We start from the raw sequence: 144,179 nt of genomic DNA on the forward strand, positions 1-144,179 counted from the left end.
GGAATAGAAACGCAGAAGCTGTGGAAAATTAAAACCACCAACATATGACACAAGCGAAAATCACATTCACACATTTGTAAAATATTATATACTACTTATGTTAAATCCTACTTACATAATATTCCTGGAGCCTAAATAAGATTTGGTTTCATAGAGTTGTTCAAATAAACCCAACTGGTACCCGAGATAATTCTTTTATTTTTTGCTCGAAGAAAGACAAACTTTCTCATATTACCAATAACCTGATAATACTTTAAAATATCTTACTACCACCACAGCGGAATACGTTGCTTGTGTGGTGATGGAGGACTTAGCCAGTCAAAGAATTGAAGGTACTATGCCTGGGTGGGACCCAAACGCGATGCCAACTAAGCCACTGACAGGTATATTTATTTATTTATTATTACACGCCCTAATGGGCTTTTACACACTACAAAGTTTAATAGTAGAGTATCACAGTTATTATAAATTCTACAAAATTAAAACAATAAAGAAAACATAATACAACGAAAAAAGAAAAAAATATTAAATGTTACAACAAAAGCATATAATAAATTAAGATACATTAGTAAAAATAGTAAGAAGTCTCAGATAAACAGATATTCAAAATAAAAATAAAAATATATATATTGCGGAAATTATAGATGTCTATTTATGTCTATTTATGAGTAACTCAGGACAGTCAATTTTGTAATGAAGTATTTTATGTAGTACTATTAAATCTGTGTTCATTCTTCTTTCTGAAAGTTTTAATAGGGACAATTTATCAAGTAAGTAGTTATAATCAATGTTTTCTACAGGAATATGCAATTTATAGTTTATATACTTCAGGAACTTATGTTGAATCTTTTCAATGTTATAGGAATGAATATTGTAAAAGGGAGACCATAACGTAGAGTTATACTCTAGTTGGCATCTAACAAGGGTTTTGTACAACATAATAAATGTGCCTAAATTATTGAAGTCTTTTGAAACTCTCAAAACAAATCCAAGAGTCTTAAGTACCTTATTGATAATGTTATTAATATGATACACAAAAGTTAGTTTGCTATCGAACAATATACCTAGGTCAATAATTTCACTGACGCAATTTAAGTTTTTATCATTTAATGTATATTATGATATCTCCCAATTAATATATAAATGATATCTCCCAATTAATATATAAATGATATCTCCCAATTAGATTTAAGCGGTGATATTTTTTTATATGCAGATGATACTGCAATTTTCTACTGGGGTAAAGATTTAAACATCTTACTAGAAAATGCACAGAGTGACTTAGACAAAATTAACAGTTGGCTCCAATCAAATATATTAACAATGAATGTTAAAAAAACAGGATACATGATTTTAAGCTCAACTCGTAAAATAATTCCTCCTCATGTACCCTTAAAAATTGAAAATAACAACCTGCAAATCCTGATACAGGAGAAATATCTTGGACTGTGCATTGATAAACACCTAACTTTTAAACAGCATATTCAAGATATTAAAGATAAAATCACCCCCCTTAATTAGCGTATTCAGCTGGATATCATATCTGTTACCAAATAAAATTAAAAAAGGTTTATATTATAGCCTCGTACACTCACATTTAAACTACTTGGTTGAAATCTGGGGAAATACATGTGAAACATATATAAACGGACTACAGGTAACACAAAATAAAGTAATCAAAAAACTATTTCACTTCAAATCTAGAACATCAACAAAAAAATTATATATGGAAACAAAACTATTAAAATTAAGAAAATTATATGAATATAATACATGTCTTCTTATTTACAAAATAAATAATAAACTCATACATACAAATACAGAACTCATTAAAACGTCCCAAGTACACACACACTTTACACGGCAACACGATAAAATACATTTAAACACCATACATACTCATTATGGCAAGCAATCCATTGGTTACGAGGGAAGCAACATATACAATTGCCTCCCAGACGAAATTAAAAATGAAAAAAGTATAGGTACATTTAAAAAAAAATTGTTCAGTTTTATGCTCAATCAACAAAACAATGAAAGTGAATAATATCAGTGTGTAATATATTTATGTGTAATATATATGTTATTTCTAGTTAAATAAGTGAAAAATGTAATTTTCTTTTATCTAGAATAAAAAAAAATATTGAAAAAATATTGGATTATTTATTCTGTAAAAATTAATGAACTGACATTTCTTTATGTTCAATGCAATTTTGTTAATAGAGCACTATTCAAAAAGATTTCTCAAATTAGTTTGTAATATAATGCAATCATTTATGTTATTAATCTCTTTATAAAGTTTCAAATCATCAGCAAAAAGTAATGCTTTTATGTTAGTAAATATATCAACAATGTCATTTATGAATATAATAAACAAAATGGGCCCTAAATGAGAGCCTTCTGGCACTCCACTTGTGGCTATAAATGTGTAAGAATTTGTGCCATTTATTTTCACACTAAGACTTCTTTTGGACAAATAACTAATAAACCAATTTAATAAACTACCATAAACTCCATGTGTGGCTAATTTTTTAATTAATATTTTGTGACACACCTTATCAAAGGCCTTGCTAAAGTCAGTGTATATTGAGTCAACCTGGCATCTGTTTGCTAAAGAATTGGATATGAAGTTTTCGTTTATTAGTAAATTAGTTAAAGTAGTTTTATTTGAACAAAAGCCATGTTGGTAGGAAGTTATAATTTTTGTATGTTGGAAGATATTTTAGAGAGTACAATTTTTGAAGTGAAACTTCTTTACGCGCGTCATGCAATTTCGAGGACCGGAGTAAAACCGACTCATGACCGAAACGAAAATGCGGGTACCCCCACCACCGATTAAAGTTCATTTGATCTAGTCAAAGTTTTGAAGTAACATATAAATGCTTCTTAGCTCATCCCGACAACTGGCGTTGGTGGTGTAATGGTCAGCATAGTTGCCTTCCAAGCAGTTGATCCGAGTTCGATTCTCGGCCATCGCACATTATTTTTTTGTTTTTAACGCCTTTTTCATTCAATATCTTATTTTTTAGTAGGTCAGAACATTTTTTAAAAGAAAATAATATTGCAAAATAATAAAAACACTTATCTCACTGTGATAAAACATTACTCCGCTAGAGCGCGCTTTGCGTTATTGTGTTGGATTAAAATTATTATCTAATCCGTATATTATGATAATTGTATTACATTTATTTAATTAATTTATTTATTTTGATAATATGTAATAATTTACAGAAAAAAAAATTAAAACTATCTCCCTCTGATAAAATATCCGTTCGCTAGAGCGCACTACGCGATCTTGTGTGGGATTCTATTTCTGTACATTGTACATTATTTTTAAAAATATATTATATTTTGGGTGTGATGTAGGTAACATTATAAAACATAACAAGCTCTCATATTTTCAGAACCTACATAATATAATCAATTTATGCGGCTTTGCTTACAGTTGGTGCTCAGCGTGGTTGGCTTTCAATCAGTTAAGCGAGGTTCGATTCTCGGCTGTGGCATTTTTGAAGTGAAACCTTGTTGAGGTGGGGGAGCCGCTCACGAACGTTCTCTCTCTTCTCTTCTTTCCTCTCTCTCAGACACCAGCGAACTGCGCCACGCCAAGCATCAGCTGAAACTAGAAGTTTCACTTCTGTCTTGTTTTTTAAAGTTTGGGTATAAATGAATGCTATTATAAACTGCTCTTAATATAAAATCACATAAACGTCAGGTAGACTTTGCAAATAAGTATAATCATATCATATCACAAAAGGATATTGATAGATATATCAGAGATTATAACTGGAGTAAACTTATAGATGAGAAGCGTAGGGAGTGTGGACAACCCATCGCTCAGGGAGTGGAAACACGACCTGCAATGGCCATCCCAAGCTAAGGTGTTAGCTACCGTGCTTAGGGCTGAATGGCACTGGGAAACAGTGTCACGAACGGTGCCTCCGAGAAACAGGGTCGAATCTCGGAGTATTTAGACCTTACCCCAGCATTTGGGGCTCTGCTGGGGTGGACCATCTAGTTTTCGAGAAACATGTGGGATCAAATATGAATGAACAAAACATAACAAACAAAAAAACGATGAGGGGCCTTTGGGGAACCTGAGGGGAGAGGAAGAGAGAGACGAGGCCACCTCGGTAGACTTTTCCGAATTGGGGCCTTCGAGGAACCGAGAGGGAGTGGAAATGAGAGATGAAACCACCGTGGTGGACTCTTTCCTTGCAGGACCCTCAGGGAACCCAAGTAAAGAGGAACCTCATAAAAAAACAACGCAACTGGATCCTCTAGGGGATCCATATGCGGGAAAGTGGGGACCCTCACGGGACCTGCAAACTAACTCCTGTAAGGAAACCCAACTTCAACTGGGACCCTCGAAGAACCGGTAGAGAAGGGGGGATGTAAAGGAGGACCGTCCAACAGCCACCACGGAGAAAGATGCGGTGAACTTCCTTACGGAGGATGTGGGAAAAATTCGTATCAATAAAATAATCAGTGGTGCTGCGAGGAGAAAATATAATAAGAATGTAAGGGCCCAGAGTTCCAACCAGGGACCTCTTGCACAGGGGACCGGTAAGGTAAAGCAGAGAACCTCAGGAGTCAGCTGGCAACTACAGAGAGGATACCAGGACCAACCAGGGACTTCAAAATTCACCTGGGGACAGCCAGGAACCTCGAAAGACAGTTGTGCGGGGAATCGAAAACCAGGGACAGTCCGGAAGCAAACGGAGACTGTACAGGGTACCCGTGAGCAACCGAAAATACCCAGGGAACGGCCAGTAAGAGGAGAAGTATAGAAAGTATAGAAATACTATAACAGGGCTAGGAAGAGGAGTAGGACCTCACCGGAACGTAAAACCTCCCAGATTACACCGGAAAATGCCCGGAAAAAGCCCAGAGGAACTCCCATCCCTGCCACCTATGCGGAAGCCGCCGACAGTAAAATTAGGGTGGATACTGTCCATAGGAACAGGGAAGAGGAGTTTACGAGGGAGCAGGAGGCCCTTATGAGTGAGGGTGCCGGCGATCTGATTCTGAGCATCCCAAAAGGACATTTCATACCCGGATTTGACGAGTGCTTCATTCAGAAGGGCGTACTGAGAATGAACTGCTCCAATAAGGAGTCAGAGAACTGGCTGAGAGAGATCGTGCAGACTTTATGGAAATGGCAGGGCTACGACCTGGAGGTAGCAGAGTTAGATGAACTGCCAAAGTACGTGAAGGTCAAGGCGGTAATCCCTGAAAACGGCGCAGTAAACACCGAGAAGCTGCTGCAACAGCTGGAAAACCAGCCCCCGCAGCTTCACACTAAAAAGTGGATCGTCCACGACTCGGCTACGGGGAAAGACGGGTATTGCCTGATCATAAACGTGGACGAGGACAATGTGAAGGTACTGAGGGAAATGGGTATGACGGCATACGTCGGGATAAGGAAGGCCACCTTCACGGTGCGTGGACCCAACACCAAGGAGCGGATATAAGACCCCTAACAATAGCTAAAAACTTACACTTCATTCAAATAAACTTACATCGCAGCCCAGCGGCGGTGATGCTCAACAGGAGAGTTAACCGGGACCATGTGGATGTGGATGATTCAATAACCCTGGACTTACAAGGAGAAGGTCAGAAGACTAAACATGAACCAAGGTCTACTCTACTATAATGAGTCGGGGGATAGAACCAGGGCTTGCATCCTCATCAGAAAAATAGCTGGCACACTGCTCACCGAACACTGCAGTAGAGATCTGGTAGCTGTGAAGCTACAGGTCACGCTGGAGCAAAGAGGCAAGGAAATAGTGGTGGCGTCAGCCTACATGCCCTACGACTCTACGGAGGTAGGTAGGGAACCCACTTTTGTTATAAGTAACATATAGGAGGTGATAGACCTAACCCTGGGAACAGTAAGAGTCTCAGGATGGACGGTTTTGGATGAACTAGAGGGAGAGACAAGCAGAATGGGGACCGACACATCTAAGAACCCAAAAGCAACTGACTGGACTCAGTATTCAGAGGAGCTAAGCATTGGAATGGTAAGATTCCCAGTCAAATACGGTTGCCCCAAAGAAATTGAGGACGCAGTAGAGATACTGAGGAACTCAATGATAAGGGCATATGAAAATAGCAGCTCTCTGAGGACAAGTACCAGGGACAAAACACAGTGGTGGTGCAGAAGATTGCAGGAGCTACGGAAACTAGTAAGGCAAGCCTTCAACAGGGCCAAAAAAACTGGAAACTGGGATGCTCACAAGCAATACCAGAAAGAATACAAGGAAGCAATCCGGAAAGCCAAAACAGACTCCTGGGAGAAGTACTGTGGGGAGGTGGAAACCATCCCGCAGGTAGCAAGTATTCAAAAAATTCTTGCGAAAGACCCAGGAGCAGCCAAAGGCCCATTCTGGAAAGCAGATGGAAGCTTCACCAATAACTGGGAGGAAGAGCTGGAGGAACTGCTGGAAAAACACTTTCCCCGATACAAAAAGTTAGATGCAGGTGACACTCGTTCATCGCCGGACCGTGTTACGCGGAAAAGGAAGGACTGGGACACCGCGGCTAAAATAATTACTTAAAATTACACAATTCACACAAAATTACATATTTATAAGTGGGTCAAATCCCAGCACCGCAAAAAATGGAAGAGGGCACCTGGAATGAGACAATCCAAAGTACTCATAAAAGGACTAGACCCTAGACGAACCAAGAAACTACTCAATATGGACAGAAACTCACTGAGGGAACTGGTAGGACTACTAACGGGACACTGCCATCTCAGGAAACACATGCAGATATTGGGAGTAGAAAACACCAATAGATGCAGGAAATATGAAGAGGATGAAGAGACTCCAATTCACCTATGGTGCCAATGTCCTGCTCTGGTGGGAACTAGGCTCAGATAACTGGGGAGACATACAGTAGAAGCAGAAGACATAGCCACATACCCAATGACAACCCTGATGAAATTTACTAAAGGGACCGGGTTGTTATTAAAGGATAAAGGTAAAATAGGAGATAGCACAATGGGCCTATGACCTAAGTGCTCACGGAAACTACGTGTAAACTGTCTCCGATTTAAAAAAAATATACAGGAGGAGAAGGATTGTATTTCATTATATGAAAAAACAAAATCTTTATTTAACAAATTTTACAAGAGTAGTTCTAAAGCGATAGTGCAAAAACCGAAAACATGACCTTATGCAATAAATGAATGGGTAAGCAGTGAATTATTATGTAAAATAAATAAAAGGGATAAACTATATAAAAAATGAGAAAGTACACCAATAAACAAAAGATATGAAACAGAATACAAAAATTATAAATAAAGATAAAACTAACTACTATAACATATTGAACTGGGAAATTATAGGACTATTAGTTTAATACCTGCATTACAAAAAATTCTCGAAAAATTTTTATCACATAAATTAAATAATTACATTGATCCAAATCAATATGGCTTCCAAAGAAAAAAAAATTATGAAAATCTACTGCAAGATTTTTCCAACTACATAAATATAATCTATTAAATAATAAATTACACGTTATTGTTTTATTTATCGATAACTCTAAAGCTTTTGACAAAATTAACTCTAAAAAACTGCTAGAAACTCTAGAAAATATTGGAATAAAAAAAAATGTGTTAAATTTATTTAAATATTATCTTAGAGAAAAATATGTACCAAAATAAATAATACGTTTAGTAAAACAAAAAATTTATCCGCAAGAGTTCCACAAGGTTCCATATTGGGACCTACACTGTATATAATTTATGTAACTTTAATGAAAAAACTTTTCTCTGTTGTTAAACATTTTGTATTCGCAGATCATACGGCATTGGTCGTATCTATATTATCTAAAAATTGTAATTGAACTCATGCAAATTGACTTTAATCAATTTTGTTAACATCCCTGTGTACGTGGATTACTGATTTTTTAAGGGATAGGTCGATTCAGGCGGTTGCTGACGGTTTTACCTCTTCTTCACACTCTATAAATGCTGGCGTCCCACAGGGATCGGTTCTGTCTCCGAATTTGTTTTTGTTGCACATCAATGACCTTTTGACATGTGCACCAATTCATTGCTACGCGGATGACAGTACAGTTCATGATAGCTTTTTGTTTGACAAGCCCCCAAAGAGCACACAAACTCCAACGGCTCGGAGAGCTTTGAAGCAGAGAATGGACGGTTATCTCGAGAGTATTTTCTCCTGACGTAAAAATAATCTCGTCGAATTTAATGTTTCAAAGACCCAATCCTGTCTGATTACGTCTAAAAGGGATCCAAATGATAATCTAGTCTCCTTCAACGGAAGCAATCTGTACAGGGTGCAATCAGTAAACAATCTGTGCGTACTGTACAGGGCCCGCAGATACTTTAATAGTACACAACTGCTGACCCTGTACAAATCGCAAGTGCGCCCTACTGTCGAATTTGGCAGCCATCTCTGGTCCGGAGCCCCTAAATACCTGAAAAAACCCTTGACTCTGTGCAAAAACGGGCGGTCCGTTTGATAGATTCCCCAATCTTAACAAACAGACTGCAATCTTTAGAGCACAGGCGTCAGGTAGGTATGCTGTCCTTGTTCTATCGGTATTACAATGGAAGATGCTCTGAAGAACTAGCGTCATTGATCCCTTCGGCACCGGTGCGTAGTCGGGATACACGCCAAACGCGCGCTCAACATTTGTACACGGTTGACATTTGTCACATGAGAACGGGTCGCTTCTACGATTCGTTCTTAAGTTCAATAGCTTGGCTGTGGAACGAACTGCTGGCCTCTGTGTTTCCTCCCTCCTACAACATGGGACTCTTCAAGACCCATGTTCACTCCTTCCTCTCCACAAAAAGACCCTCCACACAGCATCCTCAAAGATGACATAGGCCCTGAGGGAAATTATTTTCTTCAGGGCCTCCTGTGTGGAGTTAATATAAATAAATAAAAAAAAATTAAAAAATGATGCAGGACTATTAATAAATGCTAAAAAAACGAAGGTAATGCATGTAAGATCACCTAATGCCAAATTTCAATTTAATCATCATATTATTTCTCATAATTTAAGCTACATCCATAAAAATATCCCATATCCCAATATCTTGGTATTACAGTAGATTATTTTTTTTCAAATGGGACAAACATATTAAAAAAAACTGTAAAAGACTTAAATCAATTGCTGGCAGAATATAAATTTTTTTCCTATCAATTGAAACACTTAAAATAATTTATATGTCGATGGCTGAATCTATTATAAGATATGGATTAACAACATGGGGAAATACTACTGAAGCCAATCTGAAACAAGTCCACGTTGAACAAAACGCTATTGTAAAATTACTAGTCGTCCCTAATATTTTCAAACAAAGACATAATACACTGTTGCTGTTTCAGAGTGCCAAAATTTTACCTGTTAAGGCTGTACTATGGCAAAAAATTATAATTCAGCATATATTTACAAAACGAAGGGATTCAAGACATTGTAACGAAAAACGAAGAAAATAAAATAAATTTGATTACTGAAATAAAATACAAACATTCTAAGAAATACCAACGTGGTACTCGGGTTCAAGAAGATGAAGAACAAAACAAATTCTCGAACTATATCGTGAAAACCAGCGGTACAACACGAAAAAATTTCCTATCATTAGAAAAGATAAATATCCAGTACCAAAGGGTTAACATAGTGATCCATTAACCCAGTGCTACCACTGCTGTAAAATTCATGCACACAGCCTCCAGATGCCTTAATCGAACTAATCCATCGGTGTGTCCGCATTGCACGGGTGATCATACTTTTGCTAAATGCCCTGAAAGAGAAAAAACACCGGTTTGTGCAAATTGCACATCGCAAAACACGAAATATGGCGAGAAAAATAAAACAGACCACACATCTTTCAGTAACTTATGTCCCTACAAAAATAAAATGCTTAAAGTAGCAAGAGACAGAATAGACTTCGAACAAAAATGACAGATTTTTTATATAACGCACTAGACGAAAAAAATAATATTGACGAAAAAACATATGACAGCTATCAAGAATACCGAACCCACCAAAACGACCTCAATCGCAGCCCTTTAATTCTACACATGAATACAATGAGTAAGAAGCATAGAACGGAACATGGATGCATTTTTGACAACAGTAAATAATGATCTCGAGAAGCCGGCTTGCATTGTGTTAACAGAAACACATTCAAGTGGCGACGTGGCGTACTATATACCGGGATATACCTATGTATCTACTACAAACCGAATTAACAATAACAGTGGAATCGTTATGTTTGTACAAAATAATTGTGACATATTGTACGAAGAAGAAATTAATATGAATGGAACAAACTGCCTACATGTGCAAATGAAGTGTAATGACAAAAAAATTGATATTATCTCTCTATACAGAACGCACACATCTACTGTCTGTTTGTTTATAGAAGAATTAAGACATGTGTTATTAAACTACAGAAACGCGAATACAATAGTTTTAGGTGACATTAATTTAAATATATCGCACGATTATACATCGAACGATAAAGATAATTACTTAAATATGATGGCGGAATTGAATTATGTGTCGTGTATAAACTCTTACACCAGAAACGTCAATGGGCAACGTCCATCATGCATTGATCACATTTTTACAAATATCAAGGATATAAATAATTTAAACTCGGGAATTATAAAAACCTCAATTACCGACCATTACATGACTTTGCTACATTACAATTCAATAATACCTCAGGCGAGAAATAAACATTGCGGACAAACTACTAATAATAAGAAAGAAATATCTGTTGTTAGTATCGAATCCTTGAAAAATAAATTGTCATCTGAATTATGGTTAGATATTCTCCGAAGTGATAACGTCAACGAGTGCTGTAAAATATTTGAAAATAGATTAACGAACTTTATAAATGATTCAAAAAAAATTATTCCAAAAGGAAATTCAGCAAAATTTCGTAAAATCAAACCGTGGATAACACATGGGCTTGTTGTGTCCATAAGACACAAAGAATGGCTTTACAAAGAAACAAAAAAAACCACTAGACATTAAATTAAATGTTCATTTTAGAGAATACAAAAATAAATTAACCACGCTCATAAAAAACATGAAATAAAATTATTATAAAAATAAACTTGATGATTCTGAAAGTGAAATCATGGATAAACAAAAAACCATACGTAATACTATTAAGAGTATAATACAAAACAATAACATAATTAACTGTATTGAAGAACCTAAGAAAGGAGTAAACGCTTTTAATGATTTCTTTGCAAATATCGGAAAGAGTCTAGCAGAAAAAATTACCATGAAAAAAATAAATAATATGTATATTTAAAATATTCCGAATATAGAAACTAAACTTGAACTCTTCGAACCAACCAATCCGTCTGATATTGTACAAAATATATCGAAAATGCGAGGTGGTTCTGCTCCGGGATTTGACGGTCTCGCCGTAAAAACACTAAAAATAATTAAAAATTATTTTTCTAAACCAATCTCTCATATTATAAACAATAGTTTTAAGACAGGAGTTTTCCCGAGCACGTATAAGAAAACCATAATCTCTCAAATATAAGTCCGGTAGCCCGGAGGACATTTCTAATTATAGACCCATTTCACTCTTATCTAATATATCGAAAAATTTTGAAAAAATTGCTAAAAAAAGACTAACTGCATTCTTAAGAAAAACTCGATTATAAATGAAAATCAATTTGGTTTCACAAATTGAAAAAGTACCCAAGATGCCATTGCAAAAATTTCATCGAGTATTCAGAGTACCCTGGACAAATCAAATAAATTTATAGGAATTTTTATTGACTTAATGAAAGCATTTGACAGCATTTCCCATGAAAGGCTTTTATTAAAATTAAAAGAAAATGGCATTGACCACTTAGCCCTAAAATGGATAGAAAGCTACAGAGAGACCTCAAATTGTAAAATTAAACCAAACTTTTAGTAGACCACTAACAAGTACATTTGGCATTCCTCAAGGCACGGTCCTCGGACCATTACTATTTTTAATGTATGTAAATGACATTTTCTAACAGAAAATCAAAGGTGAATTAATATCTTATGCTGATGATACTGTATTATTAATAAAAGGTCAAACATGGGAGCTAGTTAACAAACTTGCAAATGAATGTATTAATACCTTAAAATCATGGTTTGATAATAACCTACTCACACTTAATGCCAAAAAAACAACATATGTATTATTCTCACTACAAAAAATACCTAAACACAAAGTAAATATCATAATCCATGAAGAAAATTGTGACAATGTCAACTGTAAACTACTTAATCCTATTTGTACTGTAATCAACTCTTCTTCTGAAATTAAATATCTTGGTGTGATCATCGATGAAAATTTGAAATGGAAAAGCCATATTACGGAGTTAGTAAAGAGAATAAGGAAATGTATATATATATTTGTTAGGTTAAGAAATATTTTAAATGTGAAAATACTAAAAAATGTGTATTATGCTCTTGTCCACTCCCTGCTTATCTACGGAATCATAGGTTGGGGAGGATCTTATAAAAACAACCTAAACTCAGTAAAAGTCTCGCAAAAAATTATTATAAAGGTAATACTTAAAAAAAACTATACTTTTCCAACAAAATTGCTTTTTAAATTGTTTCCAGTACCAAATATTGATAATATATTGCAAACTTCCATTATAAAAATGTGTAAAGAAAAAAATAACACAGAATATCAAGAATTTTACAAACTTATGAGAAATGGAAATCAATTTATTACGCCAATCTTTAAAACAACTCAAATGCAAAACCATTATATTTACCAAGCCATAAAAAACTACAATAATCTCCCTTCCGAATTGCGCTGTATTACGAACCAACAAGAACAAATAAATAAAATCAAACTTTTTTCCAAAAAAAATTATACGAAAAAATATATATTTATAGTAAAAAAATTATAGTAAAAAATATATATTTATAGTAAAAAAATTATTATAGTAAAAAATTTAAAGTAAAAAATATATAGTAAAAAAACATATATATATATATATATATATTATTATATAAAGTTTACATTTAAGAATCTAAGTAAGAATCGTGGCTCCCTTATCAGGCACAAGAGCTCCTCTTTTCTGATAAGGTATACATGACCAATTATGAACCTAAATATTATATTTTGCAAAATATGTATGTATTAATGTAACCCATATGATCTTTATTAAAATAATAAAAAAATAAAAATTACCACACAGCATAAAGAGAAATTAGAACATAAATACTAATAGTTCCGAAATTTGATAATAAGTACGGACAGAGAACGTTTGAATACAACATACCGAAGATATTTAATTTATTACCTGACACTATAAAGCAATGTAAGTCTATGAATAAGGTTAAATATATGGTGAAAAATTGGCTATCGGAAAAAATATTTACTTTAATATGTATGAAAAATTGTAAATTATAACTTCTTAAATGTATATGTAACTAAACTTTAAGCACCTGTTGACAAGCCAATTTAATTGGCTTAGCAGGACTTGTTTGTTGATATGTATAGACTATTCATTCAATAAAAAATAAAAAAAATAAAAATCAATTTAAAAAAATCGAAGTCGACCATTTGGTTTAAGTTCGCTAAATCTAGCTTTTAATTTTCGACATAAAAGTCAAGAGTCGACATTGATTATCACCTAACCCTCTTGGCAACCAAAAAAATTTTCATAGAATATTGTACCAATTCAATTTTTTCATAAATATTTTTTTATTAAAATTCTCCTTACGTGCTGTGATATGTTACAAAATCATGAAACATAAAATACGTATGAAAAATATAAACTGAAAAGATCAATAATACAATTTCATTATTTTCTAATATTATACCTGTTGTTATAAAAATATACATTTTTAATATCTACAGGTGTAACAACATGTACCCGGACGATTTTAATTGGAGATTCCTGAGAATATTTGGAGTGAAACTTATAGATGTCATTTAGCTATCCGATGATATTTTATTTCAATTAAAATCAAAAAATATTTTTTTTACTTTCGATCATCGACCAACAATATCGATACTTAGTTTTAACCACATTTATTGTATCACTCTTCGCCACTGGTAAAAATAATGAGTAAAAATGAGTAAAAATGTGTACAACGCAATTATTGTACCACACATAAATTACTGTAGCAGCATCCTATTCTTATCCAACGACGGTTTAGTGAAACAAATGACAATTCCACAAAATAGAGCAATGAGAACCATATTGAAGAAAAATAGATACACAAAAATTAAGAACATGTTGAAGAAGTAAAATATCTTGTCATTTAAACAAATTATTTACTTTAATACCATATTTTTAATCTACAAGATAATCAATGGCCATACGTCTAGTGAATTCCTAAGAAAAATTGATAAACTACAGAACAAACACACACATGAGACGAGGAAAAGAAATGAATTGAGACTCCCCTTCAGGAAAAAAACACAGAGTCAAAAGTCATTGATGTACGGAGCGTTGAAGATATTTGGAGAGCTACCAGAAGAAATAAAATTAGAAGAAAACATAAAAACATTTAAAATTAAATTACGAAAATATGTGATTGATTAATTTTAAATGTGTAACTATAATTATATGTATCAAAGGATTGTATTAAGAATTAAGACATAGATAACTATGTACCTACTTAAAATACCACAGTAAACAATAAACTGATCAGACTGCTACAAATCGCAATGGATCACGTGATAGGCGCTCTGTGAGAAAAAAATGTAAAAATTAAGAGATTTGCTCAACAAAAAACTTCACGCACTCCTATAAAACACACTTTTTTGTTTTTTGAATATTTTTTTTCTTTCACTGACTGACTTGGCTGATCGCATCTCATCTCGGTTATCCGAGTGGAGAGCAAATGAAGTGCCGAGTTGAGTATGCAGGTCAAGGGGTACTTACTCGACGGAGTCATTGGCCTTGCTTTTATCCATTGTGTCGCCTGAATCATTCGCCCGCTGCTAGACCGAGTACTCGGCCGAGCACTCGTCAGGTGTAATTCAGGAATGCTGGGATAGTGCATACCACGTGACGCACTAGAGTGTCATGGAATTTTTTTATTTTTTTTTATAAATTTAAATTTTCATCGGACAACAAAATGGCATCCACATTTTTACTCAAAATATGCACCGGATCGCTAGAATATGCTTTTACATCCTGTATATAAAACAAAATTAAAAGAAGACGACTTCATTACACAGGGGAATTAGTAATTGACTTAAAAGTTTTTCAAAGAGTTGATCAACTTTGGGTTCGGAGCTCTTCCGGGCCAATTAAGGAAGTTTTCTGCAAACAAAGCAGTGTGGTTAACATACTCTTAGGAATAACAAGGTTTTTTTCTTTTTACACATACATAAGTTGATTTAAAAACTGATGGCGGAACTTTTCCAATTTCATAAATGAAATTACCGAACTCTCGTTATAAAAGTAAAGGCTTATAAGTCCGGAGTCGCAGCTTTTTATTATCTAATGGTTTATCTAAACACCTGTTATTATTTTTTATTCTGTGGTTTGATAAATATTTTATAGAGCAATTTTTATGCCCTTTTCTGTTACTTTGTACATTCAGAAATCGATAAAATTGCGTTGGTCAAAATTCAACAATGTTTAGCAGGCAGTGTCTTTCATTTATTTTAAATAATATGCAAAATTGAAAGGATATTTTGTAATTTGTTGGGAACTGAGAGCGTAGTCTCGGAGACAGTCAGTAATCACTTCCAAATATTTTTTACGATTACATGATTAAATACTTTTATTTTTTTAACTGTTTTTTCGCATCTCTACAACGTGAAATATAAATCATAAAACAGGCATTATGTGAACATTTAAACTCGATTATTAAAATTTACGCACTTCGCATGTAAATTAAAAAAAAAACATTTTATAATCATTCTAATAGTTTATCTCGTAGAAAAAAAAAATTGTCGGTAAGTTTAAGTGTTATATTATTATTATTTTGACTTTAAATAAAGTATAATATTTTTATTTTAAATTTGAATAATTACTGTCATGAAAGGTGTTTATTTATGAACTTTTAATATTTTGGTATTACATAAACTTATAATTTTTATTTGGAAAAGAAAAACAGTATTTTGTTTGTATTTTCTGCGAGTATCGTCGAATCTATGACATATCAAATTAAGCTTGCACCTATACAACAAATTCCAGGGGTAATTACAATAGATATATAGATCTACCTTCTAACGGTACTGTTCAAGTAGACGGGTTAGGTACGTACCCTACAGATGTAATCAAGCCGTAAGTGGCCACTCTACTTCTGACAGCCTCTTGACGATTCGAGGATCCAAATCTCCATTCATGGATACGAGTCCTCTAGAACTTGGAAAATATCATCAATGAAGGAAAAAAGTAGGTAACACGAAAGGGCTCTCTTGTTCGAGAGAAATCCGATATTGCGTGTCCCGCACATTTGTAGGCCTTCTCCAAAGGTGAATTGGCTCACGGTGGAAAATGCTTAATAAGGCTAACTGGGAAAAGCTTCTGACGTCATCGATCTTTTCTGCCTGCTCTCCGGGGCGTACTACATAGCGAAAATTTGATTTTCTCTTTTATAAACAAACTTAACCTTACTCAACTGAAATTAGATTGTTTTAAAGATAAGACAACTTTCAAGCTTTTAGGAAGATATAAAAAGCGTTATGACTAAGCCCACATATAGTTGTGGAACCATTCTTTCCTTGACCCTTACTTTATACTAACCACTTTTATTCAAAAAAATTTTATATGCCAGTTTATATTTTTTATACATTATAAGTGTTATCAGACTCTGGAACAAAGAAATTTATTTGAGCAAGAATCTCACTGTTAGATATGTAACCGTTCATTAAGAGATACAAATATTTTATCAGAGCAATACTGCCGTCGTAATGGAAAACGCAGTAATTACCAAAATTAGAAAAAATGAGCTGAGTATGGGTTATTAAGCTCACAACCACCAAACCTCCACAACAACTACCACAAGAACAACCACAATAAACATCACCACAACCACCACCACAACCATCACCACATCCGCCAAAAAACTGCCACCACAACAACCTTCACAATAACCACCACCACAACCACCAAACTAATACCAACATAATAACCACCACCACATCCACCAAATAACAACCACCACCGCAACACCACAACTGTCAAACAACTACCATCACAACTACCACCATAACTACCACCACAACCGCCAAACAACTACCACCATAAGACTACTACCATAACCACCACCACAACTACCTAACAACAACCACCACAATAACCACCTCCACAGTCAAAAACAACAACCATTACAATATCCACCAACACAACCACTAACACAACCGCCAATCAACTACCACCACAACAACCTACACAGTAACCACCACCATAAAAACAATCACAACCACCACCACAACCATCAACATAACCACCAAACAACAACCACCATCACAACCACCAAATAACAACCACCACAACAATAACATAAAATAAAATGTAGTCAGGTACTTTGCAAAGTTCTCGCCCCGTCTCTTTCCTCTCCCCACTCCTTTCACCTTACAACATACAAACATTTCTTCTCCCCACTCCTTTCACCTTACATCATACCATATTTCCATAGTCTTTCTGGCTTAAAGTAGTTGAGATTTTTGTGACGAATTCTCTTTATACTGCTTTTTCATTTACTTACAGGCACTACCGTTGGTAGGTAAAAACATTAAATTGCATATTTTCAACACATATAATTATACTTTTGGGGATGTGGAGACAAATGAAAGATGTTGTGAGGTCACAGCGTTTTATTAGAAGTAAGATAGCCGAAGGTATAATTGACCTAGTCGGAAGATGCGCGGGAGATGCAGGCTGGCGAAAATGTCACAGGGCCAATGCACAGACCGGCGAAGATATCCCTGGGGACTTGTAACTGCTAATTATTGACTGACTAAGTACATTGACGTTACCGTTTATATAGGCGCAAATACGATCGAGAATAATCCAGCAAGTAGGTGATGCGCCGTACCTTTTGATTTTTCGCTAGTAGCTTCTAAGGCAGGGGTTCCCAACCTTTTTGTACTCTAGAGCACATTCTTAAATATCGGTAGGGTGGCGGGCACCACCTATTTTTAATCGACAAACTCGGGGCAGCAATCGCAATCAAAATGACAACAACGCGGTTGCAGACGGGGAATGCTATTTGCACATCACTCCTTGTACACGCCGAAAACCCGAAGTGAGCCGATGATCGACGGTACGAGCACGTGACTACTGTCAGTTTAGTTGTCGGGGCCATGCTTATTGCTTTTACTGACAGACAGAGCTGGCAGAGTCATGTGCCATGTGTTTTGGCGCCTTCGGCGTTCATTGGCTCAGTTTGTGGCGTTCGTTCACTTCGGGTTTTCTGCGTGTCTTGAGCGATGTGCAAAATAGAACTCTCCGTTCCAGGCTAGCGTGAAGAGTGCACTCTGGCTCGCCGCTAGACAGGTTGCGACAAGTCCTTTCAGTAAAGGAACCACTCATACATACAATATCGCAAACATACGAACGTATTTAATAAATCTAGGCACTCAAAAAAATTAAAACTCCAACAAATAAATAAAAATAATTCACATTTTTAATTAATGTTTATGAAAAAATTATTTCACTGGCGAATAGTGGCGGGCACATACAAATCGTTCCGCGGGCGCCATGGTGCCCGCGGGCACGTGGTTGGGAACCCCTATTCTAAGGCAATGCGAGTCACACGTACGAATGTTCCCGAACATTCTAGTAGCTTACCGCTACATCACTCCTCCGTAAAACAGAACAAATTAAGGACGGGTTGTTTCGGAGAATTTGAACAATTCATCAAATGTCAACGTTCATTTACGGGTTCTGTGAAAGTCCTATTCAAAATCTGTTATTATATCATTATAGGCTAGTTGCTTGACAGAACTGAAATAAAAACAGAACTTTAAAATATCTTTTACAGAACATGAAAATTAACTTTTAAATTTGAAGAATTGTTCAAGTTCTCCGAAACAACCCGTCCTTAGTGTCTATAAGTGTTTTGACAAAAAGTCAGTACCTTAGGTCAAGTATAATTATGCTAAAAGGTGGATAAAACAGCATAACTTTGACCCCTGATTTTGGAGAATGACTCCAATGTGAATTACTGAATATTTATTTATCACGTCAAAATACCTCTACGTGTCTATGAGGAGTGTTAATTGGTCATACAAAGGAAATAGGTAGATGGGTTATAGTCAGGGGTAATATCCGTAGAGACGCAAAAATTAAAATATTGAAAGCCCGGCGAGCGAAAATGCGAATAAACGTTATTCGTACTTTAAGCGACTGTTTTTGATTTCTCAGTTAATGATTATTTCGATGTTTTAAAATAGGAAAATGTAACTGACCCATTTTTCATTAAATTTGAAATAATGAGAATATTTAACGAGCAATTACCAATCACATAATAATTGACGACGTCATATTACCAATGACAAAGAATTTTCCTTGTCCCTCTCAAAGCCACGGTAACCGAATAAATCATCACAATGATAATTCATCACATCTTTAAAAAGTTATATGAAGTCATGGAAAGTGATGAAACAAAAACTTTATTAACTGGGTTATGTAGGTTAGGTTAGGTTAAAAAAAGATTTTTTTTCATGGTTTCTAATGACTTTATATCACTTTTTAAAAGTGTGTTGATTTGTCACTGTGTTGAGTTATCATGGAACCCAAAGCCACAGTTAGATGTGTAAAAATTGTAACAGAAGCTTTAACAACTATTTATGGACTCTTTATACGAGATGGCTTAAAAAACAAAAACAATAAGAGGAAAAAATGCCCATTTTCAACACCAAAATTCAGTAGCGTTCATAGCAAGCAACTTTCGAGAATTTTAGGTTTTTTAATTTGGTTTACATTATAATTGAAAAGTTTTTGTTTAACTATGTGTTCTATTCTATCAGTTTATAGATGTATTATCTGTAAAATAAAAATGTTAGCTGTGTTTTATATGTTATATATTTATTATGTGCCTCAAGTAGAAGAAAAACATAAAATGAATAAAAGAGTTCTTGTGGGAGTACAAGAATAAAAAATGACAATATTAAAATTATACAGTTTTAATTGTAATATACCTATTTTTTTCCCAAATATGCCGATACAGAAATTCTGAAAAAATAAATTCACTGCGCGAATAATAACATTAAGTAGTAAAACCATAACTTTCTGGAAAATGTGCAGAATTCTTTTATATTTTTTTACTAGTATTGCTGCTGTTTTCATAAAACTAAACAAGATGATAATGGAATGCATAATCATAATTCTGTGCTCCACATTGTTAAAGCTTTAATCCCACGGAACAGCAAATAATAATCCATTTGCATCATAAATGTAGGTACATACTAGTGCGGGAATTATGTTACTAGCTTACTGCTGCTTTTGCCAAAAGGGAAGTTATTTATTATTTATGCAATTAGTATGTAACTTCAAAATAAGTTCCTCGGTAAAAGTATACCGGAGAATTGAATCGCCTCACGTTTCTAAACCCAAAGCGAAGATTTTTAATCAAAAGTCCGTTGTATTGGTGCGTTGATTATACTAGTTCGAGTTCAATTACTTCATTTTCGGTAAAATACACGTTTATGGTCTTACTTCCTAGAAGAGCATATTTTTTAAGATATAATATAAATGTTTATCAAAATTATTAGTGGTAGGGTTTTCATTTTGAGACGAACGGTTGCGCGGCCTTTTTCACAAAAAAAACTTAAATTTGGATTTGAGGCAAAATACCGAAAAAAAATAAATAATTGTTTTTTAATCAAAGGGTGTAGCAAAAATCTAGTACTGATGTGTGCTACTTTATTTATTTGTGTTTCAAAGTAAAAAAATATGTTCAATTAAAGAAATCAATTTTTCACAATTTTAGAGACAAGTTGGGCAATTATTTGTTTTTTAGTGGTAATTACTAAAAAAATAATCTTGTCTTTTTTATTATGAAATACAAAATATAAATTATTTTTAAAATAAACTATTTTTTTGGAATCAAAGTTCATTTTCAAACGACTTTTTTACGTTGGAATACAAGTTTATCGTGCTATAATTTTAAATTCCGACACAAAAAACGTATTTTTTATTTATATTTCGATTTATATATATTAGTTCAGGAAAGATCCCACCGCACCAATCTGCTCAACTACGGAGTCGTCGTAGGAAGTCCCCAGAGAGTCGGCTGGTTCATAGACGGAATGGAAATAATCCGCAAACAAATCACAAACCGCCTGGCCACCCTCGACTGTTTTATCTTTAAGATTTAAAACGCAAGAGAGGCTGATAGTCTTATTTTTTTGTTTTACTAAGACCAGAATGCCTTCGGATCTTTTGCGATATTCTCTTCAGTGTAATTGATAAAGCCTTCGTGATACTTCTTTGCCATAGTGTAATCGAATTCTTATAGGTTCTTATAGGTAATATATAGAAATTGGTCACAATTTTATTTTCTTTTCACGAATACGAATTAATAAAACGAAATATGAACTATACCACAGGGTGTAGCAATCTCGCCCGTTAAAGTACCTACCGGACTGACATTCAGCATTCTCAAGTTGCCGTCTTGTTTGGCGATCGAGTCTGAAGTGCGCATCGTTTGGACTTGGTTCGACAGTTGTGGCTCGAGTCCTGGTGGCACGAGACGTCCTGAAAAACTTGCTGACTTTGGCGGACCCTGAATTTACGTAAGAGGCCCTTTAAATTGAGATTGATATATTTTTAGTTTCTTAGGGATTACACTGATAATTTATAAATTTGTTCAGAATTATCTAATTCTGAGCTGGCGCCCATTTATTTCTTATAGCATCATTTATTCTTTGTAAAATTTTCAACTGACTTGACTTGCATTTTAACTATCAAGAATTTCTATCTCGACACGCTTTGAGATATAACCTTTATATTGAGTCTCTTGTTTCTCTTATTATTACCTAGAGCTGTGTGTTTAGAAACCGCATTTTATAAAATAAATCTTATATTTGCTATAAGAGTTTTATTTCTGATGCAAGCATTTAATCTACCCACATATATCTTGAGTTCTTTTAGAGAAGTATTAAATACAGGTAAGATTAATTGTTACAAGGGGAGTAGGAATTTTTACTAACACGCCTCAATGGAACTTTGTCCGAGATCAGACTATTGATAATATTGTAAAAATGAGATACCGCAAGATTAACGGAATCACATAAGTTAAGGATGTTCCAATCTATTAGTGCCAGGCTGTCGTCATAATTATCCTTATGGAATGAAGGCCGTTTGATTGGGTTTTTCTTTATAAGTGGGGGTTCAATGAATTCAGCAGCAATAGAGATGGATTTATAGTGAGCATCCTCAGGAATCAATGGATCATTTGCGGGAATAACGTGTATCGAAAAATTGCACAGAACAAGATCAAAAATTTTCCTGACATATTTTGAATATTATTATATTGATGCACGTTACAGTAATTTATATTATCAATACGTATAGAGCTAATAGTAGAAGTGTAATTGAAAGGAATTAAGTTAACTTTATCCACAGGAAGAGTCCAGCTAATATTGGTTAGGTTAAAATCACCCAAGATAAAAAAAAAACTTGTCATCAGGCGATTCAAAAGCTTAAACCTAAATCATTCGAAAAAGTGGCGATTTGACCACTGAAATTTAAGCCATTGGACAGGTATGTTAAACAAATATGAACGCTTGCAAATACAGATGCAAGTGAGATACGAAGAGTCTCCCAAATGTCATCATCAGTAGCCTCCTCATAACACCATGAGTGGTTACAAATTGCGTTGAGTTCCTTTTCGACAGCCATAAGTACGATTGTAATAGTATAAGAACTTTAAAATTAATTTAATTTAATTTAAAATAAATTTAATTTAATTTAAAATTAATTTAATTTAAAATTAATTTAATTTAAAATTAATTTAATTTAAAATTAATTTAATTTAAAATTAATTTAATTTAAAATTAATTTAATATAAAATTAATTTAATTTAAAATAATTTAATTAAAAATAATTTAATTTAATTTAAATTATTTAACGATACTTTAGTAAAGATCAAAATTAATTAATTACTTCTTAAAGACATTCTTGTATACTTTTTACTGGTGAAATACGCTAGATACAGGCCGGTTCCTGTGGCTCTTTGGGAATGGTGAAACCTATGATTGTTTAGTGGCAAGAGAGCGTTTTTAAGGAAACCTAACTTATGTGAAAAACTGTTGTCAAAATACATTGACACAAATTCAACAGGCAGCAATACAGGAATTGTTCTTGACGCGACTTAACAAATAAATAGCAGGGGCGAGCACCTTTCGTAAATAATATCACCTAACCTTCACAGGTGGCCCTAGTGGTATATAATTAATCCAATATACTGTGATCAAAATTATACACAATCAAACATTACAAAATTGATAATCCATAAATGTACCAACTCACACAGAGTAACATTAAATTAATACACAAGTCTCTGAATTTCTTACCTATTAGAGGAATATTGCTGTAAAATGTTGTTTATTTATTATTTATTAGTTATTTATTCAACGTGTTATATTGTCTAATTCCTTTTATGTGGAAAGAGTTTATTATAAACATAATAAAAATTTATTGAAAATGAAGGATTGGTGGTTGCGAAATGCACTAATAAGTATGTTGAAAGAATAGGAATAAGAACCCTAAACAATATTGTACCCAAAATATTCTTTAATATACTACCAACAACAGTAAAAAATACTTATAATTTTATAATACCTTATTTTCCTACCTATATCTATGAAACTATTGGTGTGATTATTCATTTGAACTTGTTTGTTAGATAATGCTTATACCGATATTTTTACTCTTCTTTTAATTCAACCATTGATTAATTGTTAATCTCTCATCATCATTATTATAAATATGTTCAGCTTGAAAATGAAACATATAATTACATAAATTGTTATCAATAGGTACCTGCTAACAAACTACATAAATAGTTTAGCAGGTTTGAATGTTAATAAACTACAGATTATAATATAACTTGTATGTTTGCTTTGTTCCAGGTTCAATCGGCGCTCCTGGTGGCGAGGAGTGGTGCTCCCCCTGGCATGAGGGACTCCCCGCTCCGCTACTCTCTCTTGTCTGCCTTCAAACCCTCTTCTACATCCCGAGTCTTCTGCTATCCTGATCCCGCCTTCCACACCCATTCTTCTCCATCTCAGTTTTCCAGCGGACAGAAACGAAAATGCAAAAGAGAATATTCTCTCCTCACTGAAAAGGAAAGTGACAACCTTGAAACGAGCAATCATAATAAACTAAGAAGCTTAACTCCCGATGAAAGGATTCCAGAAAAGCGTGTACTCATTTCTTCGCCTAAAATATTTCGGGCATTCATATTCGTTATATTCCTCTCCTTCCGTTTTATCCCCTTCTCCGGAGCTGTCGCCCGAGATGTCTTCAGTAATATCGCCTCTAATTATCGTCCCGATGATAAGCTCCAGAAGTCCTCAGATAAGTATTCGAATGACAGTTTCACCCAATCGACGGAAAGTGTGAACACTACTTTGTCGGAAGAAAATTATGTGTCGAATGTAAATAATTCCGGTGAAAACTCCAACTTTTCCAATTTGACGTCATATTCGATCAAAAGCAATATTGGGCTCGCCCCAACCCTAAATAAATTTAATAACTTAACAATAATGTGTTCTGTGCCAAATAAATGTTCGTATAATGTTTATAATAACTTAACCGGTTTTCGGAATAGCGCCAAAATTGAATTTAATTCAGAGGAAAAGTTGAGTAATAATGCAAATTTATTCAAACTTGCGAATGAAAATGGCGGCGTCCAAACCAGGCGAAGCAATTATGTGCCAACTGAATCGAGCGATTCGATCAAATTGACTGAAAATATAAAAACAATACACGAAGAACAATCAACATCGGAAAATAAACTGATAAATCATGTCATTCTTAATGAACTACTTGTCACCGATACAGCAATAAAAACAAAACATTCAACGGAGGAAAAAAAAGCACTTGTTAAAGTAACTAAAAATAAAAGTGATGATAAGAAAAATGACACAAAAGCGCAAGTCAGTAAGAATCATTATAAAGCATACTTTTTACCGTTGAAAGTGAAAAGAAACCGTGGCACGAGTAATAAGTCCATGAGTAACCCTGCCATCTCCAGTGTGTTCGAGCTGCTCAAGGGACAATCAATAGCGGGGGATGATAATGAAACATTCGTCATCGCACCCCCGGACCGAGTACAGTGGGAAGAGGAGGCAGGGGAAGTGGTGGCCCAGCGGGAGGAAGACAGAAAAACATTCAAGAGGAAATCGCAACAGAAGGGAGGTGAGTTATCTCCTCAGTTTCAAGTTAATATGCTTCCTTCACGCGTGCTTGAAAAATGGTTCTAAATTCTGGAACCCGCGCGGGGTACCTAATGTTAAATACGAAGGTACCACCACTACATGTTTCGTTTTATTATTTTTTTTTATCGTTACTCGTAATTTATTTTTCCCAGCACTTTCATTTTTCCTTTTCTCTCAAGAATTCTTTTAGTAACTGCTCTTTCATTTTGCGCACGAGTCTTATAATAAGTTTAATCAAATTTATCTTCCACATTAGTTTTCTTAAGATATGAAGGTTATCACAGCTTTCTGCAGAAGTCACTTTATGCTATAATAGCGAAGACCAAATTTGCGGGATATTATAATTGTAGGATTTCTGAAGCTGAAAAGTAATTAAAAAATATATTTTTTATGATTATTGCCTTTCAAAGACAAACATTGCAAATTTCCTGAAAACCGTTTGTAAACTTGAAGAATTACAACTTTTTTTTTGTGTATTACAGACTGTGTGTCCATTTACAATACACATGTAACATTAACTACATATAGATGATACGAAACAATGAAAGAAAAAAGAATAGAAATAACAAGTTATAGATAGTGATTTTTGGCATAACATAACATCTATCAAAATATTAAATAATTAAGTATGCATTTGAAATTTTGGTGCCTACTTTATCGCTTGTCGAATGGTTCCCACAATCAATTCCAATTTTGAAAATCAAAGCGAATCGCAATTCTAGGGATCATTGAACTACACATTATCGAATTTAAAATTTTGAATGAAGTTCTTAATACTGTGATTTTTTGTATAGTTCTTACCTCTGTTTGATTTCAATGTTGATTAATGGAAAAACATTCTTAAGGCGATGCACTACGTCGTGTAATATTTTAAATTGAGCCGCTATCAATAATAACCCTTACGTAGATGGCGATAAGGTTTAAATTCCCGCTTAACACCATCCTCCTGTTTTGATTTATGCAAGAAAAAAACATGGCCAAAAAGTGCCTTTTATTTTATTTTGTGTATGTTCAGGCATAAATATTTAATTTTTTTTTGGATAATTTTATAAATAACTTAATTTGCCACATTATACAATAAAATTATAACCAAAAATGGGTTCGTAAGTAAAAGATTTTGAACTTTAAAGCAGTTTTCATAGGCCTTATACATTATTTTTTTTGGGCTTATAAAAAGACTTATCTAAAAAATACTTGATTATTTTAAAGGCCAAGATGTATTCTACTCGCAGTATTTAATTGAAGAGTCTGAAACATTTCTAGGCGACCAAATTTTCAAACCAAAAACACATGATTTTGCATTACTACGTATGGCATCGCCTTAAAACAAATATTCGGTGAAATGAAGTATGCTAGAAACCTACCTTTCGATATGATTAAAGCTCTTGAATTTTTTTTTGGATAAATTGATCGCATTATGAATTTCTTTACTCGGTAATTTAAAAAAACTTCTAAAAAAAATAATAAAATTTGTTTGATTCGTTATCACCGGGTGGCAGTAGCTGCGGCGTAGTCCGTGCTGTGCGTTTTCAGCCTAAGCATGCGTCGGGGCACACAAAATACCCTACTAATATATAATAGAATCATACTACGTACTGCATCTGTAGATCGTCATTAATAGTTTAATTTATTATTGCTACGTGGCAGGCTTGCGGCGAATGTCCGCGCTGGTAATATTCAAGCTGGGCATGCGTTGGAGCAATATACTCCACCATAAATGAAATACATACAGCTATAATAGTTTGATGTTACCGTTCTGTTTTATGGAACCAAACAGCAGTAGCGTTGCTTACAAGACATTGAGAGAAATACACACGCCAAAAATATGCATATTTTTAGTATGCCTTATATCACCACGAATATATAATAACCGCGTCTAGAAATGGTCGATCTTAGCACAAGGTGGTTTTTGTTTATTTTGTGAATAATTTTATAACAAATAAAACTAGTTAATCAATGTAAACTCACAGATACTCTTAAGTCACAGATAAACTTAGCCATAAAAATGTATTTTTTTAAGTTGTTTGTTATATGAATTCATACGTATCTTATATTTTTTTTTTGTGCTTACATTTTTTATAAAGTAATAATCAACAATTTTATTTCAATTCTGCTCAAGCAAAACGATAGAAAAGCTTTAATTTATTTTTTTATTTAAACATATTTTTGGTATTCGTAATATAAATCATTTCGAGGATTAATCAAAAATAGTGATTAAAAATTAAGCTTCACCTTAATAATTTGGTATGTTACCAGATGGCAACAGCATGCGGCGCGTATCCGTGCTGGGCCTGTTCGAGCTGAGCACGCGCTGGGGCATGCGTCCGGAGGGTCAGGCGGAGCTGGCCGCCGCGCGCTTAGCCGTGCGGCATGTCAATGAGAGGCGCTTGTTGCCCGGGTACTACCTGCATCTGCTGACCAATGATACCAAGGTAATAAATATGGGTATATTACACATAACTACAATTAATAACCTTTAGATTTACCTTTCCCAAAAATGTATGTGTCAATAAGAAAAAATTATCACTAAAAAACATACATTTTTTTAACAGTATATGTATGAATCATATAAGCTACGCGAACGACATGATCCTCCTAGCTCCGTCGATCAAGGGATTAAGATTACTGCTTATACACTTGTGAAGAATATTTAAAACAGCATAATATGATGTACAACCCGAAGAAGACGGAATTAATTGCGTTCCACCACGGAAAAAGTCAAGGTACAAGTAAGATGCTCCCCGTATACCTTAACAAGGCAAAAATAAATACATGTTCGAACGTGTTAGTGTCTAGTATGATTGCCGGCAGATTTTTAAAATGCAGCAATACTGTTAAAAAATACCGTTCAACGCATTCTGTACTGGCCTGTATACGTGTGAGACATGGTGTCACTACCGAACTTGCTCGATGGAACGACTCCGAATTCAATAAAACGACGCCTGTAGAATCATATTTGGATACCGAAGATACAGCAGGGCATCGACAATGTTCACGGAACTAGGACTGAATGGATTTGCCGGCCTGATGAGACACCGGGTCACTGGAGCCAGGATGCGGCTAATGGCCTCCGCTAACACGTTGGTGACCGCAGCCTACCAGCACCAAGCGCCACTCCTGAGTGAGCGCTGGGCCCAAGTGCACTCAAGACCACACCCTGCATAGTTGTCTTTATTTGTTGATTTATTATATCTATTATACAAAAAAAAATGTAAATCTATATGGAACGTGTAGGATTGCAATTATCTCCCCACATTCTGGAATAAAATTATTTTTATTATTTTCACATAATTACACGTAGAATTAATAAATAAAAGACACTTAAATGCAATGTGATTGGTCGGCGGGTTCCAACTGAATTTAGGGCACGTCACGATTGCCCTGCTAGATTTCAAACATTTTGAAATTGTTAAAAATAAACCCGGAAATTTTATACTAAATAACTTGATTACATTATGTAAGTGTGTAGTACAAATAAAAGATAAATTGGTATTGCAATACATTGAGTCGAGCTTTCGATGACACTATCATAAAAGATTAAATCAACAACATTATTGTACCTAACCAACATGGCTTCATCGCAGATTGCTCTATCTGAAGTAATTTAATGATTTATGAAAATTACGTATCTGAATCTCTTGGTCTTAAACAACAAGTGGACAGTTAATATACTGATTTTTGTAAAGCTGTTGGCAAGGTTTACACCACATACTAATATTTAAAACTACGATTTTTGGGCATCAAAAGTAAATGATTGAGTAGGATTATTAGTTATTAATAGAAAATATTAATTCTATACAATCGTATATAATTGAGGCCACAAGTGGGGTTCCTCAAGTGTCCAATCTCGGCCCAATATTTTTCTTACTATTCATCAATGACATTTTTGACCATAGACATATGAATATTAGTAGACCTGCCCTAAGTGATTAAAAGCGTATTATCCCCACTCCCCATACCGGTTCCATTGGAGCCGGCTGTGCTCGCGTATGGCCTCAAGTGAAATTTGAAAACGTGACGTCATCATTCTTGTGCGAACTATGGTCGAGGCATCATCGGTTCATTTTACGAAATAACACGGCAAAATGTTGACTTGTACTATGAAAACTTGTAAAAATAGATGTGAAAAAGAGAATAAACCCAATTGTCGTATTACATTCCATATATAAGCATTATTTTACTTTATTTTAAGCATATTCACATCGTATAACATGAATCAGTTGTTACTATCACATCGAGAAACGTCTGGACGCGAAACACAAAGCTGGTTGGTTGCTGGGAAGTAAATTATGAACATTTATAAAAGTGTCTTAACTAAATACTTAAACGAAATATTCGACTCTGAAAATAGAACCGAATTTTTTTGCCGAATTTGGACTTCGCAAATTTGTTCATAACGTGGCGAGTAATTTGTGCTCCCATGTAAAAATGTCTATTCATTCAAAAGCAGATTTTACTTTTAAGAAGTAAATGGTGATATTATAATTCGAGATGCCTATTTACTGTCAGATTGATTTATTGACGAATCACAGTCAGCTTCACTCCCTTCGTTCTTCAACAGTTGATTTTACCCCTCGCCATTATCTTCTCGTCTATTAATTCCTATGTCTGTGTTGTTGACCAATTTAATTATGTATAAGTTTTGCCATTTGCTGACGACTTAAAAATATATAAAAGAATACGAAATATTGTAAACGATTGCCAAATTTCACAGACTAACTTAGAACAACTTAATCAATGGTGTGGACAAAATGCTTTATTTTTTAATATTCAGAAATGTCAATGTTATGACTCCATTTATTGAACTAAGCGTAATTTTTACCAGCACTTGAATCCTACAAATTAAAGTAGAGTTGGTAATATAGTTTTAGTAATTTGTCTTTTATGTAGTATTTTCTAGTTACTACATTATTTTATATTACTGTTACATGTTTTACTAATTGTTACATATACAGTTTATCAGTTTACTGTTATATTATGCTTTAAAATTTTTTCAATAGCTCATTTGGTAAAGTGTGATCATAAAATCTATGTAAAATCCCGGCTGGGCGTGAAATCATGTAAAATAAAATAAAATCGTAAGCTATGCAAGTAGATTATTAACATTTACGCTGTTCGCAAGGATAATACAATTTAAATGTTGAAAAACATGCTCCGTGGTCAAGGGTTATGGGGTAACATTGGGAAAAATGCCCTTATTTAACTAACGATTATATGCAAAACTAAAAAAAAACATATTCTTTAAAGATTGGAGAACACAAAAAAGGAAAACTGAACTTTATACGAGACTAGCTCTCAACTGAAAATTCGTCTACGTTTTGTTCTCAATCACCTAATTTCTTTCAATGAACGATATTTTTTGTTGAATTATTTATATGATATATTCCAGCTTATGTAGGAGATTATTTAAATATTATATTCCAGCCAATGTAAATGAATATTTATATATTATATTCCAGCTTGTTTAGATTAATATTTATGTATTATATTCCAGCTTATGTAGATGATTATTTATGTAATATATCCGAGCTCATGTAGTTAATTATTCATATAATATATTCCAGCTTATGTAGATGATTATTTATGTAATATATCCGAGCTCATGTAGTTAATTATTCATATAATATATTCCAGCTGATGTAGGTGATTATTTATATAGTTTATTTCAACTTATGTATGTGATTTGGAACTTTGATCTTGAAACGTAAATTTTTTTTCTCAGAAATTACACAAAAATATTGTATCCAAAAGGATAACTTCGAGTGAATTTTATAAGTAATCGATAGATAAACCTAACGTTTTCATTTCGTCACTCTAAAACACATTAAGTAATGCTAAACATAGTTTTATTTAAAACTCAGATACAATTCTATTATTATTATATTCTACTTTTCTACTTTACAAATGAATTCTTTCATAATATATATTTTTTATAAATATTATTTGCTGAAGCCAAAATCTTTAATTTAATAGAATTTTACAAAAAAGTGAGATCTCTATTTGAATTAGCGAGTTTAAGTTCGGGATAAAAGCGAAATTTTAATATTACGTTTAATATTACTGGTAGGAAGGAAAAATATTCTCACAGAATAGGATAAAGAACTAAATTAATATAATGTCATAAATATTTAATTGCATTTTAAAAATAGTAGGCACCTGAGTAAAAGCTTTCATTCAAGTAATTAGGAGTGATTTACCCGAAAGATATATTGCAAAAAAATAATAGACCCCCCACCTACTATAGCTACGCCACTGGGGATATCCCTAGTGGTTTATGGTTATGTTTATGTTTACCGCTACCAGCCTTTAGTAATTGGTTATTTTCGATCCGCTTTTAATAAATAAGATATTATTTCACTCAGCATCTTGTAAAAAGTCTGCGTATTTATTTAAAATACATGCAAAAATATGTGAATTGAACTGTGATCAACAAATGTGTTCGTAAATTTTCAAGATTTCATTGCCATTTGGCAACGAAAACGTCGGCAATGATCGAGCCTGCTGTAGAATTTACTCTAACCTTCGCCATTAATCTTTCGGATAAGTTTGCTTCTTTATCATTGCCTCGCTGCCCGTCCAAACGTTCAATCAAGTAACCTTAAACGAAAGCCATATCTTCAAGTGGCCTTTTACCAATTTACCTCGAGATGAATCTACTCTTTCACCTGCTGTTTTACGTTTGTTCGAGGAATATATTATTATACTCCGGGTCGCTTGTCGAGAGAATCTAGTGTAGCTCTCACGCGACAACATTCATCCAAACATCAGACATTTTACGTGAGGTCATCATAAGGATATATTGTAAAACTCAATATTTATGATTGAATTCCTAGTTCTCAGTTTCGTTGTAATTAAAAAAAATAGATCACACATTTATTTTTGTACCGAGTCACTGGGCATCTCTGGAGATTTAAACACAATTTTTGAAACTTTTTTCTCAATGAATCTTTTTTAAATGGAACATAAAACAAGGCAATTTTACCTATATATGTGAAATCACCCAAGAGTTCCAACTGTTCTCAACCGCCTGGAGCCAGTGAGACTATGGCCTCTCCAAAAGAGTATGTTGTAAGGCTGAAGGCAATGAGGAAGGGAAGGAGATGACAGGGAGGAAGGTTGGAATGTATCTGGCTAGTCAGATCTGGTCACCAAACACGGCCGAAGCCATTTCAAGCAACGTTTCACTTCCGAATGGTGGTCTTACACCGGGCGGTACTGAGAGTATCTTACAAATTAATCAAATCAAATTAACTCAAATTCAATTCATACCCGCAACCTTCAGCTTGCTAGTCGAGAGCTTTACCCTTTGACCACGGAGGTCATCACTAGATTTTTACAGTTAATATATAAAAAATATATTTAAGGGTGAACGTTTCGTACGTTATAATCTACGCGCTCATATATGACGTTAATTTAATTAATTTATTAAAATATGCTTTTTGTAAGTTATTTTTGAATATGAATACCTAAATAGTTGTCGTTATAAAAATCAATTCTTTCAAGAAAGGCATACAAATACAATATTCGATTGAATCGCCGTTTATCAGCTTTTTATAGTCACTTAAGAGTTGTTAACGAAACGTAAAAATCGATCAACAGCTACATATTTGAATTTCAGTTGCTACATTCGTTATTATTTTATAAAAGGTTTTATATTATTATCAAAATGGCAAGATGATCTAAATAAAAACACTGGTTTCCAAGTCTTATAAATTAAATTATAAACAAAATCTCTCACTTTTGCGAGGCTGAAATGACAACGCTTTGTCCGTGAATTTGATGGTAAGTTTTCAAGGCGGGGTTTAAATTAACCCCCTGTTTGCTTCTGCCCGGCCCTTCACTTAAGCCGGCGCCCCTACAAATTTGCAACGTTGCGTCAAATTGACCTCGATCCTAAGAAGCAGTTATTTATTAATCGAATTTTTAATCTCCCGCTTTGCCCGGAACGCCAAAGGGCTCTGAGAAAGTGTCAGAAAATTGCAGTTCTTTGATTTATTCCTCACTCGGATTTGCATTTCATCTACAAAGCGAAATCAGCTTTAATACGCGGACAGCCAGGTATAGTAGTATGGTACAGCACTAGGTAGTGTCGAAGGTTGGTCGCAAGGAAGCATTCCGCTAGGGCGTTATTTACATATCAAAGTGAAGAAATTCAACCAGAAGGGAAATGGATTGAACGATTTATTTCCATACCAATACACCGTATTTGCAATCGTAAGTAAATTCGAGTATGGAGGTTTCCATCACAATTTATTTTGCTTTTTCGTGATGTATTTTGGCGTTACATTTGGCTGGAGCGGTGATTCGCAATGTGGGTGATATCGCCACCCCCTCCCCGCTCCCTGCTGCTAGGAACATCCAGGGAGGAGGTAGCCTTAAGTGCAGCGTGACGTCACGAAAGGACAGTAAGGGAGGGCAACATGTTTTTGTGTGTGTATTTTAAATATAAATACCGCGAAAGAAACCAGCACCTCCCAAATATCCGGAGCCTGCATGACTATGGATTGAGGCATTTTGGGTGGAGGCTTTAAGGGAGTAAGTAAAGATAGGAAATGTTTGGAAGCGTCATTATCCAGATATGGTCACCAAATATGGCTAAAGCCATTTAGAGCAACATGTCGATAATTCACCAAGGTGGCCCCTGTTGTCGAGGGGTAAAGCTCTCTACTAGCAAGCTAGTGGCGGTGGGTTCAAATCCCGGCGGGCGCAAGTAAATTTTATTTGATTAATTTGTGTTATTTCACGAATCACTCATTTAAAATAATATATAGTATTTTAGCGGCAAGTTCCAGAGTGGAAGATCCTCTCAGTATCAGTCTAGTGAATACGCAGAAAAATTTGGGCTAAACGAAAATATGTGGATAAAACTTAGCTGGATATAAAAAAAACACCATCGGGTTGGTGAGTTTTTCATACCAGAATAAAGGTTCATAGAGATTTATTTTATAGTTCCAACCTACCCAAATCACATTCCAAGAACTCTTTACAAATCATTATGTTAATATTAGGTTTCACGGTTTTATTTTCTTTCTATCATTGTAGTTAAATAATTTTATTACCAAAATAAATCACATTTATGAATAACTCAGATAGCGACGGTAGTGGAATACTAAATATTTTTTTTTACCAAATGCGTATATTTTTCACCGCCGCGCAGATTTTAGCATTATTAAGTATACTTTATTTTTGAATAGTAAGAAATAAGAAATAACGTAATAAATGTAAATTTGCATTGCTTTTATAGAAGAAGAATTTGAAGCGGTAAAAGTCAGACACAGGAAATACCGAGACTTACCTATCAAAATAAATATCTGTAATACCTACATGATATTTTTTCAGACGCAAAAAAAATCTACTAGATGTCAGATAATATTATCATGGCCTAAAAATGGAATCGCAGAAAAAAAATTCTTCAATGTATTTGTGAGAAAACAGGTGAAGCAAAGAACAACATAATACTGTCAAATCAAGATTGCGAATTGATATCCGATAGCTCATCGTGTTTACATTTGAATAAATGTTGGTAAAGTTTGGACACAGAAACTCGTAGCTAATGCCGAAATTGGTTATAAAATGGAAGCACTCAATCCGAAACACTTTTTATATTTTTAAAAGTTTTGGAGTAAACAATATTTTTAGTTTTAAAAAAATTGGATTCTTAAAAATTCCATAGCTCATGATAACAACGTTCCAACGTGTAGAAAATAATTGAGTTGGTATAAATTTCAGACGGATAAAACTGCGCTAATTTTATGTCTGTACTTTTTAGTGAAGCATAATTTTTTTTTCTAGAATTGTTAAATGAAATAGTTACGTTTGGAGTTGGAAGCATGAAAATCACAGGTATTTGAGAAAGACTTCGATATTTCCTGTAGATAGTATTACGCATAATTGATACGTGGATTGGAGTGCCACTTTGGGAACTCCCTTGTCATCTCCTGAATACTCCTGATATCTCTGAAGTGTGAATATCAGAACTCTTTAATATCTTCTCACATCTGTGGCCAGGAATCGCAAACAGAAGTTCATCCGCCAGAAATGGATATTGACCTTCATATTACACGACTTAGATGATACCTTAACGTTAACGTATGCCTGAAAACGAATACGCTTAGGTTTCCAAGCTACAAATGAGGCCAACAGCGCTAGAGTGGTCTAACCCCAAGGTGGTTTCAGAGTGGAAGATACTTTCAGTATCGCCCTGGCATAAGATCACCATTCAGAATTGAAACATTGCTTGAAATGGCTTTATCCGTGTTTAGTGACCAGATCTGCTGGTACCAGGTACTTCTTCATATTCCTCAACTCTATCTCCTTCCCCTCTTATTAACTTCAGCCTCACAATATATCCCAATTGGGGATGTCATAGTCACATTGGCTCCAGGCGGTTGGGAGCAGTTGGTATTCACATAATTTTAATTAATGAGATTAAACGTATTTATTTTGTGAATCTTTAGAATCATCATGTGAAAAGATTGAAATAAATGAAGTAACGCGTGTTTTTATGGCTAAACACCACTATTGAAAACACTGTATTAACGGGGCCATTTCTTGTGGAAATGAGGCTTGTTGATTTTTTTCCCATGTAAGAACATTAGATTAATTTCTCGATTTCTCAAAAAAAAGGTTAGACTTGTCTTGTGTTAGTGTTCTCAAATATAGAAGGACTGTAGGTCCGCTCGTAGACTAAACCTTCTGCGTCCTAGGGCTATTACCTAAACCGGGCCTAAGCTTAGCTTATTTAGGCTACGGCTAAATTAGATACCAATCACAAGAGTGGGCCATGAGAGCTTGAAAGAAATTCAACATTATCGTCAACATCTTGATACAGCGAATTTATTGTAGGCTATTAGGACCGTGCGCTAGAAAATAGCTTTCGGTAAGAATAATGACTGCGCCTCCAACTAGGGAGATACCAATACATTGAGAATTGTCTAAAGAATATTCACGGTGCGCAAAACCAACTCGTGATGATTATCTCAACTGAATACATTTACATACATTTATCCCTACATTTACGTGATTATATGATGCATTTCCCTGGTGTAATGGCAAATATTCTAATCTTGATAATTGAATCAAACACACTGACATCCAAACCGCAACATAGAGTTAAAACTAATTATTATAAGCATTAATTACTCGCCTGCAATATCCATAAAAATTGAAAATATCTCCAGAACAAAAATAAATGCCGCCGACGGGAATTCATCCCGCACCTTCTGATGTCTGGTCATGTAGTCTGGATCCTATTGACTTTCTCTTGGGCATGCTCGGTATGAACCATCTACAGGTCAGAAAAGATGTTCATATTGTATCACACTTCTTCAACTTGATTCGTGGATGGTTTTAAAATCCGACTATCATGGAGAGTATTAGTCTCTATGTTCCTGATGGTTATCTCCGTCACCGACAGCATAGACTTTTTTTATCTCCCAGCCTGCAGGACTAACTTGCCAATGGTCATGCCGATGCCGGTGAGGAGAGCAGTATTGCTGTTGAACAGAATCAATTCGGATATCGACATATTTAGCATCGGCGAAGCTCCCTTTAAAAGGCAAGCTCTATTTATGCTGGTATAGTTGATATACCGCTTACTTATTATGTAATAACATGTTACAAATGTACTTAAAAACGAATTAAAATGTAATTTTGTAATGTTTTTAAAGGAATAAACTAACTAAACCAGTGAGCCACGTCGGCTTATTTCCAATCCGCCAAATAATTCCGATAATAAAGCCGACGTAGTTTAGTGGTCCAGAGCATCTGACCGGACATCAGAAGGTGCGGGTTAAATTTGAGCGGCATTTATTTTTACTCGGGAGATATTTTCAATTTGTATGGATGTTTCAGGCGAGTAATTAATGCTTATAATAATTTGTTATCCTTTGTGCTATGCATAAAAACTTTGTCTTATAAACATTGGTTTATCATTAAAAAATTAAAAAATCATATCACTAAAAATTAAAACTAGAAGTTTGGGTTTGTTTTTATTTCACCTAAATAAACAATTAACAAAAACGTAAAACAATATTAACACAATCCATCACACTCCAAAAATGTTAACTTTTGTAAAAATAATACAATCACTTAATGTATAACCTTAAAAATTGTTTTGCTTGTACCTACTATAAGATTGGTTAACGCAAATTAAGTAAATAAGTTAATGAATTACTCACGTCCTTACCACATGCTTTATACTTCTATGATGATAATATTAAAAAGTGAGATGTTAATTATTAAATGTTAAATGTTGATACCTAAATCAAAAATGTACAAAAAGATACCAAATAATTGCCGCACCATATTGATGGGCTTAGTAACACATAAGTATCTACCTGAAACGTGGATTTTTCCTGATGCATTTAATCATAAGACACGCCTCAAAAAACCAAAAAATTTCTTTACCAAGAACTCATTATCATTTCACCGTGTAATTTTGTTGATGTATTGTATCGCATTCATTTCTGCTTGCTTACTTTTCGCCATATTGACGTGATGCGGTGATTTAACTTACAGTCATCTATTTCAATTATAAGGTAGGGTTTTTCCTGTCAAGCATCATTTGAAATATTACTTCCAGAGCTTACAGAGAGTTCTGCGATAAGAAAAATACAAAATAACCAAGCCCTAGAAATATTGGCAAACGGTGGAAAAATATTAGTCCGCGGGAAACTTGGATAGATACCACAATAATGTAATGTAATAAATATATCGATGTCCAAATATTGTAAAGGTGGTATGTAGATAAATTATTTATTTTTAGTCCTTGCCTACAAGTCCATCTTTAAAATAAAATAATTCTTTCTGATATTTTTTCCCAATCAATTTCTAGCTTCCCGTGGCTGGTGGGACAATAACACCCCCAACGTGTTGAGAGGAAGTGACGAAGTAAAGAGACAAAAGAAATGGGACCTGCTAATTAAAATCTGGTCAATAATCATTGCTTATACCATTTCAAGCAATGTTCCGATTCTGAACGGTGCTATTTCATAAGGGGGATAATGAGAGGAAATATAGTAATTTTTTTATAGGTTTATTACGCGAGAAGGACAAAAGGGGTATTTATTTTCCGTCGCTGCGCTTGGCGCTCTACCACAGATGTCGTCTTCTAGCTGAAAGCGATAATAAATATGAATTATATTACGTAATTTTAGGAGTATGGTGTTCAAAGATATGTAAAAAAAATATGTTACCATTAAGCACAAATTATAATGTTACCATTACGTACAAATTGTAATGTTACCATCAAGTACAAATTGTAATGTTACCATTACGTAAACATAGTAATGTTACCATTGCACACAAATTGTAATGTTACAATTAAGCACAAATTGTAATGTTACCATTACGAACAAATTGTAATGTTACCATTACGAACAAATTGTAATGTTACCATTGCATACAAATTGTAATGTTACCACTACGTAAAACTTGTAATGTTACCGCTACGTGCAAATTGTAATGTTACCATTGCGTACAAATTGTAATTATTTATTATGTGCATCTATATAAAAAAGTTTACATATAAATTTTTGGCTTAGCCTGTCTCACTTGGAAATCCTGTGCCGAGACAGACTAGTTTACAAATATTTTGCAATATTAAAATAAAGAACATTTTTCAATAAAGCAAAAATATTTGACAAAATTTGCAGGTTGGTAGGTAGTGGTTACAATAATGAGATAGGGAATTAAATTTGGGTGAGGTGACTAATTATTGCACGACTTTTTTCGATGATCCATTGCTTGATCAGGATTTTGTATTTGTTAATATTATTCGATTTTCTTGTTTTTTCAGGTGGGTTATTGTATATTTTATATACAATGTATTGGAAATTTCTTTGACCAAATGTTGTGTTTGTTTTAGGTGTTTGTATGAGTTCTTTGGTAAGGTAATAGTTATGATACCATTAAGTACACATGTTGATAAATAATGATAATAATAATATTTGGCTTATTTGTATAGAGAGCTTTTTTTGGAAGTCACTTCAAGGGTCCTTTAAAAATAAATATAATTGCTTTACGACTAAGATTTATAATTATAACTAGTAACTTAAATCTAAAACTTATAGCTTGTGACCAAAGATATTAGAAGAACAATATCTTTGCTTGTGACCAAAGATATTAGAAGAACGAGATGTGCTATGCGCAGTTCGTACTGAGTGGAATTGTTTTGCCGAGTGTCGCCGGTTTTGTTCACCAATACTACTGCACACCTTCACTTGCGCTAAGGTATCCGCACTAATACATAGAACAGATTTCTGTGCGTACACGTCCCGATACCGTTCAAAGTACCCTAATTAGGTAGTACTCCGGCTACGGTCCGGCGGCCAACATAGCATATCTCGTTCTTCTAATATCTTTGCTTGTGACTAACGACTAAGACTCATAACCACTTGCTTAAAACTAGAGACTTAAAATTACATAGGTACATATTTACAACTGCGGCAGCTAGAGACATTCAAATAATATAATTAATATACACCTGTTTTGGGTTATCTGGATTTATAGATAAGTATAGAATATAGTATATTTAAGCGCAGATATTTTGAGTGAATGAAATACAATTAAATTTAATTAATTAATACGGTATTATTTTGTAGAATCTCAGAGAACTAAGCTATTTGATATTTAAATATGATTAGTTTTCGAAAAATGAGAAGTCGGTAGAAAAACTATCCAACGAACACAAGATAGTGGATGGATATGATAAAAGTGATTCAATAGGATAGGAGTCAAGTGACCACTAATGGAGCCTTACCTTCCATAATTGGGAAGGATCGTTCGGAAGAAGAAATCTAATTCCCTTCCACGAAGGTAGTTCGAGAATAAAACATAAAAATAAAATATGAACGGACCAATGGACAATACAAAATTTCTACATTTTTCAGAATCGTAATAATATTTAATTACGTACTTCGACTACCACAAACTTATTCTCATGGTCAAAGAAGGAACTATATACTATGTGGATGTCAACGCACATTTAAAAATATACTTCAACTTTTACTAGCAACATCGGGGCGCAAGAGTCTACCGGAAAATTTAATCAATTTTAAATCCCATACTATGTATTTTCGGACCCATATTCAGAAAGACATGTTTACATTAAGTGCACCCGGCCGATCGCCCAAAGTGAGTTTTTACTTTTATGCGAAATACATAACACGAGGCTTATTACAATTTACAATGGTACTTTCAATAAAAATAATAATTTTTGGCTGATTTATATATATTTTCATGAAAATCACCTTTAGGGAACTGTGCATATATATATATTTCATAATAAATATTACTGGCTTACAATCAAGATTCATAATAAATACTACTGACTTATATCTAATTCTTGTAACTACTGACTTACATCTAGTGACTAACGACTAAGGCTTATAACTTATAACTATTTATTCGATTCGATTCCCTATTGCTCCCAACCGTCTACAGCCAGGGAGACTAAGGCATCCCCAATTGGAGTATGTGGGGAGGGTAAAAAGATGGGAAAGAGGAAGGGTAAGTACCTGGCTATTCAAATCTGGTCGCCAAACACGGCCAAAGTCTTTTCAAGCAATGTGTCAATTCGGAATGGTGTTCTTACACCAGGGCGATACTGAGAGCATCTTTCATTCTGGAACGTGCCGCAAATATATTTTTAACCATTTTAGTAATTTGTGAAATTACACAAATTAATTAAATAAAATTTACTTGGACACGCCGTGATTTGAACCCTCGATATCCAGCTTGCTAGTAGATAGCTTTACCCCTCGACCACAGTGTCAAACACCACTAGACCAAACTAGTGACTTACATCTATGATTATATGTAGTGACTTACGACTAAGGCTTATGACTACAGACTTAAAACTAGTGACTTAAACATATAAGTTACCACAAGCCGAACGAAGGAAATGTTAAATCTTCATCTACAAACAAAGTGATGATTGATCATACTGTTTTGAAAGCATCGAATGTACTTTTATTGTTATTAAATTAATCTACTTGAATTTTGATATTATTTTCTTGGTTGGATGAATAAATTAATGAAATGGAATGAAGTGAAAAATAATCCACTCTCCGACTCCGATTGAACTAAAACTAGAGATATAGACGATCGATGACAATGCATTATATTAAGTTATGGTGTCAATTACGCATACACACGTGGAAACGTACGCATTTCTCTGAATGACATTATATTTAAAAACTTACAGCAGTTAATTTTACGAAATAAATCTCGGTTCTATCCAATTGGTGTTTGGCTTAGGTGTTGGTGCCATTAGTCGTGTTCGCTTATTTATTGAGGAAAGTTCTCAAAAATTTATTTTTAAATTTTCATTTTTAAAAGATAATTTAAAGTTTCCAGCAGATTAAGAGCCAGTCCCTGGGGAGGGGGGTTCAATCCTCAATCAAACCAAAACAAGTATTTTAAATTGGCTACTAGCTGGTCCAAGAGGTGGAATTAAGTCGAAAATTGAAATTAGATGTATCATTGAAAAAAAACTTTGTTTTTTACTGGTAGATATTGTTACTATTGTTATTGGTTTACATTGCGTCAAAACAATATTAAAACTATAAAAAGGCGCTACACAAAAATACAAATTATCCGAATATTATTGATTACAGCGATCACCTACCCAGACATCTCTACTGGTTTTGACAAGTGGCGCCAAAATGTAACTCGCGCCAGGCGACGGTTTCGCTCAGGGCCGGTCCTGCTCTTATGATTTTAATTTTGTAAAGTTACCTTTATTCTTTTTTTTCACAATTTCACGACAACCTCTTTTCATTATTACATGCAATAATTACTATACTTCGTGTGAATTCATCATTTGAATTCATATTACTAATATGAATTCAAATTGGAAATATCTCCCGAATAAAAATAAATGCCACCGACAGGAATTAAACCCTCACCTTCTGATTGACGGTCAGTTGCTCTGAACCACTAATCTACGTCGGCTTATTCCCAACCCGCCAAATAATTCAATATGTACTAGTGGGAAATACAGCACTAACAAAGCCTTTCCTACAAAAATAATGTTGGTTGTTTAAACCACTTTGACCACTGGACCTGAAGAAGGTTGAGTGCAACTGAAAACGGTCGACCTATATAACTCAATGAAGTGGTTTAAAACAATGTTATCTTTTTCTTAATTTCTATGAAAATAATATATTTAAATACGATATTCGACAATGTAGTAGCGGTAAAATTACTAAGTAAATGCAATCTGCTAGAAAAAAAAACAATGGTTTTTTTTCCGTGTTTTATTATTTCTACGAATAAAACAAGCAAATAGAGACAGATTTTGGCTTCAATTTATTTTATCTCGTTTAAGTCAGCTTAATTTACAATGTAGTTTGGGAAAATAATGTAACTCACAAGAGCAAGGAACTCGTTTAGTATGGGGAAAACTAGACTTCAGAGTGGGGTAAATTTGCACCAACGAGACCAAATAGAACTAAAAATATTGCAACAAAAGTTTACATTCAGACGTAGAATATATAAAAGGGATTTCCACTATCCCCTGCTTAAGTATTTCATATCCGTTATTGTGTGAGAGTAAGGTCGATGAAATAAAACCAACAAGATTGGATTTTTTATTTATTTTTTTTATTCCTTTCTCTGGTACTCCATAATAACATCTGCGTTTATTTATTTCAATGTATTTTATTTATTTGCCTTGTCCTTTCTAATGTTGTCTTTCCCGAAATGAGTTTTATAAACTCATTGGGAATAATACATTATCACTTTGTTATCATTTTGTAATGTATTATCTTGTAATAAAAAAAAATAAAAAAATAAATAAAAATAAAAAAAATAAAGATGTATCTATTCATTTTATCATAATTATAAAATAAATTTATATTTTATTATTAATAAAAAATATTATATATATTCTGTACGGGTTATGAAAAACCTCAACTATATTACCTACTGTTCAAATTAATTTTTTTCTATTGTTAATTTTAGTTACTTATGTAATATATAAACAAGTGTCCGCTACGCACTCTTAACATGTATCTAGACGCTAATTTCTCATTTAATATGTTTTCCGACTTTATGTCCGGGTTAAATCTTCCCCACAGGAAAAACTAAACCATTCCACACACTTTTCCAATAATGATCATCTAGTCAATCCACATAATGCAAGTGCATTATATAAGCATAATAAATATAAGGAACGCTAATATCTTATTAAATATGTTTTCCGACTTTATGTCCGGGTTAAATCTTCCCCACAGGAAAAACTATACCATTCCATAAGCATAATAAATACCAGGATACGTCAACTCACATGTGATCAAATGGAAAAATAATTCACCGACTCGAGATATTTTCATATCAGAGGGTTCGGCTCGGTAGAACTTTTAATTGGACCTATAAATCCTACTGATCCCTCAGTATAAATATTTATAAAATCTTTCGTAAACTTACATGTATTTAAAATGACTGATTTTTGCATTTTTTTATATAAATTTTTTGACAGATCTAATACGCCTAAATTTTGAATGAGAGAGCTAGGTATAATGCCAGTAGCCGAAATATCAAATGGTAATATTTTTATAGTATGAGAATGCCAAATTCTTTTAATCTCATAAATATATATTATTATTCATATAAGTTATATGATTACACGTAGAATTAACAAATCTTTATTTTAAAATCCATTTTTCTATGGACTAGTGGGTTTTTTGAAAATAGTTTTTAAGCATCCGTGTATCAATCAAAAACTCTATCTACTGGAAAAAAGTCATTAAACTGCAAAAAAATATTGCTTGCACGTGATGGCACCCCAGTGATATCTAATATTTGAATGATTTAAACATTCATGTGGTCTTGGAAAAAACTTTCTAGCATTTTATTATTAGCATCCCGTAAAAATTGGATTTTTTACACTACGCTACTTTGTATGACTTAATATTGCAGAAAAATGATGTTACTTCCAGATTCTAGTTTGCAAAAAATAGCGTAAATGATTTTTTTTCGCTACCCAGTTGTCTCATTTATTTATTTAGAATAATTGTTGTCTCGCGGGCTCAATTAGACTTCTAGTCTGGAATTTGTCAGTGGTGGAAAGTATTGTTCCGTGTTCTGCAGAGCAAGGATGTAAATACTAATTTTCTCGAAATGGAAGGTTCTAACATTTAATGTACATATCCTCAGCACGGGATAAAACCAACTTTACGTCGGAAATATGGTAGACACAGAAAATAATAATACTCCATTTTTCCAATGAACGGTAACGGTAAGTAACGTTATGAGGCTTATTAATAATTTTGCGAACCGTTTATCGCAATTTGGTGGTATTTTTTTTCTTGGTCGATGTTATCCAGTTATTCAGTAGTTTTGTGTTTATTACCTATTAAGTTAGTATTACAGAACATTTTTTTAAAATTATACTACCATTGAGTAGAAATTATCTCATTTTGCGAAGTATACTATGAAAAGCATTATAAAATCAAATGCGTTTGTTTCGCAAGGGATATAAATGTAAGGATAAATAAGATTAATAAAAATAAATATAAAAAATAGAGCCAATTTTTTTTCTTTTAATAACCAAGACTTATTTCTTTAAAGATATTTTTTTCTTTAAAATGTATAAAAGAGTGTGCACGTGCAATTTGGAGAGCATGAGTTATTGCTCGCCAATAATTTTTATTTTTTTCTATTTTTTTATGTGAATACTGCACAAGAGTCCCAACTGCTCCCAACCGTCTGAAGTCAGCGAGACTATGTCATCCCCAACTGAGGTATGTAGTGAGCCTGACGGGTAGTGGGGAGGGGAAGGACAGAGAAATAAAGAGGAAGGTCGAGGATGTAACATTAAAAAATTATGCAAATTTAAATTTCCAAAGTAGTGCCCGATTATTGTTTTATTGAAAAATTTTCGGGTCCCTGCGATCGGTTGTACGGAGCGGGCGAGATAACGCGGGTAAAAAAGGACCGGTGACAATACGGAGGAAAACGAACGGACGCGCGGTTCTTTTGGAGGACGATTCCGCGGCGCTGAGATTGGCTAACTATTGGAACTATTTTATTAATTAAAACGTAGACTAGTTGAGACGAGTTCCAAACGCGCCATTGGGGCGATTGAGGGTGTACGTTGCGTTTTTCCAGACAAATTTATATCAAAAAATGAAAAAGAGCACGCGGATACCATCAACCGATCCTTCGGAGAATGAAGGATACAGACTTTCCGTGTAAACTAACCAAACATAAAACAAAATTTTTGACTCTGTTCTTTGTTCGAGTGTTGTTCTTCGGTGAGATTGAAATATACAATCAGTTATTTCGATTATAAAATAGTTTTATTTGTGAGTGTTTTTGAAGTAGAATTCCTTGGAGACTACACTGGATTACCAAGCATGCTGTCGGGGTGACACAAAGATGAATCCTCATTGTCTCCGCGTAGCCTGCCAAACGTTCAATGGATGCTGGTTAATTGAGGATGGCCTCGCGCACTCCTTCCCACGAATCTCTGCCTGGAGCTAACTCATTCAGATTTCGCGGGGACCTGTCGTCTTGCTCACCCCTGGCGAACTCTCCAGACACCCTCAGACAGGACAACATAATCGAGGTTCTTCAATGCTTTCACACATTCTGCCCTCCTTGCCTTAGCCCCATCATAGCCCTGGTAATTGACAAGGGTCCATACTCATCAGACATGACAAGGACTAACTGACTATTCAGATCTAGTTACCAAACACGGCTGATGCAATTTCAAGTAACGTTTCAATTCCGAATAGTGGTCTTATACCAGGGCGGGATTCGAACCCGCGACCTTCGGCTTGCTAGTTAAGAACCTACCCCTCGACCACGGAGGCCAATTCTCTACAATTCCAAAAGGTTAACTTCTACTAATGAAATTGTGTCAGTCTTTTTTAAGCCACAATAAATTTGAAAGATTAATCTTCGTGTAATTATCCCTCGCCGAAGCTTAACAAAATGTCAACATAATAATTGGCAACAGGATCTCTAGTGACTTAATTCAAATAATGTATAATCGAAACAGGTTCCCTTGATGTCATCCAATATATTTCCTTTTGTTCTTCCGCTGAGGGCTTGAAATACTAATGAATCAGCCCGAACCCAATTCAAGAGCCCGACTTTTCATCAGTTGTCTGTTTGCTGAATTATGTAATCATCCCCTTTGTGAAGCCGATGACATATTAATGTTGAGACACGAAGCTCACTTTTCGGCTCAATACAAATACCTGGATAACTCAACGAGTTTACCCGCCTCTGGTGACACCCAGAATTATTCCTTCCAAAGTTTGCTTAATAAAATCATCACGTAAGGATGATATTATTTTATATTGTTAATCTAGGAGACCATTTGTTCACAAGACAGGAGTTATGACAGGCAATTTATTCCTTAACCCCTCAAAAGGTGATTGCTAACTGCTTGAGATTTAATAAATAATGAATTCCAGTTGAAAAATTAACCATTTCAAAGAAATTATTCTGAATAATCTACTGGGAGAGTTGGCTGAGAAGTGAGATGGATTTTCTACGAGAATTTAAATAAATCGCCTTTGTGAACTAAACCGAGACTCTGTCGAAAAACACGCTTTAATCTCACCTGAAAATGTTTAAAGCTTTGTGTAACACAGGACACGATTCTGCTTTTTATATTTTCTCGGAAAACGCAGATGCAGAAGCAAAAAAACACTTTAAAAAAGCTGCGGCTATTATTTGTCGTTTTACTTGCATAATATTTTTACAAAAGTACTTTTTAAGTAAAGTTTACTGTAGTACATTATGTATTTACTTGCTGTTAGTCATTACTCTTCACAAGTAAATCAGCAGAAACATTCGAACTTTCGCTTCGTAAAAATAGCTAATTGCTTTTGTCTTGAAGGTCTAGGTTAGATATTATAGGTTATTGCATTCAAATATATTTTCATCATGAGCTATGAAACAATGATACATCAGTTTAATTTTTTAAAAGTAAGAAAAGATGTCATGATAAGGTTACGCAATATTTATAATAAAGAGCGTGTTGAATCTCTGGTGAAGTTAGAGAGTAAAGTTTGCCTTCTACAATGCTAAGAAACGATTTTATATATATAACAAAAGAAAAGCGAAAAATGTTTTAGTTTAAAATTCTCTGCGCATCCTAAACAGTATTTTCATGATAAAATTGTCAATCTTCTTTCCGATTAATAATGTTCTAGGGCAGACTTTACACAGCAAACTTGTTTCAGAACAGGTCTAACATGATTACAAAGGTGTTGAAAACGATAAAAATGCGGTGACCTTTTCTTTCAGTTTTTAAATCTAGGTAAAAGGAAAAAATATCCTTGGTGAAAAGAGTTCCAGAGATATTCTGATAGCGGTATCAAACGAAAGGGCCTTTGAGATATTAGTCGCCAACTGTTCCCCCCGGGGTGAATCCATTCCTCAAATAAACGTAGAAGTAGCGTAGTACGTATAGGCACCGTAGTACTTATAACTACCGTAATACGTTCCAACTTGGTACCGTTGGGGGATCTTCACATCCACACTAAATTTCTTATGTTTCCCCCCAAGTAGACATTATCTAGGTAATTGGTGTATGTGCCCTGTACATTATTGGTACAAATATGTTTGAAAGATCTTGCGCGGTTTAAGGGGATCAATACAGTGATGACCTGGGTATCTAGCACGGTCGATCGATAAAACCACGTATCAATACTATATTGACTAAGTCCGTCAACTATGGTCAGTTATTGATATTTATGACAGCCGGTAGACAAAAGCCGCCGCTTTTAGCCCGACCTCTAAGGTGTCGGATAGACTTCGGTTAACTGTGAATATACACAACTATTTAAATAATGTCATTCGTTATGCAAATTACTGCTCGTTAATCATGGAAGGTGAACTAACAAAGCCCTTTGAATTGAAAGAAATCGTACATGCTATCGAGAGGCTTAACTAATTCATCTAAGATGTTATCAATAGATTACGTTCCAGCTTGAAGTAACAAAAACTGTTAATTGTGACTAAAGACCTCATTAACTAATTAACTTTTTTTTTCATGTAAAAAGTATATGCGGATTGCCATTGTATATTAAAGTTATTATATCAATTCGACATAGTCAATTTATTAATATTTTTTTTATTTTTACGTAGCCGTTTGACATTTTGACAAATGCGCCAGTGTTGCCATCTTATAACGATTTATTATTTATTTCGTGTCAATTCTGGTTTGGTTATCGACAGCGCAACCGTGCTAGGGATGCCGATATAGAATCGTCGGAAGACAAGCCTATCGATCGGATATTGTTATGTTAACAATTTGATTACGCTAGACGGGGGTCATCAGGGGTGATGTCCGAATATTTTAGTACTATGAAGTTGCGATTAAGAATAATGACAATAGATTGGAAGGCTCAGGGCTTGGTTCCTTTAGAGTAAAAAATATTCCAGAAGGATTTTTTTTTATTGAGGTGTGAGGTATTATTTGGCTATGGATTATGGAATATATGTAGGTACCATTGATTTGGAAAAAAAACATGCGATTGTCTTCTGCTGCACTATATGTAATACCACACAATTTAATTAGTATTACCGATGAACTATTGAATTCTATTGATCTCCACCTTTACTGTTGTAGAGCTCCGATATTAATATTATACAGAAGTATAATATGGGCACGTACATAAAAATGTTGCTCATTACAATAACCCCATGAAATTGCTTGCTGTTGGGTCTTCATTGACGATAAATATTTAGTAGACGGAATTACACAGGAAAGGTAATTTATAATTGTTTTCATTTATGTACTTATCGCCCTTATAGTATAAAATAGGGTTAAAGTTTGTGAACTTCTTTTCTTTTATTTATTTTTCTTTTATGTATGTAATGGAAATGGTATCTTTTTAATATTTTCGAATGATTTATCTTACTGGATAGAATTGAATGACCTCTTCGTCTATACTGTTACACAATTCCTATAAGGAGTGGAATAGCTTCTTTTCCATGCCTGGCTCAGGTGGGCCTTTATTTTCTGTATTTTGTAAGCGCTTAGTTTCATGCACTGTCCACTGCGCCAACCCTGACGTAGCGGTATCAGTGAAAGGGAAGGTTGTGTTCGACCCTTATTTTCAGTTATCATGTGGTCCTGTCGGTTAGAGTGAGTTACTTAGTCCCGAGGGTTCTTCAGAAGTCTCTTCTCCACTATCCTACCGTCTTCACGGGTGTCAAGACACGTCACGTGCCACTGTGCTGCCTGGAACGGTGTGAAGGGTTCGAAGGACCTCCTTCCCGTCCCACATGCTCACTATCTCTCGTCGGGACTGCCGTAGCTTGCCTAAAGCTTCTCCCGTTCTTGTGTCGAACGCTGCCATGGGAACGTGTTTGAATTTTATCTTTCCACTAGCCTCAAGAGCAAGAACAAACAACCTTGGATGAGAACCTTGTATTTGGTATATTTGATTGTATGTTGTGCTGTGTAGGGATAGTCGGGAGGTTAAAGAATCATTTATTAGTAGTTTGCTTTTAAAAATAACACTAGAGTATTTATGTGAGATCCAACCGATAGATGGGCCCATCAGGTTTTTAAAACGGCCTGGGAAAGTGGTAGGTAACGTCAACTATGCAAAAGTTTGTAGGTAATATGATAAAATAAAATAATTACAGTAAATGACCATTGTTCCAGTGCGACCCAGGGGTGGGGGTGGACCGGTTCTTCCACGCCCTCTACACGCAGACCTCCACCAGGATGGTCATGCTGCTGGGGTCTGCCTGCTCCGAGGTCACAGAAAGCCTGGCCAAGGTCGTGCCGTACTGGAATATCGTGCAGGTAACATTCAAGGCATATTTTTTTATGTTCATGAAGATTTGATGTGAATATTTATGTATCGAACTAACTACAAAGCGGAAGATGAATTCGGAAGCTTTCTGATTTCATGCAAACAAACCAATATGGAAAGGCCAACTTGGAACGAACTAAACCATCTTTATGTCATTGTTTTATAAATTTTATTCTTAATAATTCTTATGGCTTACATACTCAATAATATTTCGATGATTTGTATAGCGCCGTTTTTGTGAAAAGTCACCTCAAGGGTGTTTTTTCGTGAAATAATGATCATAAATCACAATACAGTTTATTTTATAATAAACGACTGCATTCATCAACGAAGTGGTTTTCTCCGGCAAACGACTGGGGTTGATTGACAAATCACCTTACCCCCTCACGCAGTTTGAGTAATAGGGCGAGCGAGTGGGATGACGCTCATCACCCACGAGGCAGTCACTGTGCGCGTTTACTGGCGGAAAAACTTATGGTATGGTTCCGCAAAAAACATTATCCCTACCCCTCTTGGCAACGGAAAGGTTAAAAATAAATTACAGTTAAAAATTTCTAAAGTCCCAAGCCTATGGAACAATGGAATCCGCATTTAGTGAAAGTTATAACGGTTTGGAAGGACCTGACTATTCAGATCTAGTCACTAATAGATACGTGCTGAGCTAATGAAAATCATATACTGTTTTTATTATACACACTTGAATAATACTGGTGAATTAATGACTTAGATATTATGATGATCTGATGGAGCAAGATCTGTATTTTGAATAGCCTCCCAGCTGAGCTCTTGACTTGCAGTTTTTGTAATGTTAGCTATCCAATTGCGTTCTCCGCATAAACAGCATAAATAATTAAGGTTGCCATGCTTCCCGATTAAACTAAATATAAGGATTCATCACAAGTGTTTTATTAATTTTTTTGTACTTGAAAACCATTTTCAAAAATTTAACAACTGGAAAAATTCAAGGAGTATTCATTTAATCGATACCCTCACTTTGGAATTAAAACATTATTTTACACTAACTTGTGTCACAAATATTTTTAACGAAGCACTGTTTCCTTGAAACTTACTTGTTATTACTTGTAAATTAGTTTAGTAAACTGTATTAAAATGTGTTCAGTAATTTCCACCCGATTTTCGAAAAACTTCTCGAGATTTGTTGGTGAAAATACATTCTTTATACCCCCCGTTAGTAAAACTATACGTCACTAATATACTTTACTGTCAAACATTCTGGAAAATCCCCAACTTCATAGACAATGATTGATTGATGGAAAAAACTCTGAGCATTTCTTGCTTTCCCCAATAAATAATACCCACAGGTGGCGTGTTCCTAATACCTACCTGACGGTTGAATCAGGCGACAGCTGTCCCTATTAAAGCTACCAATCCAAATATATGTACAGCCTAATTTATAGAATGATTGTTAATTATTATCCCAGCATTAAAAAAAGCAGATTTGAGTTTTAAACCTAATGTCTGCCATACAAGAATTATGCTTTCGATGGCCGCCGTGTGAACCGCTCTACATCCTAACTACAATCAGAAGTGCTGCCATCTGTCTGATAGTAAGTATTACTCTAATGTCTGCCTTAAAAATTCGATCCACGTGTTAGCTACAGAAAAAAGTGGTGCAATCTATAGATTTCAGAACAAAACTGTTGACGTCCAAAATGCACAAATTTGACGAAATTTTGCATAATTAAATATTTTTCTACTAATCCGTTGATTGATCCACCTAATAATCGATAACTTATGGATCGTAGATTTTGACAAGTAGGTTCAATACAATTTATTTCTAACAATAAATTGATATTAGAAACGTAAGAAAATATTGCTATCTAAATGAATCAATTCTAATTTTACTTTGCAAATTATTTATTAAAAGTAATTTTATTAAATTCGTCTGGAAAGATGTTTGTGACAACCATTACTTATTACTAAATCCCTTCCTTTTACCTAGAAATCATTTGAGTGACCTTAAAATTAATATCATCTCTTTAACAAGATAGTAAATACTCTATCGGTGGTACCTTGGTAAATATTACACAGTGACTAAGTAGTTTTGATAAATACAAATCGTGAACTGAATAACATCACCTCCCATCAAAGTATACATAACTAAAACGAACAAGACCTGTTTACATTTGTTTTTCAATTTGTAAAATATCGCCTTTCACAATATTTTAGCCTCATCGATTTATGGAGCTACCTGAGGGAATGTGTTCTTGAATACGTTCGTAATATTGTGCCTACAGACGTACATGTGAGTTTTGCGGAGGTTTTCAATAGTAAAGGGAAAGAATTTATTCCGGATCCAATCAGCTTCAAAGCGGATCAGAGAAAATGGGACACAAGTAGTAGTATTCAAAGCTCGCATTACAAACCAATCGAAAAATATCTACATCTGGATACGCTTGAATAAAGCTTACAACCTCCTTTTAAAGGTGTTCTGAAACTCGATTTACGACATATATATTTTATAATATTGAATGGGTATGTTCTATATCTACTCAGTTGCCCCGGACCACAATAATCGCATCTTGTATATGACCGGGCGTACATATTCTGTAAAATTATTTTCATATCTTTTTCTAGCGGAAATACCTACTTATTTTTTTTTTTATTTTAGAAAGAGAAATAATAATTCTTTCCAGCTTGCCTAAAATATTTATACTGGAATCCATTAATGATATCCTGAAAATATTTTTTGTGTTTAATTCGTAGAACTCCATTTAACTTTTTTTTAAATTTAATTCAAATCAGAGTATTTTTTGGTTTTGGTTATTGTTACAGCTGTTTCGGATCTCAAGGTCATTTTCAAACTGTCAGACAAACTTTTAGACAGTTTGAAAATAGTCTTGAAAGCCTATACAGCTGTAACAATAACAAAATCCAAAAAATACTTACAGAACTTAATAATTATATTATTAAATTTAATTTATATTAAATTAAAAAAAAAAAGTGGGTGTGTCAAGCCTACGCAAGACAGAAGTGAAACTTCTTTTGTTAAACCGTATGAACCACAATCAATTACGTATTTCACTCGTATTACACTCACGACGCAGTATACTAACCAAGCAGCTGATGCTTGGCGTGGCGCAGTTCGCTGGTGTCTGAGAGAGAGGAAAGAAGAGAAGAGAGAGAACGTTCGTGAGCGGCTCCCCCACCTCAACAAGCGCATATGGTGAGAGAGGGACAGTGAACGGTGAGCGGTGGTGGGGGTACCCGCATTTTCGTGTCGATCCTGACTCGGTTTTACTCCGTCCCCGAATTACGCGCCTAAAGAAGTTTCACTTCAATATAATATATTTTTAAAAATAATGTACAATGTACAGAAATAGAATCCCACACAAGATCGCGTAGTGCGCTCTAGCGAACGGATATTTTATCAGAGGGAGATAGTTTTAATTTTTTTTTCTGTAAATTATTACATATTATCAAAATAAATAAATTAATTAAATAAATGTAATACAATTATCATAATATACGGATTAGATAATAATTTTAATCCAACACAATAACGCAAAGCGCGCTCTAGCGGAGTAATGTTTTATCACAGTGAGATAAGTGTTTTTATTATTTTGCAATATTATTTTCTTTTAAAAAATGTTCTGACCTACTAAAAAATAAGATATTGAATGAAAAAGGCGTTAAAAACAAAAAAATAATGTGCGATGGCCGAGAATCGAACTCGGATCAACTGCTTGGAAGGCAACTATGCTGACCATTACACCACCAACGCCAGTTGTCGGGATGAGCTAAGAAGCATTTATATGTTACTTCAAAACTTTGAAAATTATTACATATTATCAAAATAAATAAATTAATTAAATAAATGTAATACAATTATCATAATATACGGATTAGATAATAATTTTAATCCAACACAATAACGCAAAGCGCGCTCTAGCGGAGTAATGTTTTATCACAGTGAGATAAGTGTTTTTATTATTTTGCAATATTATTTTCTTTTAAAAAATGTTCTGACCTACTAAAAAATAAGATATTGAATGAAAAAGGCGTTAAAAACAAAAAAATAATGTGCGATGGCCGAGAATCGAACTCGGATCAACTGCTTGGAAGGCAACTATGCTGACCATTACACCACCAACGCCAGTTGTCGGGATGAGCTAAGAAGCATTTATATGTTACTTCAAAACTTTGACTAGATCAAATGAACTTTAATCGGTGGTGGGGGTACCCGCATTTTCGTTTCGATCGTGACTCGGTTTTACTCCGTCCCCGAAAATTCATTACGCGCCTAAAGAAGTTTCACTTCAAAAAAAAACTAAAAATAGTTAGTGAATAAATACTTCACATTCGCGCCGCTATCGTAACAATCGGTTTAACCTTAAAAAATATTTCTTATTGTTTATCGTATGGACGAGATAAAAGCGAAGTTGCAATTTTCTGACAAATTTCTCAAACAAAACGAACATATCTTTGAAATATCGAGGTTTCTCTTTTTTTAAATATAAATATATAACGTTTTTGACAACATTTTTCAAGTTTGATATTAAAATTTTATTATTTTGATATACCTAGTACTGTTTATTTTAAATGCATACACCGAAAATATAATTTTATCTTATTTCTAAAACAGTATTAGTTTACATGGAAAATTAAGAAATAAAATTTTTGTATATTTGCAATTCAAATACACACAAAACATTGCGAAATGAACAAAAGTGGTGAAAGTATTGAAGGGTTAAGTCCATAAAAGTAGACTGGTGATCGCGCGGAAATCCGTTCCCAGTTACTCACTTATTTATTTATTAGAATGTTTTAATTGCGACTTTTTTTTAATAAATGTTCTTGCCCGTAAAGACACTTAATTTTATTTTGTTTTTAAAATAATTTAACAACGACAACACTGACACTTTCAGAATTACAACATTTCAAACATACTGTTATTTCATGAAGTTTTTTCCGGGTTGTCAATTCCATATTTTTATATTAACATCACTGCAAATGTTTTAAATTCGTACTTATTATTTTCCGCTTCTACTGGTATCAAAATCAAAGACGTAACCCAAGACGTAACACATTACTGTACGCCAAACTACGCGCGCATTTTGGTCGTTTCAAGTCTTTCGAAATAATGTCAACTGACGGAACTACGGTAGATTAAAAAAACGCCACATACATAAGAATTAGTTCATTTTCAAACTCAAACCATTCAAAATAACAGCTTTAGACAGATCGGTATGTTGACTAGCAGTTTCCAATTTTTTAAATAATAAAAAATTGTATTATAGGTTGGTACTATATAACTTGTCTGAATACTTCACACAACTGATTCCAATTTTGAGAATGCCACTTAAATTCAAAGCAAAGGTGGACAGCACAAACAACTGAAAAATCATGTTTGATAATGTATATATATGAAGTCTGTTGATACACACTTCCTTCCATTCAAAATATACACTCGAGAGATTGGTTGTATCTATGGATGTACATATTTACCATATTATTTAATTAATATCATTTCTGCAATATATTTTGTTTTATATGGAAATATATAAACTTCTTACTGCAGTTTAAAGCCAATGAATCCATCTAGATTTTGCTGCGTATCCCATATTATTAGGTTCTATAAATTTGGCACAATATGACAATCGATCGCTCAAACGTTTTTGCAAACTTCCCAAAATACTCGTATGCCAAAAATTGAACGAGTGGTTAACACCACATGTCATACTTTGCCTAGAGTAATATAGGTACACTGTAATCCACGCTGATACCGCGAAGCTTTGGAGGTTATTCATGAGATTTTTAGAAAAAATCCTAATAAAGTTCTTAAACACAGAAATTCTATTTACAAAAATAAAATTTTATAAAAAGTGTCCAGTATACTCGTAACTTTATTTTCGCGAGTAATGGACGTGTTCCGATAACAAAATGGTTATCCTCACATTTAAAATCTTAAATAGAACAGCTGACCGAGTGAGAAGAAATAATAGTTATAAAGATGTGTTACAAACGATTTGTAAACCATGTAAAGATAAAAAATTCTATAACTTTTTTATTTGGGCACTAATTTAAAAAATGTCTACGTTTTTTGCAAGGTTTTTCAACCCCTCGAGTTTCGCGATAAGCAACAATTTTCAATATCGATTTTTTTACTAGCCCTAAATATAACGATATTGTATCAATCGGTACTGAATTAAAGGATTATTACTTCTTGTTGATCCATATCTCTTACACCTACATGACCAATATCGTACGGAGTATAAAATAGCTAGGTATTATGTTAGTTTTTTTTAATCCTGGAATTTTTTTAACGTTACATTGCTGAGAAGAGTATTTTATAAGTACATATTGTTAAAAGAATTCAAAATGCATTTTTTGTAGATTTCTGAGATTACGTAGGGGCCCTTGAAATATTGTCGCATCAATCAATATGGGACATATGGGTGTACTATCTAAGTTAATTACCACGGGTTAAGTGATGCTACGAGTAGCTTCCTCAGTTCCGATAAATAGTCAAAGGTGACAATATTACATATATTTGATATTAAAATATTCAATTTTTACCTTTGTATATTCAAGGGTTTTCAAAATACGTAATTAGGATGCGTTAATGCTGTTCTCAAATAAATTGAGTTTCGTCTTATAAGTGTCCACTGCAGAGAGCATCGATCTCTTAGTATAATATTTTTTTATGAAAAAAATACTACATTCATTTCAACAAAATAATTTTAAAAATATATTATCTTTACTGTCGATTTTGGTAGCTCATTCTCAAAAGTGTAAAAACATTTCACGAAAGGAATGCCCTATGGGCTAATCATCCTCCATGTACCCTAATGATATCTCATGTACAGTAATGATCCCCTGTGAAGCTGTATACTAGCAAAAATTCGGTGGACAAGAACAAAACACCAGTTCATGTTTTAGGTCGGCAGAGCGAGCAATGCGAGTAAAACAAGAGAACGAGTAGTTTTCCCGGCTCGTTATTTTTTCAAATCTTTTTCGTAATGCCTATAAATGTATTTATGCATTAGGTACTAGGAATATATACGTACCTAATTGCAATAAACGTCGTTCGTCATTAAACGATTAAATTATCTGACAAAAATATGGAGAAACGCACACTTACTCAAATGAAATATTTAAGGCCCCGTAGTAAGCGTTCATAGATGATTTGTAAATTAAAATGATTAAGCGCGCTTATATTAAAAAGCGATAATAATAAAGTGAAAATGGTGAAAAAATTTAATAAAACAAGACTCTTTTGAAATAGATCAAAATTATCTCGACGAATGCTTAAGTTGCATTTAAAGATACACGGTGAATTTTTCATGCCTATAAAAATTTAAATAACCGAACAAAACGTTTTTTCTAATAGTTTTCATGTGTTAATTTTCGATTTTTTTCTATCGAGGGAATTTAATATAATTAATGTTTTGGCAAAATAAATATATGGATATTATCTTAAAAGAAAGGTTTTTTTAACTTTAAAGAGTTAACGAGAAACTTGTTATAAATCGCTAGAAATTGGAAATTCGGGGGCTTAAATGATTTACAAATAAAAAATTAAAAAATCCTCAACTATAACCCAGATACCCCGACGAAAAAAACTATACCAAAAAATGAACTTATTGTGTTTATTTATGAAAATTGTGTAAATATAACATGTGATTTTTTTTGTACAAAATACCAACTGGAATTAAAAAAATAATATAATACGGGGTAAATATAATGTTGAATTAATGAGAACGAAAAATAGAAACCAATTTTAAAATGCAGCTGGCGTAAAAATAATATAAAATAATAATATAGGTTCATAATACATAATTTACGAGTGAATAATACGAAAAATATAACCAATCGCTTCTACGCGATGCTCCTAAATAATAATACTACTTACACACCATATTCCTAAATAAGGATATCAAATATGACATTTGTTCACCAGCGCGTGGATCTAATATCTTTCACATGAAACAGCTAACTCGTATTATGCTACATAAACATATCATTCATGTATCTCTTAAACACTAGTGAACTTATAAAATGTGTCGATATTTAGGTTAATTTATTTCCATGTATATGACGGCGAAAAATAGGTACATGTGTGTGGTTTTTAGAGCTGGAATCATGGTTGCAGTATATTATATTTAACATAGTTGCTCGATTTGTTACTTTAAAGTTGATGAGTCAATGATCTGGAGTTCACAAGAGTACATAAAATTCTAGCTTTGGAATTAATAATTTGAATTAAAAAGTTACGTAATTTATTTTTTCTTACATTTTCTAGGGAATGTATTTTAAGTCTGTTTATTACGAATATCAATGACAAAAAAGTGGACTAAATTGTACATAAAGAAGATAATGTTAAGTCAAAGTCTGATCAACTTTAGAACGGTGAATAATAAAGTATAATTATTTGCATTGAACGAGTATATGTTTATTTAGATTATGCTTCATCATGACGTTTTTCACTGTAAGGGCAAGATATTTTCGATAAAATGCGTTGATCGTTTGGTTTTGAATTCGCCAGCGCTCATTAAAATAATCATTCCTCAAAATATTGATACGAAAAAGATAAACCGTTAACTGTCCTCTAAACCCAATTAATTTACTTATATTTCGTAATTTATCTTAGATTTTACAAAGAATTAAAATAAATATCATTAAATTCACAAACGCGTGAAATTCGTCTGATTTTTAACAAAAATGGTTTAAAATAGCACATTTTACAGGAAATTTTGTGAACATTTTCCTATCCAATAAATGGTTCATCGGGAGGCGGTATTCATACCCACCTCCAAAATTATTATTACAAAATTTAGTTGCTGATATTAAAATAATAATAAAAAATCGGTTTTTAAAAATAGGTGTCCTTTGGTTCTACGTCTCCTGCGCTGAGCGACCGTAGTGAGTTCCCCCTCTTCTATCGAACCGTAGCGCCGGACTCTTCGCACAACCCAGCCAGGATTGCATTTATCAGGTGAGTTTAACTACTTATACATATTTTAAAACTCCATAACAGTTCTAATAATTTCCTCGAACCACCAACGTTTAGTCTACGACCAACGTACGTAATTTAAGTTCACTCTTTTGATAATGTGACGAAGTTTATGCTTCTTTATAAAAAAACCGAACAACCAAATGGTTTTCCATTCATGCCGGAAAACAAACAAATTGCTTCACAATAGCCAACTAAAATCCGAAAAAAATCTGGCAAAAGCTTTGAAATTCTGGCAACATAGTTTCACAATTACTAAAACACGAGCTACAAATACAGTTTGCTTCGTTTGTGGCTAAACATCACGTTTCTAACAGTAAAACAACTGATCGAGAATAATAAAACATCTTTGAATAGTGTTAATTAGAGTACCGAGAGTTTTGTTCAGTAGCCTAATTTGCGTCAGTCTAATTGAAATTTCTCTTTGGTGTGCAGTCATTTGGAGGTTCGTTTCGGTTGCCGACCGCAATGACGCTGACTGTATTTGGTAATGACGGTTAATTATTAAATTAAATTATTGTTTACTAGCGCTGTCTGTGAAGAGCACAACTTTTTATGCAAAATTAAACCCCGTGGAATTATTATTTCGCTCACTTGTAGAAATATGTGCTCATTTTAAACAGGAGGGTATCTTTTCAAAAATAGAGGTGATATACGCTAAAAAGGTTTTAAGTAAACATAAAAGATGAAACTTCTAATCAATGATGTACCTACCTACACCAGCTTAAGTGATATTAAAAACTATTAAATGGTTTTTATTTTTTACAAATGGGCAGGCCGAAACAACACTGTCACAGAAAGATAAATCTTCAATCTGATTATGAAAGACCATGTCATGAAATTAGAATTATTAGTTCCAAATCAACAGGTATGTAGTCATGTTGGGTATATTTTTATGTTTTTAAACTTGTCGAAATAAGTACTTGATTTGAGTTGATCTCCTGCTGACGTTTAGACTCGGATACCTGCAAAAAGAATAAAAAAAACAAGGACTGACTGACTTTATCATGAAGCTGAAACCGGCTGAAATAACCATTTCTGAGATTTTTCCATTATTTACTTTAGTTAAACCGCGTATTTAACTGGCCTCCGGCAGACACCATGATTTCACCATGATAAATATCAAAAGAACGATGTAGGTATATAGCAAACTTTGTCATAAAACAAGAGCAAGAGCAGGTTAAAATCACCATTGCCGCTATCGTTACATTCCCATGTCGTGCATATTCCTGTTTATTTTTTAATATAATTTCCTTCTACAGACGTTTCGGTTGGGACACGGTAACAGCTCTGTCACAGAACGAGGAGGTCTACAGCTTGGCTGTAAATGACCTTGTCACAGAACTGGAGCAAGCCAACATCACCTGTGCTGCCACCATCACCTTTGCTGAGACTGACTTTAAGGAACAACTGAAACTTCTCAGAGTAAACACTTTTCCATAACTTTATAATTACCTGTCATTACAATGTCTCAAACGTCCAACATGTCAGTTTAAAAAAGAATTTAAATATCTGAAATATTTGAAAATTTGTCTACCCTGACATATTTTCAAGACAAAACCTAAAGCAAACATAGTACACGTTTCCGAGCAAAATATGATATGAGAATCTGAGCGAATGCACTTTGAAAGTATGAGCAAACATTCAATAAGCAGTATGGTACTGCCGTATTTGTCTTCTTTGGCGTAAAATCTTTCAGCTAGTTTTGTTTTCCAAGGTTCAACGTAGCTTTTTTGTTTTCATTTTTATTTTATTCTCATTATTATTTCAGGAATTGGACACAAGAATCATCATAGGTAGTTTTTCCCATGAGATGGCACCAAAAATATTTTGCGAGGTAAGAAACTGATTGTTCTTAAAATTGTACCTTAAAAATAATGTAATGTAATACAAACCATCGGTAGTAGCTACAAAGTGTCTGAAAACTCGTATTTTTATTAAGTCTAGAACAGCAGCACTTAACGTATAACGAGAACCGCCGCGGCATAAAATTTTACCACTTTTGGGAAAATGGTTTTTCTTTAAAATGTTGGTACTTTTAGATGCTGAGTTGTGTTAATGGTGGGAATGATGTGAATAACACATTAAAATTCCCTTAGGAAAATAGTTATTTAACAAAATACTACATTTAAAATAAATATCCTCAGAATTTATTTTGATTATTTATTGAACCAAATTGTCGGTCACAAAACATGAGAATTTATAATTTGCCAGTCAACAAACAATTTGTGAGAATTTATATTTCAATACATTTGCTTGATGTTGCCCAGCCAAATCAATCTCAAACATACTTCAAATCAATTGCTAAATTATGTGCTTTCAAATAAATATCGAAAGGTTGTAATTTTGATGATCGATGACATTTCTAGTTACATATTTTATAATAAAGTCAATTATATCAGATATTTTAACGACAAATTTTAATAAAATATCTATTTGCAACTGTGCACAAAATAAAAAACAAAAAAAATTATCTTTAAAAATATCGTGACCGTCCTATAAAAGTGCTCTAAACTGACCAATGCCACTATTCTAGTGCTTTGTAAATATTGCAGAATAATTCGTTACCTTTCCACATATGTATTTATCAATCAGCAAACATCAGAATTCGGATAAATAAACCATCTCACCTGAGTAGTTTAGTGCTGAAATATGCTAAGTAAAATGAGGTACCTGGAAAAGCCTTGTTTGAAAATACGCTGTTTTGATTTGCCCTTCACGTAAGGGTGACAGGATTTACAGTCTTTCTTTGTTCAACTCATTTTTTTTATATCAAAGTTTTCTTAAAATACTTATTACGTTTCGTTTTCAACGTCTTTTTATATTATTACTAGTACCACAGATGATTTATCTCAAATCTCTTTGGAAAGTCCTATGTTTTTATGATAATTTGTTTCAGTCTTTTTCAAATATTTATTATATTACCTTCCCAATACATCTTATGTATTGCAAAGATAATATTAAAATCTATAATATTACTAGTGCAAGATGATTGATATGAAAAATCTTATTAAGGGTAAATGTAACGTGCGTTATTATCTACGCGATCATAGATGGCGTTAAATTAATTATTTTATGAATATGCACTTTTAGCAATTTATGCTTTTAATATTGATACGAATGATTTTTTAGCACCCATACATACTCAATATGAATGTGAATAGGAAAAATAGTTTCGTCCGTGTAAAAACACATGTTTTTAAAGAAAGGCATATAAATAGAATATTGCATTGAATGTTGTATTTACTTCTTTCTTGAAAAAATTTAATTTTTTGAAGGAAAAAGATATGTATTCGTATTCATAATGCGTATGTACGGGAGCAAAATAAATAATTAAATTAAGCCCTAACTATTAAATCGTAGATTATGACGTTCGTTACGTTTACCTTCAAGTGACTTGCTGTGTTACATGTTAAATGTCTTTTTATAATGTACTTGTATCAAAGATAATTAATATTAAAAATAAAAAAAATTGTTTTAAAATTTTGGCATTATTAAAATTTAATACAGCTGTGTCTCCGGGAAACCAATGTAGGACATTTTGTATACTGTATCTAGATTGTATTATTTATCGACATTCGCAGAATTCAGAGTCTTTTAGGCCCCAATTGTGCCCCATCAATAAAAAATAGTTAATAATTCAGGCGTACTCGCTGGGAATGTTCGGACCTGACTACGCGTGGATCCTGCACGGGCCCCCCTCGCCGCCGTGGTGGCGCCAGTCCCCGGCTTGCCCCCCGCAGCACCTGGCGGCCGCCACAGACAACCTCATCCTTGTATCCAGTCACAATAGCATCGTGGGGGAGCAGATGGTCTCATACTCTGGACTGGTGAGGAAAATACCTTCATTTCTAAATAGAAATAAATACAAACGTCTCATAGTGAGGTAAAAACATGTATTTGCATTCGCGATCAGGGCCGGAGCACAATCAAACGGCGCCCGGCGCAAGTAAAATTTCGGCGCTCCTTGTCAAAACCAGTAGTCCTCTAAGTATTTTTGTTGATTTGTATTTTTGTGTAGTGCCGATTTTGAAAAATTATCTTAAGGCGAAGCTTAATGCTAAATCACTATTTTGATTATATCTTTATAACGAATTGGTTATGAATACCAAAAAATATGCTTTAGATAAATTGAAGGTTTTCCTATCGTTTCGCTTGAGTAGAATACAAATAAAAATATAAATTACTCAATAAAAAAAAATGTAAAATACTAAAAAAAAATTTTTTCAATAGAAATGTATGAACGCTTAAAGGAAACTACTTAAAAAAAACACAGTATTAAAGCTAATATTATCCGTGACAGTTTGACTTGATTAACTTGTTTGCTTTTTTATAAAATTATTTACAAAATAAATAAAAACCAGTTTTGTTCTTGAAATCGAACGTTTCTAGACTCCGTTTGTCAAGCGATTTTAATGTCTATTTCCTACAATATAAGGTATACCAAGAATATACACATTTTTGGCTTGTAGCTTCCTCTTAAGAGTGATGTGTTAGGTAAGGTATTATCAGCGCCTTGGCGGCTTGAGTGGATTGCATTTCGGCGCCCGGAGCGGACTGCTCCAATTACGCCAGTGTAGGTTTGGCCCCGTTCGCGATTCTCGACTAGTTATACTGTAATATTTTCAGAAAATATACATAAACGCCGAAATTCCTCATTAATTCGCACGCTCTCTCTCAATCTTCACACAAACTTTGTACGATGAAAGCAATTATTAATTATATCTAGGCAGGGTTAAACATAATTATTTTTAGATTATATTTCCAGCTTATGTTACATGAGCCTATAAGCCATAAGTAAAGAAGTAATTAAATAATATTACTCTAGGATTCATGGCTCGTTATTCATATTACTCTCCGATTCATCATTCGTCGTTCGGCGTTAGAGGGTTAGGAGCATTGGAGGTCAAATTTTACGAAGTAGAGGTAAAAAAATGGAACCATTTATTTCGGTTTCTGTATCTCATCTTAAATCTAAATAAAATAGGTAGATCAATGTGAATAGTCTGAATTCTCTACAAATTGGTTAAAATTTAGAAAAAAGCAAATAATTTTTTTTCTGAGAAATATATTTATTTTTGTATTTATTTATTAATTTAAACGCCATGTTAGGCTTTTACATGATACATATTTTACTGCATAATACAGTGCCAACAGAAGGTTTTTATTTTAAAAATATATAATAGGTATCCACCAAACCAATTCTTCGAATATTGCAAATGAAACTTTTTTTGAAAAATATATATTTTTTAAATCTATAGAAAAAGAAGCGGGCTCAGAGATGGCCACAACCGATATTATAATTTTTACATTTTTCAGAAAAGGACGGCCTTAGTCATATTCTAATATTTGTTTGCAGTCTTTTAGCAAGATATTTTTCTTCAATTTTTTTTTCAAGAGAGGTCTTTCGACTAACAAGTAATTGTGCCCGGTTGCTACGAATTTGATGTCTTTCCGGAACGGCACTGCTTCAGACATAATGACCACGTGCGGATAATATGACATTTGAGAGGCTTATCGCTTTCTTAATGACCCCACGATTTTGGATAAGGTAATAAGTAATAACGATCGAGGTGCAGCAGGACCATCAAAGCGAAAAAGATGCAGCCCGACGATGAAAAAATCAAATATTTACATCCAGTAAATCTTAATGACAAAATTGAGTTAAAAGTTCTGAACTAATTGTTTTTCTTTTCCCCGTGGTTTGTATGAGGTTTTTCATCCAGTTAAGAATTTTTCTTCATAAAAAACATTAATGTAACGTAAAATCAGTCAAGTAAATACAACCATCAGATGGTAATAGTAAAAAGGCCAAATTAGCCGCAGTACTAGTTAGTTAGACACATGAAAGGGAATTGTTATAAGCCCTACCTAGGTAGAAGATTACGAAAGAATCCATAAAATCAAACAAAAAGCACAACGATCGTAAACAAAATGACCGTATACAAGATGATCGTAAGTAAAATGATCGCAATCTTAGGCAAATAACAAAATATTGTAGGCAAATAATAATGTTTGTGTGTCATGTTAAAGTAAAAAGTTATGGTATGATTTAAGTTTTATAATTTCAATTTGGAAGGCAATTTTAGGCTACCGCCGCCGCCCCGAAAACTATTTATTGGATAACCAACACCTTTGCTATAGGTCACCCCAATGATTCGCTACGTTTGGTTATTTAGCAGGGGTTCCCTGGTTCATCGGTAAAAGTGTGTTCAGGATACGCCTGCAATCCAGCTGTATGGCGTGCCAGATCGGGAGAGGTTGGTTTGGGAACCCTTTGACCTGTCCAATGATCTCTCCACCCATCGCCTTGCGCTGCAGCGGGAGGCATAGATTTATAAGTCCGTCACTCCTGGACACATTGATTCCTAGATTCCTACCCACCCCTCATACCGTTTACATTATCAGAACTTACGCTCCTTCCTTTCCTTAAAAATACCTCTAACACAGCATTCCCAAATATGACACAAGTCCCGGGGTAAATTATTTTTCTCTATGCCTCCTGTATAGGGTTAATGTAAAAAAATCACTTATTTTTTTGTGATAATGAAGAGTTTACAATCAAAAGCTTCTACGATCTTTTCCATATCATGTTTTTGTTTATGGTCATTTAATTTCAGAACGTCGGTTACAGACAATTTTCACTGACAGTTCTGCCTTACGAGATTCAAAGTTTTTTTCAATTGAGCGAGTACTTCGGGATAGTCCAATAAACTGTTCCAATGGTGTAAACTGTGCGCCTCGAGTTCAAGTTAAGATTTACGAAATTCATGGACTGCGATGAATTCACTATAAGCATGACTTTATTGAGTGATATTTATTAAATATTCAAAAGTATTTACTCTGAGCGATCGCCGAGCCAAAAACCAATTAGTCTGAACTGACCGAGAAACTCACTAGGAAAGCCTGTACGGATCAGTCAGTCCAAAATGATATACAATTTTTTTTTAAATAATAATTTTAGTGGTGTGTGTCTGAATAACTCCGGTTGGATGACCTCTAAAACTGGGATTTGCTTTGATTTTCAAAATTGGTTAAATTAAAAATTCGACTGTGATTGACGATTCAGAAACGCGATAAAGTAGCCACCAAAATAATTTTAAAAATTAAAAATTCATTATTTCAAATTTGTATTTCTTTTGTTTATATTTTTGGCAGATATTGTAATTTTTCTAGGTTATTAACATTCGAATAAATTTAAGATCTTCTTTTGAAAGGCGATGATTCCGATGCAAATACTTTTTTTATAAATACATTCAGCTTCACAAATCTTACAATTAAAAAATCCCGTGAGTTTTCATGGGTATATATTTATAAAATGACAGTAGGTATACCAGTTTAATGAGTAGGTAATTAAGTAATTTATTTACAGCTAATGCTTCTTACATTGTTATCTAAGTGTAAATTACAATTACACTGCAAAAGTAAAATGAAATTGCGTACCATGTATTGTATTATGGTCGTCTAATGCATTTTACATGTTATCCAAAAAGATCTGTAAAGTAGATAAGTACCGCCGTAATGTATTATATAGGTGTAATAATACACGTCGCATCTCTGGATTATTCTCTCATCCAATTAGCTCCGTCTGCTAAAAAACCACAGAGTTAGTCCCAGGGGCCGTGACCTCAGAATATTTAAGTCAAGTCAATGTTTACCCTATTTCATTCTGCTTTATTCGGAAGTTTATTATTTAAATGCCTACCCTCTTTTGCAACACATGATTTGTTGATTTAAACGTACATTAAACCAAAAATAAAGATCATTGTCAACCCTTAATCGAATATAAGGATGGGTTGTTTCATAGAATTTGAACAATTCATCAAACTTCGAAGTTATCTATCAAGTTCTGTTATTATTTCAGTTCTGTGGAGAAACTGGCCCATAACTCTTTTAATAAAGGTTTCACGTCCATACTGAATAATTTATTCTGGCGTCCGAGTGTATATTATTTGTATGTTACATGGCGTTTTGAATGTCGATTTAATTTTTACGTCTTCCGTATATAAGGCCCTTAAGACTCTTTGATTTGTTTTGAGAGTTTCAAAAGACTTCAATAATTAAGGCACATTTAGACCGTTGTTATGCCCCTTATATTATATAACACCTTATGATTACATTACTTATTCTGATCTGGAAGATATATTTCACCTTCAAAATAATCAATATAAATATTGTTTACTTCAATTCCTTTATATAGCTTTTATCAAATGTAATTTTATTCTTATTTTTTATGTTTCAAAGTATCTGTCAAATTAAAATTATATTACCAACCATGTAAAAGCCCTATGGGCGTTAAATAAATAAATAATAAATAAAATAAAATATCGAGACCCAAATAGACATCTATAATTTTTGTAATCTTTTGTTTATTTTGAATATCTACTTATGTGAGACTTCTTATCATTTTTACCAATGTATCTAACTTTATTATGCGCTTTTGTTGTAACATTTTTTTTTCATTGTTTTTTGTTTTATCTATCGTTTTAATTTTGAAGAATTTATAATAACTGCGATACTCAACTATTAAACTAGAATGTAAAAGTCCACTAGGTGTAATAAATAAATAAACAAAAATATTTCTTACTCTTCTAGTGAAGTTTTCACGTTCATAGTGAATTAATTAATTAATTACAGCTTCTATGGTTGAGGGGTAAGACTCTCGACTCGCAATCCGAAGCCCGTAATATGACGGTCAAACCCGGCGTGCGCAAATAAATTTTTATATGTTTGTGTTATTTCACAATTTATACATTGAAAATAATATAAAGTGTGTTTGCGGCACGTTCCAGAGTGAAATATACTCTCAGTATCGCCCTGGTATCAGACCACCATTCCGAATCAAAACGTTATTTCTAAGCTTTTGCCGTGTTTGTTGACCAGATCTAAATAGCCAGGTACTTTTCCACATTTCCATTCCCGATCTTCTTCCCCTCCCCAATACCTTCACCCTAGTACTCAGATATATAATATATATATTATCAAGATTCTGATGTATTACTCAAGCGATTATAGGAAACAATGTAACCATGAATAATTAATTGAACGTTAAGAAATTGACTAGCCCTCCGGAAACGGTGGGGAAATCTTAATTGTCTTTTCAAACTTCGGGGAAAGTCTTTATATTGGGAAACTGTCAACAATTTTAACATCCAGGGTTTCTGACGATGTAAAGAACGGTCCATAAAATGGGACGATGTTAAAAGGAATTATTTGTGCTAGAAATGGCATGACAATGCAGAAGCGAACAGTTAAAAGATGAAAAACTTGTAATAAGGACACTTAACTTTGTGGTCTGATGGAAAGGCTATAATTCCACCCACAAATACGTTTTCTATATAAATTAGGTTTTATCTACTAACTCTTGTTTTTGTCTGAAAATCTTCTAGAACTTCGAGCGGGACTCAAAAATATCATAATTCTAAAAGGTCAGAACACATTTTACAATAGTAGCAGGGATCATGCTAAACAAAATACAGATTTATAAAATAAAGGTAAAATATTGAAATAAAAATAACTAAAATATTCTTGTTAAGAATAACCATCACATTTTTTACCGCGTATTCAGTCCATAGCCTACGAAAATTGCCAAGACATATGGCATCCTTTACGGCTTTTGGAAGATTACTGAAAAGTTTTTGACCTTTACAAAACAAGCTGTTATGTACACGTAAGTTTTGGTTTTTGGAAGCCGAAAATCAAGACAACTTCTCGTAGAATAATTTATTATTAATATTTACATGGTATTTTAGCATGTTATTTTTAACCTTGTAAATCATTTCGTGTTAATTATATTTATTGTTTAGTTGTTAAGTACCTACTACAAATTGAACAGTGAACATAAGAAAAAAAATTGCATGTTAAATTGCAGTAATAGCGTGTTAACATATACATGTGGTACATCATTTCGGAGACAAAAGTTGGATTGATCTCCTTAAATAATAATTATTTCGATATCCAAAATAAACTGCGTGAATCTAAAGTTCAAAAATGAGTTTACCGTTGAGTTAGTGGAATAGACGGAGACTTTAGAGATTCTGAAGGAAGATTTACGTGTTTTCTGTGGATATTAAAGTAAAACATATAAAAGTAACTCGTTAAACTGGATTCAGTTTGAAATTGATTTTAAAGGAAATAGTTAGCACAGTGGTTATATTGTTACCAGTAAACCCACCATGCGTACTATCTGCAACCAATGTAGCAAGGCAGTGCAAACCGCTGACTGTATGAGGTGTATAAGTTAAAAAAAAAACAAATGCATCGCAGTTGTATCAAAATTACCTTTTATTTACATTTTAAGTAGATATCGGAGAACAGTCGTGGATGTGCGTTAAATATAAAACAGGACAACCACTCCTCTCCAGCAATCTCAACTCCGTCGACTCTTCAATTCTCCTAAGCGAAGTAAAGTAACTATCGTCCCAGCTGCACTCGATGAATTGAAAACTGGTTTCCTTTGAACAGAAAATCGTTCACAACAACATCACCATCAAAGACTATACTAATAACATTTTGGTTTTAAAAGAAAAGTTTTTGAAAAATGGATAAGTTTTAGGCCGAAGTAATCGAATTAAAAAAGTTCGCAACTTATTCGAACAAAACAAACAATGAAAGAGTACAACAGCTGCTGCTCAACAACATTAAAATCTTCGCAGTCTAATAAAATATGCATCTAACGTTGGACAAAGCAATAAAGAAGAGGACATTGAATTCATAACTAGAACCAATCCGCGCCAATATTCTTAGGACGGAATAGCATCAGCTCCCCGTGACGCACGTCCTCGAAATGTGTTGGCTAAATTTATCTAAAAAAAGAAGAAAGAGGAGCTGCTTTCGGCCATTAAAAAGAAGAAGGGGGAGACTTCAAGAGCGTAGGTGTTGAAGGGGGTAATTTTTTTGAAAATGATCACTATACCAGAAAAAACTAAAAAAAAATAAAAATTATGATTTTTATGATTTTTATGGGTACGAAATTCATAGTTTTATATAAGCAATAAGCTTACCTCTCCTGCTATCTACTTCTCAGGTCAACTCAAACTGAAAAATTAACTCAATGATTTCTTTTAAACTTAATTTTAATTTGATTTTTATTTATTTTTATTCTATAACTCATACCGTTTTTGTATTCAACTCTTATTCTACACACACATGCACACATCACTCAAATAACTCAATATACTACAAAATACACTTATATCCGCAGTAATTAATTTTTACACTAACTGATAAATACCCTATCTGCTGATAATTACATTCGCTGCTCACTAACGCATCTGTATTGATAACTGTATGTTGTGCTTTTTTATTCACAGAGGACTATGAACTAAATACTCGAAAATAATATTTTTTAGCACATTTTATAGAAACTGAACTTTACAATGTAATTAACAATTTTTTTCTATGTTCGATTCGTTAATAATCTTCTATCAAAACGCAAAAGGTTTAAAATCAAAGACGCTTGAGTTTCATCAAAATAACCTGCTGAATAATTTTGATCTATTACCGAAAGTTAGTTAGTTGATAGCGTCCTAGATGATGAATTATTTGATAATCGCTATTCCTTCTACAGAAATGATAGGGATATCCATAGCACTGGTAAATCAACTGGGGGAGGCGTAGTCATAGGAACTAAAAAATAAATGATTGTACCCCTCTAAAAACAATTGAACGAAAACTCTATCACTCTCCACGCACCTTCTTCATATTTAGTTTTCTTTGATATCACTACTCACACCTACAAAATTAATAAGACATTTTGAGAACATACTTAATAGGTATATTAATTATTTAAAATTTAATTTTGAACCATATTTTTTTTTTTTTTTTTTTCATTTTCTAGATTCTTATATTCCATGAAGTGGTGAATCATTTAAATTTACTGAATTTAAAGTTAATGTTCTTTATACAAATAGAACGGCGTCATATGCGCCTCACAATTTTTACCTCATATGGGTTTATTCAAATATTACCTGGCTTTTATAGACTTAGAGGCCTTGTATTTTCTCGGTAGGGAAAAAATTTGTTACCTAAAAACCCTACTAAAATTGCATGTATCATCATCCAGCATCAGCACCAGCGGCGACCTACAGCGGCCATATACTACATACGTGTCTGTTTGTGTTGTGTTGGGAATGGGGAGGAAATTTTGGCTGCGCCCTTTTGTTGGAGTCCTTCCGCATTTGCCGTTGGGAGTAAGGAAAATCGCAGAAAACCTTACCCAGGAAGGAGCGGCCGAACGTCAACTTGAAACGTTTGCGGCCTTCAGTAACATCGGTATATGATGTCCTGCATTTTTGAGATGTGTGTGTGTGTGTCTGTTTTTATGTTAATATATACTTATGGGAAGATAGAAAATAAACATACATATACATACAAATTATAAAATATTATATAAATATATAAATAGATATATAAACATTATATATTTGGGAAGAAGGTCGGGAGTTTAGGAAATACCTACTGCTCGCTATTCGTCCGCGTCTAGTTCTGGTATGTGCCATATGTGGTCATGGTCCATGAGGATGTGTTTTGGTAGTCTATGTGTGTATCTGAATGTCAGGTCGCTCGGAGCATTGTATTGTCCTATGTCTCGTATTAGTTGATTTTTACTAAGTGTGAGGGATTTGTAAAAGCGTTCAGTCAGTCTGTGTGTGAATTCGTATAGAGTTGGAATTTGTTCTCGTTCGTGTAATCTCTTCAAGTTTGTTCTGAGTCTCGTGTTGTATGTGATTTTAATGCAGAGATTTTGAAGTGTCTGTAGATTCTTGTGGTCTGTGTGTGAGATGCTGCTCCATACGGGAATCGCATAAGAGAGTACTGGACGAATGAGCGAGTAGTAGACGAGGAGTTTGGTTTTGGGAAGTAGCGGACTCCGTCTATTGAAAATTGGCTTCATCATGCCGATCGCTTGTCGCGTGCGCGTGTGCATCTTCGCTTGGTGAGATTTCCAGTTGAGGCGGGAGTCCATGGTCAGGCCCAGATATGTCACTTCATCTTTCCATTCTATGCTGTGTCCTCCCATTTCGATGTTAAAGTCAGGTGTTCTGTTTACACGTTTTCTCGTGAACATGATGGCTTCAGTTTTCGCCTCGTTCAGTTTCAGGCGCCATTTTTTGTAGTATTCTACGAGCGCGTCGAGCGCCCTCTGTAGGTAAATAGCGGCCATATTCGCTTTCAGCGAGGAAACGTATAGTTTGACGTCATCTGCGTAGATAGACAGATTGCATCTCTCGTCTCGGGGGATGTCGAAGGTAAACAGAATGAAGAGAAATGGTCCAAGTAAACTTCCTTGCGGCACGCCTTTTGGAATCTCACGCATTGAAGATAGCACGTTCCTTATGAACACTCTGAACGATCTATTCTTTAGGTATTCCTGTATCAGTCTCGTTAGGTATATGGGCGTGTTAGTGCGGTGCAGTTTATGCACGAGCCCGTCTATCCATACGGTGTCGAATGCCTTCTCTAGGTCGATGAGCGCAGCAGCGGTGAAGCGATGTTCGTTAAATTTTCTTGCGATGTATTCCGCTACTCTGGTGAGTTGATGGGTCGTGGAGTGCCTCTTTCTGAAGCCGAACTGCTCGTCTGGCAACGTTTTGTTGTCGTCGTGGTGCGGTACAAGCCTGTTGAGTATAATTTGTTCAAATACCTTGCTCAACGTAGATAATAGGCTAATCGGCCGGTAACTTGTCGGCTGCGTTCTATCTTTATTCGGCTTTGCGAAAGGCAGCACGGTCGCCGATTTCCAAATCTGGGGGAAATGCCCGGTCATGAGGCAGGCATTGAACAATTTTGTTGTGTAGATGATGGCTTTTTGAGGGAGATGTTTGAGTAAAATGTTGTGAATTTGATCGCTTCCCGGCGCCTTGTTTGTTCTCAATCGCCTGATTGTGACAGCAATCTCGCTTGGCGTAGCAAAGTGAATATCTTCAGCGTTTGTCTGCTCCGCTTCCCTCAAGCCTCGTAGAGAGTCAGCTACGATCCGGTCCGTAGCCGGGTCGGAAAGGCCGTCTGTAGCGGCGTAGGCTCTCTCGAATCCGTCGGCGAGTGTTTCAGCTTTTACTTGTAGCGAAAGCGCCGTCCCGGGGCCGTTCAATTTCTGTAGCGGGGGGATTGTGAAGTCTTTATGTCGCAGCGCGCTTGCCATTTTCCATAGGGAATTATCCTTCGGCGTGAGTGATGCGACTTTTTTGTCCCAAAGTTCGCGCTTGAGTTCTGCGATTTCGGTCTTGATTTCCCTCTGCAGGCAGTTATACGCTGTCTTGAAATATTCGTCGCGTGTGCGGTGAAACATGCGTCGCAGGCGATTTTTCTCCTTGATGAGCGATAGAACGTACTCGGGAAGCTTGATCGTGTATGGGTGTATTTCTTTGAGAGGAATGTGTGTATCTTGTGCTGTTTGAAGAATCTCTGTGAGAGTGCTTGTAGCTGCGTCGATTTCTTGTGGCGAGCGCAGAGTTCCCGAAGTGAGATGAATTCGTTCGTTGACTTCTTTTTTGAATCCTTCCCAGTTCGCATCCTTGTAATTGCGCTGTTTTCTGGGGGTCCTTGAAGTTGTGCCGCCTATAGTAAAGCTCACGGGCAGGTGGTCCGAAGACAGTTCGTCTAGTGTGCGCAGTGGAGATATTGTCTTGACATTTTTCTCGAGTACTATGTCCAGTGTACTCGGATATCTAGATCGTTGCGAGTAGTACGTAGGTCTGTCGGGCGCCATTATCGAATAGGTATTTGTCTGCATGTGTGTAAAGAGCGTATTTCCGTTCGCATTTCCTCTGTAGTTATTCCAATAGTTGTGTTTGGCGTTCAAGTCGCCTTCCATCACAACAATCGGTCCCAGATTGAGCAATTTATTGAGATCTTCTCTCACTAGGTTATGTTGGGTGCAGTATACGGAGATGATGGTGTGCGCTCTACCCTCTATGGTGACTTCGATAATCGTGGCTTCGGCGTACTTCAACTTCGGAGTGGGGATTCTTGTGGACGTCATAGATTGCCGAACGAATATTGCGGTTCCTCCGCCTGATCTTCCTTGTCGGTCGTCACGATAAATCTCGAAACCTTGCACTCTCAGCGGTACGCTTGGATTCAAGTGAGATTCTGATAGGAGAATAATGTCGGTGTGTAATTCGTTTGCCAAAGCGAGCAGTTCGTCTGTCTTGTTGCGCACGCTAAATGCGTTCCATACGAGGACTTTCACCGTCTCGGTATTAGGCATCGAGGGTGTCTAGGAGCTCAATCAGGATGACGAGCTTGTCTGCTCTTGTTGCGCAGCGGGCGAGCTGTGATCGCATCCTCAGGAGGCCTTGGAGCAGGGCCATCAAGTCCAGGTTGTCTTCTGAAGCGGTGGACGCGCGCACGGGCTCCTGCTGTGGGCGTGGTTGTGGGGGCGGCGCGGTCTCGCGCTGCTCTTGGGCGGGGGCGGTGCCTCCGGCTACGTTGGCCCATGTGCGTCCATCCGTCCTCGGCTGAGGAGGTGGCCTGCTCGGGTTCTGTTCTGCCGTTGGTCGTTGGGCCCTTCTGGCAGGTCGCTGCTGTATTGAGGCGACGTACGCTACCCGCTTGGGGCAGCCTCGGTAATTGGCGGGATGCGGGCCTGAGCAGTTGCAGCATGCGGCGGGCTCATCTCTCGTCTTCTTGGGGCATTCTGCCGAAGCATGCTCCAGTAAGCATTTTACGCACCTTGCTGTGTGCGAGCAGTTTCGGGACTCATGCCCGAAGTCTTGGCACCTGTAGCACTGGGTGCCGTGCTGTAAATGGTTGCTCCTGTGCTTCTGGAGGCGAATGCGGCAGTGGCACAGGTATTTGACGGCCGCGCGCAGCTGTCCCATGTTGACTTCCTTATTGAAGTGCGCTAAGTATAAGGGATACTCAATTGAGGCGGTCATCTTGACCACCTTCACTGCTGGGAATCCCTGCGATTCCAGGTCTGCCTTGATATCTTCCACTTCTACGAGCGGCAGGCCCTTGATGACGGCCTTTTTCATCTTTTCTGCTTCGGCCGTGAATGTGTGGAAGCCGCGAGCCTCCGCCCGCAGTCCATTGGTGAGGGCGCGATGGTCCTCCATCGTGCGCACGAAGATGTTGGCCGTGCCGCCCCTGTTATACCTGAAAGTGAAGAGCTTACCAGCCCCCAGATGTCCTTGCACCGCAGCTGTGATCTGCGCGTGTGTCATGTTCCCCAGGGTCATCACAACCGGGGGAACGCGGTCTCTCCTGCCGGTACCTGCGGGAGAGAAAGTATTATTAGTATTGGCACGCTTTATACGCGGCGCGCCGGCGCCTTCGCTTACCTCGGGCAACTCATCAAATCGGTTGCCACACTGGAGCGGTTGTGGTCCCCGTGGGGACATGGGCCTCTTCACGGGGTTGGACGGCCTCGTCCAGCCTCCATCCTGGGGGGCAGCCGTCTCCATCGGCAGCTGCGGTCTCGGGGGCGCCACGTAGGCCGACGCTGGGCCTATCGGGGGGCGTGTGGGGGCAGGACTGGGTCCTGCTGCCCAAGAGGGGCCTGCTGCGGGCTCCGTCATCTCCGTTTCATCGGGCGTGGTGGCAGTCGTGGTGGTGGATGGTCTCCGGGTCCTTGGGTCCTCGGGGCGGGGCTGTGGTGCGGGGACCGTATAACGCACGGTCCCGGTCTTCTTACGCAGCGCGATTTGATGAGCGCCGGGCGGTACCACGACCGGGGAGTCCTCGTGGTCTTCAGGTAGCATCCTCGTCGGGAACATCTTGACATGCGGAAGTCTGTGTCTCCTCTTAAAAAGAGAGCACGTCTCGGGTGCTTGCGGGCGGTTTGTAGGGGCCAGCGTGGATTTTTATGTTGAGTAATACTTTGCGTGGAAAGTGTTGCCTTGAGAAAGGCAGTTGGGGGCGCGAGCGCCTGCTCAGTGGGCCGGCGGGATTCTTCCGGCCGGCAAAAGTAGCGGGGCCTGGCTGAGTACACAAGCCAGACAAAAACGCTTCTGTGGTTGTGTCACAAACCACAAAAACCGATCAACCAATCTATCTATCTATCCAATCCTCTATCCTCTCGAACCATATAACTTGTAGTAAAATGTACTTAACTATTATAAAAATATTTCAGTTCAAAATCATCCTCATAAATTTCATATGATAACGGACCTTAATCTCCAGAGTCTTTAAAATGTTCTGCGATTTTTCTATTGGTATTTCAATGAAAGGTAGTGGTCATTCTTTCTTCGGTACCGATGTTTTTTTTTTTTTTTGGTTTTTTTCCTTCCACGGAGAAACCGCGGAAATCTGTTCAAGACATAGAAAAAAAGAGTAAGTACTTTTCTTCTACAAAGTAATTGCTACATACTATTCCAAATATTTGTTTTGTTTCCAGACGAACGAAATGTTCACAGCGGAAATGAGTTCCGTGAAGGCCCCCCTCTCCCGCTACGCCCCCCAGACCTACGACGCTGTGTGGGCCATAGCTCTGGCGCTACGTGGGGCAGAGGCCGCGTGGGGCACCAAGGCCCCGGACACCGCCAGGAGGGAAACCATACGGAAGCTCCTGGACCTCGGAAAAGGCCCGGACGTGGGACCTCTGGAAAAGGCCAGGAACACAACGGGGAATAAATACACGACTCCGGCGAGGAATTTCAAGAATCAAACCCCTTCTACTTCCGTGTTTAGTTTGGGACATTTCGACTACACGCGCAAGGATATGGCGGAAGAGTTCTTGCAGCAATTGGGAAATCTCAATTTTTTGGGCGTATCGGTAAGTCAACTATAATATTTTTTTCATTTTTTTGCTGTTGATAAATTGGCTTAAAGAATACCGGGCAAATCAGACTCATGAAAAAAATATCAATTATCATGTTTTATTGGCTTAAGAATTTATGTTTTTTTAAGAAAAATATTATATGTGTAGTAAAATGAGATAATGGCTGCAAGGAGGAGGTGGGATAAAGTAGGTTAAACGCGTGAAAAAAATATGTGTACAAAATGAGCCAAGATTATAATAATGGAATTTCGGTCACATCATTAAAACATAATTTCATGGTTCGAGCATAGACGTCAGAGCACCAAAATTATTAAATTCAGCGATTTTAAAAAATAAAATAATTATTATAAGAAATAGGTTACGACAGTTTTACGTAACGTACTTAGGTTCCTTCTTAGAAACAAGCTACCCTGCTTGAAAATTTACATATATTATGATAATCAAAAAACTTATTTTAAAGTTTTATTTCTCAACTCTGTTTCAATGAACACTAGAAATCTTTTTTGTTTTGCATTTGTGTGTCGTTTTCAAAATTGGAACCGTTAAATGGATAAATTATCTATCAATAAAATTATATTTTTAGCAGATTTCTTTAGTACATTCTTATAGTAGACTTTTTTACATGAAAATTTATTTTATCAATACACATTTGAAATGTTTTTGAAGTGAAACTTCTTTAGGCGCGTAATTCGGGGACGGAGTAAAACCGAGTCAGGATCGACACGAAAATGCGGGTACCCCCACCACCGCTCACCGTTCACTGTCCCTCTCTCACCATATGCGCTTGTTGAGGTGGGGGAGCCGCTCACGAACGTTCTCTCCCGACACGGGACAACAATCGATGCAGTTTTTGCACGATTCATTAAGGATTTAAGTGCTCATGTATATATCTCGCACTTTAGTTACCATAACCCAATTATCACGACATTAGGAAATGATATTCATGAAATTGACAATGAAAATGGCACATGATTGGTAAATTGTCATTGTAATTTCTTTGTAATTTTTAATTGTAATATTGTTATTTATGTAATATTGTATACTTGTGAATAAATTGAAAATTTTTGGAACTATACATTAATCGAACGTCATTCATCTATAAGAAAATATTAGAAAAAGCAAATCCATGCTTCGTCGTTGAATTATTTAACCTCTAATTTTCAAACTAACCTAAGAGAGAAAATAGAGATGATGAAATGAAAATAGAGAGAGAGGAATACTAGAAGTTTCACTTCTGTCTTGCGTAGGCTTGACACACCCACTTTTTTTTTTTATTTCTTAGGGCTAATCTAGACAAGTAAACTCGGGTTTCATTATTATTCAAGGGTCTTCGCTTTTCAATTTCAAGGCAAGGTTATTTACCAACTACTAATTATACTAACGGTCTTAATTCGAAAAGTTAATATTTGATCATCTCTCTAATTTTTCAATAAATAAATTATTTTACACGATGCGTCACGAAACCGCGTGTTTTTTTATTGGCTAGTACAGCCGAGTGGTTGGCCTCAGAGAGCTAAGCTTTTGTGACTTCTTTTTGAGAGAATATCTAACTAATAATATAAGTCTCGACTATATGATGACAAGCCAGACTGCTTTGAAGATCTCAAGACTAAATTCAGGGGAAAATCGTTCGGATTCCACGTCAGATGTTAATTGATGATACTCAAAGTTTTCGGGTCAGGCTACAATCATCCATAAATGTATATGGCCAACATCTGAGCGACGGCGACATGATCATCAAATCATAAACTGCCAACAAGAAAATCCTAACTTACACTAGGGTTTGTCATAAATCAAAATCTTTTTTAAGCAAAACTTGCCGAGTACAACTTATTTGAAAACCATTGCCAATATTTAGTTTTGAAAGCCAATGAAACTCGGGTAGTTATTTTCTTCTCAGGTTATTATCATTTATTTCTCAGGTAAGTACTTTCAGCTTCACAAATCCTGAAATCGTTAACGGATCTGCCATAAATATAATAATAGACAACCACCATGGTACTCGGGTAAGAGCTTTAACTCACTGGATAACTTTGTTTATATTCACATTTTATATAAACTCGGACTGGGAATTTTAAACGTCACACATACCATACCGTCAATAAAATACTATGTAATTTTAAAAAATATATTAAGTAAGGTATTTATTTCAAATTGGGAGGCGGGTTTGCGTACTGCCGCCTCGGGAACCATTAATTGGATAACCAAAACCTCTGCCATATGTCATCCCAAGTGATTCGCTACGTTTGGAGATTTAGCAGGGGTGCCCGAGTTCATCCGGTGAGGTGTGTTCAGAATGGGCATGTCCACGAGCTGCGTGGCGTGCTGGATCGGGAGAGGCTGGCTGGGGAAACACTTTAACCTCTCCAAATGATCTCTCTTGACCCATCACTTTGCGCCACAGGAGGGATAGATCATTTGTACGTCACTCCCGGACACACTGATCCCTAGATTCCTGTCCACCCCTCATACCCGTTTTCTTCCCCTCTCCTTCTTTTCCTTAAAAAGACCCTCCACACAAAATCCCCAAAGATGTCATAGGTCTTGAGGGAAATTATTTTCCTCGGGACCTACTGTGTGGGGCTAATGTAAAATAAGGCGATATTGATTCAGTAGTGGATTGAGCAACTATAGCTTCTTTTCAAATGAAAGATATAACCTGTTTATAAAAGTTAAGAATGTGAAAAGCAATGGCAGCTCGTGACTTTTGGGTGTTCTAGAGTACTAATATTACAAAAAATTGCACTATTAATGTTGCCGTAGCTGAAAAAGATTTATATTTTTTCCAAAGTTTCGATTTTTTATTGTAGAATTTAAGGAAATCCATGCGACGCAAAATCGTTTTCAGCTACAACAACATCAATAATGCCAATTTTGTAATATATATAGAGTACTCTAGTACACCCAAAAGTCACGACTCGTCACTGGTGAAAAGCCTCCTTTGTTTTACATTCATTATTCGCACCGTGACAAATCTAATCGGACCAAATTTCCAACAACCGATTTATTCAATCAATTCCAATGAAATTTGCATTTAAATAAATGAATTTGTTTTCCAGCGTAGGGGTCTTAGCTCAAAAGAACATCAAAATTCCAATGTTTTTTCGATACAATAATATTTTCACATAGAAGAACATTTTTTCCATGCAACAATTCAACTTTTTAGCAGAAAAAAGCTATTTAACTTTTTACTTACCTTTAGATAGTTTATGTATTTAATAAGCCTTAGATTTGTGGATTAATAGTTTTTATTAGATTTTCGTCACGTACGAAGGTTTCGCGAAAGGCATAACGTTTATAGATCCGTCGTAAACTGTCTCTCTTTCTCACAATCGTCGTAAGTAACAGAAAGGGAGAGTACAACGGTGTTTTTGGTGGAAAGCCCATAGCTGGCACGTGTACAAGTAATGTCTATACATACTATGTACAAGTGTCTGAATTGGATTTCCACGGTAAAGTCAGTAAAGTCTGACCCGTGTGCGAGGAGGCTTACGGCTCAACGCGTTCCACCACTTGCCATTCAGAGCGGATTCAGGCATTTCGTATTTTCAACCGCCCAAAACGTATTAAAGGTTTTAATTATTTTATATTAATTATAAAGCAATAGGGGTGTGCAACAATAAAATCTTACATGCCGGATCTTCTTTTGATAAACCTAGACAATTTAATTGGAAATATTTCTAAGAATCAGTGCAAATTTCAAACGGTGACCTTTACAGACGTCATGAAATTTGCTTAGCTTTTTACACATTTTTTTTAGTTGTTACTATTTTTTTTTAATTAAAAATTTTACAAATTACAATTTTTAAGATTTTCTCAACATATGCCAGGGCATATGGTAGTCAAACATGAATATTTTGTAGAAACAAATAATAAAACTTATGGGAAAAGTACAGGAAAGTATTAGGAAAGTATTAGGAAAGAAAATAAAAATCATATTTTTGTATAAAACCATAATAGAAGTAAAAATAAGGATTTTTTCCTCGATTTTGTCGGATAACAGTAAGGTCAATCCCGCTCGGGTCGGTAAAAGAACCCAATTTGTATATGTAGCTAGATTTCCAAAAAACGTTAGTTTAGCTGGAATTTGGCAGGAATCATGTGTAATACAAGCGCAACCCGAGCAAAAGATAAATTTAAACTAAAAATATAGCTTTAAAAATAAAGTATAATAAAATTGAAATAAAATGAAACAAAGTTCAAATGGATACATTTTCACTGAGATACGCTTAATTTGATGGTCTCAGGTACTTTACGGTTCCATGAATTAGATATGTAAAGAAAAATAGTTGCAGTATCAGTACCTACCTACAGTACCTAGCTATAGTACCTACTACAGTATCCACGTACAGTACTCACCTACAGTACCTACCTACAGTACCTACCTGCTTTACCGATCTACAGTATCTACCTACAGTACCCTGTGTGTATTGATGCATATAATAATCGATGCGAAACGTTACTGAGATACATCAATTTGTCAGTCGGTATAGATCACACTTCTAAGGAGTTTCTAATCAACGGATAGCGAAACGCTTGGGGATCTTGCAGAGGTGTTGGACATCCAATTAATGGGTCCCGGGGCGACGGTACTTTTATAAAAAAATAGTTGTATAATCCAATATTATTTCATGGTTCAATACAAATTATCGTATTAAAATATACATCGATTTAATTTCCTTTCTAAAAAAATGTACAGTTAAAAAAACAGTGCCTGTATTTTTTTTTTTTTTTGAAATTTGTAATTCTTCTTTTTTTTAATTTCTAAACATTTTTTTCAAAATAAAAAACTTTTTGAAATTTAAAATTTTTTTAGATTTGAAATATGGAAGTTTTTGATTTTTGATATTGTAATTTGTGTGTTGATTGTTGAATGAAGCAAGGAGTTAATGTCTACTTTCACATTTATGATTTGATGTTTGAATGTGGATGAAGCAAAGTGTGTTTGACTAATCTAAGTAGGCACCCAGTATGTGGCAAAAAAAAACATTTAAACAATACGTTTTTAATAATATTTTACCTTCCTAAAATTCTGTGATCCTGGTAGTTTACGCGTCTCAAGGTAATTTTTCGCAGAAATGGCGCTATCAAAATTTGTAATATGAAGGAAAAAAATTGTTATATAAAACGTACTTTAATTCCACAAAAAAATTAGCGAAAAAATGTTTCGTATACAATACACGTAGTAGGTACTCATTAAAAAATAAAAGGATCAATTATTATTATAAATGAATAATTAAAAAAATAATAATTGAGCATTACCTACTTTTTTCCATACGCTAATGAAAAATATATAAATATAAATAAAATATAATTATTTACGCTTTTAGTACCTACTTACTTAGTACCTACCAAGCACCATCCGTGTAGGTACCTACAGCTAATTTTATTAAAATATTTGAAGGAAAATAGTTTCTATGCGCGTCCAGAAAACCTGCTGAGAAAATTTAAATTACATTTTTTAACGCGAGTAACACCACTATCTAAAATTGAAAGTTTCCTCAGAACGAAACACGAACAACGCTGCCGATTTGGGCTGCATTGCCAACGGGTAGAAACAGAACTAAGACATTTGAATTTTTCTTCAGTAAATAAAGCTTACATCGATTTCTCACCGCAAAATTCATTGAAATTTTTAACCGCAAAGTCGGCATTTCCCTGTATTACAAAGAGCACTGTGAAAAACGGTACTGTTTTTTTAAATTTAATATAGGCGAACTTGACCTGCCTCAAAAGTCAGCTTGCTGTCTAGCAAAAATGAACCCTAGAGTCGTCCGATTTAAGGGGACAAAGGTCGCTTTTCGCGAGCCAGAAATTCCTAATTTGCCGTTTGGGAAAATGAACCATAGAGTTTTCTGAACTCGAAGGGTGGAGAGGTCATTTTTTCCGGACAGCAACGTGGGATTGCCCTTAAGCAAAATGAACCTTGAGGTGATCTAAACTTAAGGGGAGGAGGGGTCGTTTTTGCGAGACAGGATTTCCTTAAAAAATAGTAAATTAAGGCTAGTAAAATATACATATATATATATATATATATATATATATATATATATATAATCTACATGTTTCGAAGCGAATGGCTTCCTCGACAGAATTATGAAAATTAACGAATCAATTTAATTAGCACAAAGTAATTTTGCAACAATTGAAGAAATAATAATTGTCTGTATTCAACAATGTAAGGAGGTGCAATCTCACACATCCTATAGAGAGTATAAGTCCATAAATTATATAAGAATAAAGAAATCTGCAGAAGTATAACAAAAGTTAATAAAAAATGCACAATATATAAACAAAGATAAGAAAAAAAGGAGCCTAAACTGTATCTTTAGCTTATTACCAAATCCGGCACTGGCTAGCTAACACAGATAATCTGGGTCAGACCCACTTCAAATATCCTACGGGTTAATAATTAATTACGTACACGTAAATTCGTGTAAACAATGCCATTTTATTTACACACCTGTTACAGTTTTCCGTTTTTGTTCGCATTTTTTGGGACAAAGCAACATTTTGAATTCATTAACTATATTCTTTTCTTGTTTATTCGCACAGGATTCACAAGCTTTGTAAAAAAATCATTCCATTTATTTTTAAAACACCCTAAAATTCTTGATATTTTTATCTGCGGACTTCTTCAAAAATATAATATTTTTTACTGTATATTTCCAGTCGTTACACAGCGAATTATACAGTTGGGGTAAAAAAGGGAAAAAAATATTAACATTGTTTTTGAAATTGCCTTTGCGAAACCATTACGAAAACTGGTGTTTTTATTTTCATTATTTTCGTGCTGAAATACAAAAAAATTGAATACCTACCTGATCTTCAATTTGCTTTAGTCTTTTATTTGACTGACTAACTAACTAACCATAACGCCGTTTCCGCGCAGGGGTAGGCAGAGAGGACGGACCAACACCTCGATCTTGGCACACACTTCTTGTCTCATTCACATTCATACATCGTCTCATACGTACTATTCTATTATTCTGACTCTTGACATAGCCCGACTTAAGTATCTGATTCACTTGATCGTGCCATATCTTCCTCGGGCGTCCCCGACTTGTGCCACCATTCACACTAGCGTCATATATTCTCCTTACACTATTTTCTTCGCTCATTCGCTCTACATGCTCAAACCATCTGAGCGTCCCTTTCTTAATCTTACTCATAACGCTTACATCAACGTTGCATTGTTTGCGGATCTCCACATTTCTCACACGATCATACATGGTTTTACCACACATACGCCTCAGGAATCTCATTTTTACAGCATTCAGCCTACTTTGATCTTTCCTCTTCCAGTTCCATGCCTCACTGCCATATATAAGGGTAGGTACCATTACTCCATTGTGGACGGCTAGCTTCACTTCTTTGGACATTTTTTGCTAGCGCCAACTGAGTTCAGGCCTCCTTTAATGGAGTTACCTCCATTTACTCTTCTTTCAATATCTCTGTCAGCCTTCCCATCCCCCGTAAATATACATCCTAAATTCACAAACTCATTACTTTAGACTTACTTACATTCATCATTAACTAATTCTTCATACATAATTCGTTCGTATTAGACACGAGAGGTGAAATCCTCGGGTGTCCCCGACTTCTGCTCGTATATTCAATAATCATTATATTATTTAATAATCCTAAATCCTATTCTTGTTTAGAGTTCCCATTGTTTTGATCTGACAATGTCGGTTGAATTTTTAATAAACCAGTCAGTTATCCTATTATTCGCGCGTGTTAAAGATATTTACATAACCATTAAGGACATAGATTAAATATATAATGAAATTGGATAATATGCTTTCACACTTTTTGATATTCACATATTTAGAACATTAACGAATACAATTACAATTTTCCATTTCAACGACTTGCGCCTTTCTTATGATGTCTAAGATAAGGTGACGGGAAAAAAGAAAGCAATCTAGTCAGAATTTCATTGAAATTAAAGACATTTTATATGAAACTCAATTTTAGATATTCATTTTCACAGATCCATATATTTTATATGCCTACTACCTGGAGCTAAAGGACAATTGAATAATCAATTTTTAGAATGTTACTATGCAGAAGAAATCAGAGAGACGATTGAAATATGGGAGAGGTCAAAATGTAGGTATCAGGTTATTCAGATTATGGTCACTAAACAGGCAAAATCATTTAAGCAACTATCGATTATAAATGGTCTTATTTTACCAGGGAGGTACTGAGAGTATTCCACTCTAGAAATAAGTCTCTTCTATTTTTGTTTACTTCGTTGGGTACCTTTCACTTAATCAGATGCTTGTTATCAAAATACAAGCATGAAAGAGAAAATGAATATGCCCAGGGTAATTAGGTGAACCTATTTTAATCTTAAGTATAGGGGCTATTAGAACAAAGATTCTAATATTGTGGTTAAATAATGAGGCTGTCATCTATGCGGAGGCAATTCTTGGAACAAAGCTCACGTACTGAGGTTAATTAAGAGAGCATTACCTGCCAAATTTGCTTAAAACAGTCTTCAGGCTGAAGTGTGCCCGCTACGTCACGTTACCCAGTTTAGAAGAAAATTTTGCTACACGTGTCAAAATTTTGATTAAATAATCCGGAGGGTTGATGTCAGAATGTGTCGAAATACCCAAACAGTTTAAGTATTGGATAAGTTTATCGAAAATTTATCACATATAATTGCTGGTTTCATGGACCAGTGAGTAAATTAACCTGCACCTATCCTAAACATTAAAAACGTAAACAAAATTAACGATTATTAAATGGTTTGATTTTCGTCTCGAGAGAATTGATCAAAGTTTGACATTTTTTGATTTTATATTTTATAATGATTGGTAGAAACTAGTTCGTCGGAATCCAAAGCCTCCAAGCGCAAATACAGCATGCAAATGAAGCTTACTCTATTGTTTGTTTGCTGTATTGTTAAAACTATTCATAAAATCACTATAACCCATAGACCACAGAGATTCAAAAGTTTGCTTGCCAGAAAATGCATGTTGAGTACGAATGAGTAATAGCCAACAAAAGGTACCGTTTTCAGCAATGTACGAACATATATTTTAAAATGCATAATAGTAGCAATCACTGAATAGAAATACATTCCAGAAATGCCTTCCATGTAGTTTTGAATGGAAACCGATGTCACCACTGACTTACTTCCTTTTGGTTCTAGCACATTTACCAAGCGCTCTGTCTCTCTAGCTCTGCCTGACAACATGTATCTCCATTGTATTTGATCGGAATGAAAATTTCATAATGATGATGTAACTAATTTTTGTATTCACTTTTGGATCACGGAGTACGTCCACGTCGCATTTTTATGTTCTTCTTTATTAAATGGGTGCGATACATGCTTACATCTTACAATAGGTATAGTAATATTTCAATTTGGGAGGCGGGTTTGGGTACTGCCTCCCCAGAAACCATATATGGATAACTAACACCTCTGCCATTTGCCATCCCCTAAACGTTCGCTACGTTTGGTCATTTAGCAGGGGTGTCTGGGTCCATTGGGTGAGGTGTGTTCAAAATGCGCCTGCCCACTAGTTATGTGGTATACTAGATCCGGAGAGACAAGTTTAGAGAGACCCTTTGACCTCTCCAACTGGTCCAATCGCCTGCATTGGAAGGGATTTGTGCATATGTCCGTCATTCCTGGACACACTGATCCCTAGATTCCTACCCAACCCTAATACCTTTTACCTTCCTAGAACTCCCTCTCCTTCATTTTCTTTTATAAGACCCTCCAGACATCATCGGTTCCTCAGGGCCTCCTGTGTGAGGTTAATATAAAAAAAAAATTTGTTGAATCTAACTCTATCTTGAGTTTGATTTTTTTCATCAGACAAACTGAGCTTTTATTAATCGTAGTTTTTTTCTTACAGGGTCCAGTATCTTTCAGTGGTGCAGACCGCGTTGGAACATCTGCCTTCTATCAGGTACAAGGTAAGACCTCAATAATTCATCAAACATTCATTATTCTACTTGATTTTATTACATTATCGAAACTTTTTTTAAGCAGCATGTTATTCTGAATAAGAGTTTAAAGTTCGTGAAATCAACCCCATGTTAAGGGATGTTGAGTAAGGAAAAGAGGTAGAGGAAGGTTGGGAAGTTTATGGAGAGGTATTTCGATCTTGTCACAAATGATATGTGAAGTTATAAGGTCTTCACATTAGGGAAGAGTTGTGAGTCCGATGAAAATGAAGAAGGAAGAAAAGTTGGGAATCTGAACACAAAACATAGCTAAAGTCTTTTCAAGCAACTTTAGATTCCGAATGGTAGTCTCTCGCTTGAGCCAAAATGAGATCATTTTACGTTCTGCAGCAAGGAACAGCGGCAAAACAGAACATGCTAAAATAATATGTTAGGTTAGGTTAATTGGGTTTGGTTGGGTTAGGCTACATTAGGTAAGTATTTTTTAATTTTTTTAATTACTCTTCTTCAAAATTCATTTTTTTCACTATTCTGTTTTGTCACTGAACCCAAAAAAGTATATTTTGTTTTATCTATGTACACGAAGAAAAAAAACCTTTCATAAAAAAATGAAATTTTGAACCGGCGAACTTTGGGTGAAGAGCCGAGGAACTTACCACTCAGTTAAGGAGTTCTATATTTTCTCGACAACTTAACTGTGAAACCAGTTTTCTCGAGGAAAAACGTCGAAACATCTTTTTACAACACTGACACAAATTTAAACCGATCCACCACAAAGTTTCATGTAGATTTTCGCACGCGACACTTTTCACCAAACAGTATTGTCAGATTTTGAATTTAACGATGTCGTTCAATGTGACGTGACAATCGCAAATTTGTCTCCGCACTGTACGCAATGTTTGCTCCTTTCGCGGAACTTAAATTAGTTAATTATTAACTCCTTATCCGTGAGTTAATTACCATGTAATTAGTAGGCAGCTTCTCATCCGCTCCAAATATTTAAATGGGAAATATGATTCGAGTCATCAAACATTAAGAACACTCCACACAGCATTCTCAAAAAGATATAGCCCTGAGGGAAATCATTTCCGTTGAATGGAGTTAAAACAAATAATTACCTACGTTAAAAAAAACAACATTAACATCTCAAGTATGTACCTATAAAGTAAATTAATTACTAAAGCTACAGGGCGAATAATTCGTATATTAGATTCACTAGATCTCAGGCTGAAAAACGTATCCAACAACAACTACAAAAAAAAACATTTGGGCAAAAAAGCATCCCATACTATGCATTAAACTCTACAACAAAATCTCATTCTCTTTCAAAACTCACAACAATATTATAACATTTAAGTCTCAAATAAAAAGCAAGACACAAAGCATAGGGAGATCAGAAATAGAACAAAAAACACCATAAAATATATTCATTTCAGAAAAAAAAACAACTATTTAATTGTGTTTAATTACTTTATACTATCCATACGATTTTTTTTATAATATTTATGTGAAATCCTCAGCACAGGAGATCCCAGTGAGGATATCATTATCTCTATTTATTAAAAAAAGGAAGAGAATAAAACACTTATTATTAACATAGCTCTCAGGATCATAACTCAAATTGGAAATGTCCATCAATCTTCCATCTATCTTATATCTATCATCTATATATTTACTCTCTTTTATCTATCTATTATCTTTTTACTATCTATTAACTGTCTCTTATCTATCTATTATATACCTCTTATATTTCTATTATCTATCTATTATCCATCTATTATATATCTATTATCTATCTATTATATGTATGTTATCTACCTGTTATCTATCTATTATCGTGTGTTCGATTGTTCAAATTCTTAAATCTCCAATTGCTTTAAAAAGTTGACACAGCGTTTCATTGGAATACGCGTGTCTTTTTATATACATATATTATATAGATGTCACCTGTGTCAGGTGAAAAGGGTACTTTTGGACGTAAAAGCAACACTACACACAGACTGAGTCACAGAAATACGGGACGGGGCACAGCTAGTTCTACTGATAAATTTTAAGTTCTATGTTGTCTCACCGCGAACGGAACACTATCAAAATTAGTATTTAACAAAATATTCTACAGGAACTTGTAAGTCAATGATCAATGTAGTTTTTGGTCGTTTTTCCACCTCCCACCCCGATCAAAACTATCCAATATTTACTGATTTTTTTTAAGTATAAAAAAAAGTCACCGGATTTCAAAATTTCCATTACATTTTTTACTCCAAATAATTTCAGGAATCACTGGTGAAAATAAGTCAAGTGCGTCTCTTAACACCCTGTATACTTTATTTAAATTCAAAGTAAATATTCAACTTCTGAACAATAAAAGAAAATGAAAACTTTCACAGCAATTGAGTATTATCTTTGAAATTTGAGTATTGTTGAAGTTTTGTGAAACAACTGACCCTTAATTTAGAACAGAGAAGGTTTAAGTCAAGGTTGGTATGTTAAAATAACCCTCATACATAGTTGTAAATTAGCTTACCGGGCAAATGACGTCCCAAGAAATACATACCAATAAATACCACATTTCTATTTACTGTACACTGTAGTAGTATGTGAGTGTACTTAACTACTACGAGAGTAGGTACCTAACTATCTACGTAACGCAACTACGCAATCCTCTTATCCCGCAAACGTACAAGGTGCAGAAAAACAGACAGTGCAGTTTTCCTGGGAAGAGTTTCACTGTGTTGGAGGGTCGTGCCATTTTCAGTCGTTACCGTGGTTTGGTCCAGACAACACAGGGACTTCGCCGTCTGCACGTTTCTTGAAAATGTCCGGTCTTTCGTCGCCACTCAGCGAGCCTTCCGGCTGCAATTAGCTACTTTTTCATGTGGGGCTACCTCAAGGAAAAAGTTTTCAAACATCGGCCTCACACTTTGGAAGAACTCAAGGATCGAATTCGGGAGGAAATCGCCACTACACCCGTCGAGATGTGCCAAAATGCGGCCGAAAACTTCAAAAATCCCCATCATCTATGTATCGCTGCTGGGCTCCTTTCTGATGTCATCTTCAGAATTTGGTGCATAAAACATTATCTACTGAATAAAACAAAATAAACCCCATTTCTGCAAGATGCACCGTTATTTTTAATAGCCCTGCAAACCGCACTTTCTGTTTTGCCGCACCCTGTAGACGCCTAAACCATCGAAGGATCACTTGAGGCCCCTAGAAACAAAGACGGAAGTGTCCACCAAACGTCAAAAATGAGTTGAATATGCAGTTTTATAGAGAAAGGTTCATTCTATCTCGAGAATATATCTGATTTTAATATAATTGTCATTAAACCATAGTATTTTGGCTTTAAAGTTTTGTTGTTGTAACAAATACGGCAGTGTCCACCTCCTTCCGAAACAAAAGCGGCAGTTTTTCAAATAGCCAATCAGGAGCCTTTATTCATAATGGCGGCCGTACTTGAATTCATACAAACTCATGCGGAAGCGTGAGTGAATCGTGTAGTGAAAAGTTGTTATTTTTTGTGGAAATAACCATTTATTGTTAGTGGACGTCAAATATTCCAAGAATGGAAACTTTCCCCGATATATTGCCACCGGAATCAGTGAGAAAACGTGTCAAACAACCGCATAAATGGAAGGCAAACATCGCCAAGAAAAAAAGGTAAACCGTCATCATGTTGTAGGCAAATGTCAAAATATGACATTTTTAGATTTATCTGAATTTGTTCACAATTTTTTTTCACAATTAATCAAGTAAGGGGAGATGTCTACTAAATAATAGTAACTAATCGTTTTAATATTATTCACAGATATTCTCCAACGTGTTTACCTGCAAATATGATAAATCCCAGTTTAATTGAGGCTAATCAAATTTCGGTTAATCCTTTAAAATTACGAGATGTTGCAAAACTGCTAAATATCCACTTTGGCGGTGACTGGAGAAATATTCCCGAATTGAATTTCTACTCGAAATTATGTCCAACTACTTCTCTTGTACCTCAAGAAGAAGAAGATGATTATGTTCACATAGAATGTAATGAGGAATCGGCAGAAATCGTGTCAGACTTATTAATGATTTAGTTAATTTTTGTATTATTTTATAATTTAGTTAACTTTTCTTTAAATCTATTTTTACCTTTAATTAAATCTATTTTACCTTTTTTAAATCTATTTTCTGTTATCCAGAATTTATGAAAATTTCTAAGATAGAAGTGACCTATCAACTTTCAATAATATCTTCAAGAGGAACTCAACTGCAACTTTTTCAATAAAAAAAAATCTTCCTAAAAATATTGTTTTCTTACATTGACTGCAACATCTTTGAAATTGTCATTTACATCAAAACCGGCAGTTTCCAACTGTTTGTGAAACAAAACAGCAAGTGTCCAAAATGGTCAAAATGATTGAAACAAAAACGGAAGTGTCCATCAAAAAAATTCATTTTTTAAAGAAACTGGGGCATTTAGATACATAGATGATTTAAAATAGTATTCTTAAACCGGTTTACTATCATATTATTAAAATTTCCTTGCATATTGATGAATAACGGACTGATTAAACGTTTTTTTTAGATTGCCAACAATTTAACAAAGTGGACACTTCCGTCTTTGTTTCTAGGGGCCTCACTTGTATGTTAATCGTGGGTAGGTAGGTAGTAGGTACGTAGCGTAGCGGTGATTTAAAAATCTGATTTTCTCGAATATGTAAAATTTATGTATTGGCAAATAATTTTTTTATTATTTGCAATAACGATATTTGTATTTTTTCTTCCCCCAATTTTTAATACAATTTACAAGCTTATTAGGTTTCAAAAAAATAATAACAAAGAATATAGTCTCTCAAAAATATCGGCTACAAGTTGGTACGATTGCACTAACCAATCTACAAACGGTTCATTGATAACTCAACACAATGATGATTCAACACACTTTTAAAAAGTGATACAGTCATCAAAAGCGATGTAAAAACCTTACCTACATAATACCTATTTAACCTAGTTTTGTTTCACCACCTTTCATTTTATATCGCTTTCTAAAGGTGTGTGGTGTTGTCATTTTAATAATTTATCCTGTCACACTATAAACATATCGGAGTTATGTGCATAATATGTAACATACAAATACGTACCTACGTTCTAACCTTTCCCCATATTTATCATAAACAACGCATGAGTGAGTATATAAAAGTATTAATGATTATGTCTCTAAATGGAATATAATATAGGTATCATTGATGTATTATACTAGATTAGCCTTGTCTAGTTAAATCCATTTTAAAAATGACACCACATAGCGTACGTCACAAATATGGAGATGAACTTAACAACCCAACTCTGTTTAAACTCCTTGTACAAACGTTCAAACTCGTAAGCGAAACCAAGGAACAGCGTTCATTTTGTTACCGAGTTTTTGTTGTAATTTGAATACAAAACCGTCACCAAAATAACATTTTTTGTGTTAAAAAAACGCGTTATTTTAACCAACACATCAATAATTATCATGTGGCAGGCTCGTGCCATGTACTATTGTTTATATGTATTCGTTAAAAGCGTATAACACACTGCATGACGTCATTATTGTGACTAGTTTGAAAGATGACGTCAGAAAATTTACTTGTCGTTAGTGAAATTTTATTAATTTCTGATATTTGTTAATGCGTTGCCTTCAATCTATCGGTAAGGTATTTATATTTTTTTTATTCAGATAGCTGATTACATTTTGATGTACAAGTCCGTGATTTGTACAATCTAAAATATTTGGAACTGGGTTATTTTTGTGATTGAAAAAATGAACTTGCCCAAGCTGACTTGACAAGCAAAATAGCTTAACTCTAGACCAACAAAAGGTAAAACGCAATGCACAGTGCCCATTTCGCATTGCGACACAATGCGTGCGCCTTTTCATAAATGTGCACGTGAACCAAACCAAAATTGTGTTGAGGTTATTTTTCAATGGTTACGGCTTGTCTAGTTGTATTTAGTCTATGATAGGTATAGATAACGTATCCAGTGTACGTAACTATTATGTAGATATACTTTACACAGTGTACACTACTGTACAGTATAAATAAAGCGATAAGCGAACGTGACACATCGCCGACCACATTCCGCGGTTGCGAGATTTAGGTTTCTGAGTAGGACAACAATTATTATTGCAATAATTGTAGAACGGACCAATTAATTGGTTTAGGAAGTAAAATAACTATTAATATTCGGATAATCAATTAATTAATGGCATCCACGAAAATGTATCAACTTTTTGATCTCTGCTTTGGAACAAAAACACACCATAAATAATAAATTAGCAATTTATACAGTATATATGTTGCAGTCAAGACCAGTTTTTAGTTTGAAGGCGTTTACTCTAGTTAAAAACTAGTTATTTAATTTAGTTTTAACTAGTATAATCTTGTTTTAAGGTTAAACGCGACGTTCGTCATATTAAATGTGTTCATAGATGGCGTTAATTATTTTTTTAAAGACGCTTTTTGCAAGGTATTGCTTAGCAATAAAGACAAATTATTTATTTGCGCCGGTACATACGCATTATGAATATGAATAAACAGTTTTTTCAGTAAAAAACTCGATTCTTTCAAGAGAAGCATAAAAATACAATATTGTATCGACGATTCAATCCAATATTGCATTTTTATGCCTTTTTTGAAAGTATTGAGTTTTTATCATCATCATCACTTTTGGCTCTACAACCCCTGGTGGGTCTTGGCCTCCTCAAGAGTCTTCCTCCACTCATCTCGGTCCCGCGCCACCTCTCTCCAGTTTCGAAGCTCCAAGGCAGACAAATCTTTGAGGACGTTGTCGCTCCATCTTAACCTTGGCCTTCCCAGGCTCCTTCTCCCTATCGGTCTTGAGCTCAGCAGGGACTTTGGTTCTTGATGCTCGGTCATTCTCTCCACATGACCTAGCCACCGAAGTCTTCCCAGTTTTATGAACTTTGTGACGTTTAGCTCCTTAATTGAGTTTTTATATGAAACAAAAACTTATAAAAAGTAAGCTTTTCAATTCTTTAAAATAATATTGTCTCCACCTTAAAAATAGATCCAGTTTTCAGGTAGACTAAAATTCATTCATGACCCCGTGCAACGCCGGGTACACATCAGCTACTTTCATATAAAAGCCTTCGAAAACTGTGCATTGGAGGGACCCACCACTTTCCCGTCCCGGTATAGGTGACTTATTGTCACCCCTTCGATGGTCTCGCAAGGAAGCTAATTTTTTGGTATAAACGATTCTACAATTTCAAAAAAAAGTACTCTAGACCTCCAATGTCTCCGCATACATAGTTAGGTGACGGTATGCAAGCGCCAAGCACAATACAAGAGGGGAATAATAGTTGTTAAAACCCTGGATGGTTATTATATTTTTACCCTACACTAAGGTTATAACTCGTCGAATCGACGAACTTTGTTTTTAAGAAATTCCTATATGCGAACTATGCAAGTCAAAAATACACCAAAATCATTTTTAGTAACGTTTTTTATTAAAGAGTAAAAAAAAAATTATATACAAAAAAAAAATTTGTCGCATTAATCTTTGCATTAGTTTCCAGCCTCTTTGTTAGTTTTTTTAAGGTACTACCTTTTTTAAAATACAGAATAAAAAAAAACTTAAAGTAAAGTGACTTATTTCATGCACAGCCTTTGAATATAATATATAAAAGAATATAAAAATAATAAAAAAAAAACTATAGTAAAAAACCTCATTTAACATATGAGGCACAAAGCTCAACTTTGTGCTCACCGCACACACTCTTGGCGCATTTCATGCAGAAGGACTTTGTCATTCTTCGCTTGCTTGATGGACAGAAGTGACATATTTTGCGCTTCTTTGGTTCCCCGTCAACATTTTCAATTTCTGATTTTGGACTGGGTAAAATTTGCTGAATATTATGCTTTAGGGTGGACCGCAAGTTGGGTATTTCCAGCCTTTTTTCCAAAAATGGCGTCACCAGCGATTCATGCTGTTATTGTTGTCGTCGCTAAAATCGATTTCCTCAAGACCGAAAATATCAGAATCAATGGGATAATCATCGTCACAATGCAATAAAAACAGTTCTATGTTCTATTCTCCGTGAGAGTTTTTTTCCTGCCCATATTGCAGTTCTAAAATAAATTCAAATTCAAAATGTTCACCGGAAATTAATCAGAACTGCTTAAAAACAGTTTTTATGTTATACAAATTATAACACTTATTTTTTATAAAAAAGTGGAAACAATCTAAATTAAAAAAAAGTGCCCATACAAATTCAAAAAGTCACACTAAAGTTATAACTCGTCGGTTCGACGATTACATACCTGTAAATCTCTATGTTCGCAAAATGTTTACACCACGCACATCCACTCACAGAAAGATCTCGTCAGCAACTAACATTGTGTAAAAAAAGAGCGCAATTTGAGCAAGCACAAAAAAGTTATGAGAGAAAGAGTAAGAGAGCGTCGTCGATTCGACGAGTTATAACCATCTAGGGTTAAATTACGGGATTTTTTTTAAATATATAATGATAAGCTGGTGGAACAGGTTACTGAAAAATGCATCTCCTAAATAAATAAAAATTTTACAACAGAAAATATACATATGTAAATGGTCTGAAACTGGGGAGACAGTAAATGGAGAAGCTGCATCCCTCAGTGTTAGGTTGTCCCCGGGGCACGGAGCGGAAAATCCGATCGAAGTTACTAGGCCTTTTTACCGCGTCCGTAAGCTGTGCAAAACTGTGCAGTAAGTTTGATTGTAATTACAGCTAGAACTAGTTATAAAATACAAGTACCTAGTTTTATCTAGTAGGTAGGTATTTCGTCTCCAGCCCCTCTTTGTAATGTAGTTGTCTCTCACTTTACAAAAGCCTATATCTACCCGTAACTCGTTAGCAGTTATTCTGTGGTATAAGTTAGGCATTAATTAAAGATGAATGCTCGTTTATAATTTAAGGGTAGTTTGATTCGTATTCCGCTTGGGAAAATCTTACCAGGGAGGACATATTATCATAATTTATAATGTCGTCAAATTAAGAATTTGCCAAGATCCGTTTTTGGCGCGTGACTTTGAGTTTTACACTAACTTACTTTCTCAGAATTTGAACAATTCATCAAAATTCAAAGTTCATTTAGTTCTGTGAAAGTTATTGTTGCAGTACTTTGAAACGACTGGCCCATAGTGGTATAATAACAGAACATGAATAGAACTTTCAACAATTCAAAATCAAATTTCGAAATTATTTTTCAAGCTCTGTGAAAGGTCCATTCAAGTTCTGTTATTATTTCAGTTATGTAAATTAAATGATATTAAAACAGAATTTAGAGCTTTCACAAAACCTGAAAATTATCTTATCTAAATTGGATGAATAATTTAAAGTCTATGAAACAACTCGTCCTTACGAATGTACCGAAAACTTTTTAAATTTCTGAATATTGCAACGCGTGGGATGCGTTTTGGTTGCCTGGTAGAACAAAATTATTTTATCAGTCGCAATAGTCTCCTATAATAATAATGTAATCGATTATATAGAAAACAGCGTTATTTTTTGACGAACAAATTGAATTTTATACTAAATATAATTTTATTTATTTTTTTAATAACTAAATAAAAACTTTAGGTGGGTACCTACCTACCAAGGAGATGGGGAAGAGGATGAGTAAGGTTGGGAAGGCTATTCAGATCTGGTTATTAAACACGGCTATTGCCATTTAAGTCTCCTTACATAAAGCATCAGCCACATGATAAACATTTTAAAATGTCGAAAATCTTTCTTGAAAATGATATAATCAACATAGTGACCTGTTTGGGGCCTAGGAGTTGAAATGGCGACAATAACTTTATTCCAACTATCTCAATGTTCTCAAATGAAATCCTTTTAAATTTCTTTCTCCTTCGAAGAAAGGGATATGCGTTGCGTTATGTTTGTCAAGTTGAGTAACTATATCATGTATGTCTCTTGCAGAGGGAGAGGCCACCCCAGTGGCGTTGTTCTCCCCGGGGCCGGCACGCCTGGACTTCGCGTGCCCGATGTGCCGCGCGGTGCGCTGGGCGGGCGGACAGGTGCCGGTGGCGCGCCGCGTCTTCATGCGCCGTATCGAGACCATCGCGCCGGCCGCCTTCCTCGCAGTCACTACGCTGGCGGGGGTGGGCCTCGTGCTGGCCATCGCCTTTCTGGCCTTTAATCTGCACTTCAGAAAGATCAAGTTAGCATTACCTACCTCTCAATTAGTTATTCATTCGTTATCTTCGTCGATATGTAAGGGGCAGTCTAGTAACGTAAGCCTCATACGTGTATGTACGAGAAGGTGTGTGCACGAAGCACGGCTTTGAAAGTACAAAGGGCCTTACAAATAATAAAAAATTTTAAATTTTACACCACTGATAAACATCTATTAATGTAAGGTAAACATTTATCAGACGTGTAAAATATAAAACACGTCTATTAGTAATGGAGAAATGTGAAATAAGTGAATGCCTTAGAAATCCTTCCTAAGCCAAAAAATCATCGTACAAAATTGATTCAAAATATTATTCACGTCAAATTTAAAAAAAAGTTACATCTTATTTTTTATACTTATTGGAATGTCCCAGAAGAGTCCCAACGGTCCGGGGCCAGTAGGTCTAAGACATCTATAATTAGGGTATGTTTTGAGGTTGAAGGGAATCTGTAAAGGAAAGAGGTGAAGTAGGAAAATTGAGAAGTACCTACCTGAATATTCAATTGTGGTCAAAAGACCCTGCCAGGGCAATCATGAGAGTACCAACTATGTACTACTGTAATGGTACACATATTTTTTTTTTAATGATTAAAAAAAAATTAAGATTTAAAAATATATATACATATATATAAATTATAATAAACTTCTTGTTGTGCTAATCTTTTTCAGGTCTATAAAGCTTTCGTCTCCACGACTGAACAACATGACAATAGTCGGCTGCATGCTAGTGTATAGCGCCGTGGCTTTGTTGGGTTTGGATCATGCAACTTTACCACCACCGGTTCATTTCTCCGTTATTTGCACGGTAAAAAACTTCGCTAAAAATTCACATGTTTGAAATAGAAATAGAACGAAAGTAAACATAGAAAATCAATTGTACATATTTTTCATCACTGTTGATTTCCAAAAGAACATTCTATTTTTAAAAAGGTTTGCCTAGTTTATGTAAGATGGCAATAATGCGAACAAAAAGTTTTATCATTTTTTTAATAGATGGCATTAACACCAAAGTAATTTTTTCAGAATCGTTGATTTAATTTTACATACAAGGTTATGAAAATAAACAATAACACAATAATTATTAGCTAATTCCCGTACAAAATTATAGCTGTATGTATTTTCAAATTATAAAACTTACAACTATTTTTTTGCTCCACAGGGCAATATTGGTCATAATAAAGCACTTTCTTTTTCAGGCTCGAGTGTATCTTCTATCTGCTGGATTCTCATTGGCTTTTGGATCTATGTTTGCCAAAACTTACCGGGTTCATAGAATTTTTGTTGGGTGTGTATTTCTCATATTTACTCTTTCTATGAGCGAATCAATACTTTGTTTCCAGGTACAGGATAAGATTCCACTGCAATTTGCTAGTCTTTTTCTTGGCCAACATTTCCAAACTGACTTGCACTTTTACATAATAATACACAGATTTTATAAATCATGCCACTGCGATACTGCTATAAGAAGCAGCGTTTGTTGAGTCTTGAGTACTTCATCAGAAGCTGGCTAGCCGATGATGACATGACAAGATATGCAGCCCTCAACTTTTACATTGCAAATAATTTCCGTATGGTTGCAATTACCTTCCTTTTCCCTATCTCCTTTACCTACTTATTACCTTTAGCCTAACGACACATCCCGATTCGGGATGGTTCCAGGTAGTTGGGAGCAGTTCAAATAACAGTAAAATTAATCACTCATTGTTCCTTCAATTTTCAGAAGTCGCAGTGGCCTGTGTAAAAATAAATTGTTGCAAGACACACAACTCATATCACTTATATGTGCTCTACTTCTGATTGATGGACTTATAGTCACTCTGTGGGTTGCCATAGACCCAATGCAGAGGCACTTGAAGAATCTCACCATTGAAATTAGCGCAGTGGACAGAGGAGTTGTATATCAACCACAGGTTAGTGCATTTTTCAAAATTACTGCTGTAAAGTGAATCTAAGCTGGTAAAATCATGCTATTTTTAAAAACAGCACCATATGTTGTACAAATATGATTTTTTTTAAACAGCGCCATCTGTTGGACATAAAAGCAACATGCGCTATAGTTTCTCTATCTGAAAAGACAGGCTAAGCCACAACAACGGGTGACAGGGTACATCTAGTGTTAAATAAAATAATTAACTGTTCAATCTTAAGTTAAGTGAACAAAATTATATTGTTCTTTAATGTAGAATAACTGTAGAGATATCGACACCGGAAAGGCAAAAGGGCGTAAGCTACAGTTTAGTAAGAAATGAGTTGGTCAAAACTGTATGATTGACAATTTATTTTACTAAATTGTCGCTTATGCCCTTTTGCCTTTCCGACGTCGATATGATGTATTATTGTTCTTTTGTGTAAAATTATTACTGTCATGTGTTTTCATATTATATAACCATATTTATGTACATAGTTAGAATGTGAAATATTTCTTTAACTAGGTATAATAAAAATTAAATATATCACTGCTTCAACAGAAAAGAAAAATGTCATACAAAAATATTAATTTTGATCTATTAATACCTATCATGCATGCAAAAAAAATACTTACCTATTTGCAGTTTTTTTTAAATCTAATTCAAATTATGGTCAGAAGAGAACATTTGTTTGGTTTTTTCTCGGCAAGAATAGTTCACCGCGCTGTCAAGAAAAATGTCACAACACACAAAGTACGACAAAAATGCAAAGAAAAATTACACGAATACTGGTTCAATTATCAACAAAACTGACACAATTATAAATATTTTTCATGAAAAAATTGTTGCATAAAGTTGATGAAAATTTTCAAACATTCTAAATTTAGAAAGATGAAATAAAACCTTGAGTTAAATTCTTTAGAAGTTGTAAGAAAATACCTAAGGGAATATTAAATAAAATACTAATAATAATGTCTGGTTGTAACTATCTTGTTGTTGCTTACAGTCAGTACGAAGATTCATAGTTCAGGATGAAAACGATATTTTGAACGGTACAAAATTGTTGGACTGAAATATTACAAGTGAAATAACTCATTTTCAGGTAGAAGTCTGTCGATCACAGCACACAAATGGTTGGTTGGGTGCTCTCTATGTGTACAAAGGTCTTCTATTGATAGTCGGAGTTTTCATGGCCTGGGAAACTCGCCATGTGAAGATATCAGCATTAAATGACTCCCAGTACATCGGCATCAGTGTATACAGTGTTGTCATTACCAGTGGAATAGTAGTGGTGTTAGCCAACATTATATCGGAAAGAGCCACCCTTGCCTATGTCACCATTACAACACTCATTCTTATTTCTACTACAGCCACCCTGTGCTTGCTGTTCATCCCTAAACTATTGGCTATTAAGAAAAAGGGTATGTATTAAAGCTCAAATATGAAAAAAATAACATTATGCAACGCTGATGCAAGTATAATGAGCAAGATTGAGAATGGAACCTTTAGATGGTTTGGACGTGTAGAGCGGATGAAAGGAATGTAAGGAGAATATTTGATGTGAAAGTGGATGGTGGAAGAAGTCAGGGAGTCGAGAATAACAGAAGTTTATGTATGAGGCAATCTATGAATATGAATGAAGCAAGGAGAGTGTGCCAAGACAAATTTGTAGAGCAGTTAGTCCGCTCTGCCCACCCTTCAAAAGAATTAAGAATGAACATAATATGGTAAAAGATTACAAAAGATAAATGAATGTGCACCGCATTTCACAAATATTTCCTTTTACAGATTTTATTGATTTGTTCTGAAAATCTTTTCTTAAGGAAAAAAACTTAAGACTAGTTCAATTTGATCATTTAGTAAACCCATTAAAAAACTTCTTCTTATTTTCAGAAGACAATACAGATCCGATAATAAAAAGTATGGGTCTCAAGTTGGAATGCAACACCAGAAGGTTTGTGACGGATGACAAGAGAGAACTTCAATATAGAGTTGAGATACAGAACAAGGTATACCGCAGAGAGATGGCAGCGCTAGACAAAGAAATCAACCGGTTAGAAAGGTTGCTGCTTGATTCAAATCCCAACTCTAGCACTTCATCCAACACTTCACTTGCTCAGCACCGAAAGGTAAATGTGTTCATTAAGTTATTGTGCATTAAGATGATTGTTTTCAGTATAATATTCAATTGAGACTCCTCTCAGTAGGACCAATGCCAATCTCTATAAAATCTAATTAAGACTAAGCTAATCATTATCGGCTCAGAGTATTGGGGTTCTAAGCATAGAGAAAGATCACTGGATTTTTTTTGAGAAAAGACCATAAAGAGTCATCTATAACAAGATTTATACAAATTGAACAGCTTTGCTTAGTAAAGCATGAGCAAAGATGGAATATAGCTACCAAAGAGTCTTCGATGAAGTCCTCACAAATCCAAAAATAGGCCCCACACAGTGCAGAAATCAACAATACGTTGAACTAAAAGGATACGAACGGGGCCAGCAGGAGCGTTGAACCAACAATGACGAAAATATGTTGTAAAATATCTTCACTAACATGATTGCTTTTTTGTAGATGGAATTAACAGTCATCCAAGAAACTTCAGGACGAAAGCCCTCCAGAGAAGAATACTCTAGAACAGCAAGCATTGGAGGGGGGTTACCATTACTTCTGCTCTCTGTACTTCCTCCAGTCATCCCCAGAGCAAGTTGGCCATCTGCGGAGAATGCTCAACTGTCTATGAGGCGCAGCGTCACTTTTAGCTCCGAACCAAAACTCGATGAAAACAAATGCCAGCCGGCGATTGACCTGTATAATCTGCGATTACTAAACAAACGACAAGAAGAAAATACAGGTATACTAGCGAGGATAAGAAACTTATTTGGCAGTCGACCGGCTAGCAGAAAAACATCTTCAGCTTCAATTACAGGTAACAGTGGGGCCGGAATAGCCGCTGCCCTGAAACTTCACATGGGGATGATAGCTGGTTTAGTTCCCGGGGCTCAGAAGAATAACATGGTCTTGTCATGTAATACATTAGATGTTCACACACCTATAAACCTCCGCAGAGAATCTTACGCTCACAGCGGACCAACTATCAACATACTCACCGATGAGATGTATGAATCAGGAATAGGAGAATGCTCGAGCCGGCCTAAAGAAGACATATTTACATATCCTGGAAAACCGTTTGTTTTCCAAAAGCAAAATCCAGAAACTGAACCGAGGGTTAATTTTCAATTACCACAGAACCAGAGGAGACCATCAATGACCCATCAAATATCACAGCCAATATTATCTTTTAAGGATAGAGCAAAAGGCTCACCGAGATTCCCTCATAAAATAGTCCCAACATGCAGCTTGTCAACATTGGATGATCAGAGAAAATCAAGTGCAGCGAGCTCCTCCAACCCGCTAAGTGCAGCGAGCCTGAACCCAAACAATCGACGTAGCAGTCATCAACCACAAGTCAACAAACAACGATCCAGAACATCTGCCGGCAACATAATGGGAGGGAGATGGAAGTCTATGGAAGACGCCACCTTAACTCTCCCGGGAAGCAGAAGAGGAAGCGGCTTGCTAGCTGTCTCGTATATCCCATCCAATGTGTACCATTCTCCGAGGCAGAGCATGACTGTTAGCAGTCCGTCCTGCGACGTTTGGGCAACGGCAGATTTTGGAATTCCTTTGAGCCAGCTTGATGTGGAGATGGAAGGCCAACATGCCAAGTACATTCGAAAAGACACCAGTGAAACATCCCTATCTTAAATCTTTCAATACCAGTAGACCAAACATTGTACCTAATAAATCATTTAGCTTATAAATAAAACCTTTTCCAATTATTTTAGTAAACCACCGAATATTATTTTTAACCTGTAAGAAGTACTCTTGTATAACCTCGAACATACCACTGATTACCCGGTTGAGTTATCTACCTCTTTTTCGTAAACGATTCATGTAATATAAAGGTTCCCAGCGGCAGGAGAAAATATATATATATGTATACATATATATATTGGTTTATGCCTGTTAAAAAGGTCTTTGCATAATATATACATTTACAAATTTTTTTTATAACACACTCATAAACAGTGCATTAGATAAGTAGGTAAGCATGATGTAAACATATTTAAAATATTGTACAAGAAAAAATAAAATTTAATAGGTACATAAGGAAGTAAAAAGTATCAACACAATTTGGTGGAATCAACTCTACTAGATGAAAAAACCGTATTAAAGTCGGTGACCGGATAACATTGTGAGTTTTCATGGAACCAATAAAGTCAGATTTTATTGCAATATTTATGAACTAAAAATATCACCAATAATGGAATACATATTTCTACCCCTCCAACGAAAACTATTGTAACCCACAAAATGGTGATTTTGAGTTTTTAATGCTTCTAGTTTGACGATGTAAAAACTTTATGTGGGAGTTAACAATAAAAAAAAATACGTAAACAATCTTTTTCACACTGTCATTTTTCGTAACTCCTCTGTGCTGTATGACAAAAATAAACTTTAAACTGCTCTCTTCAACAATCAGGATTATGAAGATACAGTAGTTTACATAAGAGGATCTTCTTCCTAAATTTTGAATTCGTCTCATAGGAGTATAATATTGCGACACTGAAGAAGAATTGTTACAATAATATGGTAACTATCTTGTTACTGTACTGCTAGGAACATGAAACAAATATGTATGTTTATAATAAAACTGCGTATGTATTTATTTACATGTATGTACTATAACTAATAACAGATTCAAGGAGTACTATACATCATACTTGTAATAATTAGATATATAATACTCTATTGTGCTTGACCTTTTAAAGCCTTTATATCCTTTTCAACTCCGTCTATATCTCTCTGAATGCGATTGTTGATGATTTTGCTAATATTTGCATTTACATTTGGCAAATCAACCAACTGACGAATGGACATTTCAATCTTTTGAACCAGTTGTACATCCCTCTCTGAAGAGACAAAGTTGGTGACTTGGCAATCTGCTGAGCTGCCCAGACGCCCAGTGCGACCACATCTGTGTATGTAATCTGCCGTATATAGAGGGAAGTCGTAGTTGATTATGTGCTTTGTCTGTAAAAAATAAACAAGAATGTAATATTTGTATTAAAACGGAAAGTCCACAAACCACAGTATGAAAACCTAACAGTAACTGTCTTCGAATAACATAAACAAGCCAGAAATAAGCTCTCTAAGCAACATGGACATTTATAAATAAATGCCTATGACATAACAGCCAAGATGGCTACCGATCTTGAATAAAATATAATATCTTACACAGTGGATGTTTATTTCTCATTCTTATCATTTCTTCTTCTCATATATCGTGGACAGTTTGATATGGATGACTCCATGGTCGAGCAAGCTGGAGGTTACGGGTTCAAATCCCGGTGTGTGCAAGTAAATTTTATTTGATTAATTTTGGTTATTTCACATTTTGCTTATTTAAAAAAATGTATAATATAATTGGGGCATGTTCTCCAGAGTGGAAGATACTCTCAGTATCGCTCTGGTGTAAGACCACCATTCAGAATTTAAACGTTGCTTGAAATGGATTTGGACGTGTTTAGTGACCAGATCTGAATAGCCAGGTACTTCCCCACCTTCCTCTTCCCCACCTCCTTCCCTTCCCCTCTACCTTCATCCTTCCAACATACCCCAATTGAGGATGCCATAGTCCCACTGGCTCCTGACAGTTGGGAGCAGTTGAGACTTTTATGCAGTTTCACATTAACAAAAAAAAAAAAACAAAAAAAGATTGTGAATCCAGAACACTAAATCTCCACAAACATCTGTGGCCAGGAGATTGTCAAAAACATCAGCCCTTTATGTGGTGGCATTTGTTCATGGTAGACTATTAACTAGTCCCTTTTTTCAAGTGTATAATCTTCTCATCAGTAAATAATAACATAGCAACGAAATATAAAAAAAAATAAAATCTGATAGTATTATTATGCGATCGTCTGGACGATGTAGGCCCTCTGATTGGTCAAATTCAAATTGTCTGTTTCGGGTAAATTCCGCTAACTTGAAAATTAAGACCCGATTTCACACTAAAATAGGATCACCAGATTTCTTCAAAAGCATCGTTTCTGCTCATATAATTTTTGGATAATATCGAAGAAAATATGTTTTAGAAAGTTCACAATCCATTGGATTAATTACATTACAGTAAAAATTATCCACAATTACGTTTTATATATTTGACGTCTGTCAAGAATCAAACATTCTGAGGCTCCTTAAAAATGTCAATCCCTCCTTTACCGGCCGCTTGAGTAGTTTCCCTATTGGCCGACAGAGCGCATTAGAGCGATATACAAATACGTACAATTTAATTTATTCAAACAACGGTAATTATTTACGTGAAACTACCGTTTTAATACGCATTTACAAATAAAACAAACATTTGATTCAACTTAATGACAATAAACAACAACTCTTTGCATGTACGATTTTGAAAAATATTGATATTTAATATTATTTACGTAAATAATAATTTCGCACTATTTTGAAAGAACACCGATATGATATACGCGGAAGTATAGGCACTGCCAACCCAATAAAATAACATGAAAGACAATCGGAAGATAGAAAAGCTTCGTTGATTGTAAAATTAGCCAACAAATCTCTAATTTGACATGTACTTATATGTATAGTAAAACAATCATTTTGCCAGATATAAATATTTATATAATATATATTAAGGTATTAATTACATAAAATTCAAATTCGCTTTCGTTGTATTGGATGACAGCCAGAATAATTTCTATTGATGACATTTTCTTTTTTTGGTATTCCTGATATGAGTGGCTAGAATTTTTACCATTTACCCTATGCAAATACTAGGTAGGTGGTACTATTTTAGCCAAGCTCGAAAAATAAAATAAAGGTATTTAGGTTTGTTTTATAAGTAAGGAATTATTTAAAAAAGGTTATTATAGGTTAGGATAGGTTAGGTTGGGTTATGCTAGGTTAGGTTATGTAGGTTAGGTTGGATTAGTATAGTTCAAGTTAGTTTATAGGTTAGGTTAGATTAAGTTGGATTATTATAGGTTAGGATAAGTCAGGTAATGTTAGGTTAGGTAACGTTAGTTTGGGTTATTATAGGTTAGGTTAGATTTTTATAGGTTAGGTTATGTTAGGATAGGTTAGGTTAGGATTGGTTCGGTTAGGTTAGGTTGGGTTAGGTTAGATTGGATTATTATAGGTTAGGTTAGGATATAGGTTAGGTTAGGTTGGATTATTATAGGTGAGGTTAGGTTAGGTCAGGTTAGATTATTATAGGTTAGGATAGGATATAGGTTAGGTTAGATTATTACAGGTTTGGTTAGGACATAGGTTAGGTTGGATCATTATAGGTTAGACTGGATTATTATAGGTTAGGTTATTATAGGTGAGGTTAAATAAAATAATAATGATAATAATAGCCAAATAAATCATTTGTGCTTTTTAAATAGGCACTTTTTTGCCGGAATATTGTATTACATTATATTTTTTTAATTTACGTTTTTCAATTGTCTCTAGCCGCTCATTTCAGGAATACTGACAAAAGAAAATGTTATCAACAGAAATTATTCAGGCTGTCATCCCATACAGCGAAAGCGAATTTTCATTTTACGTAACTAAAAATTAAAAAGCCAAAATTAAAAATTTCCCAAATGCTGTTCGATTCCTTTTATAGTAATTAAGGTAAATCAGAATATAAATTTTAATAATAATATTTTAAAATATTTCGCATATTCCATGTCCAGCGATTCCGAATATTTAGCTATGTTAATTTACTTTTAGCCATTTAGGCAATTATTCGAGAAAGGTAAAGTTTTACCCGAACAATTGTCATTCTTATTATGCCTAAACTCCTTCCCGTTCCGTGTTTTAACAATATATACTCACCCTCTCTCTGTGAATGACCTAATATCTACGTATTAAATGTAAGTGTTGTTAGTATCACTAAAACTGGGCGAAGCCCAAGGAAGTGCCGCCCGCAGGGCCTAGCAGAAAAAAACCCGCGGAGCGGGTTTTTAACTGCTAGTATTTAATTATTCTCTTTGTACAAAATACACTTTAAAATGCATGAACTCAAGAAAAAATGATAGGCATCTTCCACTAAGGGCGCTGTTTAATTGGGCATTTAGAGAGGTGTTCTTCAACTAACCATGGAAGATAGTCTTATCATCATACAAAATAAACAGCGGATTGCGAACAATGGTTGCTTCGATCTCTCACAGTGACTAAACCCGCTTAAGTCATCCAGATATTCAATTTATAGGTAATATATTATCAAATTTCGTAAATAATATTTCTATAGCGATAATAATATATTCAATTAACATCAAATGCTCGGATTTTTAAATTCACTGCCAGTTTTTGTCTCTCATGGAAAATGGCCAAATATGTCCAAAGCAAAGTAGAATTTACATGGACAGAACAAAACAAAATGGTCCCTAATGGACCAGAATGGAAAACACTAATGTCTGGAGATACACAATAAACAAAAACAATTTAAACTTACTACTCATAAGGCTGGGTTTACACTTGTAAGTAAAATTTACGACTTTCGTAAATTTTTGATAAGTTACTCACAGGAGCGCTTACATATGCATCCAACTTATCGTAAATAATGCTCACGGAAGTTGTTCAGAAGTTTAATTTACGAACTTCTCACAGAGACCGCTACACCAGTAATTCTATTTTTGGTAAGATGGCTTCCTGACAACAACGCATTGCCGCCGACTTTGACAGCTGTCAGTTAGTAATATTCGATAACAGGGATTTGTTTATTTACGGTTCGATCATGGATCCCCATATAATACCCATTTCCGCACACAACAGATTGCCGCTGCGATAATATGCACAATTTAGTCAAACAAAAACGTAAGGGCCCGCAGAGTGTTGGATTAGGAGTTGGCTTCAAAGAAGAAGTACTGATGAGGCTTTCCTTCGTTTAACCGCAGAATTAAGAATTGAGGATCAACAACAATTCTTTAATTTTATCCAAATAACAGCAACTGACTTCGAATACATATTGGAAAGGATTGGACCGCTAATTAAAAAGAATGATACTCGTTTTCGGAATGCTATTTCACCAGCTGAAAAATTAATGAGATTTCTTAGGCGTATGTGTATAACACCATGTACGATCCTGTGAGAAATGCGGAGATCCGCAAAGAGTGCAAGGCTGATGTAAGTTTAATGAGTAAGATCAAGAAAGGGACGCTTAGATGGTTTGGGCATGTATAGCGAATGAGCGAAGAAAGGAGTGTAAGTAGAATATACGATGCAAATGTGAATGGTAGCAGAAGTCGGGGACGCCCGAGGAAGACATGGCACGACCAAGTGAGTCGGGCCATGTCAAGAGTCAGAATAATAGAATAAATAGTATGTATCAGACGATGTATGAATGTGAATGAGACAAGAAGTGTGTGCCAAGACCGAGTTGTTTGGCGGTCCGTCCTCTCAGCCTACCCCTGCGGAGAAACGGTCTGATGGTTAGTTAGTTAGAAAAATTAATGGTGACTTCGATTTTTGGCGTCAGGTAATGTTTTCTATGTATTCTTATATTGCATTTTTGTATGCATTCATTGGAGATATTAATTTGTTGTGAAGTTTGATAGCTGATCCATCAGTTCGTGAAGTCGAATACTAGAATCATTATCACACATTTACACAGGCATTTAAACATGACATTGTGTGATAAATAATGTCATGTTAGTCTCCATAGATTATTGCACTGTATTATTTCATAAAGCTGTTCATGGCGACAAGTAAACAAGTCCCAGAAAGACCGAATCGGTTGCAGATTTCTGTTTTACCATCCCGACAGTGACGTCAAAACTTACTGTAAGCATCTCAACTTATCAATCTGTTTTGATAAGCTGTGAGAGAGCCGTAAATTCCCACGTGAGCGATTAGACCTGTCAAAAACTTACGTAAAAAAAACTTCTGTAACTTGGTATAAATTACGGTAAGTGACTTATGGTGTCATTTACATTGGTAAATTTGTCGTAAGTCGCTTATGTGAGCAACTTACAGGAAAAAACTTACAAGTGTAAAGGCAGCCTAACAATTATCTTCAAGAAATGACACAGTAATCTAAGTAGATCAAAAGTCATTTTAGTCTAGAAAATATAAATAATAAAAGTCAAGAAAAAATAAAGCAACAGGCCTATAAAAAATGCTTTGAAGTGTAAAATCTCTTATGAACACTTTTAAGGCTATGGTTTAATTGTAAGCGCCAGAACTTTACAAAATAAAATCAAATATGCATTTTGATGAATCAAAACAAACAGATGGTGTTAAGAGGTAATTTCAACCATCTGTGTAAGGAGTGCATGATATCATTTGAATTTTACAAAACTAATAATAATAATATTTTATAAATCTAATATTTTACTTAATCCCTTTAAGTTATAAAAGAAATAAATTGTTTTCAATTCTATGACGGGTTAGTTATATAAAATAAAATAAATACATAATAATATCTTACCCTCAAGGTATCCAATCCTCTTGATGCAATATCTGTACAAGCTAAAACATTGGATTCTCCTTTAGCAAATGAAGCAAACTGCCCTGCTTTTATTGCAGCCGGCATATTACCATTAACATCGGTACAATTGATGCCGTTTTCGTTTAAGAACATTGAAAGCCAATTGCATGTGGGAGTTCTATTGGTAAATATCATCACGGGATTCTTTCTGTTAACATCTGATCTTACTAGTTTTAGCAATTCCAAAGGCTTCTGTGATGGACCTAATCTGAGGAACCTGCAAATAAAATTAATTCAATATATTGTGTGCTTGCAAAACCCGCTGTGTAAAAAAATGTAGTCAGGAGAAGGAAAAAAATTGAGTTATTTCTTTTTAGTGAAGTTCTTTCTAGAACAGAAAATAATATTTCATTAGCATTACTGGGGCCTCCAACACATCAGCTTATCTTTTCAGTGGGCAGAAGGCGTTGAATAGCAGATTTAGACCTTTTGCAAGAAAATTTATCTTTAACCCCTCAGGCCTCTGGCATATTCTGTCAGATTATTTCCGCTTTGCAATAAAATCCAAATTTATGGAATATTTCTGAATGTATCCGAAAACTAAAAACTGTTTTTGAAAGGGGATGAATTACACTTTCAAATTTTAATATTAGATATAAAAGTAATTTTTTAAACATAATTTTTTTTAATGCAAACATAATTTTTTCTTTTAAATGGCTCACACTACATTTTTAAACCAAAATTACCGATAACCAAAAAAAAACACAAACATTTTACTAAACAAATGTATTATAAACATTATTGTTACCTTACTTTTTTGTTTCACGTAAAATTAATTAATAAAAAATTCACAAGATTTCAAAAAATTTTTCAAATTGCGGTCAATATTTTCAATTTTTGGTTTCATGAAGGTTTTTAAATTAATTTTTTTGTGATAAACTTTTAATTTTGAATATAAAGCGCAGTGCTTTCTCTTTTTAACACCATTTAGATTATATTTCTCACCATTACAGTAAGGGAGACAAAGATTTCTATGAGCTGATCCCAAAAGCGAACAAATTAGCTTACATACATAAATAAATTACAATAATGGGGTAAATTACATACATTGAAACATTTTTCATTACTTATCATATTCAGAATTTGGCTTACCGTTGAGGGACATGCGGTAGTGACTTATGAAGTTCATCAGATGAAACAGTCACTATTGAATCGGGGTCAATAAATTTGACGACAGTTTCGGGAAGTTCGGTTGGCATCGTGGCACTGACCAGTGTCAGCTGGGTACCCTCCGTTTCAGTGGCATGGTAGTGAAACTATAAATAATAATACATTATAATAATACATTATTGAGCCCTTGTTGCCTATAATATACAGGATCGTCACGGGAATCGCATGGTTTTCAAATAAGATGTACTCGGTCAGTTTTACTAAAAAGGTATATTTTATTTATGACAAAACATAGGGTAAGTTGGTATTTTTTGTTGGCAGTTTATGTTTTGAAGATCAGATGTTGGCCATTTACATTTATGCATGATTGTAGCCGATCCCGAAAACTTTGAGTAGTGTCAATAACCATCTGACGTGGAATCTGAACAATTAGGCTTAGATCAGGGGAGCGAGAAGGCCAGTGAGTATTGGTATATCTGGACATAAGGCATAAGTGTGCAGTTACACCGGTAGTTTTTCAAAAATTTGGTTTATTTTTACAAATTCACAAATTTCAGTATATTTTCCACGAATATCGGTAGACCGATAGATTTTTTACAAAATCGGTAGATCTACCGAAAGTTCGGTAGGATTGGCATCACTGAGCTATAGGTTCCACAACATAGCGACAACTAAACTTCCCACTCTAACAGACAAATCAATGCCACCCCTCACTCTTTGAGGTCAACACTCTGCTGTACCAGCCAATCTAAAAACGTGCGGATATCGTGACGGATCCTGTACTTTTTATTTATATATTTAGTCATGTTCTCGATAAAACGGTTATGCACCAATATATTACATACAAGATTACAAATTTGAGGTACAGGTAAGTATAAAAGGGTCATGAGGGCAGTTTTACTATTTTGTGACATGCGTCAAATGCAGAACTGTCTGTAAGTGATATTGAAAATGTCAATGGTCAACGCCTTTAGGTCTCCCACACACTCCCAATAATACTGTCAATACTGTATTGAAGTCGCAATCCATCAATATTAGATATTGCAGGGGACCATAGATACAGTGAAACCAAACTATAAGGTTCCGACGAGAATTTTTTTTTTATACGGGTCCTTGAAAACAGATTAACCCACTAAACCAAAAAGCTGGCGAATCGCCGACTTGACTTTCAGGGCGTTTTGGGTTTATACTTAAGTTATTAACAAAAATAATGTATTTAAGTCGAGTAGTTTATAGAAAAATTGAACAAAAACAAACATTTTTTTTTTTAAATTACTCATTTGTCTTTTTTTATTAATTTTAAAGTTTTTGCTGTTCAGTTAGCCAAAATTTTATAATAATTAAATGGTGAATTTTAAAGAATATATTTTTTTTAAATTCTCGATTCAATGGGTTAAAGAAAGTCAGTTTAGCTGAATATTATAGAAGAAAGTGCTGAAGTTTAAGTAATGTGCAAATGGAAAATCATAGGAAAACGATTGTCGCCAAGGATTACAACATATTCTTTGAAATTTGCACTAGCTTATCACCAAAAAATTCAAATGAAATCTGTTCATTTATATGCACTATTTTCCTTGATTTTATCAAAAAGTACATAGTATAATCCGAAGATGTAAAAACACACCATTGCTAGATGTAACAGAAAGTGGTTATAATGGAGTTTTCAGGAGCAGGACCACATTATCATTCATAATTTTGCAAGTTTGTATAAAGTAAAAAAAATAAGATCGTACCTTAAATTTAGTCATTAAATGTGAGACCTTCTCAATGAAGCTGTCGTCAAGCAGAGAATCCGCCTCATCCAGAACAACATGGCGGACTTGGTTTATCTTATACACCCCTGTTGAAACGAGCTTGCTAAAGGCACCGAAACTGGCCACTAATAGGTCGACTCCTTGATACGATGGATTTAGCATTAACCGTTTAGTTCGCCCGCCGACCAGGGATTTGATGTCTAAATTCAGACCTTTACACAAGCTTTCCGCTACATTGCAAATTTGTTCGGCTAGAAATATATTTAAAAAAAATTATTAATAATGTAAATCTATAATTTTTGGGCTTACAATAGAAAATAGATCTTACGGGATAAAAAATCATCCCGATAATACATCTATATGTATTAACACACTTCGGCCGGGAAAGGTAGTACTACCCGGTCGGTCGATTGATGATTAAGGCCGGCAAAGGGTAGTTCTACCTTTTGCGCCAGCCCCATTTCAATGACATAAAATACTACAATAAACATTAATCATGACTTGGGAAATGTATCAATTACAATTTTAGATATTAACAACAGATACCTAAGCAAAACATTGTATTTATTGTATAAGGCACCAAATAAATAAATACAAGAATTTATAGTTATAATTAATTTATTGTTTAGTATCTATTTGGGTTTGAAATAGATACTTTTATTGAGCAGTAAAAAAAATAATAATCAAAAGACAGTTAGCTTCACTCGCGGGACAGGCGACACGGTGCGTTATTTCCTACTATATTTGGATAACAAAAATCTTCTATGTACTCTTTAACCTCGGTAAAAGGAACGATACGACACACCTCGCTAACAGTATCAGGTATTGAGCCTAGGGCTTGATCTGGATACCTGATCGTTCAAGGCCGTGCGTCCGCTTACATAGGCCGTCTGTGGTACATCATTTGGTAGGTAGCGTGGAGACGGCCACTGATTAGTTGGTTAATAACTTGCATATCCAGTACGAGATCTACGATGTCCTGCGTTCATAGATATGGATGCCGTCATAGGTGTGAGCGAAGAAAATATTCGGGATCGAGCGGTTTAGTCTTTTTACAATAGGTTAATATTAAGAGAAACATTGAGAATAACTTGAAATGCATTATGTTTTGGGAACTTGCTGTCTAGCAGTGCCCTCACTGTTTTTGCGCTAAGATTGTCAAATTAAGCCAAATCGCGACGGTATGAAAAGTAATTATGAACTTACCTTGGGGCAAACGTATTATGCTTCATTTTAGTTGAAATAATAAAGGAAAAACATGGAAAAAAACAGAAAATAGTTTGAGATAGACATTTATTAACAAATTATAAGCGGCCATGTTGATTTCTAATGATGTAATTATTTTTACAAGTTTACTATACTACCTAACCTAACCTAACCAGTGGGATATTTTGATAAATATGTCGGTAAAATTTCGATCGCGCTGGCCTCGCTTATTATGAATATTTTTTAGATAAAACCTTTAGATTCACCTTAATTACTGTATAACACAACTTTTTGCATTTGTGATACAAAAGAAAGTGCCCCCTTTATAGCGCCTGCTCGCGTCAAGGCAAGAAAAACATCCCAGTTTTCAAGTAGTTTAGCGGCTACGCTAGGTTTGTGTAACATGGTTTGTGATTCAAAAGAAAGTGTCAACAAGTGTACACATTTTCAAACCATTTTCCACCGCCCCGAATGCAAAAAGTTGTGTCGTACAGTAATTAAGGTGAATCTAAAGGTTTTATCTAAAAAATATTCATAATAAGCGAGGCCAGCCTGATCGAAATTTTACCAATATGTCATTTATTTTGAGTGTAAAAATGAAACGAAGTGAAATTTGTTCTAAGTGAAAGCTTTGCACCTGAGAACAATACCACGGGCACAGTTTCAGATCATCAGGAATTAGTAATTATGTCGGGAAAGTGTTAAATTTTATTGGGCACTCGTAGTCAGCGTATACCATGTTTTGTTTTGGAATTACCTATTACATCATAAAGTTCAAATCTGAAAAAACAAATACTCACCAAGTTCTCGACTGGGAGTCAATACGACTGCTAGCGGACTGTTGAATCCTCTTGAATTATCCTTTAAATAAATCAGCTGTTGGATAATGGGAAGCAGGTAAGCGAGAGTCTTTCCGCACCCAGTCTCAGCAGTAATCAGGGCGTTTTGTCTTGATAGAAGCAATGGTATACTCTTGCACTGAATATCCGTGGGATTAGTTATGTTTTGCTTCGTTAAGGCTTGTAAAATATCTGCTTCGAGACCAAATTCTGCAAAGCTTTTATCTGTCTTTATCACATCGCTCATACTAGAATTTTCGCTTCGATGTATAATAAAGTAATCACCTCTCGAAAATTTATGACCCCAACCTTTCGAGGCCAGCAAGATTTCATCACCGCGTCTGCTTTTCTCACCGTAAAAATCAAATTCTTTATTTTTGCAAGAAATAATGCGGGGTCCTTTACCGGTAGAATAGGATTTTACGTTCTTAAAAAGTATCACTTTGCATAAATCAATATGTCTTTTGGAAATCATTTTTCAGGAAGAATTCAAAATAGTTACTAAATAAATAAGGAGCAGAATTTTCTTTATTGAATTGTTTATTATTAAATTAATTAATTCTATCCGCTCTACCGGAGAATTAAGAATAATAAAACATAACCTCGCTACGCACACTGTTATATTTTGATTGTCAAACGTCAAAATGTATCAAATGATTTCCATAGACAAATTTTTTTTAAGTAATAGAGATGTTAGTTATAGTGAAGTGCGTAATCGAAACATTTCAGAAATCTGATTCAGAAATAATAAATATACATATATTTTCTCGACGATCGAGTGACACATTGGGTGGGAAAGTTATCTCAAAATATGTTTTTTTTAACAAAGTACAAATTTATTGAATTACACATCAAGTAGGTGTGCGTGCACAATACCCAGGAATTGAATTACTGAATTTTTAAAACAAAACTTTTCGTCATGAGGTCCGTAAAAAAAAACTGAGACCAAAATTATTTTTCTTCGAGCACGGAGACATTTTTTATCTCTTCATTGAAGCAGGTGAAAATATAATAGAAAATGTCTAAAATTACAATTTTGTTTATTTCCGATAAAGGTAACTAAACAAAAAAACAGTATTGACAATACAATGCATCGAATGCTGGAGACCTTGGTTTTGTATTCGCCCGCGCTCATTAAAAAAATCATACCTCCAAATATTGACGCGAAAACAGATAAATTGTTAACTTTCGTTTTAAACCAATAAATTTACCTATATTTCGTAATTTATTATAAGTTTATATTTTTATTTAAAAAAAATAAAAATCATTAGATTTACGAATGCGTGAAAATCGTCTGATTGTTGACAAACGTAGTTTAAGATTGTACTTAATACAGGAAATTTAGTGAAAATGTATTTACAATTCAATAAAACTTAAAACAAGGTTTAGAATATATTATTACTATGACAATACGCATTTTACTGTTTTGAATTCAAAAATATTTTATATGCACTTACGAAAAATTCAAAAATCACTTGTTCGTTTTTTAACTGGAAAATAATTTTGAAAGTTATTGAAAAAGTAAAAATTATCCCGGAATAATAATAAAGTTGTAGCTATTTCTTTGTTATGAATCACTCTTACAGAATTAGTATTAAAATTCACACAAGTTACGATATCACACAATTTATTATTACATTTTCATAATTTAATTACTAACTTAATTGCACCTAACAAAAAAATACATTTTTTGTTAGGTGCAAATTAAATTCCACTCTTACATCTTAGTTTTAATTTAGGACTGTGAAATAACTTTGAATAAGAAAAGAATTCAATAAAAAATATATTTCTGTACAATACAAATTAGAAATTGTGTGAAATAAACATTAACGGGAATTTTTAATGCAAAGACAAAACGGCGTTCGCAAAAATGTTTAGCAACAATTTTTTTTTGTGTTGCGCAAAACTGTTCGCTCAGTGAATAACGCAATTACGAGGACCCTTGAACTTTTGAAATAATTCTTATTTAGGTTTAGTATGACGTCAAATACAAATCGGCTACATTTTGGCCAGCAGATTTTGCAAATTGCCAAAATTTCAAGTACGCTGCAGAGGATGTTGCAATACAATAATGTTGTGGAAAAAAAGGAGTTTCCTCGAACTTCAATGCGTTCATTTTTCCCTTTTCTGGGAGAACCTACAACAAAACAATAATAATAATAATTAAAAGGGGGAGTAGTGCTAGTAGGAGTTAGGAGTACGCAGTACCTATTTGGTCGGAGTCGGTACTCTCTGTACCTACATAAATAAACCACCCCTCTGTAGTTTAGATCAAGGCTGCCCAACCCCAGGCCCGCGAACGTATTATAAGTGGCCCGCGTGAACCATTTTCAAAATACCCGCCAATCCGCCAAAATCTAAACTGTTGAAATTACCTTTTAAACAAAAATACACCGGTTTTTGATATGCGTCCGAAATGGAATCTTGGCACCCCCCCCCCCCCGATTCGAAAAATTGTTGTGGGGAATCACATATGATGTTTTTGGGTGCGCGGAATTTTTTCTCAGCGAAGTTCCGTAACAACCCCCCCCCCCCCACATGGATTTCAAATATTTTGTGGGGAGCACCCATTTTGAACCTTTTTTTGTGGGGAATTATGTATTATAAAAATTCTCTAACAACCCCCCCCCCATGGAAATAGGAACCGTCAGTATTCAGTGGCCCGCCAGTGATTTTTAAATCGTCAATTTGGCCCAACTGTTAAAAAGGTTGGGCAGCCTTGGTTTAGATCATTATTTTAGGCGCACTTCGAAGATAGCCGGAACGAAACACAAGTTAATATTCGCGTTCATAGATAGCGCTGTTTAAAATGTTTTAGAAAATTGTGGGCGGGTGGAGACTGTACACATACTGTACACCAACACTAGTGTGGATCTCCACAGTATGGCGAAAAATATTGTCTTATATCAATATGTGCCAGTGATAAAAAAATTATTTAAGAAAAATGTAAATGAATGTTATCATCTTTGTGTTCCCAAGGCGATTGAAAATTAGTAAAAAACGATTTTTGTGAATTATTCTCAAGTAATGAGTAAAGCATTTCAAGACTCACCAAAGACAATTTATTTACAAATAAAACCACTCACTACAAAACTACAGTCATAATTATAATTATATACATAAATCATAAATAAATGTTATTATTCCGGTATGAAAAACGTTTTGTTTCAATTTTTGGAATGTTTTTCCTCGAGTAGTTGATAGTAATAAAACCTTTTTTGTTTTTGCGCCACGTTTTCGAATATGCTGTCAAAACCTTAACACAACGTTCTAGCGATTGTATCTAACAGGGAAAACTGTCGAATTTAAAGACAATGGAACAAAAGCTATAGATTTTACTAAACAAGAACACAAAAAACAAAATTAAACTGTTCTAAAATATTTTACAAAGAGTCTGAAAACGTTGAATATATAGCACATTTTTTCAAATTTCAAAAGATCCCCGAAGCCTAAAGATATTTTTTGATAAAACTTTATATTTTTTTTACATTTTAGACACAAACACACATTCTTATTACTAGCACTAAATGGAATTCAGAAAAAAAATAATCGGCCCGTACTACTATACACATACGGAATATGAATATATACTTTTGGACTTAGTTCAGCCGCAAGTATAAAGATTTTTTTGTAAAATATTTTAATTAGCACCATCAATGTACGCGAATATAACAGTTTAGAAGCATGACTTGCAAATTGCTTTCCAGTTTTCTTTTAGCTTTTTGAATAATTACGCAGTTCCTAAAATATTTAAATCGGCGCCACCTATGAACGAGCAGTGTGTGAATAATTTAAAGTTAACTTTTTATTAAACAGAATAAATTCACTCACTGCGTCCTCGCTAAATCCACAAATTTGAAGAAACGTTTTGAGAAAGAGAACACAGATGACTCTAATCCGAAATTCGAAAACTTGCCGTGAAAAATATAATAAATTGTGAAAAAACACAAAGTGAGTGGTGTGAAATATAAATGTTTCCGAATAGTTTAGCAATGAATGCCAAAGCGAAATAAAAATGTACGAATCAAGCAGTAAAGGTTGTCGAAGTACTAGTTTTAAATCAAAATTGTGAAAATTGACTATTATAATTTATAATAAAAATAGTAATAATAATAATAATTGGATGACTTGTATAGCGCCGTTTTTGTGCAAAATCACCTCAAGGGCGCTGTACAAATTTATAATACATTTCTACAGTGATCTATGTTATTACTAACTATTAATGGAGATAATATACAGTACAATACTTACCAGGTAGGTCACTTGAGATTGAGATGAGTAATTTTGGTTGTCTGCGTAACTTTGGTTCAATAAACTATAATTTGATTTGAATTTTAGTATCATTTTAAAAATGGAACTGATTGGGTGAACAATTCAGACACGTTCAATTTTAAAAGCGTTTCCGGGAAAAAATTGAATCCATTTATACCTCCACATCTCATGCCCCTCCACCAACACTGAAATATGTAAAAATATTAATTTCAAGTTCACCAAATAAGCAGTACAATCTCGGTTCTACAAACTGTCTAACTTCGCAACACTTTCTTCGGGAGTACCCCAGGGATTCGTTTTGGGTCCACTTCTCTTTATCATTTAGACAAATAATGTCGCCAAAATAATCGAGTCATTTGGTTTCTTGTCTCACTGCTATTCTGACGATCAGAAAGTTTATTTTTACTGCACTCAAAACGAAACCAATAGTCTCAAAACCGTATATCTGAATCTCTTGAAGCAATAACTCGTTGGATGCCTTCAAACAAGGTGAAGCTGAATTGTTTTATGATTGAGTTTCTCTGAGCAGCCACAAAGAAACGTCAAAATTTCGTATATCCAGTGCACTGTACAGCAAAAAGGCGTCTTTCGGAACTAACGACTAACAACATGATAAAGTGACCTTATCATCAGACTGACTGCCTAAATAAAATTTTAAAATATTATTTTTGTTTCACTAGTTTCGGGAGTTTTGGCTGCTTTGGAAAAACTCGACAAACAATAATTTCTGCTTTATATTTAGTACCACTCTACATAACTCAAGTACAAGCTAAATGCTCGATACTATCGGCAGGGCCACTATGAGAAAATGTGAGTTCATTAATGAGACCCGTTTCCCATTTATAAGAGATTGAGAACTATTTTCATATTAAAATAAAATATTTTAAGCTTGATTTTTTTTCTTTTTTATTTAGTACTGACCGAAGTCCCGTCGAGCTTTTAATCTAGGCAGTAATTTTAATCTTATTTTGAATGTCAAGTGGGAAGTTTAAGGCTACGGACACTAGTCTTTATATTTATAAGTAGTATACCTACCTATATTTAGGTATACCTTGGTTTATTTATTTGTGGTATGATACAATAAATACGTAGTTATCTATGTCCTAATACAATCCTCGTACATTTATTTATTTGCTCGCCAACAGAAAACATCACACAATTGCTACACAAGAAATGCGTTACAATTTCAGAATGGTTAAAGTGATGATTCCAATTATCAGAGAGCACATTATAAATTACAATAATCTTTGTGCAACGATAAATTTAAATTACAAGTGTATAAAATAAAGATGACCCAAATTAAATATCGGTAAATACAAACACATATGCATAATATAATAAATGTATACATGTATATACAAATAGATATATACATAAGTGCATATACATATGTAAATGTGTATACACACATACATACATACAGATATATATATATCATATCACTTCACAACTTCCTCAAATGACACCTTTTAATTATGGATCATATGGCTTTTTAAACATTTTTTCGATATTTTTAAAAGAGTAAGAAATGTTTCTCCTATAGTTATTATTCTAATATATATGGTCACATAATCTCATAAATAGTAGGAAATATTCAGGAAAAGTAAAAAAATATATCACTTAGTATGTATTTTGCAGAGATTATTCTACAGAGAGCATTTTATGTCATCTTTATTTTGCCAACATTTCGCTTTTTGGAGAAGCCACTCTTTTATTAAGGACGGCAGATATGTATGAACCTGTCAATGTGTTCAGATCTTCACGTTAAATAATTACAATTATTTATCACTCTTCCAAAGAAATCCCACAATTCTTAACATACTATAGGCTGGACGCGCACACGTAATGAAATCGCCCGTACGTCAAATTATTCACACTGCTCGAGCGACCGCACGTCCAATCGCCGCGCCAATTCGAACAGCGTTTATTTTTATTTCAATTATTGCCATCGCGCGCACATAAATCGCCTTTGCGAAATTCGTTTCGGCCACGCGCGGGCTAAATTGTAATTTCCCCGGCATCACAATGAAATTCTGCGGTCACATACATGAGAAATTGTATCGTGTTTTCCGGACGCACCCCGCTTGCATAATATCCCGTATTCAACAGTATCTATTGCCCTACAACTATCCACTAGGTCGGTAATACGGCTGTCACGGGTTAGAAATAGGCGCGACTCATAGACATATGAATATTAGTAGACCTGCCCTAAGTGATTAAAAGCGTATTATCCCCACTCCCCATACCGGTTCCATTGAGCCGGCTGTGCTCGCGTACGACCTCAAGTGAAATTTGAAAACGTGACGTCATCATTCTTGTGCGAACTATGGTCGAGGCATCATCGGTTCATTTTACGAAATAACACGGCAAAATGTTTACTTGTACTATGAAAACTGGTAAAAATAGATGCGAAAAAAGAGAATAAACCCAATTGTCGTATTACATTCCATATATAAGCATTATTTTATTTTATTTTAAGCATATTCACATCGTATAATATGAATCAGTTGTTACTATCACATCGAGAAACGTCTGGACGCGAAACACAAAGCTGGTTGGTTGCTGGGAAGTAAATTATGAACATTTATAAAAGTGTCTTAACTAAATACTCTGAAACTAACTACGACTCTGAATATAGAAGCTGCCTTACTTTGCCGAATTTGGACTTCGCAAATTTGTTCATAACGTGGCGAGTAATTTGCGCTCCCATGTAAAAATGTCTATTCATTCAAAGCAGATTTTACTTTTAAGAAGTAAATGGTGATATTATAATGCGAGATGCCTATTTACTGTCAGATTGATTTATTGACGAATCACAGTCATCTTCACTCCCTTCGTTCTTCAACAGTTGATTTTACCCCTCGCCTTTATCTTCTCGTCTATTAATTCCTATGTCTGTGGCGCGACTCGACGCTCAGGAAACTGTCAATCCAACCTGTCTGGTTATTTTTATTCTTCATAACATTTAGGATTGGTATCCAAATCTTCTGAACATAGATATTCCCTGATTTTGATTTCATTTCCGGCGGGCGTTAAAATAAAAAAAAAATCACGGACTATCTACCCTATGACAAAACGATATTGAGAAAATCCGTCTTCTATGATCATTTAGCGATATTTGCAAGCACGGTCAGAATATGATTCCGACAGTCGGTAGACAAAAGCCGCTGCTTTTGGCGCGGCCTCCAAGGAGTCGAATAAGCTGTCAATATGCACAACTTTTTGTATAATGTTTAATAATTAATGGAGTTGAACTAACTTACTAAGCTCTTGGAAGTAATTGTATACACAATCCATAGACTTAATTAATTCAACTAAGACGCGCTCAATTGATTCCGTTCCAGCCTGGAGAAACAAAAGTTGTTAGTTATGAGTTACGACTAAAGACCTCATGTACTAATGAACTGCCTTTTTACTGTAAAAAAGTACATGCCGACTGCCAATGCATATTAAAGTTATTATTTTAATTTGATATTGTCAAGTTAATTCTATTTTTTACTTATACGTTGTCGTCTGACGTTTAGGAATGCCAATTCAAAGAAAACACTCCAGTGTTGCCAGCGTATGTCAATTTATAATTAATTGCGTTACCAATATCGGTCTGGCTGTCAACAGCGCCACCATGCTCGAGAAATTAGTAAAAAATCATCGCTAATTACGCCTATCGTTCCGACATTGTAAAGTTATCGATTTAACTGTGCTAGACGCCACGGTATATAATCCGCCTCATTTCAGTTCTAAGACGGGTAATAGTGGAAGACGACCTAAAAAATTTTTTTAACACTTTATAGTACGAGCATATATTAACCCGGTTTTTTGTGCCTTTTAGTACACCATCGATACCAGTAGAGTCTTTTTGTGCACTTTGACGCAAAATTGAAAGAGACTCAAAAGTTGTTCTATGTCCTTTGGTATAACGGTGATATATGATAAGCAGTGTTAAAAAGAGGCAATACGACTCTTTGTATTTGCATTAAAAAGTTTACAATAGGCACTTACATACATTCCAAAAATTAATTTACTGCCATTGCTTGCGTGTTTGCGAAAGATTTGTTAAAGTTTGTGAATGTTTTATTATTCTTTTTATATGAAAGGAAAAACGTAAAGTGATAATAAGGATAACCCTTCTATAATTAAATACGTTTTTTTGTTTCGTAAAAGTAATTTAAATTTACAATGATAATTTTGCGGTTTACAAGAAAAAACAATCAGTAAACGACAAAACAATTGCCAAAAAATCTTCTATTTTTGTTTACATAAAGTCCGATTGTAATATTTAAATCTGATAGAGTCTTCGACTGCTTTCGAAAACAGTATATCATTTTGGGATACGTTAAAAACAGCAAAACTATTTGAAAATTATGGTCAACTGGGAATATATCTAAAAACACGATGAATCTGATCTAATATTTAAAGTGAATTGACGACAAAATCTCTAAATAACCGGGGGCTTATAATACACAAGGTGTCCGGAAACTCGAAGTACAAGCAAGAAACTGTACAATAATAATAATAATACTTGGATGACTTGTATAGCGCCGTTTTTATGCAAAAACACCTCAAGGGCGCTGAATATAGTGATTGTACATCACACAGAGAACACAAACAAAATAATATACATTTACATATTGTTCTGGCAATTTAAACCAGCCAAATGCAAAAGTGATGTACCTATATCGATATGAAAACTCCTGTCGTCAGTTTACATGAGACTTTTGTCCCAGATAGGCAAATGAAATTGATTTCTGATTGGTAGGAATTAGATTAAATTTAGATTAGTACCTATCCATGAAATAATCTTGTTTATTTAAAAAAAAAAATTAATTTTAAAGTTATGTGAAAGATTTTTTCTAGTTCTATTTATATGATTTCAGTTTTATCAAGCAACTAGCCTATAATGATATGATAACAGAACTTGAATAGGACTTTCACAAAACACAAAATTGAACGTTAAAATTTGATGAATTTTTCAAATTCTGCGAAACAACCCATCCTTAGAATATCCTTCACTATAGAACGTGCAGTAAATATTCCACTGAGTAATATTTTTAAAAGAATCGATTATGAAATAATTAGATGTAATTTGAACCTGCGACCTTTACATACGTAGTCGAAAGCTTTATCCCTCGACCACGGAGGCCGTCAAAATGAAATTTTTTGATTAATTTCACCGGAAGTAAGGAAAAATTGAGCTTACTTTAGGTATCCGAGCATACATACAACACAGATCTATCTCTAACGCTTTATCTCTTGAATGCCAGTTTCAATATAAAATGCAGATGGGTATAACCAGTGGTGTCACGTGCGATCAAATTTTCATAAGAACGGGGTTCCAAACAAAAAAATATGCCAATACATGACTGGTTCTCAAACTTAACTTTAAAGGAGACTCAATAGCAGGTCAATGAGCAACTTAACTTTAAAGAAGACTCAATAGCAGGTCAATGAGTAAATTAACTTTAAAGGAGACTCAATAGCAGGTCAATGACCAACTTAACTTTTAAGGAGACTCAATAGCAGGTCAATGAGCAAATTATTTTTGTAAATGAGATATGTCTTCGTCATCGTTTTCTATGAAGCTATGTAGTGTCCATTCTGTTAAAAATGAAAACTAATCCCTAAAAAACTATCCCAATTCATAATTAACTTGAGTCGTATTCTGAATCGACCGTTTGCATTACATCCGTCTGTAAATTTATTTGTACGTTGCGTTTCCTTTTCAAGATGGTGGCCGTTTTAATGGTTCAGTAAAGATTATTTTTTGAAATGTGAAATCGTTATGTTTATTAAATTTGGACTTCCTTATTCGCATTAAAAACAATACAGTATAGCCTGCAGAATGTTTATTAAAACATTGTCTCCGTATATAACAAATTGTACAATTCTTTACGTGAAATTAAAAAAAAATACTGCATATAAGATTTATAATTAGGCAGGTAAGTATTTAAATAGGTACGTACTTACGAATCTTACGATTTCAGAGGAATTTTTGGTTTTGATTTATTAAATAAGGGAAAATAAGAAACATTTTTTGATGCTAGGTCTACTGTTAACGGTACAACTATTTTAATAATAAATATATCATTTTGTTAAAAAACAGGCGATTGGGCATCCTGTCTTTGCCACATTATACATTGACGGAAGAAAAATAGATTTCAGAGCTCATTCGACCAATTTTATTTAAAATTTCGCTCAAATCTCTCAGTTGTGCTGTGCTCCATTTTTTGTGATTCGGGTATTCTGCGTGCTGGTCACAATAAATTCCGGTACGACTGATTAAATTACAAATTTGCATAGATGAAATGATGTTAGTTGTACAGCAATAGTTCGAGAGTTTAACCTATAGCAGGCCCTAGGCGCAATGGTTGGCGGGAACGCAAATTAGGATTTTAATGCTGGTCCATTACCACACGCTTTATCGCCGGGCGCTGCTTAATCCTTCGCTGTATATAACATACTAACTTACAACAATACACTGCAAAATAACCCCTCAAATACAAAGGGTTATCTCAATCCCTTAACAGTATTTCCCCAAAGGAATGTCGAATAGGGTGATTTTACTAAATGCCGTATTCCCAAGCGATCCTCTGGGTGTATCCGGGGCAGTTTCATTCGGAGTGAGAAACGATCTCATACAGATACCACAGTTTTGATACAAAGTCATAAGCTGGTCGGTATTAAAAAATAATTTCATTTCTTCCGTAATTTTTTCTCTGCCTGGGGGGAGAAAGGCGTCGAAGTTTTATGATACCTATATTTTAGAGGATAATGTTATAGTCATTTTGTTCGTATCTCGTTTTCAATTACTGTTACGATGTTGTTTTATGGCCTCTGGCGTAATCTGGAAGGGATTCGCAAGTGGAATTATGCGTTATTCTAGTTAGAACTAAGAAAATATCAATGTTTTGGTTTCGCTGTGACCGTAGGCGAAAGTGTGACCCCGGCTGAGTCCTCTGCCGTCGTGCAATTAATGCGGCCCTATTTTATTATTATTATTAGATAGAGGTTATTTGAATAAATTCTTACACACAGTTATTAATTTTAGGAGGAACGGCTGCGCAGCTTTTTACACACAAAACTTAAATTTGGAATTGAGGCCGGAATTTCCCAACATAACGGAATAATTATTTTTATAATCAAAAAGTATAGAAAATATCTAGTACGGATATGTGATATTTTATTTATTTGTTTTTTTTTTTAAATAAAGATTTATAGGTATTCAAACAATTCAATTTTGCATGACTTTAAGAGATACTTTGTCATTCATTGTGAGTTAATTTTAATTTAAAAAAACTTGCTCTATTTGCTGTGATAATCTAATAGAAAATACAATAAAAAATTAGCATCGTAAATAAAGCGTTTTTTGGGTAGAAATTTTAATGTACGACAAATTTGTGTTCCAATGTAAATATTTAAGCTTTTATTAATCTTATTTTTTTTTAAATTTACTTCAAATTCATATAGTAAGTAGTGCAAATTAAAACAATATATATTGTTAATCTAAAAATATTTGCCAAACTTGCCTCAAATGTACTAAAAGTTTATCTTTTTTATTAAAAAGTTATGCGTGTTTTTACTCGCATCCACAAAATGGTTGTTAGTGGGCTAAACAGACTGCCTGAGCGGTTGCTACGTCACTGGTATTTCTTCATAGCATCAGCCTATAGGTATTCAGCTAAGGTTGAATAGTAAAACATAAGACAAAAAGTTGGGAAACACGCTTTGAACAGATGGTGTTTCTCACTTTTTTCGTCTCCCACCGTGAAACAGAATAGACCGCGCTGCAGAGAGGTGATAATACCTTTGAACACGGTTTGCGGAGCATTATTTCACACAGTCTCGCCTCTACGTTGCCTCTACGCTGAGTAATTCAGCTTGAAGCAAAGTTTCTGCGAAATGTTCGTAACTCACGTACAGAGATGGAAATGCGACCAAGGCATAAAATTAAACAATTATGTGGACCAATAAATGTTGATCTATTTAGACCTGAAGAAACTTTCAATATTGTCCTGGTGAATCATCATTAATATCAATACATCAATCACAATCGAATGATTGATTGAAAACGCTATTTTCATGTAATGCCGCACTAAAATAATTGAACTATTTTTCCCTTTAAAGTACGATGTGCGGCTGAAATGAATCGGGGAGGGCAAGAGAAGGGGGAGATTAAGGTTTTCACGGAGAAAATAAGAATATTGTAATTTAATAACAATCTCTTAAAATTATTGGTAATACGGTTAAAAACGGGATCGCAGACCTTAACGAATGAATTAACAGGTTTCCTTATATACTATTTTTATTTATTTTTTAATTCCTTTATTTTTCCCAATTTTTACATTAATTACATACAATATTATATAAATCAGTAAGAATAATGGGAACCCACTAAGGCGCAGCCTGTGCGTGGGTAATATATTTAAGTTATTATTTTATTGTACCTAGAAATAAACAAATTGTGGGCATATAAAATAAAAACAAGATTACATTTTGTATAAGCGTTTTGTATAAAAAGTGTTTATAATAGTGTATAGTGAAGTTATAAGTGTTTATTATAATATATGTAATATATGGTGAATATTTTATGAGAAACATAAATTGATACAAATTAAATAAAAAAAGTTTCAACTGCTGTGTCGAAAAGCCATAATTTTAATTCTTTTAAATATTGAGGAAGTTTAGTTATCACTTGAATATTTTTCGGTAAAAGATTGAAAGTACGAGGTCCAATGAAACTGCAGTGTGTTTGCATTTGTTTTGTGTTCGTTTGGGGAGTATAAAATACATTATTATTTCTAATGTTGGTTCTGTTTTCATTTATTTCGAATTTATTTTTGTTTTTAAAGATGTATTTCATAGTTTGCAAAATAAATAGTTTACGGAGACAGAATAGTTTAGATTCTTTGTATAACTCATCCGTTGAAAATGTTCTTTTCCGACTATACATAACTTTGATGATATAATTTTGAATTATTTGTAAAGGTTTGATATGTGCATTAAGCGCACCGCCCCATCCTATTATTCCGTATATGAGTGAAGATTGCACCAAAGAAAAATAAATAATTTTCAGTTTTTCAACATTGAGCACTTCTTTTAGTCTGTAAAATGTGTATGTAAGATATCTTAATTTACAGACGGTATTATTAATTTGTGACTGCCAATTTAATTTTGTATCAATAACAATACCTAAATATTTAATCTTTTCAACTTTTCCGAGTTCAAAGCAAGATGAGCATATTTCTTGATTACAGTTAACGTTATGTATTCGAATTTTAAGGTTATTAGGGGGTTTATTTTTACTATTTTTAGAAAAGGTTAGGTAAAATGTTTTATTATAGTTTAAGAAGAGTCTATTACTTTCTAGCCATGATGAGACATATGTAATACATTTTGTTGCCTTCAAAAAAGTTTCAGGCCAGGATTTTCCATTCACTATTATTACTGTATCATCTGCGTAAGATACAATTTTACCAGGGATTATAACATCACATAAATCGTTTATGTATATTAGAAAGAGAATTGGGCCAAGCACAGTTCCCTGTGGTACTCCATTTTTTATTCCTGTTTCAGTACTATAAAAATCCCCTATTTTTGTTTTTTGTTTTCTGTCTTTGAGATAGCTAGTGAGAATTTTTAGTGTATCATTTTTTAAACCTATTTGATTCATTTTTTTAATAAGTAGATTGTGATTTACCGTATCAAAAGCTTTTCTTAAGTCTAGGAATATAGCTAAACTCTTTTTATTTTGATCAACAGATGTGTATAATTTTTTTTTAGTCAGATCAAATATTGCAAATTAATGACAACATTCGAAAATATTCTTATTTTTATGAAAACGTGTTCCGATTTCACGATAATAAATTCGTACCTAATTTAGTAAAAGTTTATCAGAAAACATCTTAAATCATTCCTTAAGGTCTGCAATTTGTTTTTAAATGCATCACAAATAATTTGAAAAGATTCTTAATAAATTTGCAATACTCATTTTTCTCCATGTGGTCACTAAAAATGGCAAATTCGACTAAGGGTGATCAAAAGCGTTATCCATAGAATAACGTATATTTTCGAATATAGATACGGTTTATTTATTTATAAAGCCCCAGTTTACTATTCGTCACTCAAACCTATGAATAGTGGCAATATATATAAGATAAGTTAGCTGAGTTTTCCACAATTCGCAAGTATTTATTTATTATATTGGATAGTTATCGATAAGAAGATGAAATACTCCTTAAAAGTAAGATTTCGGGTCTAAATGTTTGCCACTCACCAAGACAATACTTAGATTACATTCTAGTCTGTAATGGGGGGTAAGTAAATACACAATTTTTTGCCCACATCGGATTTTGAACCCATAACTTTTAGATACAGGGTTCAGGCAGTCAAAATCGAGATGATATAAGTCAAGTAACTAGATATGCATCGCAAGTTACAGACAGCTTTCATCTATCTGTACATAACTACAACCATTCCACGCTTTATTTTCCCGGCGCGGCGATCCGTAGCACCAAACTATAAACAACACCACGGTTCATGCGACTACGTTACAAGAATTTAGTTTATGCAAAACGAATCCGCTTATCACACGGGTCCATACCGTATTATTTTTTATTCGTTCGAGGGATTATTTAAAATTTATTTTGTTCATTATTATGAGCCTCGCTTCAGAGCTTAATCTGACCAATACCAATTATTAAGGCTACACTTTAGTTACGTTGTCCAAAACCCAGCAGAGAATTCGCCGTTACATTGAAATCCAGCCTGTAAAATTTACACAATCCATAAAAAGCTACGCATTACCATGATAATACCATGTATATATTATTATATAGGTTCTTTGTGACACTTGGAAGTTAAAATTTTACTAGGGACTCTATAAAATTTGGCGTGTTAATATACAAATTCACCCCCAAAGCACTAAAGTTAACAATTTTTAAATGTATCGACGACAAAGTATTTAAGTATGCAATTCTCCGGTAATAAAAATGTTGGCAAATGTTCAGGAATACGCCGTTACGCTGCATGCATCATCTCAAAGATATCACTGGCCCCTTAAGTTCTAGACATCTTCCAAACTTTGGAAGAACCAATATCTTACTATGAAAGGAAGGCTTAGAGTCCGATTAAATTGAATCGATACGTATAATAGAGAAGTGCTCGGTCTAACGAATTGTTCTGATAGTTTATAAAAAAACAAATTTCAGCAACGAAATCATGCGGAAACCGATAGAAAAAAATGTGGAAAGTGCTCACGAACAACATATCCATACTTCCGTTGTTCGCAGTTTGCAGGAAACACTTGGCTTCCGAAAACCTCAAAATAGCGTTGGTCCAAATCACACAACAAGGATTTATCTATTACTTAAGGCATCAGTGACATTTCAGGAGATTGGATAGTTTTATTATGGTCCCTTTTTACAAAAGGTTACCTAACTAGAAGCTGGCTAATTGGAATCTGAAACAGTAAGTTTCAGTGTTGCCAACTCGAATTTTAAAGTAGAGCTAGGCGAAATTTTGAAAGTGACATAAAGCATGGGGGGGGGGGGTTGTTAGAGAATTTCGGAGAAGAAAAATTCGGGGGCGGACTGCAGAATTTTTGACAAAAAAAAACTTACCTTTTGTCCTTCTTGTTGGCTGCTTTTGAACAACTCATAACAAACACTCAACAATACACTTGTTTGTTTTTATAATTTTCAAAACTCAATTATTTTTGATAATATCGAAGTCTTCAGGATATTTTTGTTGTTTTTTTTTATAATTTTTTTTGCTAGGCAGCGACTAGTCCTCTAAAAAATCTAAGCAGTCATCCGGTTCCAGTTCCTGTACCATCGCACTGCTAGGACCGGCTTCATCAGGATTTTTTTTTCATATAAAGCCATTGTTCCAATTTTTTTTTGAACGTCTGGGGGAAGTTCATAATCCTCGCAACATTTGTTGTGTCGCCTGAGCCCCGATCGAATTGTTAAAATCGAATTAACAATGTCATTGCCAAGTCTATTTCTAGTTTTATTTTTGACTATATTTAACTGGCTAAAAACTCGTTCCACTTCTCCGTTTGACCACGGCAGAGCAAGTACCGAAACTGCGAAAGAGCTGATTTGATCGATAGGTTTACAGCGCAGTTCAATGTGAAACTTGCGCGGCGGCCTGAAGTGTCGCGGGACTCGGTCGCTCCGAAGTGTGCGTGTAAACGGCGCTATTTTTAGTAACTGTTTACTTGTGCAGGAGTTCGGGGAATCTCTTTTTTTGGGAAGTCCTCGTTATTTTGGAATATTATTGCAAATATAATTTTTTTAATATTATTTCACGTGAATAAGAGCTGAAAAATCTGAAAAACGAGCTAAGAAGCTAAATGACTTTTTTTGGAGCTGACGACGTCGATTTAGAGCCAGATCTAGCTCTAAAGGAGCTGAATTGGCAACACTGGTAAGTTTGTCTGGGAGCATTCTCACTGGCCCTGGCGGACTTCCACGCAAGCTCTATGCACTGCCCTCTATGAGTGCATCTGTGAAGCTCTTACTTCCCAACATTTTGTTTTTTCAACTTATTTCTGCAGAACGACGTTCAGATGTTCGAGAAACTCAATAAAGTTAAACCCTAAACAAAAATGCAGGTCCAATCTTCTATAAAGTAAAAAAATATATCCCATCTTCCTTAAAAGAACATACTTTTGTAGGTTAGGTTGTTTCACGCTGAGACTTATTTGATCATCAAATCGACACACTGCGTAATTTTTTAATATTATTTTTGTCCGTTTGAGCATTTGATCAAATTGTAACATGCCGTCAAACATAAAGGCAACGTCAAAAGAACCCATAATTTCAACAGTAAGTTTAGTTTACACCCTAATTCATTAATATTTTTTAAAATTAGCAGGTACCGCATATTATTATGGTTTGAACTTTATTCTATCAGGACTGCGCAATATTAACTGTTACAAAGTAAGGGTGGTACTCAGATAAAGTAATATTATGTGTTTTGTGGTAAAAACTATTTAACCGTAAAAACTATTTAATACTTGGAGCAGGTGGATGAGTTTGTGTATTTAGGAAGTATGTTTACGAGAGATGGGAAGGCTGACAGAGATATCGAAAGAAGGGTAAATGCAGGTAATTCCGTTAATGGAGGACTAAACGCCGTAGGCGCTAACAAAAAATTGTCCAAAGAAGCGAAGTTAGCAGTCCACAACGGAGTGCTGGTACCTACCTTGATGTATGGAAGTGAGGCATGGAACTGGCAAAGAAAGGATGAAAGTAGATTAAATGCTGTTGAAATGAGATCCCTGAGGCGTATGTGTGGTAAAACCATGTTTGATCGTGTGAGGAATGTGGAGATCCGCAAAGAGTGCAAGGCTGATGTAAGCGTAATGAGTAAGATTAAGAAAGGGACGCTTAGATGGTTTGGGCATGTAGAGCGAATGAGCGAAGATAGGAGTGTAAGGAGGATATATGATGCAAATGTGAATGGTAGCAGAAGTCGGGGACGCCCGAGGAAGACATGGCACGATCAAGTGAATCAGATACTCGAGTCGGGCCATGTCAAGAGTCAGAATAATAGAAGAGTATGTATGAGACGATGTATGAATGTGAATGAGGCAAGGAGTGTGTGCCAAGACCGAGTTGTTTGGCGGTCCGTCCTCTCTGCCTACCCCTGCGGGGAAACGGCGTGATGGTTAGTTAGTTAGTTAGTTAGTTAACTATTTAACCGTTTAATACATTTATGGTGTCATCCCACAAAGTATTCACTTTCCATGAAATTGATATAAAATATTTTAACATTGTATGTACGTCTAATAATTTGTAGTTGCAGGCGGGAGAAACGAGCACCGTATTACACAGTTTCACTGCACTTCACTCACATACAAAGTTACGGCTATTCGCAAGAGGTTCGTAAAGTTTTGATCGCTGTAAACATTTCTCTTGATTGAATTTTTATGGCATCATCAGTTATGTACTTGGAGATTTATTGTTAAGGGCGCCGTATGGCACCTGGATACGACACCGGGCTTGATTTGATATAAAATATATTACAAATATTATTATTATGAATGTGCAAAGATTATAAAAACTATAGGTAGGCGAAATGTTTATGATAATGTACTAAATGACAGATACTCTTAGTAGGGCCCTAGTAAAACACCATAATTTAGACTCGAAATATTGCTTGAAACAGCTTTAACCGTATTTAATAACCATATCTGAATAGTCAAGCACTTCCCCACCTTCCAGTTCCCTACCCTATATCCCCTCCCAAACCCTTCAATCTGAGAAAAGTGATGCCATAGTCCCTCTGGAGTCGGCAGTAGGAATTTATGTGCGGTATTCACAAAAAAGGTCTCATGAACAAGGGACCCAAGCGGAACACCCGTTCACAGTTGGTAAGGGCTTCACGAGAACGGCTCGTTTTTCCGACTAGTTTTTTGACTGCTCGAATGATCTATCGGCGTCTGTTTTTCCTCCTTCATATAATCCGAGCATCTTCGAGATCCGCATTAATAAATTCCTTTCCACAGCTCATACCTTAACCCGCCTCACAATACCGCCCAAGCAGGTGCAACATAAAATATGAACATCTTTACATTTTGTAAGGGGTAAAGGACAATAGAGATACAAAAGTTATGCTGAAGAAAAGGTATGTAGTATTTGTTTTAATTACACTGAAAGTAATTTACCGTTACCAATGCATTGTTATATATAAGAGAAACCACAAATACATTAGATGGGGAAACAATTAGAGTACGCATTTTGATTTTTAAGAAAATATTGAAAGAACCTTTTCCATTTAAAAATATAAAACAATTTTGAATTCTATCATGCTAAGCTTAAAGAGTGCAAGTCAGAATAACAACTTTTCAGGAGAGCGATTTCGAATTTATAAAGTGTGATGACTTTTATTGGGTGATTGAGTAACACCTACTTGATTTATATTTTGATATCTTTATAGATTGTCCAAGAGATTGAAAAAATGAAAAACCTAATTTTTGCTTACTTATACTATATACCTAGCATGATTGAATTATTTTCACAATTTTATGTCACAAGACGCAGGAAAGATATTGTAAAAGTAATTCTTTGACGTTGTTATACATATGTTGTCATATTTCCGCAAAGAATTGCTTTCAACAGTGATATTATTGTTTCAGTGGCTTGTTACTATTTAATTACCTCTACTTTTACGAGACGGAAGAGTAAATAAGGTACGCAGGTATCTACTTGTTATAAATGTTAAATTTTTCAATTTAGATTTATAACTTTCGGGGAAAATCTAAAATATTGCTGCAGTAAAATACCCATCTAAAGCAGCTGCATTATTAAAGGCAGTGTGAAGGCAAAAAGGCTTTTTTAGATAAAGCTCTGAAGCGACTTCATGTACTACATGACAAAAGATTACAACTACATATATACAACGCCATAATTGCTTCACATTTTAACTACTGCTCAACGATTATTTTCTAATATAATGACAGGAAACAAAATAAGTTTCGAATTCTCCAAAATTGAGCGATTATAATAATACTATTAATTAATTATTAATTATAATAATACAGACAAAATACCCTTTTCTACATTGATAGATGCAATACTAATTCCAATCAAAATGAATTTATGCAAAGGACGTGTAACTACTATAATAATAAATTTGCAAATATAGACACTCATGCTGACATATTCACTGCTAGTTACTATCACTACAGAATTTCATTGTATCACATTCTAACTCATATTCACGACTGTTAAATTGATTGTACCTAATATTTTAATATTACTTTCGTGGCAACTTTTCCTTATCCCTCTCCTCCCTTTCCCGTTCCAATCTAAGTATATTTAAGTATAGTTATAATCACTTTTATTTATTGCTGTTTATGGTAGGCATATTATAGGTTTATCGTTTGTTGAATTTACATTCGTATTATTATTTTTCTTATTTGCTGCTTTATTCTGTTTTTTTTTCTTTCTATTTTTATTAAATATTCTAGTTTACAGGTTATTTTTATGTTTCTGAATATCTATCTGTGAACATTAATAATTGGTCTGTTTTTTTGTTATCCTCTTATGTATATTGTATTACTAAGACTATTTATGTTCCTCAAATAAATAAATAAATACTGAGGTGATAGATAGATTTTCAAAAGTAAATAAAATGTTTAAGGAACCAAATTGGATAGCAGTGACACAGATGCTAACCTTGAACGCGATGATATTTATACATAAAATAATAAACAACGCATTACCAAAATAATTTTCAAATAAAATTATATATACAACAAGGACATTCACCGACATAATACAAGGTGCAATGAAATTGGGCTGTCAAAAAGAACAAAGCCAATAAACAAAATAATTTTTTTTATTTTAACTCCACACAGGTGGCCCTGAGGAAAATGATTTCACTAAGTATGAAAATAAATTCCCTAAGGCCCTATGTTATCTTTTGAGGGTCTTTTTTAAGGAAAGGAAGGAGAGGAAGTTCTGGAAAGATAAAAGGTATGACGGTTGGGTAGGAATCTAGGGATCAGGTATGTCCAGGAGTGAAAGACAAATGAACATATCCCTCCCAGTGCGGCGCAGGGCGTTTGGTTAGAGAGAGTCCTGCTGGAGATGTCACCCTTAGTCTCTCGTGATCTGGCCTTCCACGCAGTTGGTGGGCTGTCACATCCGCCACCAAGACCCGGACAAACCTCACCTTGTGAGCCCGCGATTTCCCACCGCGTCTATTATGAGTAAATAGTTTTTATTTCCAGTTTCATCCGATATTGAAACACTCTTTAATCGCTTTTTTCAACGAATAATAAAATAAATACATGGAACACTTAATATATTAACAACACAACATGCAATGAAACAAAGTTAAAACGCTCGCATACCAGGGTGTTAATGGACGTACTTGACTTACTTTAACTGGTGATATCTGACATCTTTTCGAGTTAAAAATGAAAATGAAATTTTAGTCTCTAGTGACATTTTTTTTCAACTTAAAACGTTGAAAACATAAGTAGTTATTGGACAATTAGAGTTGGGGCGAGGAGTTAGGCGTTTACTCCGCTGCATGACAAGAGATAACATGTGGAAATTAAAAAAAAATATAGTTTACCAACATTTTTTCATTTGCATTTTTGACTCCAATAATGTCAGGAATATATTGGTTAAAATAAGTCAATTACGTTTCTTAACACCTTGTATGGTGTACGCATCGCGCGCTTACCTTCTCACTGCTTCATTTTATAGCATTGCTTGCATACACTGCGCACACTTTCCTTTGTGTTCGTCCGAAAAACCGAATCGCAGCGCGCTACCAGCTAATAATTTTTTTAAATTTTTTTATTTTTTTTATTTGAGACACAAACAGGACATTTAAAGTATATTCTTGTTTAGAATAAAATAAATTTATTTTCAAATATAAATGTCCCTAGACTAATGTGTCTGCAGCAATCACATTTGCACATTCACTATCAAAACAATATCATTAAGATAAAAAATTACAGAAATTACAAGACATAAACAATATTTATTTTTTATTATTATTATTTTTTTAGGTACAGAAATCACGGAGATATGTCATGAAACAAATTATATTATTTACGAAAATATCTATGCAAGCATGTGTTTTAGCAATATCGTTGTATGACCGAGACATTCTAGTCACAGGATTAAAATAACCAGTGTTATTGGTAAAAATTTCGGTCCAAAATATGTTAAGGTTTCTGTGAATTTGGGCCTGGGGTTTAATTTGATTAGATGGACTATGTTACCATCTACTTGATTATTCACAATTTTGTAAAGCATTAAGAGGTCATTTATGTTTCGTCTTTAAACTAGACTCTCTAATTTGAAATATGTAAGTCTTTGTTCGTAACCGTCTAGTAGATGGTAGACACCTGATCGATTAGACAAAATCCGTGTAAATTTTCTTTGGACAGATTTGAGCGGATTAACGAATTGAATAGAATTATTAGGCAATTCGAATTCTTGAACGATTTATTTGATCTTACAGTAAAACCAAGTAATTTATTTGCTTGAAGCATGTCCAAACTATGGTAATTTGATGCAACCTTTGTTTGATTGCATGTTTTGTATTTTCTTATTGATATTTCAAAGCTGTAGGTAATTGTGCGAAATTATGTTATTATACTTGAACCTACAACGTTTGGCAACTTTTGCTTAAAATTATAAAACACGCGTGTTTTGTACAGCGTTTAGATTTTTGAAAATTAAAAATAATAACAAAGCAATGATCCTGTGTTAAATACTTGTCAATCTTTCATGAGCCTATCAGTTTTTTTCTAGCCCTCATTATTCACAAATTTTTACTGTAATCTTTATAAAATGCAAACAGCATACCCCAATTGAAGAAGTCATTGTTTCAATGGTTCCAGACGATTGGGATCAGGTTGGGAGTCTTGTGCGGTACCTACTCGTAAAAAGCTCCTAGATGCTTCAAAAACTTCGTTGCAATATGGTATCACCAACTCATGTTTGGTGTATGGTTGGTAATTATAATTCGTTTAAGACATGTTACCAAAACTTTAATAAAGGTAATAAACGTCGTTTCTCTCATTTCAAACACATGTTTTTATCAAATCTTTTGTTTTATATTTTATTAAAATTCTACGCGCGTTAGCTCGGCGCATGCTCGGAGTCCGCGTTCTTTGGGTTGATGGAACAAAGAGAAAAATCACAAGAAAACCTCGACGTGATAACGACAGCAGTGCCACCTATCGGATGGCAGCGCATTACTCCGTTATCTTCGACTTCTCCGTTGTCGCTCCCGCCCGACCCTAGTGACACTTTAGCAGACTTTAGCTGCACGAGAGGTCCTAGTCGAGACGTCCTTAGCATGAGGATGTTCTTTCAGCGCCCTCTGCATGCTGGAGAGCGTTTACTGTTGTTGATAAATAACGCTGCGCCAAAATTCGCACATGTGAACACTGTGGATCTCAAGGACGTTTTGACAGACAGGGGGCAAAGTTTGAAGGGCACTCAAAACTGTTTTAAATAGAGTTTTGTATAAAGTAATGCTTAATGCTTAAAACAGTTGGTCATCTTTTTTTACTTGTACTATCATGAAGAATCACCTGCCGAAGTTGGTGCACTTTACCCCCGGGTACCTTATATGTAGATACTGCGCTCGTCGTACGTGATCTGTCCATTATTTTCAAAAAGTAGACGAGTTGTTTCTCAGATTTGAACAATTTATAAATTTAAAAATTCATTTTCAAGTTTTATGAAGATTCTAATCAAGTTCTGTTATTTTTTCAGTTGACAGTTAAACAATTGGCATAAAATGATATTATAACAGTTCTTGAAAATTTTCTTTGAAATTTGAAGATTTGTTCAAATTCTGTAAAACAACCCGTCCCTAGTGATCTACACGGTGAACAAAAAGATACAACACCAATTGCGTAAGTACACGTATAATAAATAATAATTGCCACAATTTAAGGTTTAATGTTATGGAAAAAATATTAGACCAAACTAACAAAACAAGTAGAATATTTAATGTCCCAAAAGGGTAAATAAATTTTGGAAAAATTCAATTTGAATGATTCTGCAACTGTTTGGTCCCCCTTGTATAAAGTTCACTCTATCAATAAAGAAAGAGTTCGGCACAAATTTATAAGGTACCTAAATTTAAAGCTCAGAATTTTAATTGGATACATTATGTGCTTTTGATGAATCAATTGCATCTAATAACACTGTCTGACAGGAGAATTATGTCTCCATTATAGAATTAAGCGTAATCTACACCAGCACTTTTTTGAATACCACAAATAAGAGTAGCGTTGGTAATCTAATAACACTCTCTGACAGGAGAATTATGTCTCCATTATAGAATTAAGCGTAATCTACACCAGCACTTTGTTGAATCCCACAAATTAGAGTAGCGTTGGTAATCTAATAACACTGTCTGACAGGAGAATCATGTCAGACCTGGTTGTGTTACACAGAGTTATTAACAACTTAACAGTCCTGCCATCGTTGCAACTATTAGATTCCATCTGCCGACTAGGAATACAAGACAAAATTTGACATTCTTTCACAACCAACTATCAGATTCATTCGCTAATCAATAGGATTCGTGATCTGGGCAACAAGTTGGGGGGGGGGGGGTACTATTGATAAATTTATGGACTCCATTTATAGAATTAAGCGTAATCTATAATAGCTCTTTGTTGAATCCCACAAATTAGAGTAGCGTTGGTAATGTAGTTTTAGTAATTTGTCTTATATTTAGTATTGTTCTAATTGTTATGTTCATGTTACTGTTGTATGTTTTACTAATGTATTGTTTTTCAGTTTATACAGATTATCAGTTTAATGTTAAATCATGCTTTAATATATTTTTTAATAATTTTTGATAGCTCACTAGGTATATTCTATTTTTAAAATCCATATAAAAGCCCAGCTGGGCGTAAAACCAAATAAAATAAATTTTTCTGCAATATTATTTTTCAATAATAAGCTGAAACCGGTAACGGTAAAAAATAAAATTAGCCGAAAAAAGTTTTAAATTGTTTCAACATATCATTATAATAGAATTCTACCACGAATTTAATCAAAAAAGAAATATTTTAAATTTTCTGTGATTGCTTTATTAGCCTGTGAAAACATTTTCAATTTTACCAAATGATTGTGAATGCGATCCTACGAGCAAAAAGTATTACTTCTACTATCGAAAGTATTCCTATATTATTCATCTTGAGCATTTTTTATTTTGATTAGCAATGAATTTATAATAAGGTCGTATATAAAATAATTTTGTAATAATGTTCGTTATTATTGAGGTCTTCCTGATAAAAATCGAACTTCAAACATGAAAAATGCTAAAAAATATATTTTTATTCCATTTAGTAACAACAACTCAAAACCTTTCACAACTCTCGAAATAAACGCGTAAACTGTTATGACACGGAAAAGGCATAATAGGTACTTTGTTTAGATATTCAAAAATGTCAGAGCTTTTACGAACAAAAATAAAATATTCCCCGAAAATGCTTTCTTTGTAAAAGCTTAAAAAGCGACCAGCGCAAATTTATGAGAATTTCATCCTGGACGTAACATATACATAACCCTCTACGGTTTTACGTGGGGCCGGACTCACCTCTACGCACCTCTACGGTCCGCTACATATTACGAGTAGGTAGGTATCTACGGTGGCTGGCCAGTGACCGGCCGGCGAGTGTAAAGCGTATTAGCGCAGGCCTGGTGGGCTCATTAGTGAAAACAACTTGGCGGTAACAATACTCGCACAATTACTCCTCAAAAATCTGTTCTCCTGATGTTTTTAATAACATCCCCGCAAATGGACACCTCGAGGATTCCGCTGGAAAGTGAATTCTGGAATTATAATACCGGCGGGCTATTGCATTACGTTGATGATGATGGTGGCCACGTTTATGCACGTTTAGAGTTTCAACCAGAATGCAACGACGCTGTAGATCCAAGCAATTAAGCCCAAAAGGAAAATGTAATCTGCCGGGGATTTTGTCGGGGAATCTCGCTTTAATCGAAATATGTTTGTACTTAAAAGATAAACCAGCTAAAACCGATACTTGCTAAAATCTTTTAAAAGATTTTCTCTGCCTTCACTAAGTACTTTTCTGGCAAAAAATGTTAACATAATAGGTACTTATGAATTTGGTTTGACATAAAAAATAAAAGGCTGTAAAAAAGGATATGAATGGAGAAAATATTTAGTAGAAGACGTAATACATAATGAAAGAAAATATCTCTAGCCCCGACTTTATGATGTGGTGCGGCCATAATCCATAAATTAGGAACGTGATACCGCGTCAAACGACCGAACATTCTTCTGAATGATGGAATTTTATTTTTTTTAGGCCTAATGGCAGGCCTGTTTATACGGGAATTTAACGTGCTCGGGAACAAACGAGCCTAACTTCAGATAATCATCCCTGCAGCCAATGTAGTGGAATAATCCGCAATAATGATGGTGATATGGGAGGGTGGGTGAGGTTGGATGGGAGGATGGTTGCGCGCACTTTTAAACGCGCGTTGTGAATGTGCACGAGGCGACTAATGAGCAGCTTACGAAGCGGGAAACTACACACCTATGAAATATGCCATCACTTCTATAACGAATCGCTATTTTTAACTAACATGGCCCTGACCCCTGATTGTATTGTTCTACCCTATGGTGAAAGCGAATCAGTTAAAAAAGGTTAATTTTCTTTTTTTTTTTCAAAATTATTTTGTAGAGCGGAAATTTTTATTTTAATTATGTTACACATCGTTTTACAATATCAACATTTTTTTAATGCGTAATGAACAAATTTTTTTTCTCGCTTCGGGTTGCCTACAGTAAATATAAGGAAGCACTTGTGAGAAAAATGTACACGACACGATTATCTTCCAAAAAATGTTTCTTGATAATATTTTACCACGAATTTTTCGTTTTGCCAATTGTCTCGAAAACCACGAAAAATAACTCTCATTCCATTTTCACTAGAAATGTCCACATTTACACGTAAATTTGCTTTTGAGGAAACGTTACACCTCTACGGGAACAAAGCGAAAGTAGAATTATTTAGTTCAATTTCCACCGTTGTGTAAGAAGTAAATTAATAGACCTTGAACTTTTAAAATCATTATTTATTTTTAAAATGTATTAAATAAATACTAAAATAAATACAATATTTATTTATTTATTTGTTAAGACATACACAGTACAATAAGATACAGTTAGATATTTTTAGTTATTACATAGTTGTAGTACCTATTACGTATGTCCATAAAATATCATTACGTAATTTCGCCTGAGATTGTTATAAAAGGAAGGAAGTGTGTGGATAGATAATAATAAATGAATTGAAAACAAGAATTATAATAAGCTCACGAATTGTAATTGACTGTTAATAAATTATAGGAGTTTTGAAAATATAATTAAAAATTATTAATTAAAGCATTGCAGATATTTCACTTCGTCTTGATAACCTATCCACAGGATAACGATAATGTTGGATGAGTTTTATACCTATAGCTTGTTTTCATTTGCTTATTTATTAAATTACGTTAACCTATAGATAAGACATCATTATTATGGTGAAATATTCCCATAAATGTTAAGTATTTCTAAGCCAATGAATATAACTAGTTCTAGTGTATGTTCTAACGTGTTTTTGCACAATGAGAAAAACGTAGGTTCATTTTAATTGATGAACCTAAACATTGATAACTAATAAATCTCAGTTATGAAATGCTAACGCAAACATCAAAAAGCGTGAGAAGATATTTTTGCTCTAGCAATGTACACATGTAAATAAAGTGTTAATAGATGGAGCTGTGTTTCAGCTAGGCGCGCGGCCTAATGGGAATGTTAACCATTCCATCGGGCGACATCTGCAGGTCAGCTAATTGTGTTTGTGGTGAGCTTTTTAGGTGTGGGGCTCGGCTAGTGTCTTTATTATTTCAGTTAAACCCCACAAGAATATACAGGGTGTTATAATGGTAGGGTGGATAATGGAATTTTCTCAGAATCGTTGTTATATAATATATTTTTTTGTGTGTTCCGTACAAGTTTTAGATAAGCAAAGATCAAAATTACTTAGATGTTTGTAGTAAACTTAACGTAGCGTATAATGAATAAATATAATAATAAAAGTAAGTGTATAATTTAAAGTGTATACAACTTGTGTAATTTGTGCTTGAACAAAACTAAGCACTGAAGATGCAATATTCGATCTGACTAAAAAATTATACACATCTGTTGATCAAAATAAAAAGAGTTTAGCTATATTCCTAGACTTAAGAAAAGCTTTTGATACGGTAAATCACAATCTACTTATTAAAAAAATGAATCAAATAGGTTTAAAAAATGATACACTAAAAATTCTTACTAGCTATCTCAAAGACAGAAAACAAAAAACAAAAATAGGGGATTTTTATAGTACTGAAACAGGAATAAAAAATGGAGTACCACAGGGAACTGTGCTTGGCCCAATTCTCTTTCTAATATACATAAACGATTTATTTGATGTTATAATCCCTGGTAAAATTGTATCTTACGCAGATGATACAGTAATAATAGTGAATGGAAAATCCTGGCCTGAAACTTTTTTGAAGGCAACAAAATGTATTACATATGTCTCATCATGGCTAGAAAGTAATAGACTCTTCTTAAACTATAATAAAACATTTTACCTAACCTTTTCTAAAAATAGTAAAAATAAACCCCTTAATAACCTTAAAATTCGAATACATAACGTTAACTGTAATCAAGAAATATGCTCATCTTGCTTTGAACTCGGAAAAGTTGAAAAGATTAAATATTTAGGTATTGTTATTGATACAAAATTAAATTGGCAGTCACAAATTAATAATACCGTCTGTAAATTAAGATATCTTAAATACACATTTTACAGACTAAAAGAAGTGCTCAATGTTGAAAAACTGAAAATTATTTATTTTTCTTTGGTGCAATCTTCACTCATATACGGAATAATAGGATGGGGCGGTGCGCTTAATGCACATATCAAACCTTTACAAATAATTCAAAATTATATCATCAAAGTTATGTATAGTCGGAAAAGAACATTTTCAACGGATGAGTTATACAAAGAATCTAAACTATTCTGTCTCCGTAAACTATTTATTTTGCAAACTATGAAATACATCTTTAAAAACAAAAATAAATTCGAAATAAATGAAAACAGAACCAACATTAGAAATAATAATGTATTTTATACTCCCCAAACGAACACAAAACAAATGCAAACACACTGCAGTTTCATTGGACCTCGTACTTTCAATCTTTTACCGAAAAATATTCAAGTGATAACTAAACTTCCTCAATATTTAAAAGAATTGAAATTATGGCTTTTCGACACAGCAGTTGAAACTTTTTTTATTTAATTTGTATCAATTTATGTTTCTCATAAAATATTCACCATATATTACATATATTACAATAAACACTTATAACTTCACTATACACTATTATAAACACTTTTTATACAAAACGCTTATACAAAATGTAATCTTGTTTTTATTTTATATGCCCACAATTTGTTTATTTCTAGGTACAATAAAATAATAACTTAAATATATTACCCACGCACAGGCTGCGCCTTAGTGGGTTCCCATTATTCTTATTGATTTATATAATATTGTATGTAATTAATGTAAAAAAAGGAATTAAAAAAAAAATAAAAAAATAAAAAATTTAGTTATGGATGTAAATATTCTTTTAGTATCTGAAAACGTCTGTCTCGACACAGGTGTCCCCTAGTGAGACAGATGTCGAAAAACACACGTATAAAACTTTATATTGAAAAAAAAAATGTGCGTCCCGCTAAAACTCAGAAACGAGTCCCGGTACGATTATGTGGTGTGGTATCCCTCTATCCCCCATTCATGTAGAAGGTTCCCGTTTTTACCCGAAGGCCGTGCTTTTGAAGATATAAGGGTATAATTTCTAGAATTGTCCAGAACATTCGAGGGTATTCGAGAGCATTCCACAACATTCCAGAACATCCCGGAACATTCTGGAATG

The 144,179-nt window shown here is 34.5% G+C and overlaps 2 protein-coding genes across 2 annotated transcripts; one reads left to right on the forward strand and one right to left on the reverse strand.

Moving 5' to 3' along the window:
- The first annotated feature begins 25,244 nt into the window (after window positions 1-25,244).
- On the forward strand, window positions 25,245-102,699 carry GABA-B-R3 (gamma-aminobutyric acid type B receptor subunit 3). The gene is made up of 16 exons (XM_089635366.1): window positions 25,245-25,358; window positions 27,635-27,810; window positions 50,019-50,162; window positions 59,019-59,131; window positions 60,412-60,574; window positions 60,921-60,986; window positions 62,794-62,979; window positions 76,491-76,868; window positions 86,753-86,813; window positions 96,757-96,997; window positions 97,682-97,817; window positions 98,209-98,297; window positions 98,733-98,922; window positions 100,022-100,340; window positions 100,813-101,048; window positions 101,494-102,699. The coding sequence occupies exons 2-16, from the start codon at window positions 27,646-27,648 to the stop codon at window positions 102,685-102,687; spliced, it is 3,681 nt and encodes a 1,226-aa protein (XP_089491492.1). The 5' UTR covers window positions 25,245-25,358; window positions 27,635-27,645; the 3' UTR covers window positions 102,688-102,699.
- Window positions 102,700-103,523: 824 nt separating this feature from the next.
- Window positions 103,524-114,804, reverse strand: Dbp21E2 (putative ATP-dependent RNA helicase Dbp21E2). Its single transcript, XM_089635367.1, has 5 exons — window positions 114,360-114,804; window positions 112,333-112,604; window positions 110,582-110,745; window positions 109,430-109,706; window positions 103,524-104,016 (listed from the first exon to the last, which is right to left on the reverse strand). Exons 1-5 carry the CDS (start codon window positions 114,643-114,645, stop codon window positions 103,732-103,734), a joined length of 1,284 nt encoding a protein of 427 aa, XP_089491493.1. The 5' UTR covers window positions 114,646-114,804; the 3' UTR covers window positions 103,524-103,731.
- Between the last annotated feature and the right edge of the window lie 29,375 nt (window positions 114,805-144,179).

Source organism: Hesperophylax consimilis, chromosome 9 (genome assembly GCF_061612785.1).
Source record: "Hesperophylax consimilis isolate HC1 chromosome 9, BYU_Hcon_1.0, whole genome shotgun sequence".
NCBI classification, from domain to species: Eukaryota; Metazoa; Arthropoda; class Insecta; order Trichoptera; family Limnephilidae; genus Hesperophylax; species Hesperophylax consimilis.

Bases quoted from the DNA above. Each gene is read 5' to 3' on its own strand.
- GABA-B-R3 (XM_089635366.1), top strand. From the start codon at position 27,646: ATGCGGCGCGTATCCGTGCTGGGCCTGTTCGAGCTGAGCACGCGCTGG. The intron at 27,811-50,018 runs GTAATAAATATG...CCATTGTTCCAG, and splicing joins TGCTGACCAATGATACCAAG to TGCGACCCAGGGGTGGGGGT. The intron at 62,980-76,490 runs GTGAGGAAAATA...TTTTGTTTCCAG, and splicing joins TGGTCTCATACTCTGGACTG to ACGAACGAAATGTTCACAGC.
- Dbp21E2 (XM_089635367.1), bottom strand. From the start codon at position 114,645: ATGAGCGATGTGATAAAGACAGATAAAAGCTTTGCAGAATTTGGTCTC. The intron at 109,707-110,581 runs GTAAGCCAAATT...TTTTATTTGCAG, and splicing joins CTACCGCATGTCCCTCAACG to GTTCCTCAGATTAGGTCCAT. The intron at 104,017-109,429 runs GTAAGATATTAT...TATTTTTTACAG, and splicing joins GAGGATTGGATACCTTGAGG to ACAAAGCACATAATCAACTA.